Source organism: Pelophylax lessonae (assembly GCF_965119305.1).
Source record: "Pelophylax lessonae genome assembly, chromosome: 4".
Taxonomy (NCBI): Eukaryota; Metazoa; Chordata; class Amphibia; order Anura; family Ranidae; genus Pelophylax; species Pelophylax lessonae.
Window position 1 is genome coordinate 12,066,174 of NC_138771.1, and position 142,558 is coordinate 12,208,731.

The 142,558-nt window shown below is 46.1% G+C and overlaps 1 protein-coding gene across 2 annotated transcripts; it reads left to right on the top strand.

The window, feature by feature from the left end:
* Positions 1-21,705: 21,705 nt before the first annotated feature.
* On the top strand, positions 21,706-98,291 carry GOLM2 (golgi membrane protein 2). Of its 2 annotated transcripts, XM_082252743.1 has the most exons (10): positions 21,711-22,104; positions 44,026-44,080; positions 48,275-48,377; positions 48,468-48,552; positions 68,460-68,586; positions 71,968-72,066; positions 73,559-73,654; positions 79,045-79,179; positions 90,176-90,343; positions 97,171-98,291. In XM_082252743.1, the coding sequence occupies exons 1-10, from the start codon at positions 21,778-21,780 to the stop codon at positions 97,236-97,238; spliced, it is 1,263 nt and encodes a 420-aa protein (XP_082108869.1). In that variant the 5' UTR covers positions 21,711-21,777; the 3' UTR covers positions 97,239-98,291. The 2 variants fall into 2 exon arrangements, with proteins under 2 accessions (XP_082108870.1, XP_082108869.1); XM_082252744.1 differs by lacking the exon at positions 90,176-90,343 and having other exon boundaries at positions 21,706-22,104.
* Positions 98,292-142,558: the final 44,267 nt, after the last annotated feature.

Consider the following 142,558-nt stretch of genomic DNA (forward strand, 5'->3'; position numbering starts at 1 on the left):
CACTATCAGAAGTCAAGAGCCCCCACCCTCCCTTACATCACAGTGCATCCCCTTTACCATGTGCTGCTTCTGAGAAGAAGATGGAGGCAGCTGCTGGAGTCTGCTGAATGCTGAGACCAGTGGAGGTAGAGAGGAGGGGGTGCTGTGGCTGCACAGAGAGGTGCAGGATCTGTAGAAGGAGGTGTGTCCTCCTCTCTGCTGCCGACTGCTGAGTTGGGGGGGGGGGGTCTTGTTCCTCTCTGCAGCTGTAGGGGGAAGCACAGGATCTGGCAGAGGAGTTCTGTCCTCTCTGCTGGTGTCTGCAGAGACAAGGTGGGGGCAGAGATGAGGGAGATGCAGCAGCTGCAGGAGAGATGCAAGGGCCACATGAAATGGCCTTAAGGGCCGGATTCGACCCACGGGCCTTGTGTTTGACACCTGTGCTGTAGAGGTAGAGGCTGGCCAGGCCAGCCTGTCGCAGTATATATGCGGCGGGCGGTCAACAAGTGGTTACATGGTTAACTCGTAGTGAATTGACCCCATAGGGCTGTACTGGGAGCCACAAGCTCAGGTTTACAGGAAAATACAGATTCTTCTACATGACTGTCTGACCCCCATTGTATAAAGTCGTTGTTCTTCTCTCCCTTTTCCTTTCACTTCTTTTTGCTGCTGCTCCATCTATCCTCGGTGTCATCGCATTCCTTCAAGGACGAGGTGACATCAAACATTCCGTCACATCAATGAATATGAACATGTGAGGGGGGAAGGACGGCTCGCTCCGCACACATCCAAAGCAAATGATGAAATTTCAGCAGACAGCGTGACATAAAAGCAATCTCCTGCTTATAACGCGGCCGGAGGGAATACACTGTGCGCTGTCCGGGCCAAACACGCCGAGCGCACTCACAGCTTCAAAGCTTTAAAGGGCGCCTACAATGCAAGTCTGGGGAATCAATGCCAAAGGTTTACATGACTGCAACAAACCTCAGTGTGATGTCACCGGTGCGTGCGGATTAAGGCTGCATCACACCTGAGCGTAGCATTTTTCCTGTGTTTTTTGCAAGTTTTTATGCGCGATTTGCTCATTTTTATAAACCTTTTTTAAGCTTTGCTGGGTTTTTTTTTTTATTAACCAATAGAGAAAACAATCATCTGTTGCTAGTTTTTTTTTTTAGCTTCTCCGTTAGCTTTTATTTCTTTTTTTTAATTATTATTATTATTATTAACCACTTGCCGACCGCCCGCCGTATATATACTGCGGCAGGCTGGCTCGGCTCGACGTAGGGGTACGTCGGGGTCACAGGAGTGGTGCTGGGGCGGGCGAGTGTGCATCCACTAGGCCGCAGGGATGCCGATCCACCCGCGATCGCTCCTCGCTGAGAGAGAAGGACGGTCTGTTGTAAACACAGCTGATCGTTCTTCTCCTTGGAATGATCACAGAGCCCCTGTGATCCTTCTATTTAGGAACACAAGTCTATGTGGTCATTTCACAAGCCCCTCCCCCCACAGTTAGAAAACACCCCCCTAGGCTCACTCTTAACCCTTTGCCCACATGGAAGAAAAATATATTTAAAATATATTTTAAAAAAACTTTACATTTTTTCCCAAATATATTGGAAATATATTTGAAATGCTACAATTTTGCCCATATTCAATATATTTCTAAAATTTATTTTAGTAAATATATTGGAAATATATTTTTCTTCCATATGGGTGATCACCCCTAGATTAACCCATTCCCTGCCAGTGTCAGTATTACAGTAACAGTGCATACTTTTAGCACTGATTACTGTAGTGATGTCACTGCCCCCCCCAAAAGTATCAAAAATGTCAGTTAGGGGTCCGATCTGTCCGCCGCAATGTCGCAGTCCCGTTAAAAATTGCTGATCGCCGCCATTACTAGTAAAAAAATAAATAAATAAATAAAAATGACATAAATCTTTCCCCTAGTTTGTAGACGCAAAAACTTTTGTGCAAACCAATAGAAATACGCTTATTGGGATTTTCTTTACCAAAAATATGTAGCAGAAAAAAAATTGGCCTAAAAGGATGAAAAATTTAGACTTTTAAATAATTTTTATTGGGAATGTTATATAGCAGAAAGTAAAAAATATATATATTTTTTTCCGAATTGTCGCTATTTTTTTGTTTACAGCGCAAAAAATAAAAATCGCACAGGTGATCAAATACCAGCAAAAGAAAGGTCTATTTGTGGGGGGAAAAAAATAAGTTTTTATTTGGGTACAGCGTTGTATGACTGCGCAATTGTCTGTTAAAGTAACGCAGTGCGAAATCGCAAAAAAATGGCCTGGCCATTAAGAGGGCAAATCCTTTCCGGTCCAGAACTGGTTAATTATTTATTTTTGTTAGAGTAATACCTGGTTTGGCCTTTTTTTTTGTTTATTTAGCAAAAAATAAAAAAACCCAGTGGTGATTAAATACCACCAAAAAAAAAAAAAATCTAATTGTGTAAACAAAATTATAGAAATTTCATATGGGTACAGTGCTGCATGACCGTACAATTGTCATTCAAAGTGCAACAGTGCTGAAATCTGAAAACTGGCCCTGGCAGGAAGAGGGTAAAAGTGCCCGGGGGATAAAAATGTGTCTAAACTGCCGATTTTTACTGGCCCCAAGTGCCACTGTAAACTAGGCCTTAAAGTGGATTTAAACCCTCACCCAGTGAAGTGAACAGCCTCAGATAATACAAAGAGATGTAAATCTGCTGTCTTCAGCTTTCTACACTGTTTAGAAAGTGAACATTGTGTTAGAATTGTCTCTTCTTGTTCCGGCACTGGATGTGAAGTCTTGGCATACACTGTGTGACAGCTGATTGGAGGAAAAGCACACCTCACCACCCCCCCCCCCTCATAGGGAGAGGTAGGAAGAAACATGAAGAGCTGTGCTGTGAGTAGACAAGCTCTCTGTCATAGGCGTGCACAGGGGGTGTGCTGGGTGTGCCTGGGCACACCCTAATCACCCTGTTTGGCGCAGATTCCCCCTGCTGATATTTCACCAAAGCCCCCCCAACGGGGCTCCTAAAAAAATTGTACAAAAATAAAAAAACTACTAACACTGTCCGCTGCCCTACTGACACCAACCTCTGCCCTACTGACAAGTTCACTGCCCTACTGATGCCAACCTGTGCCCTACTGACAAGTCCACTGCCCTACTGATGCCAACCTCTGCCCTACTGACACAAACCTCTGCCCTACTGACACCAACCTCTGCCCTACTGACAAGTCCACTGCCCTACTGATGCCAACCTCTGCCCTACTGACAAGTCCACTGCCCTGCTGACACCAACCTCTGCCCTACTGACACCAACCCCTGCCCTACTGAAAGTCTACTGCCCTACTGATGGCAACCTCTGCCCTACCGACACCGTCCACTGCTCTACTGACACCATCCACTGCCCTACTGAAAGTCCACTGCCCTACTGATGGCAACCTCTGCCCTACTGACACCGTCCACTGCTCTACTGACACCATCCACTGCTCTACTGACACCGTCCACTGCTCTACTGACACCGTCCACTGCCCTACTGATGCCAACCTCTGCCCTACTGACAAGTCCACTGCCCTGCTGACACCAACCTCTGCCCTACTGACACCAACCCCTGCCCTACTGAAAGAAGACTGCCCTACTGATGGCAACCTCTGCCCTACTGACACCATCCACTGCTCTACTGACACCATCCACTGCTCTACTGATACCGTCCACTGCTCTACTGACACCGTCCACTGCTCTACTGACACCATCCACTGCTCTACTGACACCATCCTCTGCTCTACTGACACCATCCACTGCCCTACTGACACCATCCACTGCTCTACTGACACTGTCCACTGCCCTACTAACACCATCCATGTTTTAATACATTTGGGGTGCACACCCTAATGCAATAGGCTGCGCACACCTATGCTCTCTGCTAATCTATCTCTGTGCAACCTCTTCGACACAAATTTCCAGCTGATTTTATCTCCTGTGTAGGAGAACTTGTCAGAAGTTATCATGCTGATAACATGGAAACGGAGCAGCAGAAAGACATGGGACTTAGAGCTTTGGAGAGAGATAAGTTAACACTACAGATTAATGTGCCCAGGTCAGATTTCATGAATGGGGTTTACTTCCAATTTAATTTGCTATTGATAAGATCCAAGAAGATCAATACAATGTTTAATACAATGTACAACTCTGGAATAGGATTCAGTTTTTGGATAATTGCCTGTAAAGCTTTTAGCATCTCACAATGTTTTTTTTTTTTATAAAGCACAGCAGGATCCCCTCATTCAGCATTGACAAATACGACGCCGGAGACCTGAGTCCATCCACTGGGCCAGCACATGACACAACACTTTTAATTTCGGAGAGTGATGTGCTCATTAGTGAAGCGGGTTGTAATATCCCGTACATGGCAGAGTCGGAGGCGATAAGCCGGGTTCAGACACAGCAGGAATAATTCAGAGTGAGATTATTTAATTCCTTATTGGACTGGGAGAGATTCTCATTTCAATTATAGTCTTACTCAGCCAGTTTATAGAGAAACATCAATTAACAGAACATTATGCAGAGAGCTGTAAAATATATTCACACAATGTGAATCACTTTCATAGGTGAATATTAGCAGATTCAATACATTTTTTTTTTTCGCGTTATATATTCTTAAAGAGAGACTGCAGCCTGCTCACATAATTTGTAATAAAAACATCTTTGCCATTCTGGAGCTTCCCTCCAACCACTTTGAATATTATTTTATATATATACAGTATCTCACAAAAGTGAGTACACCCCACACATTTTTGTAAATATTTTATTCTATCTTTTCATGTGACAACACTGAAGAAATGACACTTTGCTACAATGTAAAGTAGTGAGTGTACAGCTTGTATAACAGTGTAAATTTGTATAAAGAGAAGTATAATATATACTTCTCTATATCTGACATATATATAATATATACTTCTCTATATCTGACATATAAATAATATATACTTCTCTATATCTGACATATATATAATATATACTTCTCTATATCTGATATATATATATATATATATATATATATATATATATATATAATATATACTTTTCTCTATATCTGACATATATATAATATATACTTCTCTATATCTGACATATATAATATATACTTCTCTATATCTGATATATATATAATATATACTTCTCTATATCTTAACTATGTTGCCAGGGTTTGCTTCGCATGTCTGTGCGCGTGTATATATATATATATATATATATATATATATATATACATATTACAGTATATTGGGATCCTGTATACAGTGCACATGTGTGCAATCAGATGTCCTCTGTATGTCTGTGCCCCTCTCCCCCTGTACTGATATCCCAGGCTTACCCTGTGTGTGTGTGTGTATATGTATATATATATATATATATATATATATATATATATATATATACAGTATCTCACAAAAGTAAGTACACCCCTCACATTTTAGTAAATATTTTATTCTATCTTTTCATGTGACAACACTGAAGAAATGACACTTTGCTACAATGTAAAGTAGTGAGTGTACAGCTTGTATAACAGTGTAAATTTACTGTCCCCTCAAAATAACTCAACACACAGCCATTAATGTCTAAACCGCTGGCAACAAAAGTGAGTACACCCCTAAGTGAAAATATCCAAATTGGGCGCAATGTGTCAATATTTTGTGTGGTCACCATTATTTTCCAGCACTGCCTTAACCCTCTTGGGCATGGAGTTCACCAGAGCTTCACAGGTTGCCACTGCAGTCCTCTTCCACTCCTCCATGATGACATCACAGAGCTGGTGGATGTTAGAGACCTTGCGCTCCTCCACCTTCCGTTTGAGGATGGCCCACAGATGCTCAATAGGGTTTAGGTCTGGAGACATGCTTGGCCAGTCCATCACCTTTACCCTCAGCTTCTTTAGCAAAGCAGTGGTCGTCTTGGAGGTTTTCAACAGCTTTCATTTTTATTAGAAATGGTGGTGATCAGCGACTTATAGCGGGACTGCGACATTGTGACGGACAAGTCAGGCACTAAGTGACACTTTTTGGGGACTAGTGACACTAATACAGCTAATAAAATACGCACTGTCACTGTACTAATGACACTGGCTGGGAAGGGGTTAACATCAGGGGTGGTCAAAGGGTTTAATGTGTGCCTAAGGAGTGCTTTCTAACTGTGGGGGAGGTGCTTTTGCTAAGGGACGTCAGAGATCCAGTGGCGGCTGGTGGCTCCAGGGGTCTGGGGGGGTGGGGGGTTTCGTCAGACAGACCTGACCACAGACCACACCAGCTACAGCCCGCACCGCACACCATACCCTCCCCCCCCCTTGGACTGACATGTCGAGGCGGCGGCTTCCCCCTTTAGTCTCCTCTGTGTCCCACTTTGTTGGTCGGGCTTCCCCTGCGTCTCCTCCCTCCTCCTCTCCAATAGGATGGCTTCTCCTTTCAGGGAAAAGGGAAGCGGGTCTTCCTGATTGGCCAGTAGGAAATCCGTGTGACAATAGCGAATATTCATTTGCTATTGTCACACAACTGGGTGGGCTCAGGGCGCAGTGCTCTGAGCCCCGAGCCCACCCTTTTTTGAAGCCTACTAGAGCCTCTCTGGCTCTAATCACGTGCTTCAAAAAAAAAAAAAATCCCCCATTGGAATCCATGCGTCCGGCGCCCTGCATGTAGATTAGGGGGCCAGACGCATGGATGAGGAGCCCCTAATGGACGGGCCGCCACTTCAGTAATCCATGTTCCTGCTTAGCAGAAACACAGGATCTCTGTCTCCCCTATTAGTTGAACTGTGATCTGCCTTGTTTACATAGGCAGACCTCCGTTCTGCCTCTCTCTCGGGAATGATCGGCGGGTCCCGGTGGGCATCGGGTTCCGGAACCCAGAAGTGCCGAAGACGTACATGTACGTGATTTTCGCCTGTAGGAGCCACCTCTGGGCAGTACATGTATACGTGGGGCGGTCGGCAAGCAGTCAGGGCCCAGATCACATATGTGCAGCCACGAGTTCATGCCCAGTCTAAGTGCAATTCAAGTCCAAATGTTTGCCTGAATTTGCACCTGAACCGGACCCAAACACGTACTGGACCCTTCAGCAATCCAGACCACGGCCGCCCCTGACATGTGTGAACTAGCTCCATTGAAAGACAGTCACACTCGCTTGTCATGCGAATTGGATGCGGAGAAACCTAGCCTGAATGAGAAAAAGATTTGACTTTAGTTACACTTTAACCGCTTCAATACCAGACACTTGTACCCCCTTCCTGCCAAGACCAGTTTTCAGTTTTCAGTGCTGTCACACTTTGAATGACAATTGCTCAGTCATGTAACACTGTACACATATGAAATTGTTATCATTTTCTTCACACAAATAAAGCTTTCTTTTAGTGGTATTTAATCACCGCTGGGGTTTTTTATTTTTTGCTAAATAAATGAAAAAATATTGAAAGTTTTTGTAAAAAAAGTTTTCCTTAGTTTTGTTATAACATTTTTTAAATAAATAATATTTCTCCTTCACTGATGGGCACTGAGGCTGCATAGATGAGGAGGCACTGATAGGCAGCACTGATGGGTGCTGATAGGTGGCACTAATAGGCACTGATCGGTGGCACTGATAGGCAGCACTGATGGGCACTGATTGGCGGCACTGGTGGGCATCGACAGGCATCATTTATGGGCACTGATTAGCAGCACTGGTGGGACTGATGTGTGCCAATGAGGTAGCACTGATGGGTACTGATAGGTGGCACTGATAGGCAGCACTGATGGGCACTGATTGGCGCACCTATAGGCTGCACTGGTGGGCACTGACAGGCATCATCAATGGACACTGATTGGCAGCACTGATGGGCAATGATTGGTGGGACTGATGTGCGCTGATGAGGCGGCACTGATGGGCACTGAGAGGTGACACTGATAGGCAGCACTGATGGGCACTGATAGGTGGCACTGATAGGCAGCACGGATGGGCACTGATTGGCGGAACTGATAGGCTGCATTGGTGGGCACCGACAGTCATCATTGATGGACACTGATTGGCAGAACTGATGGGCACTGATTGGTGGGACTGATGTGCGCTGATGAGGTGGCACTGATGGGCACTGATAGGTGGCACTGATGGAAACTGACAGGTGGCACGGATAGCCAGCACTAATGGACACTGATAGGCGGCACTGAAAGACAGTACTGATGGGAACTGATAGGACGCACTGATGGGTTCTGATAGGCAGCACTGATGGGCACTGATTGGCAGCACTGATGGGCATTGATGGGGCTGCACTGATAATTAGGACACTGATGATCAGTGTAGATGTCCCCTGTGTGGATTTGCCAGTTATTAGTTCTCAGGTGCTGTCAGTGTGAGGCAAGGAATGCCAAACACTGGCTAATCCTGTTTACACTGTGATTGGACACAGCTGGTCACATGGTAAAGAGTTGCTCTTTACCTCGATCTGTGGTCAGCTGTGGTGCAAAGGACATGGCAATCACAGATCTGTGCTGATGCATGCCGCAGCGGGGCACGGGGGAAGCGCGGTCACGAGAGAACGCCAAGACACCCTTCCAGCAATGTGAGCCCGTGCTGTAGCCGTCTTTCGGCTTTAGCACAGGCAGGAGGTGGCTAAAAGAAAATAGAAATAAATGCTCCTGCGCTTGAGAGTTGCTAGTGGCTTGGTCTATAGAAGAGTGACTCCACTCATTTAGCTGTTATTGCGGCTGTGCTGCCACTCCAAACAGGTCAGGGAAACCCAGATAGACTCTAGAACAAAAAATAGAGAGGGCGCACCAGCCTAGCGCATTACTTTTGCAACAATTTATTTTAAAAAAAGGAATTACTGTACATCACAAACGAGATGACTTGTTCAAGCGTGATAAAAAAAAAATATATATATATACAAAAGTCCACCAAGTGTCCATACAGCATAGTCTACTGATTTGAAACCGTTGTGGGTTGTAAATTTCAAAATCAGCTGACACGTTTCGAGGATGACCCTTCTTCTTCAGAGCTGAAGAGGTATCACCCTCGAAAAGCGTCAGCTTCATTTGGATATTTACATCCCACAACTGTTTCAAATCAGTAGACTATGCTGTATGGGCATTTGGTGGACTTATGCATAAATAAATATATATATATATATATATATATATATATATATATACAGTATATATATATATATATATATATACAAGTGTATATAGATATTTTTATCGTGCTTGAACAAGTCATCTCATTTGTGAGTATGATGTACAGAAAATTCTTTATGATGTGCGAAGTGTGATGTACAGAAATCTTTTTTAACCACTTGCCGACCGAGTACGGTAATAGTACTGCGGCAAAGTGGTTCATCGTCTGACGACGTAGTATTAACGTCGTCAGACACTCCCCCTTCTGGGCGGCGCTTGCGCGCCGCCGGAGGCTCGCTCCCGCTGTTTTCATTCACAGCGGGAGTCGGGCCAGGGGAGGAGCAGCCGCGATCGCCGCTGCTCTGCCCCGATTGCCGGGGATCTAGTGTGGAGATCCGCCCGCCTGTGTAAACACAAGCGGACGGATCTCCATAGTGACAGGGAGTGACAGATCGGACTGTTCAGCATAGCTGGACATCCGATCTGTCCATGACTCACTCAGTCACCTCCCCCCCTACACGTCAGTAAGCACCAGGCATACATTAACCCCTCCCTCTCCAATAAAATTAACCCCTTCCCTGCCAGTGTCATTTTTACAGTAACAGTGCATATATATAGCACTGATTACTGTAGTAATGTCACTGGTAACCCCAAAAGTGTCAAAAATGTCAGTCAAGGGTCCGATCTGTCCGCCGCAATGTCGCAGTCCCACAAAAAAAATCGCAGATCGCCGCCATTACGCGTTAAAAAAAAAACCACCAAAAATGACAGAAATCTTTCCCTTTGTTAGTAAACGCAATAACTTTTGCGCAAACCAATCAAAATACGCTTATTGTGATTTTTTTTACCAAACATAGGTAGCAGAAAACAAATTGGCCAAATTTTTTTTAAAAAATTGGTTTTTACATCTTTTTTGGGGGGAATTTCATATAAAAAAATGTTAAAAATATTGTTATTTTTTCAAAATAAACGCTCTTTTTTTGTTTATAGCGCAAAAAGTAAAAATCGCACAGGTGATCAAATACCACCAAAAGAAAGCTCTGTTTGTGGGAAAAAAAGGACGTAAATTTCGTTTGGGTACGGCGTCGCACGACCGCGCAATTGTCAGTTAAAGTCGCACAGCGCCGAATCGCAAAAAGTGGCCTGGACGGAAGACAGCAAAATCCTCCGGTGGTAAAGTGGTTAAAAAAATGTTGCAAAGGTAATGCGCTAGGCTGGTGCGCCCTCTGTTGGAGGTAGTTAAAGTTTGCACTTGGGGATTTTCAGTAATCTTCAGGCCTAAAATAATTTTTAAATGTGCAAAAAAAAAAAACTAGGTCTGACAGCAAACCGGGTCACTAGGTGTCATCAGTAAAAGGTGGGGGGGGGGGGGGGGCAGCACCTTGAAGGATGTCACCATCTTCTAGGGGGATCAGATACTGGCAGGGGCTGCTGAAGGTAGTGTGGGGCGGCTCCCTCTAATTTTGGTTCAAATTCAGACACAGCCTGGTGAAGATCAGGAAGATTTTAATGTGCAGAAATTACTTCCGCTATTACTTCCGCCTGCCCAGACAGGAGTTCTGTCAAAATAGGCAACTCGTTGTAATCTCCAAACACGTCACTTCCGGTGCACCTGAGTCACGATCATCTAACGTGATGTCACCACTGCGCATGCGCAGATCGCCGGAGGTCGAGGAAACTGATAGAACACCGCCATGTTGGTGCACCTAAAACATTTCTGATTACCCGTCCCATTGGTAAACACAGGTAAACAGAGGCTGCTCAGTGGAATTTGATTATAACATGGTGGTCTATTGGCAAAGACCCTTTTATAGAACTATGGAGGAAGATTAGCTGGTTCCGAGTTTACCAATAGGAGGGGAAAACAGAAATGTTTTGGGTGTACTAACATGGTGGTACACCTAAAACATTTCTGATTCCTTGTCCTATTGGTAAACTCGGGTAAACAGCGGCTGCTCAGTGAAATTTTATTACAACATGGCGACCTGTCAGCAAAGACCCTTTCATAGAACTATGGGGGAAGATTAGCTGGTTCTGAGTTTACCAATAGGAAAGGAAAACAGATATGTTTTGGGTGTACAAACATGGCGGTACACCTAAAACATTTCTGATTCCCTGTCCTATTGATAAACCCGGGTAAACAGCGGCTGCTTAGTGAAATTTTATTATAACATGGTGGCCTGTCGGCAAAGACCCTTTCATAGAACTATGGGGGAAGATTAGCTGGTTCCGAGTTTACCAATAAGAGGAGAAAACAGAAATGTTTTGGGTGTACTAACATGGCGGTACACCTAAAAAAAAATTCTGATTCCCCGTCCTATTGGTAAACCTGGGTAAACAGCGGCTGCTCAGTGGAATTTGATTATAACATGGTGGTCTATTGGCAAAGACCCTTTCATAGAAATATGGAGGAAGATGAGCTGGTTCCGAGTTTACCAATAGGAGGAGAAAACAGAAATGGTTTGGGTGTACTAACATGGCGGTACACCTAAAACATTTCTGATTCCCCGTCCTATTGGTAAACTTGGGAAAACAGCGGCTGCTCAGTGGAATTTTATTATAACATGGCGACCTGTCAGCAAAGACCCTTTCATAGAACTATGGGGGAAGGTAAGCTGGTGCCGAGTTTACCAATAGGAAAGGAAAACAGAAATGTTTTAGGTGTACTAACATGGCGGTGCACCTAAAATGTTTCTGATTCCCTGTCCTATTGGTAAACTAGGGAAAACAGCGGCTGCTTAGTGAAATTTTATTACAACATGGCGACCTGTCGGCAAAGACCCTTTCATAGAACTATGGGGGAAGATTAGCTGGTTCTGAGTTTACCAATAAGAGGAGAAAACAGAAATGTTTTGGGTGTACTAACATGGCGGGACACCTAAAACATTTCTGATTGCCTGTCCCATTGTTAACCACTTACCGCAAAGTGACGTAGGGCTACGTCGGCAAACTTTGCTGTGTTTTTTCGGGGTGATGCCTCTAGCTAGAGACATCACCCCGATACCGTTGTTTAGAGCCGGCGGTCGGCTTTCCGGCGGTAATGACCGATGCGGCCCGGGAGCCACTCGGTCGTTACCCCTGCGAGCAAAAGGGGACGCCCCCTCCCGCCGCCTTCCGCGGCTTTGCCTGGGTCTCCCGTCCCCCTGGGAGACCCGAGCACCCAGCCGGCACGTCCGCCGGCTGGATGGAGTCCCGATCAAAGCCGGAAACGACTTTGATCGGGTCTCCGATGACGTAACCCGGAGGCGGCATTCAATACGTCACGTCCGGGTTACTCTGCTGCTAAAGGCGGCAAATTTTAAAAAACGAATGTATTCAAAAATGCCGTTTGCGGCGTTTTGAATACATGGAAGTGTAGTGGAGTGGTTTGGGGTCTTTTAGACCCTCCATCCCTCCATAAAGAGTACCTGTCACTGCATATTACTGTCACAAGGGATGTTTACATTGCTTGTGACAGCAATAAAAGTGATCTGATTTTTTTTTTTTTAAAAACCTGTGATAAAGTTAAAAAAAAAAAAAAAATTTAGCCGCCCCGTCGCCGTTAGCTCGCGCACGAAAGAAAACGCATATGGAAGTCGAGCCGCGAATGAAATCGCTGTTCAAACCACACATGTTAGGTATCTCTGCGATCGCAGAGCGTGAGCAATAATTTTAAAAAAAGAGCTACACTCTAACTCTAAAATGGTAACCGTTAAAAATGTTTTAAAGCGTCGTCTATTGAGATTTCTATTGACCGTAGTTTGTCGCCATCCCACGGGTGTGGGCAATTTTAAACCGTAACATGTTGGGTATCTATTTACTCGGCGTGACATCATCTTTCACAATATACAAAAAAAAATGGGCTAACTTTACTGTTTAGTATTTTTTAAATGCAGTGAAATGTGATTTTTCGTAATTTTTCCAAAAAAATGGCGTTTTAAAGACCGCTGCGCAAATACCGCGTGATTGTAATGACCGCCATTTTATTCTCCAGAGTCTTTGCTAAAAAAATATATATAATGTTTGGGGGTTCTAAGTAGTTTTCTAGGAAAAAACACTGATTTTAACTTGTAAACAAAAAGTGTCCGAAATAGGGCTGGGGCTTAAAGTGGAGTTCCACCCTAAATTTATACTTACCTCCATCTTCTCGCTCCGGGTCACCTGAAAAACAAATGGATAATCGCAATTTTTTTTCTTTTTTTTCTTTTTTTACTTACCTTGTAGAGAAAATATACTTACCTTACTTCCTTCTTCCTCCCCTCGGCGGCCACGGCGATTCGTCACTTCCTGGCTTTCGCAATGATTCCTGGGAGCTGAACGTCATCGCTCCCAGGAATCAATGCGCCTGCACCGGCCCCGACGTCAGTTCCGGGGCACGCGCGTCATTCCCTTCTAAACAGCTGAGGAGGGATGACGCGCGCGCACCGGAAGTGACGGCGGGGCCGGTGCAGTGCATCGTGGGACAGAAGAAGAAGGAAGAGGACGCAGAAGAGGATCACGCTGGCTTCAAGCTGCCCACACCTGAGATGGCAGCGCTGGACAATACTTTTTCAAGGTAAGTATTTCTCCTAAAAGGTAAGTGCAACCCGGGACAGATCAGAGGCTATCCATTGTGGAATGTACTAGCCCTGACTGTCCCGGGGGGATTTTTATTAAAAAAAGTATAACCAGGGTGGAACTCCACTTTAAGTGGTTAAACATGGGTAAACAGCAGCTACTCCTTGGAATGTTATTATTTTTTTGTTTAATACATTTTTATTAAAGTTTTGTACAATACAGAACAAGGAAATGACATCCACAGTATGTTCAACAGATACATAACGGTTCGATAGGCTAATAAGTACCTCAACAGTAGGGTATCAATAGCATAATATCATGCACATAGGCTGTTTTTTTGTAAGGAATATATTATTCAACAACCCAACAAATTGGAGACAGCAGAAAGAGGATAGTAAGAGAAAAAGTGAAAAGTGAAAACTATATAAAGACAAGGAGAGCAAGAAGAGGGCAAAGAAAGGTAAAGGAAAAAAAGAAAAGAAAGGGAAACCTGCATCTGGGCTTCAGAACGAATACACATTAGTGTAAGTAGCCGATTGTATAAAGGACAACCAACAGGCCCAAGTGCTATATGACCTAGGGCAGGAGTTCCCAAACTGTGGGTCGGGACCCATCGGTGGGTCGCGAGCTGCATTTGAGTGGGTCGCGATGAGCCAGAAATCACTGAGAGCGGGCCTGCTTAACCACTTGCCAACTGCTCACTAGAGCAGTACTGCGGCAAAGTGGCTCGATAACGTCAGGCGACGTAGTACTACGTCACCAGACATTCCCCTATCTCGGCGGCGCGCGCGCGCCACCGGAGGCTCGCTCCCGCTGTATTCAGTCACAGCGGGAGTCGGGCCAGGGGAGGAGCGGCGGCGATCGCCGCTGCTCTTCCCCGATCGTCGGGGAATCGAGTGTGGAGATCCGCCCGCTTGTGTAAACACAAGCGGGCAGATCTCCTAAGTGACAGGCAGGGTCAGATTGCAGGGTTCAGCTCTCGATCTGTCCTTGTGTCACTCAGTCACCTCCCCCCACACACGTCAGTAAGCACCAGGCATACATTAACCCCCCCCCCCTCTCCAATAAAATTAACCCCTTCCCTGCCAGTGTCATTTTTACAGTAACAGTGCATATATATAGCACTAATTACTGCAGTAATGCAGTAATGTCACTGGTACCCCCAAAAGTGTCAAAAATGTCAGTCAAGGGTCCGATCTGTCCGTCGCAATGTCGCAGTCCCGCAAAAAAAATCGCAGATCGCCGCCATTACTTGTTAAAAAAAAAAAACACCAAAAATGACAGAAATCTTTCCCTTAGTTAGTAAACGCAATAACTTTTGCGCAAACCAATCAAAATACGTTTAATGTGATTTTTTTTTACCAAACATAGGTAGCATAAAACAAATTGGCCAAAAATTTTTTAAAAATTAGATTTTTACATTTTTGGGGGGGGGGGGGGGATTTCATATAAAAAATGCGAAAAATATTGTTATTTTTTCAAAATTGTCGCTCTTTTTTTGTTTATAGCGCAAAAAGTAAATATTGCACAGATAATCAAATACCACCAAAAGAAAGCTCTGTTTGTGGGAAAAAAAGGACGTAAATTTTGTTTGGGTACGGCGTCACACGACCGCGCAATTGTCAGTTAAAGTCGCACAGTGCCGAATCGCAAAAAGTGGCCCAGACGTAAGACAGCAAAATCCTCCGTTGGTAAACTGGTTAAACTATGCTGTGCGAGTCCGTGCAAATTACAGAGAGCCAGAACAGTCAAATCACGATGGATTCAGGACCCCGCCCATGCAGTTTATGGAGGCTGGTCTGCATTTCCCACGAGGAGGATACTTGCAGCAGTGAGTACGTATGTTGGCTGTTATGTAGGATATGTTCATGGGGTGCAGAGCCAGCCCCTCGGTCATGTTGGCAGCAGCGGTGGTGGCTAGACTGGCTAGACTGGCGGCGGGATTCTCTCAGCTATAGCGGACAGATATGAAAAGGGTTAAATACCAGCGCTATGGAGTTTCAGTACTTTATTGGACTAAAATAGTGGTGTAAGCTACCCCCAAAGTAACCACTGAGGTAGTAGATTAGAAAAAAGTGCAAGTGATGTTGGGACCGGCGCTACCACTTTAAATATTATGTCTGTGCAATTCCATAAACTGTATAATTCATACGTTTATTCCAAAAGAGCATATAGTGCTTATAGTGCAAAGATAAAAACCAAAGTGCTGAGTGCTAGTAAACCTTCAATAAATTAGCATGGGCTGTGCTCAGTGTACCATATCATAAATCACATATGCATATACAAAGTGCTGAGTGCTACTGATACCAATAACCACGTGTGTGATTGCGTGCTGTAACAATGTATGGCGCCAGTGGATACCCCACCGATTGCACCGCTGCTTACCGCACTCTTAGAAAGGTGGCTCGGCACTCCTTGGTCACTAGAACAAAAGATAGATCCAGATGACGTCGTATGACGAAACGCGTAGGGCGTGGTTTGTGTACGTCAGTACGTCACTTCCGGGAACGGTGGTTTGAGCCGGTGGAACGCGGAAGCGACCCGGCGAACACCTCAAGCTGATAGTGAACTCCCTAAATGTGAGTGGATGCTGGGTTGCTTTATCCTTAACAACATATATTACTACACAATGGAGGCTTATCTTTTGTTCTAGTGACCAAGGAGTGCCGAGCCACCTTTCTAAGAGTGCGGTAAGCAGCGGTGCAATCGGTGGGGTATCCACTGGCGCCATACATTGTTACAGCACGCAATCACACACGTGGTTATTGGTATCAGTAGCACTCAGCACTTTGTATATGCATATGTGATTTATAATATGGCACACTGAGCACAGCCCATGCTAATTTATTGAAGGTTTACTAGCACGCAGCACTTTGGTTTTTATCTTTGCACTATAAGCACTATATGCACTTTTGGAATAAACGTATGAATTATACAGTTTATGGAATTGCACAGACATAATATTTAAAGTGGTAGCGCCGGTCCCAACATCACTTGCACTTTTTTCTATAGCGGACAGAGACAGCAGCCTTGGTGTCATAGGAGGACCAGGTGGCCTGGCGGTGTCAGGAGTTCATGGCAGCTTCTGTGACCCCAGTAGAGAATCTGAAGGAGAAGAGCCAGGACACCAAGACCAGCACAGAGCTCCTCATCATGGAGACTCTGGGTGAGGTGTGCTGGGCCCTGAACAGGGGCTTCACCTTCACTATGGACCGCTGGGAGAGGAAGGAGGGTGAGTGCCATATAGCCTTGTATTTATTTAAATATTAAATGTATTCAAAAATAAATTGCAAAGTAGTAAATTGATATTTTGAATTTAACATCCTCCTCCCTTTAAAATATGCATTATTATTATTAAAATTTGCATTTATATAGCGCCAACAAATTCAGTTGCGCTTTACAATATTCAATTACAAGCAAGTGGGTCCCGAAAAATAACTGTATTCAGAAGTGGGTCTCGACCCAAAAAAGTTTGGGAAGCCCTGACCTAGGGGACAGGCCTCTATAATCCATAGTCATGTCCTCTATACGGTAGGTTTTATCTACCTCTGTAAGCCACTGTTTAATTGTGGGTATGGTAGATTCCTTCCAGTAACAGGGGATTAGAGACTTGGTTGCGTTAAGAAGATGAGGAGTAATAGATCTCCGATATTGGGAAACAGGCCTTACGGTACGGAAACAGACCGTACGGTGAGACAAGGAAGCGCTGTATGCAGCCAAGTAGCTGTGGAGGTCCTTTAATTTGGGGAATTCTCCCTAATGAGAGAACCCCCCCCCCCTATACATCTCTCTACGTTTACAGTTGGGTAGTGAATCCTCTCTATATATAGCCCTGTTGATGAAACAATGTCCCTGTGATGCGAGAGAATATTCTCCTTTTGACACCTATTAGATTGCCTACACGGTGATTTTGGATTCCTGTGTGCATATACTTTGTCGAAAGGGCATATTCCCTGGTTTCCATCTTATTGCTCACACGACAATCTGCTTAAGTCCTTGCCAATATACTTCCTTAAAAGGGTTTTCCATTTTTGCTCTGACTTTCCCTCCTCTATGATCTGCCTCACCAAGGGTGGGAGACCTCTTTGCCTCATCTGGGAAGTTTTTCTACAGTCTTTTATTCGTTGAAGGCACAGTCCAACACCTTTTGAGAATTTCACTTGTAAAGATGCCTATAAGTCTCCTGAAGAAGCCATTTTTCCATGGCGAAACATGTTGAGCTGACACCACCAAGTGTTTCTCTTTCCTTCTTTTCTTTTAGCCCCGGTTCACACTACTGCGTGTGCGGGGTTCGCATGTCATGTCGGAGCGCACTGCTCCGACATGACATGCGATCAGCTGTGCGGTGCGAGTATAGCCATACAGTTTGTATGGCTAAATTCGCATCGCACCCGCAGCAAACACGCACAGGAGGCATTTTTGCTGCCGCATCAGGATCGGATCGCACAGCGGTTCACACTTGTGCGATCCGATCCTGTGCGAACTGCACGATCGCACTGCGATATGCGATCAAACTGGGGGTGTCGTTAAGATTACATTGACACCCCCAGCGGATCGCATATGGCAGTGTGAACTGCCGGGGGTGCGTGTGCGATGCGGGAACAGGCTGCGAATTCGCAGCCTTCCCGCATCGCATCAGTGTGAACCGAGCCTTATGGTTTTAACTATATATGTTTGTATTCGAAAATAATAAAATGAAATATTTTTCATGAAAAGAATAATGATTTTTCTCCATCATTATATTTAAATATATTCTATATTGTGCACCTTTAAAGTCCCACAAACTCCCCTTGTTGTCTATATTTATTACTTAAAGGATGTGGTGCATTTGAAGTACTCTCCGGCAAGAGACAAAATTAAAATTTATTGTACAAACTCACACCGAATATATACCCCACCAGGTCAGGTGCCTGATTACGTTACCATATGCAGATGGAATTGTGTACAGAAATATAACTAACATATCTAAGGAACAACCAACCCAAACAGTATTCTACCTTCCCACTAGCAACTAATAGATGACAGTGATTTAATTAACTTGAGCTAATTAACTAGCAACCTTGCCGTCATTGGGCTCTTGAAGTACAATACACATTATTATAAGTGTAAACACATCCCCACAGTAGACAATAGGTGAGTTAATCAGCACAATCAACAATGTGTGGAAGACAGGTGGTTGAGCTGATGACATTACCATCTGCCATAAGTCTGACTGTGCAGAGCAGTCCCCTATTGGCAATAGGCAGCTAGGCCTTTAACATGGATCTTAGGCCTAGAGTCCCAGAGTCTGTTTGTCTTGGGGGGATGTGGACTTGAATCCAAAGTAACATTACTCCAAGGGTCCCCCCCCCCCAGCATACACCCCACAAAGAGCAGTGTTCCCTCACAAACCAGGGCCCATAGTCAGTAGGCAAGAGGCTAGCTTGCAGTCCCCTCTAAAAGTCTCTCTCCTGAGTGAGTTTGTCACAAGGAGGAAAGAGGGACAGAGGGACTTTGTTCCAAATCAGGGACAGCCCCTTGAAATCAGGGACAGTTGGGAGCTATGGGTAACGGATTTGACGTTCTGTCAGCTGCGCATGCGCTACCACTACCAGGTTTGCTAATCAAACAGAACACCTGCAGTCAGAAGGCGGCAGCGGAAATTCAAGACGTAGCTGGGTGTAGTAAGATGTCCTCTAGATTAGAACACCGTCTTCTGACTGCAGGTGTTCTGTCAGATTAGCAAACCTGGTAGTGGTGGAACGCATTCGCAGCTGACAGAACGTCACTTCTGTTAGCTAATCTGATGGGTTCGCTATTCTGACAGAACCATGTTCTACCAAAAGCTCCAACTCGCCAAAATCTCCAACCACGTCACTTGCGGTGACTCTCCAGCAGCAATAATTGGAGAATTCGATGAGTTGGTGTTTTCACAGAACACCGATGCTCTGCCGAAAACTCCAACTACGTTACTTCCGGTGAGTGTACACCGGGAATAATTTGAGATTTGGACAACTTGGTGTTTTCAAAGAATACCGGCAGCCTTTACACCCCTGTACACACTATAATGAGTGGACATTGTTAGTCCGCCCCCTAGTTGTCACCAGTGTTGCCAACCTGCCAGATTAAAAACCACCTAAAATTTACTGGCACAGCCAAGTTTTTACTGGCATTTCCAAAAGATACAAAATTACAGTTTTTAGTGAAAATTTCAGTATTTAGGCTACAAACAAGTCCAATATGCAATTAGCAACGTTATTTAACCACTTCAGCCCCCGAAGGTTTTACCCCTTAATGACCAGGCTATTTTAACAATTCGGCACTGCATTACTTTAAATAACAATTGCGCAGTCGTGCAACGCTGTACCCAAATACAGTTCCCACAAACAGAGATTTCTTTTGGTGGTATTTGATCACCTCTGCGATTTTTAGATTTTGCGCTATAAACAAAACAATAGCAACAATTTTGAAAAAAAAAAAAAAAACAATATTTTTTACTTTCTGCTATAAAATATTCCCAATAAATATTTTTTAAAAAAATCTAATTTTTGTATCAGTTTAGACCGATTTGTATTCTGCTACATATTTTTGTTAAAAAAAATCCAAAAAAGCGTATATTAATTGGTTTGCGCAAAAGTTATCGCGTTTACAAACTATGGGATAGATTTTTGGACTTTTTATTTTTGTTGTTGTTTTTATTAGTAATGGCGACGATCAGCGATTTTTAGCGGGACTGCGATATTGCGGCAGACGAATCTGATACTTAAGTGACACGTTTTGGGGACCAGTGACAATAATACAGTAATCAGTGCTAAATAATATTCACTGTTACTGTATAAATGTCACTGGTAGGGAAGGGGTTAATACTGGGGTTGATCAAGGGGTTAAGTGTGCTCCTAAATTGTGCTTACTAACTGTGGGGGGGGGGGGAGGGCTCTGTGACAGGCACACAGAGATCGGTGAGCTTAGCTGAGACACACAATCTCTCTGTGCCTGTCTGACAGGAGAGCTGCCTACCTTGTTTACATAGACAGGCGGCTCTCCTGTCTGTTTCCCCCAAAGATCGCAGGAGGCCGGCGATGATCGCTCCCGCTCCTCCCACAGTCTGCCTCCCGCTGTGTTTTGGCAAGCATTGCATTGTGGCACAGTAAGTTTTCTCGTCAGAACGTCACTTCCGGGTTGCAGAATCTGATAGGTAGCGGTGTTCTATCAGAATAGCGCTACCTATCAGATTCTGCAACCGGAAGTGGCAGTCGGACGAGAAAGAGTTACTGCGCATGCGCCACGCATTCCAACATGGCCGCTATGCGTTCCAATAGGTTTCCTAATGTGACAGAACATGAAGCAGCGGCGGACATCTTTTTACACCCACGCAAGTCTTGAATTTTACATTTATTTTACTAGTAAACTCACCTTATATACTGAATAACAGAATTACATTTCTATTATTATTGTACTATAGGAAATATAATAAGAAACCTGCAGGCAGAAGGTGGCAACGGCCATCTTGGTACACCCCGCACTGCTCAGCGCCAAACTGATTATATAGTGACATAGATTATATCACTCAGGCACGGTGAAATAGTCTATTTCAGTATATAAGGTGAGTTTACTGCTAAAATCAGTCTGAAATTCAAAAGTTACATGGGTGTAACAACATGTCTGCTGCTTCCTGTTCTATTGGAACGCATAGCGGCCATGTTGGAACGCATGGCGCATGCGCAGAATCTGATGGGTAGCGGTTCTCTGCTAGAACACAGGTGTTCTATCAGATTAGTGAACATGCGCATGTGCAGTAAGTATTCAGCTTACAGAACGTCACTTCCGTTACCTAATCTGACGGGTTCGCTATTCTAACAGGACCCACTGACCTCTTCCTGGAAACCTGCGCAGCAAGCCACGCCCCCGGGAGACTGACATCGCGGCCATGGCAACGAATGCGGAACCGCACTGCGCATGCGCAGAGCTGATACTTAGCTTCTTTTTCCCCACCCGCGCCTCAACTCAACTTCTGGGCGGAGTCCACTCGAATCCGTGAACCAATCGGTGCTTTGTGAACCCGGTCGCCTCGCCCCTGCTCTGGAAGCGCCGCCTCGTCCCCGGGTCAGCAGGTTAGTCGGAGTTCGGTAGGCCGGAGGGCGGACATGGTCGGCTTCGGAGCACCGAGGCGGACGGGCCGCCTCCCCCCCTTCATCCTGGTGGCGCTGCTGGCGGTGATCGGCCTGCTGGCCTTCAATTACTGGAGCGTCTCCTCCCGGCAGGCCGCTCTCCTGGAGGATCTCTCCGCTATGCAGGAACAAGTCCAGCGGACTGAGGTGGCCCGGAGCCGGCTGGAGAAGAGGCACTCCGACCTGATGACACAAGCCGAGACCGGGAGGAGGCAGCTGGAGCTTCGCCTGGGAGAGTTCCAGGGGGTGGAGGAGAGGCTGCAGGCCCGAGACCTGGAGGCCCAGAGGTGTGAGGGGGAGAGGGTGAGTACCTACCCCCATACCCCCTACCTACCTACATACCCCCCCTACCTACCTACATACCCCCCCTACCTACCCCCCTACCTACCTACCTACCCCCACCTACCTACATACCCCCTCCTACCTACCTACATACCCCCCCTACCTACCTACATACCCCCCCTACCTACCCCCCTACCTACCTACATACCCCCACCTACCTACATACCCCCACCTACCTACATACCCCCTCCTACCTACCGAGACCTGGAGGCCCAGAGGTGTGAGGGGGAGAGGGTGAGTACTTACCTATACCTACCTACCCCCCTACATACATACCTACCCCCTACCTACCTACATTCCTACCCTACCCACCTACCGAGACCTGGAGGCCCAGAGGTGTGAGGGGGAGAGGGTGAGTACTTACCTACCCACTACCTACCTACATACCCCCCTACCTACCCCCCCACCTACATACCCCCTCCTACCTACCGAGACCTGGAGGCCCAGAGGTGTGAGGGGGAGAGGGTGAGTACCTACCTATACACATCTACCCTCCTACATACCCTCCTACCCCCCCCCCTACCTACCAACCCCCCACCTACCCTCCTACATACCTACCTACCCCCATACCTACCTACATACCCTCCTACATACCCACCTACCTACCCCCCTACATACCGAGACCTGGAGGCCCAGAGGTGCGAGGGGGAGAGGGTGAGTACCTACCTATACCTACCCTCCTACATACCCCCCCCCTACCTACCAACCCCCCACCCACCTACCTACATACCCACCTACCTACCCTCCTACATACCTACCTACCTACATACCTACCTACATACCCTCCTACATACCGAGACCTGGAGGCCCAGAGGTGTGAGGGGGAGAGGGAGAGTACCTACCTACCCCCATAACTACCTACCTACCCCCTACATACTGAGACCTGGAGGCCCAGAGGTGCGAGGGGGAGAGGGTGAGTACTTACCTACCCCCTACCTACCCACCCACCCCTACCTACATTCCCCCCTACCTACCCTCCTACATACCCCCCACCTACATACCCCCCTACATACCGAGACCTGGAGGCCCAGAGGTGAGAGGGGGAGTACTTACCTACCCCCACCTACCTACATACCCCCCTACCTACCTACATACCCCCCTACATACCGAGACCTGGAGGCCCAGAGGTGTGAGGGGGAGAGGGTGAGTACCTACCTACCCCCATAACTACCTACCTAACCCCTACATACCCCCCTACATACTGAGACCTGGAGGCCCAGAGGTGCGAGGGGGAGAGGGTGAGTACTTACCTACCCCCTACCTACCCACCCACCCCCACCTACATACCCCCCACCTACATACCCCCCTCCTACATACCCCCCTACCTACATTCCCCCCTACCTACCCTCCTACATACCCCCCACCTACATACCCCCCTACATACCGAGACCTGGAGGCCCAGAGGTGTGAGGGGGAGAGGGTGAGTACCTACATACCCCCATACCTACCTACATTCCTACCCTACCCACCTACCGAGACCTGGAGGCCCAGAGGTGTGAGGGGGAGTGGGTGAGTACCCCCATACCTACCCCCCATACCTACCTACATACCGAGACCTGGAGGCCCAGAGGTGTGAGGGGGAGAGGGTGAGTACCTACCGGGCTATCTACCCTCATACCCCCTCCCTACATACCCCCACCCCCCCACCTACCTACCTACATACCGAGACCTGGAGGTGTGAGGGGGAGAGGGTGAGTACCTACCGGGCTACCTACCTACATACCCCCTACCCCCCTACATACCTACCCCCCTACATACCTACCCCCGGAGGCCCAGAGGTGTGAGGGGGAGAGGGTGAGTACCTACCGGACTACCTACCTACATACCCCCCTACCTACTGAGACCTGGAGGCCCAGAGATCAGAGGGGGAGTACCTACCTACATACCCCCCTACCTACCCCCATACCTACCATCCCACCCACTACCTACCTCCCTACATTCCTACCCACCTACATACCGAGACATGGAGGCCCAGAGGTGTGAGGGGGAGAGGGTGAGTACCTACCTATACATACCCCCCTACCTACCCCCATACCTACCCTCATACCCCCCCACCTACATACCCCCCTACATACCGAGACCTGGAGGCCCAGAGGTGTGAGGGGGAGAGGGTGAGTACCTACCTACCCCCATAACTACCTACCTACCCCCTACATACCCCCCTACATACTGAGACCTGGAGGCCCAGAGGTGCGAGGGGGAGAGGGTGAGTACTTACCTACCCCCTACCTACCCACCCCTACCTACATACCCCCCACCTACATACCCCCCTACCTACCCTCCTACATACCCCCCACCTACATACCCCCCTACATACCGAGACCTGGAGGCCCAGAGGTGTGAGGGGGAGAGGGTGAGTACTTACCTACCCCCACCTACCTACATACCCCCCTACCTACCTACATACCCCCCTACATACCGAGACCTGGAGGCCCAGAGGTGTGAGGGGGAGAGGGTGAGTACCTACATACCCCCATACCTACCTACATTCCTACCCTACCCACCTACCGAGACCTGGAGGCCCAGAGGTGTGAGGGGGAGTGGGTGAGTACCTACATCCCCCCATACCTACCTACATACCGAGACCTGGAGGCCCAGAGGTGTGAGGGGGAGAGGGGGAGTACCTACCGGGCTATCTACCCTCATACCCCCTCCCTACATACCCCCACCCCCCCACCTACCTACCTACATACCGAGACCTGGAGGTGTGAGGGGGAGAGGGTGAGTACCTACCGGGCTACCTACCTACATACCCCCTACCCCCCTACATACCTACCCCCCTACATACCTACCCCCGGAGGCCCAGAGGTGTGAGGGGGAGAGGGTGAGTACCTACCGGACTACCTACCTACATACCCCCCTACCTACTGAGACCTGGAGGCCCAGAGATCAGATGGGGAGTACCTACCTACATACCCCCCTACCTACCCCCATACCTACCATCCCACCCACTACCTACCTTCCTACCCCCTACATTCCTACCCACCTACATACCGAGACATGGAGGCCCAGAGGTGTGAGGGGGAGAGGGGAGTACCCACCCCCTTACCTACCCCCCTACATACCCACCTCCCTACCTACCCACCGAGACCAAGAGGGGAGAGGGTGAGTACCTACCCCCTACCTACCTACCCCCCTACACACATACCTACCCCCTACCTACATACCTACCCACCGGGACATGGAGGCCCAGAGGTGTGACGGGGAGAGGGTGAGTACTTTCCTACCTACATACCCCCCTACCTACCTACATACCTACCAATCTACTCCCCTACATACTGAGACCTGGAGGCCCAGAGGTGTGAGGGGGAGTACTTACCCCCATACCTACCCCCCCTACCTACCTACATACCCCCTACCTACATTCCTACGTACATACTGAGACCTGGAGGCCCAGAGGTGTGAAGGGGAGAGGGTGAGTACATAGCTCTGTACCCACCTGGAGGCTCAGAGGTGAGAGGGTGAGTAGTGTACCTACCTATCCACCCATCTACCCACATACTGAGACCTGGAGGCCCAGAGATGTGAGGGTGAGTACTTACCTACCTACCTACATACCTACGCACAGAGACATGGAGGCCCAGAAGTGTGAGGGGGGAGAGGGTGAGTTCTTACTTGCCTATATACCTACCTACCCGAGAAAGAGAGGCCCATAGGTGAGAGGGTGAGTACACCTACTGACCTACCTACCAAGATATGGAGGCCCAATGGTGTGAGAGGGAGAAGGTGAGTTCTGGGAGTACACCTACCTATGGGGCCTAGTACTGATGCCCCCCCCCCCCCCAGCGTTGGTGTGGGCGGACGCCCCCGATGGCCCCCCCCCAACGTTGGTGTGGGGCGGACGTCCCCCATTGCCCCCCCCCCCCCCCCCCCGCAGCATTGGTGTGGGTGAGAGTTCAGCCCGGTCTGGTATCTACATTGCTGCCTATATATAGCTCTGTATAGGACCTCCATTCTGTATCCCTCAGGCTGTGTATTGGAGGTCAGAAAGCAGAGGGAAGTAGCAGATAACCGGAGCAAATCAGCGTCAGTGCTGAACACATGACTGCTGTACACTGAGCTAACAAGCCGTGTATTGTGATAAGCCGCTACATACCAGAAGCCTTTTTTTTTTTTTTTCTGTTCACACCCAGTAGTGCTTTCCAATCCTCCCACTGCCATCCAATATCAATCAGTGTCACTAAACCCGCATCATAAAAATCCATCAATAAATAGTGTCTAACATAAAGTTTATACTCCGTCACTGAGATTCCTTTTCTGTATTCTGTAAAACACCCGGTTTATCCTGCTGCTCTCTATCGCCCCCTTCTGTCGCTGTCCCCACTGCAGTTAGGGATTTTGCATCTGTGGTGGCAGCTCTGCACATGCTCAGTTTTCTGTGTCTGTCGCTCTCTGTGTGTCTGTCGCTCTCTGTGTGTCTGTCGCTCTCTGTGTGTCTGTCGCTCTCTGTGTGTCTGTCGCTCTCTGTGTGTCTGTCGCTCTCTGTGTGTCTGTCGCTCTCTGTGTGTCTGTCGCTCTCTGTGTGTCTGTCGCTCTCTGTGTGTCTGTCGCTCTCTGTGTGTCTGTCGCTCTCTGTGTGTCTGTCGCCCTCTGTGTGTCTGTCGCTCTCTGTTTCTCTCATCATGGCAGCTGGCCTCAGCGATGGAACCCGGGGAAGGCGGAGGGGGGGCTGCCCACAAAAGTGATTGAGGGGCTAATTAACCACTCAAATCACTTCTGATAGGGAATTTCCGGCTACAAAATTCCAATACTGGGATGATGCATGTAGGTGCCGGCATCATCCTGGTATAACTGCTAAAACCTGAGGACGTCCTACAGTTGGCAAGTAGTTTAAAAAAAAAAAAAAAAAAAAGTTTAGTTCCTGCCCAGACTGGAAGTGACGTCATTAAGCGGAGTTCCACCCAAAAGTGGAACTTCTGCTTTAGGTAGTTCTAACCCCCTGACATGGCACATTTGGCATGTCATTTTTTTTGGGGGGGGGGGGGGAGCGGGTACCTAGTTTTGACAGGCGCCCTGAACGGAAGTTCTCCTCTCCCCCGCTCCCTCCCTGCAATCTTCTGGGACATGTCAGAGGTCCCAGAAGATTGCCGGCCAATCGCAACGCGTAGCGCAACTCGCGCATGCGCAGTGGGTACCCGGCTGTGAAGCCAAAAACTGTCACAGCCGGTTGCCCACACCAGTGATGCCGCAGAGCAGAGAGGGAGAAGAGCGAGGCTTCGTGTGGCCGCATCGTTGGACAGGTGAGTGTGTGTTTAGGCTGGAACTCCGCTTTAAGTCGCTCCGGTCCTCCAAAGCCATAGAGGTGATCAAGGAGGATATCGTCTTTTATCACCTTTGTGACCAGCCAGCCACAGTGTCGGAGCGTTTCTCCAGTGCACCAGTAAAAAATGGATAGCCTGAGAAACACCAGTGGGACGGAGGGACATCCCCTCCCGCCGCTGCTGAAAGCGTTCCAGAGGCTCATGAGCCGCTTGTAGCGCTTTCATGAAAAAGCCAGCTGAAGGAAAAAAAAATACCGGGGTTATGGCTGATATCTTCATCCATAATCCCTGCAAACCACAACGTGTGTGTGTGTGTATATATGTATGTGTGTGTGTGTATATATATATATATATATATATTATACAATGTGTGTGTGTGTGTGTGTGTATATGTGTGTGTGTATATATATATATATATATATATATATATATATATATATATATATATATATATATATATATATATATATATATATATATATATATATATACACACACACATTGTATATTATATATGTATGTGTGTGTATATATATATATATATATATATATATATATATATATATATATATATATATATATATATATATATATATATAATGTGTGTGTGTATATGTATAATCTTCTAGACCAGGGATATGCAAACTGTGGCCCTCCAGCTGTTGCAGAACTACAAGTTCCATGAGGCATAGCAAGACTGACAGCCACAAGCATAACACCCAGAGGCATGATGGGACTTGTAGTTTTGCAACAGCTGGAGGGCTGCAGTTTGCATATTCCTGTTCTAGACTGTAAGCTCTACCGAGCAGTGCCCCCCCAATTCCTCCTGTATTGAATTGTATTGTCTTCCCTCGTATTGTAAAGCACTGCACAAACTGTTGGTGCTACATAAATCCTCTATAATAATAATAATATTGCGGTCAGCAAAGTTGTTAAAATAATTACAGTGCCATTATTCATATACAGAAATGGAAGGGACAATGTAAATGTTAGTATGTGTGATTAGTATCTCTTTAATCAGATGTAAGGCGGACTTGATGACCGCATATGTAAACGGTGTTCAAACCACACGCGAGGTATCACCGCCATCGTTATAGCGAGAGCAATAATTCTAGGGCTAGATCTTCTCTGTAACTAAACGGGGAAACCCAAACCTGTAAAAAAAAAAAAAATTTAAACCGTCACCTGTGGAGATTTTTAACCACTTACCGCAAGGTGACGTACCCGTACGTTGGCTGACTTTGCGGTGTTATACCGGGGTGATGCCTTTAGCTAGTGCGCCACCCCCGATCGTCAGCAGGGGAAGCCGCCGTGTGTGTCAGGCGGCTCCAATTGCCACCTGACACCTGCATTTCTTCCCCTTTGAGAGAGGACGGTCGGATGTTGTAAACACAGCCGACCGTCCTTCTCCCTGGGATGTTAGCAGAGCTCCTGTGATCCTTCTATATAGGATCAAATGTCTCTATGGTCATCTCGGAAGCCACGCCCCCCCCATAGTTAGAATCACTCCCCTAGGCTCAAATTTAACCCCTTGATCACCTATACTGTTAACCCCTACCCTGCAGCTAGGGGGCGAGCACGTGCGCCGCGGCGCTCCCGCCCCATTTGGCAGCAAGGACTCCGATGCACGGGGTAGGCAACTCGGATTGCCGCCTGATACCCTTGATTGTTCCCCGCTGAGAGAGAAGGACGGTCGGATGTTGTAAACTCAGCTGACCGTTCTTCTCCCTGAAATGATCACAGAGCTCCTGTGATCCTTCTATATAGGATCACAGGTCTCTATGGTCATTTCACAAGCCCAACCCCCATACAGTTAGAAGCACGCCCCTAGGCTCACATTTTACCCCTTGATCACCTACAGTGTTAACCCCTTCCCTGCCAGTGTCATTATTACAGTGACAGTGCATATTTTTAGCACTGATTACTGTAGTAATGTCACTGGTAACCCCAAAAGTGTCAAAAATGTCAGTCAGGGGTCCAATCTGTCCGCCGCAATGTCGCAGTCCCGCTAAAAATCGCAGATCGCCGCCATTGCTTGTAAAAAATGAGATCTTTACCGTAGTTAATAGACGCGATAACTTTTGCGCAAACCAATCAAAATACGCTTATTTTCATTTTTTTTTTTTTTTTTTTTTACCGAAGGTATGTAACAGAAAACAAATTGGCCTAAAATGTTAAATTTTGATTTTTAAATTTTTTTTTTTGGGAATGTTGTATAGCAGAAAGTGAAAAATATTGTTTTTTTTTTTTTTTTCTTTCAAAATTGTCGCTTTTTTTTTTTTTTTTTTTTTTTTTAACGAAAAAAATAAAAATTGCAGAGGTGATCAAATACCACCAAAAGAAATCTCTATTTGTGGGGGAAAAAAAGGACGTAGATTTAGTTTCGCAGGACCGTGCAATTGTCCATTAAAGTAATGCAGTGCCGAATCACAAAATAGGGCCTGGTCATTAAGGGGGAATATCTTCCGGTCCAGAAGTGGTTAAAGCTACTTTACTTGACCTCCGGAAGATTTACCCCCCCCCTTCATGACCAAACATTTTTTTGTGATACGGCACTGTAATATTTTAACTGACAATTGTGTGGTCGTGTGATGCTGTATCAAAATAAATGTTATCTTTTTTTCAACAAATAAAGCTTTGTTATTTTGGATCACCTCTGTGGCTTTTATTTTTTATTTATTTATTTTTTTTTGCACTATAAACCAAGGCCGACAATTTTGAAAAAAAAAAAATATATATTTTTTACTTTAACCTCCCCGGCGGTACCCCGAGTGTGGCTCGGGGTGGGATTTCACTGCCATAAGCGGTAACCCTGAGCCACACTCGGGGTACCGCCAGGGAGCATCACTGGATCCTTGTAGAGGGTTACTGACCTTGTCACCGGGATCCCGCGATGTGTCCCTGCTGCATACGGTGGCCGGATCTTCCGCCCGATGCTTGTGAGCCCCGGCTTCCGTCTCCTGCGACGTGACGCTCGCAGGGGGGGTGGAACCGGCGGCAAATTTGAAAAGTAAAAAACACACCAAACACACTGATACATTACAAAATAAAATAAATTGATCTTAGTTTGCCCCTCAGTGCCCTTTCCTGCAGTTTTACTGTACTAATATATAGTGCATTGCGAAAGTATTCGGCCCCCTTGAACTTTGCGACCTTTTGCCACATTTCAGGCTTGAAACATAAAGATATAAAATTTTAATTTTAGAAGTGGGACACAATCCATGAAGTGGAACGAAATTTATTGGATATTTCAAACTTTGTTAACCACTTAAGCCCCGGAAGATTTTACCCCCTACCTGACCAGGCCCTATTTTGCGATTCGGCACTGCGAGACTTTAACGGACAATTGCGCGGTCGTGCGACGCTGTACCTAAACGAATTTGACGTCCTTTTTTTTTTCCCCACAAACAGCTTTCTTTTGGTGGTATTTGATCACCTGTGTTATTTTTTTTTTTTTTTTTTACTTTTATGCGCTATAAACAAAAAAAGAGCGTAAATTTTGAATAAATTAAAAAAATTTTGAAAAATATTGTTGTAATGAAATTCCCAAAGAAAAAATGTAAAAATCAAAATTTTTTAACATTTTAGGCCAATTTGTTTTCTGCTACATATGTTTGGTAAAAAAAATCACAATAAGCGTATTTTGATTGGTTTGCGCAAAAGTTATTGCGTTGACTAACGAAGGGAAAGATTTCTGTCATTTTTTTTTTTTTATTACGAGTAATGGCGGCGATCTGCGATTTTTTTTTTTTTTTTTTTTTTTTTTTTTTTTTTTTCAGGACTGCGACATTGCGGCGGAAAGATCGGACCCTTGACTGACATTTATCACTTTTTTGGGGGTACCAGTGACATTACTACAGTAATCAGTGCTATACATATGCACTGTTACTGTAAAAATGACACTTGCAGGGAAGGGGTTAATTTTATTGGTGATGCAGGGGTTAAGTGTGAACCTAGGGGCGTAGCTAGTGATGTAACCACAGAGACATACGATCCTACATAGCAGGATCGTATGATCTCTGCAGTTAGATCAGGGAGAATGACGGGTGGCTTTGTTTACATCAGCCGCCTGCCTTTCTCCCTCTCCACGGGGAGATCGCGAGTGACCGGCGGACATCGGGTCCGCTGGTCACATGCGCGGACTTGTTAGGGAACGAGCGGGGGCAGGAGCGCACCTCCGGCGGCACAAGCTCACCCCCTAGAGGCTTATAGGCTAGCGACATAGTCCTACGTCACTTTGCCTGTACTGGGCTGACTGCCGCAGTAAATAGCTGTGCGGCGGTCAGCAAGCGGTTAACAAATAAATAAAAAACTGAAAAATTGGGCGTGCAAAATGATTCAGCCCCTTTACTTTCAGTGCAGCAAACTCTCCAGAAGTTCAGTGAGGATCTCTGAATGATCCAATGTTGACCTAAATGACTAATGATGATAAATAGAATCCACCTGTGTGTAATCAAGTCTCTGTATAAATGCACCTGCACTGTGATAGTCTCCGAGGTCCGTTTTAAAGCACAGAGAGCATCATGAAGAACAAGGAACACACCAGGCAGGTCCGAGATACTGTTGTGGAGAAGTTTTAAAGCCGGATTTGGATACAAAAAGATTTCCCAAGCTTTAAACATCCCAAGGAGCACTGTGCAAGCGATAATATTGAAATGGAAGGAGTATCAGACCACTGCAAATCTACGAAGACCTGGCCGTCCCTCTAAACTTTCAGCTCATACAAGGAGAAGACTGATCAGAGATGCAGCCAAGAGGCCCATGATCACTCTGGATGAACTGCAGAGATCTACAGCTGAGGTGGGAGACTCTGTCCATAGGACAACAATCAGTCGTATACTGCACAAATCTGGCCTTTATGGAAGAGTGGCAAGAAGAAAGCCATTTCTTAAAGATATCCATAAAAAGTGTTGTTTAAAGTTTGCCACAAGCCACCTGGGAGACACCAAACATGTGGAAGAAGGGTCTCTGGTCAGATGAAACCAAAATCAAACTTTTTGGCAACAATGCAAAACGTTATGTTTGGCGTAAAAGCAACACAGCTCATCACCCTGAACACACCATCCCCACTGTCACACATGGTGGTGGCAGCATCATGGTTTGGGCCTGCTTTTCTTCAGCAGGGACAGGGAAGATGGTTAAAATTGATGGGAAGATGGATGGAGCCAAATACAGGACCATTCTGGAAGAAAACCTGATGGAGTCTGCAAAAGACCTGAGACTGGGACGGAGATTTGTCTTCCAACAAGACAATGATCCAAAACATAAAGCAAAATCTACAATGGAATGGTTCACAAATAAACATATCCAGGTGTTAGAATGGCCAAGTCAAAGTCCAGACCTGAATCCAATTGAGAATCTGTGGAAAGAACTGAAAACTGCTGTTCACAAACGCTCTCCATCCAACCTCACTGAGCTCGAGCTGTTTTGCAAGGAGGAATGGGCAAAATTTTCAGTCTCTCGATGTGCAAAACTGATAGAGACATACCCCAAGCGACTTACAGCTGTAATCGCAGCAAAAGGTGGCGCTACAAAGTATTAACTTAAAGGGGCTGAATAATTTTGCACGCCCAATTTTTCAGTTTTTTATTCCTGGGAAGGGAGTGGATTAATGAGAATCTCTATTTGGCGTATTTGAAGCGGTGAACTCTGGGCCGGCTTATTATCGGTTCCAGCACATTGCCAGGCGCCCTACTTTGCATAGGATAATAGCTTCAGTGCTTGTCAGGATGGTGATAAATGGGTCAGATACCTTCATACATACGGATCCGGCTTGGCAGAGGCAGACTCTGGGTTCAGTTTAATTGTTCCCATGGAGTGGAGTTAATTTTTCAGTAAGCCGTGCAACTCTGACAGTCTGTTTTTTTTTTTTTTTTTTTTTTTTCCCTCTTTGACCCAGATGAGTGTGTGAACCCATCACAACTAAAACTGAGCGTATTTATCATCTTATGCCATATTCATCATTCTGGTTCTGCAGTTTCTGATCATGAATGTTTGCGGTCTGTTTTGTTCATGACTGACTATACAGTGCCCAAACAGTATTCACACCCCTTGAACTTTTCCACATTTTGTCATGGTACTACCCAAAAAGTAAAAAAAAAAAAATTATTTTATTGGGATTTTATTTGATAGACCAGGGGGGGGTCTCCAAACTATTTAAACAATGGCCCAGTTAGGAGGAGGAATAGTGCCCCATCATTGGTGTCAGCGGGAGGAATAGTGCCCCATCGTTGGTGTCAGCGGGAGGAATAGTGCCCCATCGTTGGTGTCAGCGGGAGGAATAGTGCCCCATCGTTGGTGTCAGCGGGAGGAATAGTGCCCCATCGTTGGTGTCAGCGGGAGGAATAGTGCCCCATCGTTGGTGTCAGCGGGAGGAATAGTGCCCCATCGTTGGTGTCAGCGGGAGGAATAGTGCCCCATCGTTGGTGTCAGCGGGAGGAATAGTGCCCCATCGTTGGTGTCAGCGGGAGGAATAGTGCCCCATCATTGGTGTCAGTGGGAGGAATAATAGTGCCTCGTATCTTGGAGTAATAGTGTCCCAAGGGCCAGATAAAGGCTAGTAAAGGGCCACATCTGGCCCTTGGGCCACAGTTTGGAGACCCCTGTGATAAACCAACACAAAGTGGCACATAATTGTGAAGTGGAAGGAAAATAAATGGTTTTCAATATTTTTTTTTATAAATATGTGAAAAATGTGGCGTTCATTTCTACTCACCCCCCTTTACTCTGATACCGTTAACTAAAATCTAGTGGAACCAATTACCTTCCGAAGTCACCTAATTAGTAAATAGAGTCCACCCGTGTGTAATTTAATGTCCGTATAAATACAATTATGTTAAGCCCTCAGAGGTTTGTTAGAGAACCTTAAGCTGGATACACACTATACAATTTTCTTTTAGATTTTTTTTTTCCTTCAGACTTACCAAAACCATATAATATGAGGTCAGATCGAAACACTTAAAATTAGTTTGCAATCAGGCAGGCCCTTGCACTACATAGTTGAAGGTAAATCTAATGGAAATCTACCAACAAAAGTTGTATAGTGTGTATCCAGCTTTAGTGAACAAACAGCATCATGAAGGCTAAGGAACACACCAGACAGGTCAGGGATAAAGTTGTGGAGAAGTGTAAAGCAGGGTTAGGTTATAAAAAAAAAAAAAAAATATCCCAAGCTTTGAACATCACTGAGCGCTGTTCAATCCATCTTCGGAAAATGGAAAGAGTATGGCACAACTGCAACCCTACCAAGACATGGCCGTCCATCTAAACTGACCGGCCGGGCCCCTACCAAGACATGGCCGTCCACCTAAACTGACCGGCCGGGCAAGGAGAGCATTCATCAGAGAAGCAGCCAAGATTCTCATGGGAACTCTGGAGGAGCTGCAGAGATCCACAGCTCAGGTGGGAGAATCTGTCCACAGGACAACTATTAGTCGTGCGCTCCACAAATCTGCCCTTTATGGAAGAGTGAGAAGAAGAAAGCCATTGGTGAAAGAAAACCATAAGAAGTCCTGTTGGCAGTTTGGGAGAAGCCATGTGGGGGACACAGCAAACATGTGGAAGAAGGTGCTCTGCTCAGATGAGACCAAAATTGAACTTTTTGGCCTAAAAGCAAAACGCTATGTGTGGGGGAAAACTAACACTGCACATCACCCTGATCACACCATCCCCACTGTGAAACATGGTGGTGGCATCATGTTGTGGGGATGCTTTTCTTCAGCAGGGACAGGGAAGTTGGTCAGAGTTGATGGGAAGATGGATGGAGCCAAATACAGGGCAATCTTAGAAGATAACCTGTTAGAGTCTGCAAAAGACTTGAGACTGGGGCGGAGGTTCACCTTCCAGCAGGACAACGACCCGAAACATCCAGCCAGAGCTACAATGGAATGGTTTACATCAAAGCATATTCATGTGTTAGAATGACCCAGTCACAGTCCAGACCTAAATCCAATTGAGAATCGGTGGCAAGACTTGAAAATTGCTGATCACAGACGCTCTCCATCCAATCTGACAGAGCTTGAGATATTCTGCAAAGAAGAATGGGCAAAAATGTCCTCTCTAGATGAGCAAAGCTGGTAGAGACATCCCCAAAAAGACTTGCAGCTGTAATTGCAGGGAAAGGCGGTTCTACAAAGTATTGACTCCGGGGGGGGGGGGGGGGGTGAATACAAATGCAGCCACACTTTTTAGATTTATTTGTATCATTTTCCTTCCACTTTTAAGTGGCAAGTTATGTACCACTTTGTTGGTCTATTACAAAATCCCAATAAAATACATTCACATTTTTGGTTGAAAATTTTCCACACTTTGTCAGGTTACAAGGGGTGTGATGAATACTTTTTCAAGGCACTGTATGTGTAAATATATTACGATCTAGGACTATAGGAGGAAAGAACAGGAGTGTTGTCACATTCTCATTGTTCATGCATTAACCACTTGCCGACCGCCGCAAGTACATATACTGCGGCGGTCAGCCCCTCACAGGCAAAGTGACGTAGGTCTACGTCACTAGCCTGTGAGGCTCTGGGGAGCTCCCGCGCGGTCACGGACCCCCCCCCCCCCCACCGCGTGTGACCAGCGAACCCGATGTCCGCCGGTCACTCGCCGATCGTCGGAGCAGAGGGAGAAAGGCAGGCAGCTGATGTAAACAAAGCCGCCTGTCATTCTCCCCTGTGTAGAAACAGTGATCATACGGTTCTACTATGTAGGACCGTTGATCACTGTTCCTACACCTCAAGCCACAGCCAATCACAGTTAGAATCACGCCCCTAGGGACACACATAACCCCTCCCTCTCAAAAAAAGTTAACCCTTTCACTGCCAGTGTAATTTTGCAGTAACAGTGCATATTTATAGCTCTGATTACTGTAGAAATGTCACTGGTAACCCCAAAAGTGTCAAAATTCAGTCAAGGGTCCAATCTGTCCGCCGCAATGTCACAGTACCGCAAAAAAAAAATCTCAGATCGCCGCCATTACGTGTTAAAAAAAACAACAAAAATGACAAAAATCTTTCCCTTTATTAGTAAACGCGATAACTTTTGCGCAAACCAATCAAAATACGTTTTTTTGCGATTTTCCCCCCCCCCCCCCCCCCCCAAAAAACCTATGTAGCATAAAACAAATTGGCCGAAAAAAAAAAATTTTTTTTGGGGAATTTCATATAAAAAAAATGTGAAAAATATTGCTATTTTTGCAAAATTGTCGCTTTTTTTTTTTTTTTGTTTATAGCGCATGATCAAAAAATCGCACAGGTGATCAAATACCACCAAAAGAAAGCTCTGTTTGTGGGGAAAAAAAGGACGTCAAATTCGTTTAGGTACAGCGTCGCACGACCGTGCAATTGTCCGTTAAAGTCACGCAGTGCCGAATCGCAAAATAGGCCCTGGTCAGGAAGGGGGTAAAATCTTCCGGGGCTTAAGTGGTTAAAGGTGGTACTCTGTCCATCATGTCAAGGAGTATCAAGGGAAGATGGTAAAGTCCTTAGGATGTAACGTGTTGGGAGGAGCCTGTACATGCCAAGACACTAGTTCACCAACTCTGCCGTGATCTACTCCACACGTAGCTGCTGACACAGGAATGTGCGAGAGATGTGAGGCCGGGGGTTTAAGACCTGAAGTTTAAATAAAACTTTTCTGTCTTCATTATATAACTTATTTTAGGCACTTGCTGCCTGCCTGCAATGTACTATGTATGAGCCACCCACACAGGCAAATCAATGTACCCGTAGGTCGCTGCCTGTTTCCAGATTTAGGGCACCGGCATCCGTACCCCCTCCCTTGCCCTGACCTGCTGATAAGCTGTGTCCAATCACAACCCAGAGCTCTGTGTTGATAAAACCAATACAGAGCCTCTGTACACAGGGAACGAACTCTGCAAAGCAGAGTTGAGAAATGTAGAGATCTATTAGTAAAAGCAGCACACTGTTGACATTGGTAGGCACACGTTTAACCCTTTGATTGCCCACAGATGTTAACCCCTTCCCAGCCAGGGTTATTAGTACAGTGACAGTGTATAGCAGGGGTGTCGAACTCAATTTAATCATGGGCCGCATCAGCATTATGATTGCCCTCAAAAGGGCCAGTTGTATCTGTAAGACTAGATGTCCAGAGCATCCCCCTACCCTTAAATAAGATGTTAAAGCGGAGTTCCGGCCTCGGGGGTCAATTTGCACTAAAAATACCCCCGGGACAGTCAGGGCTAGTACATTCCATAATGGATAGCCTCTGAATTGTCCCGGGTCGCACTTACCTGAAATACTTCCCTTGAAAAGTTCTTCTGCAGCGCTGCCATCTCAGGTGTGGGCAGCTGAAGCCGCAGCGTCCCTCTTCGGTGTCCTCTTCGTGACGACGGAGTCCCACAATGCGCCTGCACCGGCCCCGCTCGTCCCTTCCGGTGCAGGCGCAGCATCCCTGCACAGCTTCTGGGCATAAAAGTTAAGACCCCAGAAGCTCTATTTGTGTGAACAAAAATGATATAAGTTTTTGTATGGGTCCCAATGCTTTAGTAATATAGTGTACCTGGTGTTTTTTTTTTTTTTTTTTCTTTTCCCCCCTTTAGACTGTGTTTGTTTTTTTTTTTAAGTATGCACAGCACTTGTAAAAATACAAGGAGGGAAGGACTTTTTTTTTTTTTTTCCAAATGCTTTTTATTGAAAGTTTTGCAAAGATAAACAAAAACAAAAGAACATACAAACAGTAGAGCTTTTGACAGTTGCTCGCTCAAAATGCACAGTGGAGAAAGATGTAATCAGTGGGATATGCAGAAGCTTCACTTCAGGAAGGGCTCATTTTTAAAATGTATGTTAATAATAGGGTGTGTGTATGTAGTTTATATAGCAGTAAGGTGTTAGGTGACACAGCGATGTGTGACAAATCCAGTTCAAAGAGCCAGTAACAAATTATCTACCTGTAATTGACCTGAAAATAATACCAGAGATGAGTTGCATTCTAAATCGTCGCTAGACTGGACTTTCAGGATTTAAATCCGGTTACCCCTAAAATCATTATAGCATGTTTGTGTCTATTAAAGCTGTACCTAAACCAAACACATTCTTTACCTGTATCTAAGCACCACATACTGGAAACACTATCCAATTCATTTTTAATATTTAACACAAACGCCCCCCCCATCCATCCATGTCTCCATCCATCCTTCCACATCTCTGTCCATCGTTCCACTCCCCCCGTCCATCCTTCCACTCCCTCGTCCATCCATGTCTCTGTCCATCCTTCCACTCCCCTGTCCATCCATGTCGCCGTCCACGCCTCCGTCCATCCCTGTCTCTGTCCATCCGTCCACTCCCCTTCCATCCATGTCTCCGTCTATCCTTCCACTCTCCCTTCAATCCATGTCTCCGTCCATCCTTCTACTCCCCCGTCCATCCATGTCTCTGTCCATCCTTCCACTCCCCCGTCCATCCATGTCTCTGCACATCCTTCCACTCCCCCGTCCATCCATGTCTCCATCCATCCTTCCACTCCCCCCGTCCATCCATGTCTCCGTCCATCCTTCCACTCCCCCGTCCATCCATGTCTCCGTCCATCCTTCCACTCCCCCGTCCATCCATGTCTCCGTCCATCCTTCCACTCCCCCGTCCATCCATGTCTCCGTCCATCCTTCCACTCCCCGTCCATCCATGTCTCTGCCCATCCTTCCACTCCCCCGTCCATCCATGTCTCCGTCCATCCTTCCACTCCCCCGTCCATCCATGTCTCCGCCCATCCTTCCACTCCCCCGTCCATCCATGTCTCCGCCCATCCTTCCACTCCCCCGTCCATCCATGTCTCCGCCCATCCTTCCACTCCCCCCGTCCATCCATGTCTCCGTCCATCCTTCCACTCTCCCGTCCATCCATGTCTCCGTCCATCCTTCCACTCTCCCGTCCATCCATGTCTCCGTCCATCCTTCCACTCTCCCGTCCATCCATGTCTCCGTCCATCCTTCCACTCTCCCGTCCATCCATGTCTCCGTCCATCCTTCCACTCTCCCGTCCATCCATGTCTCCGTCCATCCTTCCACTCTCCCGTCCATCCATGTCTCCGTCCATCCTTCCACTCTCCCGTCCATCCATGTCTCCGTCCATCCTTCCACTCTCCCGTCCATCCATGTCTCCGTCCATCCTTCCACTCTCCCGTCCATCCATGTCTCCGTCCATCCTTCCACTCTCCCGTCCATCCATGTCTCCGTCCATCCTTCCACTCTCCCGTCCATCCATGTCTCCGTCCATCCTTCCACTCTCCCGTCCATCCATGTCTCCGTCCATCCTTCCACTCTCCCGTCCATCCATGTCTCCGTCCATCCTTCCACTCTCCCGTCCATCCATGTCTCCGTCCATCCTTCCACTCTCCCGTCCATCCATGTCTCTGTCCATCCTTCCACTTCCCCGTCCATCCATGTCTCCGCCCATCCTTCCACTCCATGTCTCCGCCCATCCTTCCACTCCCAGTCCATCCATGTCTCCGCCCATCCTTCCACTCTCCCGTCCATCCATGTCTCCGTCCATCCTTCCACTCTCCCGTCCATCCATGTCTCCGTCCATCCTTCCACTCTCCCGTCCATCCATGTCTCCGTCCATCCTTCCACTCCCCCGTCCATCCATGTCTCTGTCCATCCTTCCACTTCCCCGTCCATCCATGTCTCTGTCCATCCTTCCACTTCCCCGTCCATCCATGTCTCCGCCCATCCTTCCACTCCATGTCTCCGCCCATCCTTCCACTCCCAGTCCATCCATGTCTCCGTCCATCCTTCCACTCTCCCGTCCATCCATGTCTCTGTCCATCCTTCCACTTCCCCGTCCATCCATGTCTCCGCCCATCCTTCCACTCCATGTCTCCGCCCATCCTTCCACTCCCAGTCCATCCATGTCTCCGCCCATCCTTCCACTCCCCATCCCATATTTATTTTGTGTTTAGTTATTTTTTTTTGTAAGGGTTAGGGGTTAATTTATTTATGATTAAGTAAACATTCGTTTTGGTGGTGGTGGTAGTAGTAGTAGTAGTAGTAGTAGTAGTACCCTAAGAAAAAAAAAAATTCTAACTTTAAAGCGGTTGTAAAGGCAGAAGGTGCATTCTTTGCCTTAAGATCAAAAGCTTTCTTTGTAGCAGCCCCCCTAATACTTATCTGAGGTCCATCTAGATCCAGCGATGTTGGAGTTTTTCTCGGCTGCCCTGGACTCTGCTCCTCATTGGCTGAGACATTGGCTCTCGCTGCTGTTAATCAAAGTCAGTCAGCCAATCAGGAGAGAAACGGGGGAGGGGCGGGGCCTGGGCTGTGGCTCCGTGTCTGGACACATGGAGTTGTGGCTCGGCTCAGCTTCCCCATAGAAAGCTGCTTGCTTGAGGGAGAGGCCAGGAGAGCTGAAGAGGGACCCAAGAAGAGGAGCATGCGGGCTGCTCTGTGCAAAATTTACAATTCGAGCGAAAGCAATAATTTTAGCGCAAGACCTCTAACTCTAAACAGGTATTTATTCAAATTTTTTAATTTTAATAAATAAGCGTCGCCTAATGGAGAATTTTAAATACCGTAGTTTGCCACCCTTCCATGAGTGTGCGCAATTTTAAAGCGTGACATGTTGGGTATCTATTTACTTGGTGTAACACAATCATTCACATTTTACAAAACAATTTGGCTAACTTCACTGTATTTTTTTTTTTTTTTTTTTTAATTCATGAAAGTGTATTTTTTTCCAAAAACATTGCATTTGAAAAAAACGCTGCGCAAATACCATATGACATAAAATATTGCAACGACCGCCATTCTCTAGGGTCTATATACTGTATGTTTTGGGGTTCTAAGTAATTTTCTAGCAAAAAATGTTGATTTTTTAACTAGTAAGCAACAAATGTCAGAAAAAGGCTTAGTCCTAAGTAACCTCCCGTGTATGATATTTACATATAGGTAATCCTATTGGTACAGTAAATATCTCCTGCACGTGCACCGTATAGGAGATATTTACTTTACATGCAGCTGGGGACGTCACCAGGGCATGCGCTCTGAAGGAACGGCATAGCTGGGCTGTTCTTTTTAGAGCTGTGCTGTAGACAGCGACTCCCGCATGTATGCTCGGGAGTAATGTCATCGCTGGCTCAGCCATTCATACCACCGAAGCCCCCAAACCCGGAATGAAGACCAGTGAAGATGCATAAATGCACATTATGACCTTTAACTGCCCGGGGCCTGATTTATTTAGTTTTTTAAATGCTGTTTACTACCGCTTTAACAAAAGAATATAAAATAAATTATTGGATGTTGAAATAGTTGTTACCTTGGAAGTCCTATTGTGACAAACTAGGAGCACAGAGAGGGATCACAAGAAGGCAAATCGCACAGACTAAGAGGTGCGGGGTATTTATTGGAGGACTTTGATATACAGGAGGGATGCAGTAAGAGGTGGGTCTACAAATGGCAATCCAAGGGAACAGGGAGACACACTGCAAGATCATGATATAACCATATAATCCAATCGGGGATGTGTTTAGGACAACCACATTGGACCGCAGGGGTAAATCCCAGGGTCCACGGCAATATAGTATAGGAAGGAGGGAAGTCCACTGGGGCAGAAATATGGTGCTACAAGATGGCATGGCACAGCAAAGGGAAGAAATTTGGCACAGCAAAAATAGTCCACAGGACATGGAATAGTCCATGGGCCAGAAAGATGGCAGAGGACATGGAATAATCCACGGGGCAGCAAGATGGCAAAGCAAAGGGAATAGTCCACAGGGCAGATTATGGCACAGCAACGGGAATAGTCCACAGTAGGGATCGACCTATTATTGGCACCACAGATATATCTGGGGCCGATATGCACTTTCCCCGATATATCGGAATCGGCCCCTGAGGCTATCGAGATTGCCGATATTTCGGGAAGGTGCTGTACCGGAGTGATGCCTGCCGCTATAGAGGCATCACCCCGGTACCGGCGTCCATAGCCGACGGTGGGCTGTCTTGTAATGACAACCAATGCGGCTGAGAAGCCACTTGGCTGTCATTACAAGGAGCGGGAGGGGACGCCCCCCTCCTGCTGCCTTCTGCGGCTCGCCCGGGTCTCCTGTCCCACCGGATCCTACCTGCACGGCTGCCGAAGAGAAGACCCGATCAAAGCCGCATTCAGCTCTGATTGGGTCTCATGTAAAAAACCCGAAAAGTGATGTCATAACATCACTTCTGGGTACTCTGTGCAAAATTTAAAAAACTGACCGCATTCCAAACAGCCAAACTTGGCGTTTTTTAATGCTTTTCAGTGCCCCCCCCCCCCCCCCAGATCCCTCCACAAGGAGTACCTGTAAAAAAGAAAATAGAGGAAAACATTTTTTTACATGTCCGAAAATTATCGGCCGATATCCGATGACCAAAATATCGCTATCGGCATTAAAAAAACATCAGTCGATCACTAGTCCACAGGACCACATTATGGCACAGCAAAGGGAATGGTCCACGGGGCAGCAGAGAGGCACAGCAAAGGGAATGTTCCACGGGGCTGCATAGAGGCGCAGCAAAGGGAATGTTCCACGGGGCTGCATAGAGGCGCAGCAAAGGGAATGTTCCACGGGGCTGCATAGAGGCGTAGCAAAGGGAATGTTCCACGGGGCTGCATAGAGGCGCAGCAAAGGGAATGTTCCACGGAGCTGCATAGAGACGCAGCAAAGGGAATGGTCCACGGGGCTGCATAGAGGCGCAGCAAAGGGAATGGTCCACGGGGCTGCATAAAGGCGCAGCAAAGGGAATGTTCCACGGGGCTGCATAGAGGCGCAGCAAAGGGACTGGTCCCCGGGGCTGCAGAGAGGCGCAGCAAAGGGACTGGTCCCCGGGGCTGCAGAGAGGCGCAGCAAAGGGACTGGTCCCCGGGGCTGCAGAGAGGCGCAGCAAAGGGACTGGTCCCCGGGGCTGCAGAGAGGCGCAGCAAAGGGACTGGTCCCCGGGGCTGCAGAGAGGCGCAGCAAAGGGACTGGTCCCCGGGGCTGCAGAGAGGCGCAGCAAAGGGACTGGTCCCCGGGGCTGCAGAGAGGCGCAGCAAAGGGACTGGTCCCCGGGGCTGCAGAGAGGCGCAGCAAAGGGACTGGTCCCCGGGGCTGCAGAGAGGCGCAGCAAAGGGACTGGTCCACGGGGCTGCAGAGAGGCGCAGCAAAGGGACTGGTCCACTGGGCTGCAGAATGGCACAGCAAAGGTAATGGGGGGGGGGGGGGCTGTGCCTGTGACCCTTGACCACACCACTTGATTAAAATGTCTGTGGTACTCTCCTTTGTTCAAAGTAGCAGAACCCTTTGGCAGGTAACATTTTCTACCAATATTTTAACTATGTATTTAGCTTTTTTTTCCCCTGGAGTTCACCTTTTTATAATATTGATCTTAGGATTTTATAGGAAATTAACTTTTATGTGCGTTATGATGTGAAGCAGGTTATGGGGCTCCTTTTTGAACCTTCGCTCATTACAGACTGTAGGCAGCTGAATGCATGCAGTTTGGTGTAATAAGCTGCAATATGATCATTTGTATCTCTTGGTTTAACAAGTGAATTGTTAATCTGGAAGAGCCTGTAGTATTGATAAACAGCAGCATGCATCGTCTGAACAGAGGGCCAGCCGGATCCTAATTGTTTTCATATTTCTGCCTTGTTTTCAGGAGAAGCTGCTGGCCAACACGTCGCAACAGATGGCAGACATCAGTCGCTTAAAGGGTAAGACAAACACACACACCATCCAGCACAGGCGTACAGATGGATCAGCCCGCACAGACGCGCCCTCTGTCTATACATTTTTCAGCTGTACCAGTCTTCCAATACGGCTGTGTTGACACAAGTTCAGATCGCTGTGCTAGTCACATTGCACAAACACATTTTCCAAAATGATCAGAGAGAAGAAAAGGCACCGCTTACCAACCCAGTGCATTAGTATAAAGATAAATGTGGCCTTTAGTCAGCACCACTCCAGCCATGCCCCCCTGACTTGTTTCGCCCCACTCACCAGGGCTTGGTCACAGAGGTGGGGATTTTCCAACATGTTTGAAATTCCTGTTTATTGAGCATTTCTACCTTTTTTTTTTTTTTTTTTTTTTTTTTTATTTAATTGAAAAGGGACATGGCGATTCACCACATGTGCAACACAGTTGTTTGGGATTGATATAGCGCCAACAGTTTGTGCAGCACTTTACAAAATCGGGGCCATGGTGCAGTTACAGTACAAATGAATGAAAGGATTAGGTGGGATCTGCTTGTCTCAGAGCTTACAATTTTTGATACAAATGGTACCTGTCACGTTTCTGGGAGAGACTTGAGCACATGAGAGGGAACCTGTTGCACACCTGAAAATATACCAGCCTCCCCTCATAGCCGGTCTGACTCACACCTGTGGGGGGGGAAAAAAAAAAAAGAATCCCCTACCTCCATCTTCCCCTCATAGCCAATCTGACGCACGCTAGCGGGGAAAAAAAAGAACTGCAGTCTCTAACCTCCCCTCATGGCCGGTCCAACGCAAAGCTGGAAAAAAACAGCCTCCTACCTACCCACCCTCATAGCCGGTCCGATGCACACCTGTGGGGTAAAAACTGGCTTCCAACCCACATCTAAAGAAAATACTGGCCTCCAACCTCATCATAGTTGGTCCAATGCACACCTGAAAAAAATGCGTGCATCCAACCTCCCCTCATAGCTGGTCCAACGCAGGCCTGAAAAAAAAATACCAGCCTCCAATGCTTCCTCATAGCCCGTCCGACGCACACCTGTGGGGGGGGAAAAAGGGACTATTGGCCTTCAACCCCCCCCCCCCCCCAAGCCAGTCCAACCCAAACCTGTGGGGGAAAAACGAACTACCTCCCTCTAACCTCCCTTCATAGCCAGTCAGACACACCTTTTGGGGGAAAAAAGGACTACCGGCCACCAACCTCCTTTCATAGCCGGTCCAACTCAGAGCTGTGGGGAAAAAACTACCTCCAACTTCCCCTCATATCTGGTCCAATGCACATCTGAAAATTATACCAGCCTCCATCCTCCCCTTATAGCTGGTCCAGCGCACACCTGTGGGGGGGGGGGGACGACTACTGGCCTCTAGGGGGTGCGCATCTTCACTGGTCTCACGATTCGATTTGATTACAATTATGTCAACGATTCGATTCAGCGATGCATCACGATTACTATAAAAGACAAGAGAAGGGCGCACCGACCTAGTTCAATACCATAAAACATTTATTGGAAAATTGTTAAAACCACGTCATACATTATACTCGCAAAAGTATGCTATATAAAAGCATAACGCCAAACGATTCCTTCGACTATCCAGAGACCGCAGCACCATATTCCTTAGGACAAGCGTGTCCATATAGATAGGGCCAACGTGTTTCGAGGGAGAACCCTCTTCCTCAGAGCCATCAGATGGCTCTGAGGAAGAGGGTTCTCCCTCAACACGCGTTAGCCCTATCTATATGGACACCTTCAAGTTCGCTTGTCCTAATTAAGGAATATGATGCTGCGGTCTCTGGATAGTCGAAGGAACCCGCTTGTCCTAATTAAGGAATATGGTGCTGCGGTCTCTGGATAGTCGAAAGAATCCTTTTGGTTTTATGCTTTTATATAGCATACTCTTGTGAGTATAATGTATGACGTGGTTTTAACAAATTTCCAATAAATGTTTTATGGTATTGAACTAGGTCGGTGCGCCCTTCTCTTGTCTTTTACACACAACAGACAACAACAGTATTTTTTTTGAACAGTAAATATGAAATTGCACAGTCCCCTTCAGTACATTAAACAGTCCCATTTCCATAACACAGCCCCCCCCATTTCAACACGGGCCCCCCCCCTCCCATTTACATAACACAGCCCCCCCTCCCATTTCCATAACACAGCCCCCCATTTCCATAACACAGCCCCCCCCATTTCAACACGGGCCCCCCCCTTCCATTTACATAACACAGCCCCCCCTCCCATTTACATAACACAGCCCCCCCTCCCATTTACATAACACAGCCCCCCCTCCCATTTACATAACACAGCCCCCCCTCCCATTTACATAACACAGCCGCCCCCTCCCATTTACATAACACAGCCGCCCCCTCCCATTTACATAACACAGCCGCCCCCTCTCATTTACATAACACAGCCGCCCCCACTCATTTACATAACACAGCAGCCCCCTCTCATTTACATAACACAGCAGCCCCCCCATTTACATAAAACAGCAGCCCCCCCCCCCTATTTACATAACACAGCCCCCCCCTTACATTATACAGCTCCCTATTTACAATAATATAGCCCCCCTGCACTCCCAGGACAGCCCTGCCAGTGCACTTTAAAGTTAAAACAAATCGGTGTAAGTGAATTTGTTTCAGGGACTCCTCTCTACAGTGTGTAAGGGTTAATGTAAACTGATGCCTCTCTCATCTTATTATCTCCGATCTTTCATCATCGCCAGTCGCGTGCACTCCTACCGGCCCGGAGGAGAACGGCTGGCCAGAGGGCATGTGACTGACGGCGAGGAAAGATCAGAGATAATGTAAGAGAGAGGCATCAGTTTAGATTAACCCTTACACACTGTAGGAAGGGGTCCCTCAAATGGATTCACTAACGCAGATATTTTTTTAACTTTAGAGTGCACTGGCAGGGCTGTCCTGGGAGAGGTGGGTGGAGCCGGGATGACGTCATCCATGCATTGATGCGGCCGTTCCTCAGGATCAAATTCGAATCGTTCAAGGCTGCATCGCGATTTATCAATGCTACTATTAATTTCAACACCCCTGCTGGCTTCCCAATTTCCCGCTCATTGCTGGTCCTATGCGCACCTGAAAAAAATTCCTGCTTCTAACCTCCCCTCATAGCTGGTCCAACGCAGTCTGTAAAAAAAAATACCGGCCTCCAATCTCCTCTCATAGCCAGTCTTACACACGCCTGAAGGAAATAGTGGCCTCCAACCTCCCCTCTTTGCCGGTCCAGCGCAGCCTGGGGAAAAAAAATTCCGGCCTCCAACCTCCCCTCATTGCTGGTCCAATGCTCACCTGAAAAAAACGACCTACCTCCAACCTTCCCTCATAGCTGGTCTGACGCACACCTGTGGGGGTGGGGGGAAGGACCACTGGCCTCCCAACCTCCCCTCATTGCCGGTCCAACGCACACTTTAAAAATATACCGGCCTCCAACCTCCCCTCATAGCCGGTCCAATGCAGGCCTCAAAAATATACTGCCCTCCAACCTACCCTCATAGCTGGTACAACACGTGACAAAAATTCCGTCTTCCAGCCTCCCCTCATAGCCAGTCCATCGCACACCTGAAAAAAAATACCAACCTCCCCGCATAGCTGATACAACTCACACCTGTGGAGAAATAAAAGGACTACCTACCCCCAACTTCCCTACATAGCTGGTCCAACGCACACCTGAAGCAAATACCGGCCTCCAACCTCCTCATAGCCAGATTAATGCACGCCTAAAAGAAATACCGTCTTCCAGTCTCCCCTCCTAGTAGGTCCAACACGCCTGAAAAAATGTACAGACCTCCAGCCTCCCCTCATAGCCGGCCCTACACAAGCCTGCGGGAAAAATAGAACTGCCCACTTTCAATCTTCCCTCACAGCTGGTCGATTGACACACAGCGGCTGTATGGATCCTAAGGAACATGCCAGTGATGACACCCTTACAGGGACACACACCCGCCTCTGGACTGCGTTTCTCAGCATGTCATTGATTTTGACAGGCCGGGTGCATAAACAAAAATCTGCACAGGGGTACAGGTCTGTGTGGCCGAGAAAATGAAGGTCCTAAAACACAAAGGGTGTCATGGATTCACAGTCCTCTACAATATTACAATATACAGCGCTTGCTATGTTTGCCTCCGCCACTAAAAAAGTTGAAAAGTCATCTATTTTTTTTTTTTTTTTTTGGCAGAACAATTAAATGAACTACGTCAGGAATTCCTGCGACAGGAGGATCAGCTGCACGAGTACAAGAACAATTGCACCTTGCTACAGAAAGCACTGAAGGAAGAGAGGTCGGGATTTAATCTTTATGAGCTGTTTGCTTTCGGCACGGGTACTTTTGTGCTGCATGGAATCCACTAATCTTCTGATGTTCACATTAGTCAACAGTGTACCAAACAGCTGGCAGATCAGAAGCGTGAATACGAAGAGAGCATTAAGAAGCTGCAGCTGGCAAGCAAAGATAAGGTGAGCCAGATTCTGAAATGTCAAAGTATGTCCATAGATTACAGTGCTGGTGTGTCTCCGGCAGTAATAAATATCATTGTATACAGCGGGGAAATTAATGATTTGATCCCCTGCAGATTGTGAAGGTTTGCCCACTTACAAAGAAATGAAGAATCTATAATGTTTTATCATGGGTGTATTTTAACCACTTATGGCCCGGAAGATTTTCCCCCTTAGTGACCAGGCCATTTTTCTCTTACGTCCTCTGACAGATGCAGCCACTTGATAGTTTCCTCACAAATGGGTAATGCGCCCTCTGCAGGAGTAGGCTAGGCAGTGAAACTTCATAGGAAAACTTTTCACTAGACACCTTTAGGGGCTATCCCTTCAGACATTACCCCAGACACATCGTGCTTACTAATCAGTTTTTTGCTGCCTAGCTTAGGAGTAGGACCTAGGTTCCCCTTCTGGGACTCCTGTCTCAGTTTTTATTTTCTTTGAGAAATGTTTATTTTATTTTTTCTTTACTCACTATCGCTAGCTAGTGTCAGGGGGATCCTCCTGGTGAACTACAAGCAACAGCCGGGCTGGGGTTTGGCACTGGATAATCTAGATCCTTATAGTCTCCCAGCCTGGCCAACGAGCGTGAGAAGGTTGTGGTCCGCCCAGGCCTCGCCACAACGGTGCCCCGACGGATGGGGATGAGCCTGCGTAGAGCTCTTTCGTCCGGACGCATCAACCTGGAACGCCCTGAATTGCAGCCTACCCCTCTTGGCTGACAGCACAGGCGAGCTGTATCGGAGCGGAGCACCATCGTATGGTATGTGATGCTATGCCCCCTGTGTCCCTTGAACAGTCACCTGGGGGGGGTGATGTGGGCCCACTCCTGAGGATGTCAGAGCTGCGGTCTCTGTGAGGTCCTCTGGCCTGTCATGAAAGGTCCTGCCCTCCCTGCTCCCGCCGGAGGCTCTATAGCGGCGTCTAATGCATTGGGGGGGCGGGGGTTGTAATGACTAGTACCTTGTCCTGGGGGGTACCCTGTGATGGATTCCCGCAGTGGCCCTGTTCCCTGGGCTCCTGAGAGCTGGCACTGTTTTCGGCTGCCATTTTAGGTGTGGGCAGCCATGCTGCATCAGTGTAAGGGCGCAGCCATTTTCTAGCCTCCCTGCTCCCGCCGGAGGCTCTATAGCGGCGTCTAATGCATTGGGGGGGCGGGGGTTGTAATGACTAGTACCTTGTCCTGGGGGGTACCCTGTGATGGATTCCCGCAGTGGCACTGTTCCCTGGGCTCCTGAGAGCTGGCACTGTTTTCGGCTGCCATTTTAGGTGTGGGCAGCCATGCTGCATCAGTGTAAGGGCGCAGCCATTTTCTGGCCTTGCTGGGTGTTTGGCGCTGTTTTCGGGCGCCATCTTGGATGTGGGCAGACCGTGTTGTATGGGCGGCAGCCATTTTCCCTGTGCTTTCCCTATACTTTATTATGGCACCATGTTTTTGTTGCTCAGAGGGACTTCGTCCTCTAGTGATGTTTTAGTCACTTCCTCCCATTCAGTTTCACTTTCTGCAAACAGCGTGGAGAGCGGTGGCTGACTTTTCTCTGTTACAGTAAGGGGGTCTTTAGTCCTTTTTGGGCACTGTCCAGACACATTTGGCTTCTATCAGTTTATCTGCTAGCTAAATGGGGACTGCAGCGGCAGCGCGGTTTGGCGGTGCGGACCGCAATCGTGGATTTAAAGGGCCAGTGTACCCTTTTTTTTTGTAACATTGCCAATATGGAGTCCCAGAGTGAAAATTTCCCCACTGATCTTGTTTGTGCATCCGGGTCATCCGGATCGCCTTCCCTAGCCTCTGTCTGCAGCCATAGAAACGTTGGAATCCAAAGTAGATCTTGTCATATCACAAGTTGCTGTTCAAAAAAGGCCGTTGCCTTCTCAGTCTTCTGATTCAGAGCCTGATGTGGTTGCCACGGACACTGCCCTCCCTGAGGGATCCCTGTTCTCACACTCAGACAGTGAGGAGGAGTCGCCCTCCCTCGCTGCAGCGCGGGAACGCGCTCTGGTTGAAGCACTGGTTCGTTCAGTCAGGGAGACTGCGAATTGATGATGAGCCCACACAGTCAGGAAAGCGGGTTGTCTTCGGCTCCCGCAAAGCCCAGAAGTCGGGCCAGGTTTTCCCCTGCCCCGGGGAGTTTCACAAAATCGTGAACGAGCAATGGCGGCGCATTAAGCACGTGCTGGCAGTTTCCCGCACCGTTATCCCTTTGCAGACTCAGTTTCCAATCGCTGGACGGTGTCACCTAAGGTGGACCACACTGTTTCGCGGTTGAATAAATCCACGGTGGTGCCCGTGGAGGACTCCCCGGTGTTTAAGGACCCGGTGAACAGGCGCATGGAATTACTTTCCCGCCACCTACACTTGGTGGCGGGCTCGCTTCTCAAGCCTGTGTTCAGCTCCGTGCTGGTTTCTGACAGTCACGGAGTGGATTAAGGTGCTTAAGAGCAACCTGCTGTCGGTTCCCCTGACTCTCATTGAGCTCACGGATCAAATGGCCCAGGCCATGGTGTATCTGTGTGACACGGCTCTGGATGAGGCTCCCTTGGTCGCAAGATTGTCTGCGGAGGGGATTTCTTTTCGCCGCATAGTGTGGCTGAAGAGCGGATCAAGCGTCTAAGACCGTGTCTGATCGCCCTTTTAGGGGAATTCTTTTTTGGTTACTCTTTGGATGAGATGATCAAGGATCTCACTGGGGGTAAGAATACTTTTTCTTTCCCCAGTCCTCGAAGGATAAGGCACCCCGCGGTAAGTGTGGCCCCTCCAAGGCTCATTGGGGGCTTTTTCGTGCCTCAGGGGCACAGAAGAAAGGGAAACCGTTCAAAGCCTCCGGCGGCAACAAGAAGGCTTGGTCAGGTACGCCCAAGGCTGGTCAGTCTGCCACCCTCACCTGGTTCAGAAACCCTGGACGTCTTTGATTCAAGACAAATGGGTTCACGGACGGACTCTTACAGGGTACAAGATCGAATTTCGGTCTCGCCCAGTGGACAGGTTCTTTCCATCAAATCTCTGTCTGTCTCTGGATTGTTTAACGGATCTCGAGGGGGCAATGCAAGATCTTCTTGCACAGGGCGTTATTGTCCCGGTTCCTCAGCGGGACAGGTTTTGAGGTTTCTATTCCAACCTGTTCACGGTGCCCAGAAAGGAGGGCAAGGTGCGTCCAATCCTGGACCTCAAAGTGGTTCAGAGAAACCACTTTGTACTAATGCAGAAGTTTCAGATGGAATCCATCCGGTCGGTGGTGGCGTCTTTAAACCAAGGAGATTTCTCTTACGTCCTCTGACAGTTGCCGCCTGATGGTATTAGCCTTCACTAATGGGTAATGGAGCCCTCTGCAGGAGCAAGGCTAGGCAGATAATTATTAGGTTAATACAAAAAAACTTGTATACCTCGGCACGCAACTAGGGGGCCATCTTTCAACCATTATCCTGAACCCAATCTGATATTACCTCAGTTTTACGCTGCCTAGCTTAGGAGCTGGTTAGGTCTTTCTGACTGAGACCCTTTGTCTGTTTTCTTTGTTTTTTTTCCTGTATTCATGTGTTTTTCTTTGCACAATAGATTTTTATTTCTCTCACTTTCACTAGTTAGTCAGGGATTCCTTTCCTGGGGGACTACAAGTGACTGCAGAGCTGGGCCTCGGACTGGGTAATATAGATCCTTATGGAGTCCCAGCCTGCCAACGAGCGTCGCAGGTTACTGGTATGCCCATGCCTCGCAACGACAGTGCCCCTCGGTATGGGGACGAGCCCGCGGAGCTGCGTCTTCGCTGAAGGGTGTCTCAACCCGGATCGCCCGCGTGTTGCCAGCATCCTTCTTGACTGACTCACTTAGGGTGGGAGGTCTCCCGTATCAGAGCGGTGCCCGCTTCCTGGACTGGTGAGTACTGATACCCCCTAGTCCCTGGGGACTTTTGGGGGGTTGTGGGCCCACTCTTTGGGGATAGCAGGGCTGGTGGTCTCTGTGGGATCCCACTTTTGGCCGGCTTTGGGTTTTCTCCCCTCCCTGTTACAGCGATCTCAGCTGGATGGGGTACTAGTAGAACTTGGGGGGGGGGGGGTGCTCCATAGCTCTGAGGGTCTCCTGTGGTAGCCAGAACGTGTGCATGTACTTTTTTTGGGGCCATTGGGAGCGGACGCCATGTTTATTGTGGGCAGATCCTGGACTCTGTGTAAGGGCAGCAGCCATTTTAGGATACTGCACAAGCTCCCGATCGGGTGCCATCTTGGATGTGGGCACATGCCTATTAAGGGCAAGCGGCCATTTCTCTTACGTCCTCCGACAGTCGCCGCCTCTTCATATTCGTCACATATGGGGTATTAGACTTTGCTCCGAAGGAGTAGCTAGGCAACAGAATATGTTAACAATAAAGCTTTAACATATCCCACCCTCAAGGGGTGGTCCCCTCAGTCAATACCCTCCTACTTCCTGTAACCATATCTCAGTTTTAATGTCTAGCTTGTCAGGAGTGGCTGGCTCTCTCTGTGCTGGGACTTTTTGTCCCAGACTCTTTCTTCTTTTTGATATTTTGTTTGAGTTTTCTCTCTACCTTTACTTAGCTGTTATTTTTGTCAGCATTAGTTAGTTCTTCGGACGAAGAGGATCATGCGGACTGGGTCTCGGGCTGATCCCCCTGGTCGCAGGTCGTGGGTCAGTGGCTTCCCAGTCTGCCATCGAGCGTTCAGCCAGGTAACGCTCCTGGCACGGTGAACGACCCATCCCTGTTCGGTGCAGGGATGATTGGTGAGGTGGCTACCTCACCGGACGCTGTGCGGTTTCTGAACCGCCATTGTGTGCGTCTTGAGTAGCGACTCTCCCTGCCTCATGTGCAGCGGCTTGTTCGCCTGTGCGGGTTCCCCACGCCATGTGAGGTAAGTGTATCTATGTGGGGACCTGTCTGTCTGGGGGGGTCTCAGTCTGGGACTGTGTAACCTGCCTTTAATCACACTGCTTGTCTCCCTATCTCTCGGCTGCATGCTGTGGGCTGCAAGGGGGGGGGGGGGAGCTGTATGACACTGAGTATGTCAGGCTGGGCAGTGTGAGGAGCTGTGTGCTGTGGGGCATGTTTTTAATGGCATGTTGGGGCATATACAGCGATCGCTGCGGCGATCTAACATGTATCCATACTATGGGATGATATTGTGTGTGATTTTATGCACTGTGGAGCGGCGATTTCGGCGCCAAACGGCGCCATTTTACCGGCGCCCGCTCCGGCCGCATGGTTTACATGCACGGCGGCCATTTTCTTGTAGCCTCCATAGGCTTACATAGAGCGCCCTGGCAGCATCACTTCCTCTCTCCTGGAAGCACCGATCGAGGCAGCAGCAGCAGCGGTGTCTCCTCAGGTTTTATCCTTCTATTCCTGTGTTCCATTGCCTGTGTTCAGTCTGTATATTCCCTGTGGGGGTCTCATTGTGCCTGAGTGTGGTGCGGTGGGCTGCGCTTGCCGCGCTTGCTGTAAGGGGGCAGTTAACCCTTGGTTGTCTGGCATACAGGGGCAATGGATTCTCAGGAGGGCAAATTTCCCACAGTCTTGGTGGAAAGCCAGGGGACCGCTGTTTCCCCCCCAGGGGGGGATTTGGCCACTATTGTGGCTGGCCTTGCTGCACAGGTGCAAATGCTGGTGGCTGCTCAATCTACTAAACGGCCCAGAGTTGCTCTGTCCTCTGATTCTGAGGGTGAAGGTGATGGGGCTGTTCTGGCGGGGACCCCCCTATCGGGGTCCCGCTCCTCTCTAGATCTAGTGGGGTCTGAGGTAGAGGCTGAAGTTGAGGGGGTTGATAATTCTCCCCCTGGCTCGCCTGAAGAGCTTGCAATCATGGATGAGTTGATTGCTTCCATTAAGCAGACGCTGCGTTTGCAGGACGAGGTGTGTCCCCCAGCTGCCTTGGCGGCTTATGGGACGCAGAGAAAACGCAGGACGCCGCAGGTCTTTCCCTGCAATGCTGATTTTCAGCGCGCTGTTAAGGACCAATGGCGCGATTTGCGCAAGCCTTTTGCGGTACCAAGTAAATTTAAGCTGCGTTATCCTTTCTCGCCTGCCACTGATGAACGGTGGTGTGTGCCTCCGCCAGTAGATCATGCTATTGCGGTTTTGAACAAAGCCACTGCGATCCCTGCAGAGGGATCCCCTATTTTCCGTGATGCCACGGATAGGAGACTGGAGTCTCTTGCCCGTCATACTTATTCTGTTACGGGTTCTATGCTTAAGGCTCTGTTTGCTTCTCTCATGGCGGCCCAGGCGATCGCAAGTTGGACGCAGATGCTTAGGCGCGTCCTAGTGGCCGATTCGGCCTCAGCGGCGACCCTGGATATGGTGGATCAGATCCACCAGGGTGTCATGTATCTGTGTGATGCGGACCTGGACCTGATTCCGTTGGCCGCGCGTGTGCACAGCGTGGCGGTGTTGTCTCGCCGCCTGGTTTGGTTGAAATGTTGGTCGGTGGACCAATCTTCACGTAAAACCTTAGCCAATCTGCCTTATGATGGGTCTCGCCTTTTTGGGGAGTCCCTGGATGTGTTGATTAAGGGGATTACTGGGGGTAAGAGCACTCTCTTGCCCCATTTCCCCAAGGCTAAGGGGGCTTCTGGGAAGAAGCATGCTAATTTTCGGCCCCCTCAGGGGTCCTTTCGTGCCTTTCGGCCGCACTTCAAGGGCAAACCGTTCAAGGGCCAGGGCTCTCAGAAGAAGCCCTGGTCTGGAAAACAGAAGTCCGGCCAATCCGGACCTGCGGCCCATAACAGTTCGGCCTGAAGGGGCGCCCTCACCCAGTTTTGGGGTGGGGGGACGCTTGCTCGGTTTTCTTCAGCCCTGGTTGGCCCGTGTGCGGGACAGATGGGTTCTGGAAATCGTTCGATCTGGTTACAAGATCGAGTTTCTCTCTCGGCCAGAGAGCAGATTTTTTCCCTCAAATCTACAACTGTCTCCAGAGCGCCTGCGGGATCTGCACCTGGCGGTGCGGGACCTGAGGGCTCAGGGAGTGGTGGTTCCGGTGCCTCATCGGGACAGATTTCGGGGGTTTTATTCCAATCTGTTCACTGTGCCCAGAAAGGAGGGCAAGGTTCGTCCAATTCTGGACTTGAAAGCTCTGAACCGCTCTGTGCGGGTTCGCAAGTTCCGCATGGAATCCCTGCGCTCGGTGGTGGCTGCCCTGGTTCCGGGGGAATTCATGGCCTCCATCGATTTGAAGGATGCGTATCTTCACATCCCCATATTCGAGGGTCATCAGAGATACCTTCGATTTGCCATTGCGGAGGATCACTACCAGTTCGTGGCGTTGCCCTTTGGGCTCGCCTCGGCTCCGCGGGTCTTCACCAAGGTGCTTGCACCGGTTCTGGCATTATTGAGAGCCCAGGGCATTTCTGTCCTGGGGTATCTGGACGACATTCTGATTCGGTCTGCGACCAGTCAGGGTCTGGAGAAGGACCTGTCTGTCACGATGCAAACTCTGCAGGAGTTCGGTTGGACGATAAATGTTCCAAAGTCGACTCTGAGTCCGTCGGTTCGTCTTCCCTATCTGGGAATGATACTGGACTCGGTGCAGGCGAAGGTCTTCCTGCCGGAAGACAAACTCAGGACTCTTCAGGAGGAAGTCAGGTCCCTCAGGGACGTTCCGAACTCGTCTCTGCGGACGTGTATGAGATGTCTGGGATTGATGGTCTCGGCTTTCGAGGCGATTCCTTTCGCGCAGTTTCACACGCGGGGTCTCCAGGCGGAGATCTTGTCCAAGTGGGACGGGCGACCTCAATCTCTGGATCTTCAGATCTCGTTGAGTCATCGCACCAGGGAAAACCTCCTGTGGTGGCTCCAGTCCCCGTTGGTGTCCGGGGGCAAGTCGTTTCGTCCGATCTCGTGGACGATAATCACCACGGATGCCAGCCTGTCGGGCTGGGGTGGTGTTCTGGGCGTTCTGTCCGCCCAGGGGACCTGGTCGGAGGGGGAGTCTTCCCTCCCGATCAACATTCTGGAATTGCGTGCGATAAGGCTCTGTCTTCATCGCTGGACGGACCGGCTGCAGGGCTGCCCGGTTCGGGTGCAGACGGACAATGCCACGGCGGTGGCCTACATAAACCACCAAGGGGGCACCAGGAGTGCCCGAGCGGCTCGAGAAGTGGCCGACATTCTGTCTTGGGCCGAGACTCATGTCCCGGCGATAACGGCGGTTCACATTCCGGGAGTGGAGAACTGGCAGGCGGACTATCTGAGTCGCCAGACCCTGGATCAGGGGGAATGGTCTCTCCACCCGGCTGTCTTCCAGATGTTGTGCGCGAAGTGGGGTCTTCCAGATGTGGACCTGTTCGCGTCTCGCCTCAACTACAAGGTGAAGAGGTTCGTGGCAAGGACGCGCGACCCTCGGGCGGACGCGTCGGACGCGTTAGTGGCCCCGTGGCATCAGTACAGGCTGATGTACGCGTTTCCACCGATTCAGTTGCTGTCCCGGTTCCTTCGCAGGTTACACTCGGAACGCAGCACGGTGATTCTTGTGGCACCGGACTGGCCTCGCCGGTCCTGGTACGCAGACCTCGTGAATCTGGCGGTCGACGCCCCCTGGCGTCTGCCTCTTCGGGACGATCTACTGTCTCAAGGACCGATTTACCATCCTGCTTTACAGTCGCTGGCTTTGACGGCCTGGCTGTTGAGACCGAGGTCCTGAAGGAGAAGGGTCTCCTTCCAGAGGTTGTTCATACCTTGATCAACGCGAGGAAGTCTTCCTCGGGAAAGGTTTATTACCGTACTTGGAAGGCCTATTTTGCCTGGTGTGAGTCCAGGGGGTTTTCACCCCGCACGTACTCGGTTTCCCGTGTGCTGTCTTTCCTTCAGACGGGTGTCGATCAGCGTTTGGCGCTGGCTACGATAAAGGGTCAGGTGTCTGCGCTGGCCGTTCTGTTTCAACGTCCCGTAGCTTCCAACTCCTTGGTTGGCACTTTTATTCAGGGTGTGCGGCATCTGGTTCCTCCTAGGAGGGATCCCTTGCCCCCTTGGGACTTGAATCTAGTCCTGTCTGTGTTACAACGTGCTCCTTTTGAACAGATCAGGGAGATCTCGTTGTCTATGTTGTCCAAAAAGGTCGCCTTTTTGGTGGCGATCACTTCGGCTCGCAGAGTGTCGGAACTGGCGGCTTTGTCCTGCAAGTCTCCGTACCTGGTTGTTCATTTGGATAAGGTGGTCTTGCGACCTAATCCTTCTTTTCTGCCGAAACGAGTTTCGGAATTCCATCTTAATGAGGATATTGTTTTGCCTTCGTTGTGCACGAAGCCTAAACATCCTAAGGAGGTGAGATTGCATTCTCTGGATGTTGTTCGAGCGATTAGGGTTTACCTTAAATCGACTGAGTCTTTTCGAAAGACGGACTCCTTGTTTGTTCTTCCAGAGGGTCCTCGGAAGGGCATGGCGGCTTCCGCCTCTACCATTGCCAAATGGATCAGGCAGACCATTGAACAGGCTTATGCCTTGCAGGGGAAGGTTCCCCCTGTGCCTGTGAAGGCGCACTCTACTAGATCTCTGAGTACGTCTTGGGCCTGTCGTCATGGGGCTTCTGTAGCCCAGGTGTGTAAGGCGGCGACTTGGTCGACCGTGCACACTTTCACAAAATTCTACAAAGTAGATGTTCAAGCATCGGCGGATGCTTCCTTTGGCCGCAAGGTTCTTAGTGCGGCTGTTCCCTAGGGTCCCTTGTTGGGGACTCCTGGCTGTTGGGATAAGTTTTGTATCCCCTGGTTTTTTGTCTTTTCCTGGGTTGTTGCTCCTGTTGAGCACTTATTTTAGCTGTTGCCCAGCTGGTTTCCTTCCTTTGGTAAGGTTCCTTTCTTTGATGTGGAGACTGCGTTGCCTTTCGGCGCGGATGCGTTTCCCACCCCTCATGTTTGCACTGCTTTGGGACGTCCCCATATGTGACGAATATGAAGAGGCGGCGACTGTCGGAGGACGTAAGAGAAAACGGAATTTTTGTAAAATCTTACCTGTAAAATTCCTTTCTCTGAGTCCTCCGACAGTCGCCGCCCCCGCCCCTCTTTTGGGGTTTGAATGTATACTCTACTGCTATTCCACTAAAACTGAGATATGGTTACAGGAAGTAGGAGGGTATTGACTGAGGGGACCACCCCTTGAGGGTGGGATATGTTAAAGCTTTATTGTTAACATATTCTGTTGCCTAGCTACTCCTTCGGAGCAAAGTCTAATACCCCATATGTGACGAATATGAAGAGGCGGCGACTGTCGGAGGACTCAGAGAAAGGAATTTTACAGGTAAGATTTTACAAAAATTCCGTTTTTTCCTGTGCCTTTTTACATAGTTTCAATAGGCATCTTTTGTCTGGGCTCGAGGGCTGGGCCTCTAGAGGCGTGAGGCCACTTCCTCCTTCACACATCTCCTGTGTAAAACTGTACTGACAGGCTGGGGGATTTTTGTTAATCCTTCTGCCTTTTTTCAACCAAAACGATTTTTACTTATGGCTGGTGTGTTTTCTGAGGGGGCACTTTCAGTTAGCGCAGATTGCGGGGGGGGGGGGGGTAGGTCTGCGGGAACCGCTGATTTAAAGGGCCAGCGTCCCTTTTAATTGTTATGGGAAAAATTGACTCCCGGGACAACAAATCCCCTGCAGGCCTGGTGGGGGCTTCGGGTCCACCCTGAAGCCTCTGAAATGACCTCTATATCTGCTGCTCTTGCGACTTTGGCATCCCAGGTGGATCTGCTGATGTTGGAATGCTCCCCCAAAAAACGGTCTGTGCTCTCCTAGTCCTCTGACTCTGAGCCCGTGTTGGTTGCCACGGACAATGGTCCCCCTGATGGGGGCCCGGTCCTCTGCTTCTGAGGGGGAGGAGGAGGAGACATCTTCCTCCTCGTTAGCCCTCCTCGTTAGCGCGGGTACTCGCGCTACGATGGATGCTCCCCTTAAGGACCTTAAAAGAAACTCTCTATCTTGATGATAAGCCATCTCAGTCAAGTAAGCGGTCCGCTTTTGGGTTCCGAAGGGCCCAAAAGTCAGGTCAAGCTTTTCCCTGCCCTGAGGAATTTCAGGGGGTTGTGAATGACCAGTGGCGGCGCATCAAGCACATGGTGGTGCCTAAGCGTTTTTTTCCCTCCGCTATCCAATTTTGGAGGCGGGGGACAACCGTTGGACGGTGTCCCCAAAAGGTGGATCACACTGTGTCTAGGCTGTATAAGTCCACCTTGACGCCTGTAGAGGTTTCCCCTGTATTCAGGGAGCTGGCAGATAGGCGTGTGGAAGCGTGCGCTCGCGCGGTGTGATCCAAGGTGCTTCGCAGCACTCTGGTGGCGGAGTCGGCCTCTCCGCCTGCCCTTGCCATGGTGGATCAGATCACCCATACTAGGATGTTCTTGTGCAACGCAGCCTTGGACGAGGGCCCGTTGGTCGCCCAGTTGTCTGCGGTAGGGGTCGCGATCCGCCGCATTACCAGGTTGGAGAGCTGATCAGCTTACCGCGCGTCCAAAAGACGGTATCTGAGGTCCCCCTATGTGGGGGCTTGTCTTTTTGGGGATACTCTGGATGAGTTGTGTAAGGGGCTCACTGGAGGTAAGAGTACTCTGTTGCCCCAGGTCACTGAGGGTACGCCCCCCGCACACGGCTGGGGCCCTCCTTTCAAGACTCAGCGTAGTTCCTTTCGTGCCTTTGGGACGCAGAAGAAGGGTAGACCCTTCCGGTGGCCACAAGAAACCGTGGTCGGGTAAGTCACAAGCCAGTCAGTCCACCTGAAGGGAAGCCCTCACCCGTTGTCGGATGGGGGGACCTCTTATTTGTTTCAGGAACCCTGGTTGTCCGGCATTCAGGATAGGTGGGTTCACGAGCTGATTCGTCCAGGGTACCAGATCTAGTTTTGACCTCACCCCGCGGACAGGTTCTTCCCGTCCAATCTCCAGCTGTCCCCCGATCGTCTCAGAGATCTCATGGGGGTAGTGCGCGATCTGCTTGCCCAAGGAGTCATTGTACCCGTTCCTTCACGGGAAAGGTTTTTGAGGGTTTTTACTCCAACCTGTTCATGGTGCCCAGACAGGGAGGCATGGTGCGTCCGATTCTGGATTTAAAGTCTCTGAACCGCTTTGTGCGGGTGCAGAAGTTCAGGACGGAGTCCCTCCGGGCTGTGGAGGCATCGTTGAGGCCCGGGGACTTCTTGCCCCCATCGACTTGCAGGATGCGTATCTGCACATCCCTATTTTCGAGGGTCCTCAGAGATGTGTCCACTTTACGGTGGCTGGGGAGCACTATCAGTTAGTCGCGTTACCTTGCGGTCTCGTTTCGGCTCCCAGGATTTTCACCAAGGTATTGGTTCCGGTTCCAGCTTTGCTGCGTTTACGGGGCATCGCGGTACTCGGTTACCTGGACGGCCTTTTATTAAGGTCGAGCTCATGTGTGACCTTAGCGAGCAATCTGGCCGTGACGGTTCAGACACTCCAGGAGTTCGGGTGGACCATCAGGAGTCGGCACTGCCTCTTCATATTGTCTTCAGTACCTGCGGATGGTCCTGGACTATGCTCAGGCTTAAATTTTTTTTTTTTTCTTCCGGAGGAAGAACTCGGGACTCTGCGGAAGAGATCAGGGGACGACGATCTCTCCTCCTTGCGGACCTGCATGCGGGCTCTGGGCCTGCTGGTTTTGGCTTTCGAAGCAGTTGCTCAATTTTCACAACAGGACTCTGCAAGGCTGAATGTACCCAAGTTGATCGGTTTTTAATTTTTCAACTTGGTTACAACCAGCCTGTTGGATTTTACATGCAGTTATTGCTACTGACTGTTTTTATAGCCGCTAGCAATAGTCAATGTGTTCTTTCGGTAGGGGCGGCTTGCAGGAATGAAAATCGCTCTGTCCATGGCTGGCCTAAGAAAACTAGAACTGATGCAGTCTAGCCAATGCAATTCTCTTAATCAGCGCCCCAGATAACCCCAGAACTGGTCTAAAAAGCAATGCACCAAGAAACAAATTGTTACTCGCATAAGATAAAAGCCGAAACAAGTCAGAAATACAGCGCACCCGGAAAGTATTCACAGCACTTCACTTTTTTCACATTTTTGTTACGTTACAGCCTTATTCCAAAATGGATTAAATTCATTATTTTCCTCAAAATTCTACAAACAATCCCCCATAATGACAACGTGAAAGAAGTTTGTTTTAAAATGTTTGCAAATTTGTTGAAAATAAAAAAGGAGGAAATCCCATGTATGTGTATCACAGCCTTTGCCATAACACCCAGAATTGCGCTCAGGTGCATCCTGATTCCACTGATCATCCTTGAGATGTTTCTACAACTTGATTGGAGTCCACCTATGGTAAATTCGGTTGATTGGACATGATTTGGAAAGGCACACACCTGTCTATATAAGGTCCCACAGTTACCAGTGCATGTCAGAGCACAAACCAAGCCATGAAGCCCAAGGAATTGTCTGCAGACCTCGGAGACAGGATTGTATGAAGGCACAGATCTGGGGAAGGGTACAGAAACATTTCTGCAGCATTGACGATCCCAATGAGCACAGTGGCCTCCATCATCTGTAAATGGAAGAAGTTTGGAACCACCAGGACTCTTCCTAGAGCGGGCCGCCCAGCTAAACTGAGCGATTGGTTGAGAAGGGCCTTAGTCAGGGAGGTGACCAAGAATCCGATGGTCACTCTGACAGAGCTCCAGCATTTCTCTGTGGAGAGAGGAGAACCTTCCAGAATAACAATCATCTCTGCAGCACTCCACCAATCAGGCCTGTATGGGAGTGGCCAGATAGAAGCCACTCCTCACTAAAAGGCACATTCCTCACTAAAAGGCACATAACAGCCAAACTGAAGGACTCTCAAACCATGAGAAAGAAAATTCTCAGCTATGATGAAACAAAGATTGAACTGTTTGGCCTGAATGGCAAGCATCATGTCTGGAGAAGACCAGGCACAACTCATCGGCCAATACCATCCCTACAGTGAAGCATGGTAGTGGCAGCATCTTGCTGTGGGGATGTTTTTCAGCGGTAGGAACTGGGAGACTAGTCAGGACCGAGGGAAAGATGAATGCAGCAATGTACAGAGACATCCTTGATGAAAACCTGCTCCAGAGCGCTCTGGACCTGAGACTGGGGCGAAGGTTCATCTTCTAACAGGACAACGACCCTGAGCACACAGCCAAGATAACAAAGTGGCTACGGGACATATCTGTAAATATCCTTGAGTAGCCAGAGCCCAGACTTGAACCCGATTGAACATCTCTGGAGAGATCTGAAAATGGCTGTGCACCGACGCTCCCCATCCAACCTGATGGAGCTTGAGTGGTCCTGCAAAGAAGAATGGGAGAAACTGCCCAAAAATAGGAGTGCCAAGCTTGTAGCATCATACTCAGAAAGACTGGAGGCTGTAATTGGTGCCAAAGGAGCTTCACCAAAGTATTGAGCAAAGACTGTAATAATTTATGTACATGGGATTTTTTTCTTTTTTTTTCGTCTTTCATGTTGTCATTATGGGGGATTGTTTATAGATTTTGAGGAAAATTAATGAATTTAATCCATTTTGGAATAGGGCTGTAACATAACAAAATGTGGAAAAAGTGATCATTGTGAATACTTTCCGGATGCACTGTAATTCAGTATATTGCATGGCTTTTGTGTTCCCTATCGACAGAAATTTCTTCATTCATTTCACTCAGAAGTGGGGATGAGCTTGATAGGAAGCGGTCAGTGCTGGCTGTCAATCAGCTGTGGCTGGGGCATTCCCTGCAGCTGCATGTACACAAGAGCGGCGATGCTCTTGACATCATTAACCTAATGTGGCGGTATTGGCTCAGTGATGCCACAAACCCCCCCCCAGACTGGTAGTTTTTAATAGCCCGCAAGCACAATGATCAGTGCAGTTATAGTCCATTCACACTGCACTGCAGTTCTGTAACTGAAAGCCTGTACAGAAGTATGGGCAACAGCGCTGCAGGCAGAGCGTGCAGGGGCCTAACATTGCACCTCATAATCCACTAGATTGTGGGCGCTATGTTCTACAGTCCTGATGCCCAACACAGTGGCCACATACGGCCTCACACTCATATGCATGCTAAAAGCCCTAAGAGGGGCAGCAAGACTCTAGGCGTTGAAAATAAGGATTAGACCCACTTTCTTTTCGAGCAGAACACCTGAGCACAGGAGAGTTACATTCTTGGACTAGTATGCGTACGCCCACATGCTATTGGGCACCATAAAGAAAGCAGAGTGGCAGTGGGGAATGCGCACCCTGTGTTCCAGCACCCAGCACTGAATGAGAGAGACTGTACTGTGGGTGGAGCCATCTCCACCCTCAGTACATGGAAAATCCCAGCCTGGGGAGAAAGAGCAGCGCAGGAGAGTGTGATGAGGGTTAATTTTCACTGATGGTGCACAATACAGGGGAATGAGGGGGTTAAATTGCACTGACCACCAAAGGGTGGGTGGGGCTAATTGTACTGACACTAGGGGCATTATTGCGCTCACTGACACCAATACTGGGGATTATTACACTCACTGACACTAATGCTGGGGATTATTGCGCTCACTGACTCCGGTGCTGGGGGTTTGTGATTGCGCTCACTGACGCCGGTGCTGGGGGTTTGTGATTGCGCTCACTGACGCCGGTGCTGGGGGTTTGTGATTGCGCTCACTGACGCCGGTGCTTGGGGGTTTGTGATTGCGCTCACTGACTCCGGTGCTGGGGGTTTGTGATTGCGCTCACTGACGCCGGTGCTGGGGGTTTGTGATTGCGCTCACTGACGTCGGTGCTGGGGGTTTGTGATTGTGCTCACTGACGCCAGTGCTGGGGGGTTTGTGATTGTGCTCACTGACGCCGGTGCTGGGGGGTTTGTGATTGTGCTCACTGACGCCGGTGCTGGGGGGTTTGTGATTGCGCTAACACTGACGCCGGTGCTGGGGGGGTTTGTGATTGCGCTCACTGACGCCGGTGCTGGGGGTTTGTGATTGCGCTAACACTGACGCCGGTGCTGGGGGTTTGTGATTGCGCTAACACTGACGCCGGTGCTGGGGGTTTGTGATTGCGCTAACACTGACGCCGGTGCTGGGGGTTTGTGATTGCGCTAACACTGACGCCGGTGCTGGGGGTTTGTGATTGCGCTCACTGACGCCGGTGCTGGGGGTTTGTGATTGCGCTCACTGACGCCGGTGCTGGGGGTTTGTGATTGCGCTCACTGACGCCGGTGCTGGGGGTTTGTGATTGAGCTCACTGACGCCGGTGCTGGGGGTTTGTGATTGCGCTCACTGACGCCGGTGCTGGGGGTTTGTGATTGCGCTCACTGACGCCGGTGCTGGGGGTTTGTGATTGCGCTCACTGACGCCGGTGCTGGGGGTTTGTGATTGCGCTCACTGACGCCGGTGCTGGGGGGTTTGTGATTGCGCTCACTGACGCCGGTGCTGGGGGTTTGGGATTGCGCTCACTGACGCCGGTGCTGGGGGGTTTGGGATTGCGCTAACACTGACGCCGGTGCTGGGGGGGTTTATGATTGCGCTCACTGACGCCGGTGCTGGGGGGTTTGTGATTGCGCTAACACTGACACCGGTGCTGGGGGTTTGTGATTGCGCTAACACTGACGCCGGTGCTGGGGACTGTTATTGCACTTCAACTTTTAGTGTGAATTGTGAAACACTTGAGAAAAAATGCAGCAGGAGCAACGTTTTGGGGGCACTGAGGTATGAAAATGCGCTGCTATTGTGCGGTTTCTGGAGGTGTTGGGGGGCATCACTTGAGGCCCTCTAATTTTCCAATTGAGCACCACTGTTCTACCAGCTCCTGTGAAAAAATGGTAAATGCACTTTTTTTTTTTTCCCCCCTGCAAAATACAGTATATGCATTTTAGATTTTTCACAAAGTGAACTTGGCCCTTAAAGCCAAACTTCAGCTAACACCTAGGCAGTTGCAGCAGCAGTTTTTTACATAAGCTGACCATTGTAAGCACTCCTGTCAGTGATAAATGGTTTGTCTCAACCCTCTGATACTTTTGCTGGACAGCGTGGTCGGATCATAAAGATCTACAGCTGGTCTTTGAATTACCCATCATGCATTGTGCTTTTTCTCTTTTTTATTTATTTTTGTATTTGCCTGTAATATTTCTCCTTGCTTTTAACTGATAAGTTACACGCAGTATAGTCTGTAATTTTACAGCGATCATTTTCCTGTAGTTCTGTTTTTTGCTAACTAGTTGAAAATATGTGTAGTCTGAAATTGCACAGCGGCCATTTTCTTGTAGTCCTGTGCAGTTTCAGTCTTGATGTGCTTTGGAGGAGCACAGCAGACATTTTCCTACATTGTAGTAATTGGCGCTGACCTGCCTCTACCTTGATAAACTGACAATTTTCATGGGTGGGCAGGCTTGACAAAGGGACCAAGCTCCCCGATGCGTAACCACACCCATTTATGTCACATGACATTGTCACAGCCAACTTGTGGGCTTACAGCATGTCCTTGCTGTCCACAGTGGTTCTCATCCATTATATATATATATATATATATATATATATTACACACACCCACACTCCGCTGCTTCCGTTGGCTCTTCCTGGTGTTCCCCTGGTTAACTTCCTGGTTTCAAGCACCTTGCATCACATCCACCTTGGGGGGATTTGTTCACCATTGACCACATGGAAGGTCGCCACCTGCTGGAGACTTATCAATATGCTTTTTAATATCTCTTAAATGTGAGTGCTTATTATTTTTGATTTCATAAATGTGTTTTGATAAATGCTATACGCTTCTCTCTCCTTGTTTTTACATGATTTGAATTGGGGAACCTAGTGCTACAAGGCAGGAGTGCTGACCATTAAGCCACTTAACTGTAGAGCAGCCTTTCTCAACCTTTTCAGCACAGAGGAACCCTTGAAATAAATTTCTGGTCTCGGGGAACCCCTGCTAAAAATTTAAAATCTACAGCTCATGACAGTGTGACAGTCAGTGGGAAGAATGCTCCCTACTCTTGTCATTGGGAAGAATTACCCCCCTTATCTAATAGGAACAATGGTGTCATTGGAAACTTCTCTGAGAGGCAGAAATTGCCCATTGCTCAAGGAACCCCTAGCAACCTCAGGAGGAACCCTGGTTGAGAAACCCTGTTCTAGAGTTAGTGCTTTGCGAAAGTATTCGGCCCCCTTGAACTTTTCGACCTTTTGCCACATTTCAGGCTTCAAACATAAAGATATAAAACTGTAATTTTTTGTGAAGAATCATCAACAAGTGCGACACAATCATGAAGTGGAACGAAATTTATTGGATATTTCAAACTTTGTTAACAAACTGAAAAATTGGGCGTGCAAAATTATTCAGCCCCTTTACTTTCAGTAAATGGAAAAAGAGTAGCGCACGAGATCACTTTTATATGACTCAAGATGATGCAAGCAAGCTATCAAAGATACTGCTAGACAAACATTTCAGAAAAAATATTTCAGAAAAAATAGTATTCAGGAAAGAAATAATGTCCCTTCAGTCCATGAAATCCAAGGGTAAGTGAGATGAATTACTGGATCACCGTCCACCACCAGGTGTCACACCAAGAAACAGTAGGCTTGGTAACTCACCAGAACTCAATGCTCAGGTGTTCTCACACAAGAGCAAACTGCGCAGAAATGTTAGACGGATATGGAACCAGAGCCTGTTCAACACTGCTTCAAAACAAATCCTTGCACACACTCCCAAATTCCAACACCAACAGTGTCTTGCTAGAAATTAGCTGTGCTGCTCATCCAGCCATCATCCACTAATGCTGCAGGAGAAGAAGGGATTCCATCTTGCTTGGAGTGTTCACAGCCTATAACTTGCAGTGGTCAAGGCTTCCAACTAGTTATGGAAAGATCACATTTTCAATGGCAATGGGTCCAAGTGTTTGTATGGGAACCGACCATTTGTCACTGCAGGGCCACAGAAGAGATTCCACGCTGCTTTGAGCCGGGTTACAAGCCATGTGCTGGTGAAAGGGCTTTACTTTCAGTGCAGTAAACTCTCTCCAGAAGTTCAGTGAGGATCTCTGAATGATCCAATGTTGACCTTAATTACTAATGATGATAAATAGAATCCAATGCTTGAAGAGTGCTGCGCCAGAAAAATACTTAAATCAATATATTAGATGCAGGTGATAATAATGGTGCAATTAAATAATATAAAATATGCCGTGAAATCCATAAGTGTCCAATAATAAGGTGAAAAAAGGAGCTTCAGCAAGGTGGTGAAGAGTTCCTACAAAAAATTCCACAACACTGCTGTGCATATATCCCACCACCGGATAGATTGGTCTCTCACCTCAGCCACAGACCCATAAAGGGTCAAAGATCACATAAATCAGCTGTAGCAACCAGGAGAACCCTTTCTCTCGTCAGCCCAACATAGATCAATCAAGGTGGGGATAGATGAACTCCAATGCAATTCAAAATGGGTGCATATAAAAGGGGACAAATATAGTGCTCTCCGTCTGATAGCAATGTTTTATTAAGGTAATATGAATGGTACTCGCATTCAGCGGTGACCCCCCTACTGAAGAAGTCGAAGGCTATTGGCTAGCTCTGACGTAACGCGTATAGGGGGGCGGAGCCTGCGTACCTGACGTGCTTTCCCTTGGTCCCTGTGTAGTGTGTATCTGTCTGCAATACGAGCGTTCCCCTGCCGAGTGCCGCTGAATGTGAGTTCAAAATGTGAACTTTTTTTTTCCCCAAAAATTCTGTCTTTTTTTTTTTTTTGGTTTATCAAAAAAAAACAAAAAACCCAGAGGTGATCAAATACCACCAAAGGAAAGCTCTATTCTTATGGATACAGTGTTGCATGACCGCACAATTGTAATTCAAAGTGTGACATTGCTGAAAGCCGAAAATTGGTCTGGGCAGGAAGAGGGTATAAGAGCCAGTAAGCAAGTGGTTAATATTTTTCTTGTTTTGTATAGGAGGTACCACCCAAAGCTGAACTTGCAGGAGTGGAAGGTGGGGATGACAATAAGGTGAACCCTGCAGACACTGAAGTGAAAGACTTACATGTAGAAGACCCCAGTAACCGTGTGCATTATGATAAAGGTAAGCTGCTTGGACTCTGGGTGATATAGGTCATTATTATCCTAAGCTATGACTAAAGCAAATATACTCAATATACAGTCAGGTCCATAAATATTGGGACATCGACACAATTCTAATCTTTATGGCTTATACACCACCACAATGGATTTAAAATGAAAAAACAAGATGTGAGGTGTAGGAATTACAACAGTTTGTATATGTGCCTAGCGAGGCTGCAATAGACGACACTGCGCTGGCGAGGCTGCAATAGACGACACTGCGCTGGCGAGGCTGCAATAGACGACACTGCTCTGGCGAGGCTGCAATAGACGACACTGCGCTGGCGAGGCTGCAATAGACGACACTGCGCTGGCGAGGCTGCAATAGACGACACTGCTCTGGCGAGGCTGCAATAGACGACACTGCGCTGGCGAGGCTGCAATAGACGACACTGCGCTGGCGAGTCTGCAATAGACGACACTGCGCTGGCGAGTCTGCAATAGACGACACTGCGCTGGCGAGTCTGCAATAGACGACACTGCGCTGGCGAGTCTGCAATAGACGACACTGCTCTGGCGAGTCTGCAATAGACGACACTGCTCTGGCGAGTCTGCAATAGACGACACTGCTCTGGCGAGTCTGCAATAGACGACACTGCTCTGGCGAGTCTGCAATAGACGACACTGCTCTGGCGAGTCTGCAATAGACGACACTGCTCTGGCGAGTCTGCAATAGACGACACTGCTCTGGCGAGTCTGCAATAGACGACACTGCTCTGGCGAGTCTGCAATAGACGTTCAAAGCTGTTTCTTTCCTATTTAAAACTTTTTTTTCCTGAAATTTCCCTCCTAAAATTGAGGTGCGTGTTATATGCCAATAAATGCAGTATATACAGGTGATTGGGACTCTGTAGTGGGGTCATTGCTTGGAGGTGAGCAGATATTCCAGCCAGAGGTGGTGGTCACTGAAGTCACTGGATTTTAGGATTTCTTTGAACATTACACAATATTGCACGGCAATGAAATATTTTTTAGGATTTCGCTACACTTTGGTGTCCTTTTATGAAACGGAGATGACCAGAGATCCTGCTGATCACAGCTCATTTCCGATCATTCTCAGTTTATGAAACAGAAATGATCGGGGGAGAACATGTTCTCCGCTGATCATCTCTTCACACGGGAATCTGTCATTGACTGACACAGAAACAGCCAGACTATGAAGCTGCGATCCCCGCACTTCACTGGCGATCTGGGTCAGAATTCACACTCCCGGGTTCACCAGCCTGGAGCTTGTGAAGCGGGGAGTGAAGACATAATTGGGGGAGAACTGAGGGGGAAAAAGGAAGATTATGGACTTCCTTCTTCCTCGTTCAGACCCCCCCAACACAGTAATCATGTCCCCCTGCCATATTTATGTATATATATATATATATATATATATATATATATATATATATATATATACATGTGTATATATATATATACACACATACACGTAGATATCTATTTAATGTGTATATATATATATATATATATATATATATATACAATGTATGTGTGTGTGTATTCAGTGTGTGTGTATATATGTGTATATATATATATATATATATATATATATATATATATATATATATATATATATATATATATATATATATATATATATATATATATATATATTTTATATATATATATATATATATATATATATATATTTTATATATGTAAGGGGACTATTATTTATTAACCTCGTGTACTCAGCAGTGATAATTTATCTCTGCTTGTTAACCACTTAAGCCCCGGAAGATTTTACCCCCATTCCGACCAGGGGGTATTTTGCGATTCGGCACTGCGTGACTTTAACGGACAATTGCGCGGTCGTGCGACACTACCTAAACGAATTTGGCGTCCTTTTTTTCCCACAAACAGAGCTTTCTTTTGGTGGTATTTGATCACCTGTGCGATTTTTTGATCACGTGCTATAAACAAAAAAACAGCGTCAATTTTGCAAAAATAACTATTTTTCACATTTTTTTATATGAAATTCCCCCCCAAAAAAATGTAAAAATCAAAATTTTTTAAAATTTTCGGCCAATTTGTTTTATGCTACCTATGTTTGGTAAAAAAAAGCGCAAAAAGCGTATTTTGATTGGTTTGCGCAAAAGTTATCGCGTTTACTAACAAAGGGAAAGATTTTTGTCATTTTTGTTTTTTTTTTTTAACGCGTAATGGCGGCGATCTGCGATTTTTTTTTTTTTTTTTTTTTTTTTTTTTTTTTTTTTTTTTTTTTTTTTTTTTTTTTGCGGTACTGCGACATTGCGGCGGACAGATCGGACCCTTGACTGACATTTTTGACACTTTTGGGGTTACCAGTGACATTTCTACAGTAATCAGTGCTATATATATGCACTGTTACTGTAAAAATACACTGGTAGTGAAGGGGTTAACTTTATTTGGGAGGGAGGGGCTGTGTGTGTCCCTAGGGGCGTGCTTTCTACTGTGATTGGCTGTGGCTTCAGCTGTAAAGACACTGATCAACGGATCTACATAGTAGTAGATCCATGTGATCAGTGTCTTTGCAGCGAGGAGAATGACAGGCAGCTTGTTTACACAAGCTGCCTGACATTCTCCCTCTCCCCCGCCGATCGCCGGGTGGCCGGCGGACATCGGGTCCGCTGGTCACACGCGCGGGGGGGGTCCGTGACCACGCGGGAGCGCGCCTCCGGGGGCGCGCGCTCGCTCCCTAGACCCTCACAAGCAAGCAACGTAGCCCTACGTTAGTTTGCCTGTGAGGGGCTGACCGCCGACGTAGATAGTCGTGCGGCGGTCGGCAAGTGGTTAAAGCGCGCCAGGGATTTTCATACTACGGTAATCTCGCTTTGTCTCACGAGATTACAGACGCCCCATTGACTTCTACACAGATCTCCGAGAAAACCGTTCTCCTCTGATCACCCTGGGCGAACTGAAGTTCTCCCATTCATAAAATGGGTGCCAGATGTGATCATTTTCCCTGGAGAACTGTAGAGAAGCCAACGGAGAAAAAAATTCACCCGTTCATAAAAGGACACCTATATTTGTTATTATTGTTGATTTAAAGTCACAGGTGAACACACCTTGATGAGTGTTGGCAGCAATCACTAACATTTTTTTGTGACTAATGAGTTGATTTTTGTTTGTGTATAAGTATTTATGGTGTATGTCACATTCACATGTTAGTAATTCGTATTAGTTTGTACACAGATTTTTTTCACTTATGATTTATATTGTGCTGATTATACAAACTAATACAAATTACTAGCAAGTGAATGTTTTTTGTTGTCCTGCATAGGTGTAATATCTGTAATGCTTAGTGGATGGACAGTGATTTTTCATAAATCTATTAACATACTAACTTATTCTGTAGAGCCTGCAAAGGTCGGTTTTGGTGTTGGTGGCGGTGGTGATGCAGGAATGCCAGAAATCGAGGACAGTGAGCCGGCCAAACCAAATCTTGTCCCCACTGGTGAGTCTACAGGAAATGTGTGACCTCCTAGTTCTCTCTCTTTCTCCCTCTCTCTTTCTCTTTCTCTTTTTTTCTCTTTCCCTTTCTCTTTTTTTCTCTTTTTTTTTCTCTTTCCCTTTCTCTTTTCTTTTTCTCTTTTTCTCTTTCTCTTTCTTTTTCTCTTTTTCTCTTTTTTTCTTTCTTTTTCTCTTTTTCTCTTTTTTTCTTTCTTTTTCTCTTTTTCTCTTTTTTTCTTTCTTTTTCTCTTTTTCTCTTTTTTTCTTTCTTTTTCTCTTTTTCTCTTTTTTTCTTTCTTTTTCTCTTTTTTTCTTTCTTTTTCTCTTTTTTTCTTTCTTTTTCTCTTTTTCTCTTTTTTTCTTTCTTTTTCTCTTTTTTTCTTTCTTTTTCTCTTTTTTTCTTTCTTTTTCTTTCTTTTTCTCTTTTTTTCTTTCTTTTTCTCTTTTTTTCTTTCTTTTTCTTTCTTTTTCTCTTTTTTTCTTTCTTTTTCTTTCTTTTTCTCTTTTTTTCTTTCTTTTTCTTTCTTTTTCTCTTTTTTTCTTTCTTTTTCTTTCTTTTTCTCTTTTTTTCTTTCTTTTTCTCTTTTTTTCTTTCTTTTTCTTTCTTTTTCTCTTTTTTTCTTTCTTTTTCTTTCTTTTTCTTTCTTTTTGTTTCTTTTTCTTTTTGTTTCTTTTTCTCTTTTTTTCTTTCTTTTTCTCTTTTTTTCTTTCTTTTTCTTTCTTTTTCTTTCTTTTTCTTTCTTTTTCTCTTTTTTTCTTTCTTTTTGTTTCTTTTTCTCTTTTTTTCTTTCTTTTTCTCTTTTTTTCTTTTTCTTTCTTTTTCTCTTTTTTTCTTTTTCTTTCTTTTTCTCTTTTTTTCTTTCTTTTTCTCTTTTTTTCTTTCTTTTTCTCTTTTTTTCTTTCTTTTTCTCTTTTTTTCTTTTTCTTTCTTTTTCTCTTTTTTTCTTTTTCTCTTTTTCTCTTTTTTTCTTTCTTTTTCTCTTTTTTTCTTTCTTTTTCTCTTTTTTTCTTTCTTTTTCTCTTTTTCTCTTTTTTTCTTTTTTTCTTTCTTTTTCTCTTTTTCTCTTTTTTTCTTTCTTTTTCTCTTTTTCTCTTTTTTTCTTTTTTTCTTTCTTTTTCTCTTTTTCTCTTTTTTTCTTTCTTTTTCTCTTTTTCTCTTTTTTTCTTTTTCTCTTTTTCTCTTTTTTTCTTTCTTTTTCTCTTTTTCTCTTTTTTTTCTTTCTTTTTCTCTTTTTTTCTTTTTCTTTCTTTTTCTCTTTTTTTCTTTTTCTTTCTTTTTCTCTTTTTTTCTTTTTCTTTCTTTTTCTCTTTTTTGCTTTCTTTTTCTTTTTCTCTTTTTTGCTTTTTCTTTCTTTTTCTCTTTTTTTCTTTCTTTTTCTTTTTCTCTTTTTTTCTTTCTTTTTCTTTCTTTTTCTCTTTTTCTCTTTTTCTCTTTCTTTCTCTATCGCGCTCTCTCTTTTGCTCTCTCTGTAATAAACGCCTCCTGTCTCTCTTAGCCATGAAACAGGTGGAGGTTGGTGCTCTTCCACATGATGCCGGGGAGCCTGAGAAACGACCTACCTTGCAGCCTGATTCCATAACTAATGCACAAGGTACGTTATATCTTTTCCATGCTCAACTGGTGAGTAGGAATGTGCTTAGGTGTGTTCGGAGTCTGAACCTGCCTGGGATATCCGGCCAGGGAGATGTCACTGCGGGCAACCGATCACAAGCTGCGGAGGCATCCCCCATCCCACAGTTGCACGTCTACAAGGGTGTACGTACAGGGCTTTTTTTTCTCAGAATAGGTGCAGGTCCTCCCCTACTAGTCACCCCTTGTCTCCGCCCCCTACCCACCTTTTGAATGCATCCCTTAGTACCACCCCCTAGTCACCTGCCTGTAACGCCCCCTTTTAGAGAATACAGAACAAAGTGTAATTTTTTTTTTTTTTTGGTGCTAAGTAATTTGTATAGAATTATAACAAAAAAAGCAGTAAAATAGATACCTCCAGCAGTTACAGGTACCCCACCACCAACAATAGTTCCTCCAGCAACAGTAGCTGCCCCCACCAAATCAATAGATCCACTTCAGCAACAATAGACCCCCCCCCCCGGGCAAAAATATATCTACTAGCTCTCTGCTCGGGGAGCGGTCAGAGCCGAGCGATCGGCCTTGTTCAATCGCTCGGTTCTCAGCGCAGAGGCGCAAGGGGACAGATAAATTGCAGCTTTACCCAATATCAGAATATCGTTTTTGGTTGCGCACCAGTGAATAAAATTGTTGATCTTTTTATCTCTTTAAACTCCTCTGTAGAAATGTTATGTTTAACCCCGTCTCCGTTGCCGCCTTAATGCTGGGATCGTCATTCTGATCATGTGACCGCTGTGATTGGCAGTCACAGTGATCACATGATCGGAACGCTCCTGATTGCAAGTAATTATGCAATGGAAGCTTTCCAGTACTCATTCGTTAATGCGCTGGGAACATTCTCTCAGGACAGTAAAGTGTTTACCTAGAGCCGCGTGACCGCTCAGCGATGAAGCTCACTCGCCCGAGGCGCTGCATATAAGTGCCAGGTCTTCAGGAAGTGGTTAACTTGCCATAGGATACTGTAATACCACTATTGACTTGAGATGACCATTAACCACTTCCTGCCCAGCCTATTGTCAAATGACGGCTGGGCGGGATATTCATTGTTCCGGGTGGACCTCCCAAAATGAGCCTCGCACACGGCTGTGTGATCTGTGACAGATCGTGCCATGTGATCGCTGTGACCAATCCCAGCAGATCATATGACCATTGTAAACAATGGATGGCTTCCTTTTAATACCATCTATTGTATACAATTGTGTAGCTAGCTTTGATTGGTCACAGTGATCACATAAAAATAAAAAAATAGTGTAGCGCTAAAACATAAACTTACATGTGAATGTAATAAATATAAGTGAATATCATATAAATGACAAATGAATATAAATGATGAGTGATGAAAGTCCAAGAAAAAGACCAAAACAATGCGTGCACAAAGTCCCAATAAATAAAGGTGAGATTTTCATCCAAGGAGGAAAAACTTATTTGCAAAGCTCCTCTTGTGACAACCACGGGGAAATGTGGGCAGGGGACACCACTGTGCAATACTAATGGGAGGCAGCTTACCAGAACGGTATGGCCAATCAAATTAATGAAATGGCCTCACAAGCGTATGGGTAAAATGGGTAGGCTCCAATATCACCAGGGACCGTACCCAGGAGGTCCGGTCTCCACAATAGGTCCAAATGGCCAGATAGATGCAAATATGTGTGGAAGATATATAAAAAAGACCATAGCGTAATCCCATAAAACTAATCCAAGCAGGTTTATTAAAAGGCTACTTACAAATTTGCAGAAGCACATCAACCTATAAGGGCTGAAGATCCGATCGCGGCGTCCCGCGTCTTCACAACAAAGAGAAGCACAAGCCGGCACGCAAGGGGGCGTGTGGACGTTGAGTCTGGTGCCGCCGACGCGTTTCGTCATTAATAGACGTCGTCTGGGCGTGGCACAGTGATCACATGGCACAGACAGGGCCCATCACAGCCCATCTATACCAAGTGATTTGCTTTGGTTAATCACAGCAAAAGACACTGAATGAATTGGTTTCATTCAGTAAAAGAAAATCCTGGTCACTTCCCCAGAATAGAAGTGTTACTATAGTAAAACTGGATTGCTCTAGTTGGTGTGTTAAAAAAACCAAAATGTAATAAAAATTACATTTCCTCCCCACTGACCCCAGAGACCACTAGCCTCCTGTTGTTTGGTTAGGACTTTGCATTGTATGGGATAATCTTCTCTAAAAGTAAACCTACCCTTTAAAGTTTGATTTCCAAAAACCCCTTGCCCATGCAGGACACAAAGTTGACTGTCTCTTGAAAGGGGTTTCCTGTACCCTATGCACTTATCCTCCCTGTGCACCCACTCAGCCTCCTCGCTCCTCCATAGCCAGCAGTACAACTGTGTCAGTAAAACACGGGGATAGGTGAAGCAGCCTGTGCGTTGCCCGTGATTTGCAATAGCACCCCAAACGCTGTGCGATGTTGCCACGATTTCCGCCTGCCGAATCGCAGTAACATCGTGCAAAAAAAAAAATGCGGGACGCATGACGCCCCAAAGAAGCTCTTGTACCTTTTTTGGACGTCATGCATCCCGCAATTTTTTATTTTTTTTTGCGCAATGTTACTGCGATTCGGCAGGCGGAAATCGCGGCAACATCGCACAGCGTTTGGGGTGCTATTGCAAGTCACGGGCAACGCACAGGCGTCCCGCGATTTGCAATGATTTCCGGATCGCGGGCAGAATTGCGGTGATTCTGCCCGCGATCGCTACGCTGACATGTGAACGTAGCCTTAAGGTTTAAACACACACTACAGACACAGATTTAACTATTGTGATATAGAGCGTCTTTATAAATAAAACCAAGTTTCATAAACAAACAAAAATATAGATTTTTGACTAAGGGCTCTTTCACATGGACGTTCCGTATGTCCGTAAATCACCCCATCCGTTTGCGTGTGATAAATGCGGACATAATGTATGTCTATGGGCATTGCGGATATTTTCATCCGCTGACATCCGATTTTCATCCTTTCAGTTCTGTTCCGTTTTTTGGAACGGAACAGAACCCTATTTTTGTTCCGTTTAAACAACGGAACAGATGCAAAATCGGATGTCAGCGGTGTCATCCGCTGACATCCGCAATGCCCATAGACTTACATTATGTCCGTATATCATCCGCAAACGGATGGGATGATATGCGGACATACAGAGCGGATGACACAAGTGTCATTCGTGTCCGTGAAAAAAAAAAAGTGCCGGAGCGGATCGCAATACGGTCCGCTCCGTGTGAAAGAGCCCAAACAGAAGTGCTACCTTAAAATACAAAAAAACAGTTAACTATGTTGGCTGTAATGTCGTTGCACACATTGCCTGAATATATTACCAACATTAAATATTAAGAAAAAATAGAAGCAAAGCCTTTTTCTTGTTTTTCTTTCAGCAGCTTAGTAGATGCCCCTCAGTTATGCGGTGGTGCAATACATGTTTAACTTTAATGTGCGATTATTACCGGCTCTGGATGGAATTGTGTTGCCGATCTCAGAAATGGCCAGCAGTGTAGTGTTTAATTTTGATGTCCATTTTTGATTTTGTTAAGTCTTTTGACTAAAATGTCATTTTAGTTTTAGTCGTATTCTAATCATCTGAATTGTTCTAGTCGTATTTTAGTCGCCTAAAATAGTGTTAATTTTAGTTTACATAATTAACACTGATGATGTTCATGTCTAAAATTATTTTTGAACATTAAAAACTCAAACTGCTCACCTTTGGGAACATGTCGCATGTTCCTCCCGTAAGCTTTAACCACTTGCCGACCGATCACTGAGCTGCTACTGCGGCAAAGTGGCTCGTTATCGTCTGGTGACGTAGACCTACGTCACCAGACTCTCCCCTCTCTCGGCGGCACGCGCACGCCGCCGGAGGCTCGCTCCTGCTGTATTCAGACACAGCGGGAGTCGGGCCAGGGGAGGAGAGGCGGTGATCACCACTGCTCTTCCCCGATCGTCGGGGATAGAGTGAGGAAATCCGCCTGCTTGTGTAAACAGAGCGGGCGGATCTCCTAAGTGACAGACAGGGACAGATTACAGGATTCAGCATAGCTCAACCTGCGATCTGTGTCGCACAATCCCCTCCCTCCACACACGTCAGTAAGCACCAGGCATACATTTAACCCCTTGATCGCCAATAAAGTTAACCCCTTCCCTGCCAGTGTCATTATTACAGTAACAGTGCATATTTATAGCACTGATTACTGTAGTAATGTCACTGGTACCCCCAAAAGTGTCAAAAATGTCAGGGGGTCCGATCTGTCTGTCGCAGTCCCGCAAAAAAAATCGCAGATCACCGCCATTACTCGTAAAACAAAATAAACAATAAAAATGACAAATCTTTCCCGTAGTTAGTAAACGTGATAACTTTTGCGCAAACCAATCAAAATACGCTTATTGTTTTTTTTTTTTTTTTTACCAAAAATATGTAGCAGAAAACAAATTTGCCTAAAATGTTAAATTTTGATTTTTAATTTTTTTTTTTTGGGCATGTTGTATATCAGAATGTGAAGAAAAAAAAAAATATATATATATATATAATTTTTTTTTTTTTTTTCAAAATTGTCGCTCCTTTTTTTCAAAAATTAAAAATCGCACAGGTGATCAAATCCCACCAAAAGAAAGATCTATTTGTGGGGAAAAAAAGGACATGAATTTAATTTGGGTACAGCGTTGCACAACCGCACAATTTTCCGTTAAAGTAACGCAGTGACGAATCGCAAGGGATGGAGTAAAATCTTCCGGTCTTAAAGCGGTTAAAAATACGCTCATTGAGGATTTTTTTGTAAAAGACATGTAGCTAAATACATTTTGGCCTAAAATATATGACAAAAATTGAATATATTGGATATTTTTTAACTGTCAAGTAGAAAATGTCAATTTTTTCGCAAAATCTTCGCTATTTGTTTATTACTATTGCAAAAAATGAAAAGCGCAGAGGTGATCAAATGCCACGAAAAGGAAACTCTGTGGGGGGAAAAAAAAGACGTAAATTTAGTTTGGTTACGGCGTTGCATGACCGCGCAATTGTCAGTTAAATTTGCGCAGTGCCAAATTGCAAAAAGTGGCCTGGATGTAAAGCAGGAAAATCCTCCGGTCCTAAAGTGGTTAAAGGGGAAAAAAAACCTTTTTTTTTTTTTTTTTTTTTTTTTTATATAGCTGGCTCCTAGATTCAAAGCAAACTTGTCAAGCCCTGAGCTATGATGATATTTATTATATGGGATTTGTCTAGTGCCAACGGTTTGCACAGTGCTTTGTAAAGTAAAAGCAGATAGTACAGTAATAATACAATTCAATACACAGGGATTAGGAAGATCCTTCCCGTGAGAACTTACTACTATGTGTCATTTCTCCTCTTCTCTAGTGAAGTACATTCCTCCTGGTGCCAATAAGGAGCAGGATCCTCCATTAGAAGACAACGCCCTGCATTTGGGGCCGCTACCCGGGAAACCAATCCCCAAAGAGCCGAAGTCTATGATCTTTCCTAACTTAAAGCAAAGTAAGGCTACCTTGTCTCATGAATGACTGGCATACATTTTATAACTAATCGTTCAGAACTGAGTTATGGAATCGGCCATATCTGACCGCTGTCATTGGTGTCAGTGAAAATACGGCAGTTTCAAAATTCATGGAGTTTATGTACAATTGCATATGCACATTATAGTTGACACATATTCCCATATATTGGAGGGAACTGGATTGCCATACATCAGAGGGTTTTGGGTGTATTTATCAGTGTGTGAATGTTGTGTTTGACTTGTGCAGCCTTTGAGGTTAAACTTGTGAAGATTTTTACCTTGCACTGATCCATCTACTCTGCACCCAGAGCTACCACCACATATTAATACATATCCAGTCTGACATGTGTCCTTTTATGCATGTCTGCACCGATCTTAAGTCATTCTATAGAGCTGGAGTCTCCAAACTTTCTACACAAAGGGCCAGTTAAAGTGTTACTAAACCCAGAGCCTGCAGTCGCTATATTTGTTCTCCCACCTTACACAGAACATGGAAATACATTAATTTTAGTAAATATAAACTGCTAAATACCTTTTATTATGACAGTGACAGTCCAGTGTCCTTCCTCCCGTAATGACAATAATAAGGGTCCTTTCACATGGGCTTTCCGCCCATTGGACTGTTTTGCTCAGCTGATCCCCTCTGAGCAGGTGGATGACTCGCTCATTGTGCAGAGACAGAGCTGTCAGAGCCCCGCTCTCTATAGAAGATCAGGTGAAAACGGACCGCCTGTTTCCATCTGATTCTCCAGACGGAAAAATGGGTTACCATCCATTTGGATTTCACACACAGGATCGGATTGGATAGCAGCGGGTGTCAGAGGAGATGTCACTGCTGACATCCGCTGCCCCATAGGGGTGCATGGAGCGTCCGATCAGGTCAGCCTGAAAAACTGACAGGGACCGGATCGGAAAGCCGTGTGAAAGGACCCTAATAGATTTGTGCAGTATGATGCCCTGAATCCCTGGTGGTTGCCCCAGGTCCCTGGTACTGCATTCACCGACACCACAGCAGCATCTCTCCCCACCGGTCTCAACAGTTCCACTGTAAATTTCAGGGCTGAGGAAAGCTGCTCCCCATAGTTGCAAAGTGTCCCAGATCTGCCGGGACTGTTCTACTTTCTAGACGACTGTCCTGCAGAGGCTTTGTCCTGACCTGTGTGCTGGAATCCAAGCCATGGGGATGGCTGCAGTACTGTACATGCCTGGCCAATTTACAGAATTGAATTTAAAGAATTCCAGGGATGGCTATATTATACATAGTAGTATACACTATATTGGGATGGCTGCCTTTACGCACACATGAGCTTTAATGGCAAGGTCCTTAAAGATATGGTTGAGCGAGTTTGAGGTGGAAGAACTTGACTTGTTCTGATCTCAACCCAATAGAACACCATTTGGGATCAATTGGAGTGGAGACTGTGAGCCAGGCCTTCTCGTCCACATCAGTGCCTGATCTCACAAACGTGCTTCTGGAAGAATGGTGAAACTTTCCCATAGATACACTCCTAAACCTTGTGGACAGCTTTCCCAGAAGAGTTGAAGCTATTATAGCTGCAAAGAGCGGAGCCAACTCAATATTGAACCCTACGGACTAAGACTGGGATGCCATTAAAATTCATGTGTGTGTAAAGGCCGGTGTCCCAAAACTTTTGACAATATAGTTTAGTTACATTGTTTCAGTTTGGACCAATGTAACCATGTATAATACCATACCCTACTGATATCCCTGAGGAAGCCCTACTGACGCCGTCCGCTGACCCTCCACCCCCCAGACTGATGCTGTCCGCTGTCCTCCTGATTGACAGTCAAAGACCAGGTGAAGATAAAAGCCCTGTCAGTGGTGACAGCGCGCCCCTGGAGGGCTTTTCGTTCTAAGGAAAGTATGTCATAATGTGCTAGTATGTGACATATACCGGCACAGAATATTATCCTGCAGGTGCCCAATTTTTTATTTATTTTTACTACTGCTTGAAAAGGCTTATTCCACATTTCTGACAATATTTCTCATATTTAGGGTGACACATGGTTCCATTCTACAGCCCCCTATCCTCAGACCTCCCCTTCTCCCCCACATCTGAATTGCGGGGCGCTTCTTCTCAAAGACTTCTTTTGATTTTTAAATTCCACCTTTTTGTAAAAATAAGTAAATAAAAAAAGATGAAATTTGCCATTATTCTTGTGTTCAGTAGAAGTCGAGACCTCCTGTACAAAATGGGCCCAGGATCCGTGTTCAGGGATTATAGGGTTTGCTTTGAAGACGAACGCAGGTTACATGTTGGCACCACGAGGTGTCTGAACTTTACCATTGCTGTTACCTTTGGAAGCATTTTAGGCCAGTTTAGCTTCAGATGAATAATAATGTAAGTGTTCCGGTGTATACTGTATATACGATGGAAAGGGAATGCAGCCTCGCCTGGGTGAATGAATTTGGAAAACCGAACGGCAGACAAAGAACTCTTCTGATGACTCTACATCACCACCTGCTGGCCTGATTTGGTAGAATTACAAGTAAATTAAATTTAAATAAAAAGGGCTTTTTTTTTTACTCCACTGAGGTTTTTAGGATTACATTCAGCGTTTCATTTTTCTTGCAGATTCTATCAAACCCCAAAAAATGTATAGATGTGGTGGCTGCATTTTGTGTGGGTTTTTTTGTTTTTAATTGTTGTACCGTACAGGACACAGGCCCAAGGTCTCTGAAAATGTGTCTTATACTGGTCTCCAAAATATGAAATTTTATGTAAGGTCCAAATTCCTCTCCTGGTGATCCTGCCAGTAGGTCTGTTATTTTCCAGCTTTAACAGGCCAAGCTGTCCAGCAAAAGTGTCAGAGGTCAGAGGGTTGAGAAAAACCATTTACCACTGATGGGGGTGCTTACAGTGGTCCGCTTTTGTTTATTTATGTTAAACATTATCCCAAAAAGAGAAAAAAAGAAAAGCTGTTGCTGTAACGGATTATAAAGTGTTATCTGGAGTTTAGCTTTCATTTGTCCATCTAACTCTCCCCTCCTCTCAGACTGACAATGCTGCTCTCCAAGGGTGTTTCCGTTGCTCTTCCATCCAGAGTGGAGGCACCCACTGGAAGTGAATCACTGGCAGGTCACCAGATGAAAATAAAGGAAAAAAAGCTGAATGAAAAAACGAATGCAGCCACCACATTTAAGGATTGATAAAATGCAATGTAGTTTTGTTTTTGCATTTTGATACCCCTTTAACCACTTCCCCACCACACTATAACAGAAGACTGCTACATAGGGGCCTCCCAGAACCATGCTGTTCCCCTGGGGCACGCTCCTGGGGTGCTCTCTGATCGCAGTAAAGGGCTAATCACAGCGAACCTTTACCTTGTCCAATCACAGCTGATCACATGTAAACAAACTTTGCCGGTTATTGGCACGCTGTCATAGCATGAGGAGAGGAGAGCCAGTAACCAGCGATTCTGACGGCACAGATTTACACTGATAATCAGGGCACTGATCATCAGTGCCGCCTCATTATTGCCCATCCAGTGCCGCCTGGGTAGTGCCCATCACTGCTGCCTCACAAGTTCAACCTCACTAGTGCCCATCAGTTCCACCTAGTCCCAAAAAGTGGGAGGCACATATACAAATTGTTGTAATTCCTACACTCTTCACCTATTCATTTCAAATCCATTGGAAGAGGGGGGAAGGGCGGGACTTTATATGAGGCGCACGGTGGGATCTGCCGTGCGTCTCATCCCTAAATTCGATTGCAAAAAAGAGAGAGGTTGGGACTTTATATGAGAGACATGACACTGACAAGGCTTGCATGGCAGAAATATCACATCTAATAGTATACAAAGAATACAAACATAGTATACAAGATATGACATAATGTATAGTATATATAAACCTGGGATGGTAAAGAATAATAAATAAATAAAATAGTTCCCAAAACGGCTTCAAAACAACCAGCATAACAATTGACAATCATATTGGGTAGTAGGGTAAATCCTAGTCCACGAAACGCGTCAGTTTACGGATGATAAGTATGCCACTTCTTCAAGAGTAGATGTATGATCCAAATCTATAACAGAAGATGCGTATGAGAACATTGCATGGAATGATGGTAGTCGGAAGCTGAAAGGGGGGGAGAACATGCAATGTTCTCATACGCATCTTCTGTTATAGATTTGGATCATACATCTACTCTTGAAGAAGTGGCATACTTAGTCCACGAAACGCGTCAGTTTACGGATGATATGATTTACCCTACTACCCAATATGATTGTCAATTGTTATGCTGGTTGTTTTGAAGCTGTTTTGGGAACTATTTTATTTATTTATTATTCTTTACCATCCCAGGTTTATATATACTATACATTATGTCATATCTTGTATACTATGTTTGTATTCTTTGTATACTATTAAATGTGATATTTCTGCCATGCAAGCCTTGTCAGTGTCATGTCTCTCATATAAAGTCCCAACCTCTCTCTTTTTTGCATTTCAAATCCATTGTGGTGTATAGAGCCAAAAAGATTAGAGCTGTTGATGTTTCAATATTTATGGACATGAACCGCTGGCAACAAAAGTGAGTACACCCCTAAGTGACAATGTTGAATTTGGGCCCAAAGTGTCAATATTTTGTGTGGCCACCATTATTTTCCAGCACTGCCTTAACCCTCTTGGGCATGGAGTTCACCAGAGCTTCACAGGTTGTCACTGGAGTCCTCTTCCACTCCTCCATGATGACATCACAGAGCTGGTGGATGTTAGAGACTTTGCACTCCTCCACCTACCATTTGAGGATGCCCCACAGATGCTCAATAGGGTTTAGGACTGGAGAGAGGCTTGGCCAGTCCATCACCTTACCCTCAGCTTCTTTAGCGAGGCAGTGGTCGTCTTGGAGGTGTGTTTGGGGTCGTTATCATGTTGGAATACTGCCCTGTGGCCCAGTCTCTGAAGGGAGGGGATCATGCTCTGCTTCAGTATGTCACAGTACATGTTGGCATTCATGGTTCCCTCAATGAACTGTAGCTCCCCAGTGCCAGCAGCACTTATGCAGCCCCTGTCCATTTTTCTGAAAAGGTTCAGGGACCTTTTCCCTTTGTTTTCAGTGGAAACAGCAGGCCATTCAAATGAATTGGCTGCTCTGTCTGAGCAAACGCGACCACTGGTAAACCGCATAGATGTGAACCAAGCCGAGGGGGTAATCTAGTTTTATGCAAGTGTTCCTTCTAGAAGAGGGAACCATACCTTATTGATGGGTAGCCCTCAGTGTAAGTGGGGAAAAAAGGGGGACTTAAAATCTGCCAGACAAATGAGAGAAGGATACAAACAACTCACTCATATAAAATCAAAAATGTATTCTTGCATATTAAAACTGCCATCTATTTTAAAACCACAATAAAAAAACGAGGTAGTGTGGTCAGAACAGACACTAATGTATGATCCAAGCATATCAATCAATGCATTCCGCTATATTTGCTGCTTCAGGATTTATGCTTGAAGATGGCAACTAGGAAGAAAAAATAAAAACCATGGTAGAATAGAAAATACAGATAAATAAAAAATAACCCATCAATAGCAATCACAAATATTAACCGGGGGGTGGGGGGGGGTACTCTAAAATCACCGAAACAAAGACAGGAACTCCCGCATAGGACTTTGAAAGCAGGAAATGGAGTATAAAAGTCAAAAAGAGTATTTTGGGTACAAAACCATAAAATAGTGATACACATCACAATGTAGCTAAAAACAATGAGTACATCATACAATAAATAGTGCTGAATAACATCTACATCAGGGCTCAAAATTTCAAGTCATGAGCTACTAGCCAGGCCTTAGAGTTACTCACCACTTGTTGCCCCACCCAAAACCTACCCTACCCTGCCCCTAAACATGCCCTCATAAAATCTCAAAAAATTACACTGTTAATAATTTTTTGTAACTTAATTCTGAATAAAACATTTAACAACAACTTTAGAGTGCCCACAGCGTGCCCCCTTTCAATGCAGAGTGCCCACAGCGTGCCCCCTTTCAATGCAGAGTGCCTACTGTGTGCAGAGAGACCAGCGTGCACTTACCTGATGCAGCGGCGGCTTCTCCTCAATCCTCTGCATCTCCCGAGTCGTCCTCCTCCTTGGCCAATAGCAATTGGTTGCCTTCTCGGACCCGCTTCCTGATTGGCCAGGAGGAGGATCCGTGTGACAATAGCGAATATTCATTTGCTATTGTCACACAATGGGTGGGCTCAGGGCGCACTGCTCTGCGCCCCGGGTCCACCCTTTTCTTAAAGCACAGTCCTTACTAGCCATCCTCCTCATTCCACTCGCAAAATGCGAGCAGGCGAGTGCATTTTTTGAGGGCTGATCTACATCATACAATAAATAGTGCTGAATAACCTCTATAGTCGGAACCTGACTGGATCTCAAATAGGAGAGACCTGCAGAGTAATGGGGTTCACACGAACTCCCAACAGGTTTCGGAATAAAACATTCCTTCTTCACTGGGGAGTAAAACGAAGACACTATTTTAATATTGTATGTTATTGCTCAAAGAATGGCAAACACCTGAGTAGCGCCTGCCCCTTCGCATCAAAAACTTCCCAAGGCCAACCAAACATTGGGGCAGAGGAAAAATATGGGAAGTGAGTGGGGACTGGGTGTCCAGCTGAGAGCCATATATGATGAGAGCTCACAAGGATCCCAAAGGAACAGGGACCTTTCAGCAGATCCGTAATTACACCAGAGGGACGGTATCATCGTTCACAAGTGGATAGATCTACTCCAAAAACCCCAATCGTTACACATACACCCAAAAGGTCATCCATAGGGTCACATATAACCCTGTTTGAGCTGTAGCTTCTTTCTATTTACTAATCTAGTTTTATATAAATGTCTTCCTCAATAAAATGCTGACGTGTAAACAAATTTGTACAAATTAGGTTAAGGCTCGGTTCACACTGCTGCGACATGGGATTCGACTTGAGACTATAAGTCACATGACATATCAAATTCAGTACTTCTCTGAGAGCCATCCTAAATGATACTACATAAGTCGCTCTGACTTTAGAAAAGGTTCCCGCACTACTTTGGTCCAACTTGTGTGCGATTTCAGCCTTTTTACAGGCTCCTAAATAGCATCCAAGTCGGATCAAGGCGGAAGGAAGTCGCAGGGCAAAGTCATACGACTTTGCTATCACAGCAGTGTGAACTGAGCCTAAAGCTGGATACACACTATACAACTTTTTGTTGGTAGATTTCCTTTAGATTTACCTTCAACTATGTAGTGCAAGGGCCGGCCGGATTGCATACAAATTGAAAGTGTTTAGGTCTGACCTCATATTATATGGTTTTGGTAAATCTAAAGGAAAAAAATCTAAAGATAATTGTATAGTGTGTATGGCCCATTACACTTGCTCATGTTCTTGCATACATGTAGTGTATGTTGCAGAAGGTGTTCAGGTTTTCGAGAAACTGGCCCCTGTAGAGTAACTGCTGGAAGCTCATTCGGAGGGATGAGTCACTGGTTGACCACTGCTGTACATTTGTTATGTGAAATGTGTGAATGGATTTCCTATCTGTGCTCCTTCATTTAGGATGCTCATTACATTGTTTAAAGCTGAACTCCAGGATATCAGCCACTTTGATAAATGGGCAGGCGCACTATCAGTTAAGGTGCATGTCATCTCATGGACTTTTCTCTGTAATTTACATTTGACGGTTTTATGGAGCTAATGGAGCTATAGGAGAATGGCTATCGCTATACGTTGGCGCTCTGACGCTGGACCTACTGATCTTGCCTCCTTCAGCTGCAGAGTCGCGTGCAACGGCTGTGCCCGCCCCTCCCCTCCTCCTGCCCTATCACAGAAGGCTTTATATTATGTAAATGGATTCACAAAATACAAAGGCTTCTGTGAATGGGCAGCAGATTGAGAAGGTGGGCAGAGCTGTTGTGTGTGTGTGTGTGTGTGTGTGTGTATGTAGACAATTGGGTTGATTTTTTTTTTTGTCAAAGCTTAATTGAACAAGCTGGAGTTGTAAGTTGATTGACTCAGATGCACAGCCATACCAGATTTTGCACTCTAGTTTTAGTAAATCAACCCCAATGTTTCTACTTTGAGCCCCAGACTGTAGCAAAAGCTTCCCTCCCAGAGTGCCATAAAACTGTCAAGTGAAAAAAAGAGAAGTCCAGGAGGTGGCATGCACCTTGTTTGACTTTAACTCCTAGTGTGCCTGCGCATTTTACAAAGTGTTTGAGTTCCTGGAGTTGAGCTTTAATGCACAATCTCAAAAGACCACATGCAGCAGCAGCTTCGAGAAACTTATCTTAGGGTCCTTTCACACGAGTAGTGCGCCAGACGAACTGCATTTTGCTCAGCGGGGATCGATCCGCCCATCCCCACTGAGCAGGCGGATGACAGCTCCATCTCTGCTTACTTTGCAGAGACAGAGCTGCCAGATCCCTGCTCTCCTCTATGGGAGATCGGATGATAACGGACCGCCTGTCTGTTTTTAACCAATCCTATCCATTCTGATCCTCCAGACGGATTGAAAATAGGGTTTCCATCCGTCCGGATTTCACGGACAGGATCGGATCGGATAGCAGTGGGTGTCAGCGGTGATGTTTCCATTGACATCTGCTGCTCCATAGGACTGCATGGAGCATCCGATCAGGTCCGCCTGAAAAACTGATAGGGATCGGATCGGAAAGCCTGTGTGAAAGGGGCCTTATGGGAATTCTGACAGGAGGTTTGTCATATGTATACAAATCTAGTGGGAGATTTACTGAAACTGGAGAGTGCAAAATCTGGTGCAGCTTTGCATAGAAACCAATCAGCTTCCAGGATTTGTCAAAGCTGAAGTTGGAAGCCGATTGGCTGCTATGTACAGCTGCACCAGGTTCTGAATGCTCTAGTGTTAGTAAATCTCTCCCCCCCCCCCCCCCAAAGAACATCTTTAGTTCTCACCTAAATTGTAGTATGAACAATTTGTTCCCCCTTCTGATATAAAATGTAATAAATTGGGTATCCTGCCCTTTTCTATTTGTCCGTGGCATTTCCCTCATACAGTTCCCCATTCCCACCATCTTACTTTTTCTTTCACTTCACTTTCTCTTGGAACGTTCATCAATGACTTGTCTTCATGACCTAGAGCCATGCTGCTTCTGCCCTGCGTGTCACCATCTGCATTCATTCTAAATTCTGCTTGAGCATTCTTCTGTATCTTCCACCTTTTTTATTTTTTATTTTTTCCCATGTTTTTGCATGTACCCATTTTTATAACAGAATTTGTCCTATCATTTTCCAGTTTTTACCTACAGCATACCCTGCATCAGTTTATTTTTTTAAAAGCATCTTTTTTTGGCAGCTTGTCCCCTAACGCATGAGCCCCCCCTTATTCAGCATGCCATTACATGCATGTTCAGACATTTTTGTTTTGTCCATGCCCCACTCTTGCCAACAATCTATTGCAGCCTTTCTCAACCTTTTTTACTCCAGAGGAACCCCAAAAATGTAATGTTCCTGGGAACCCTTCATAAACCCAATTCACTGAGTTTAAATAAGAAAATGCTCCTTACTTTGGTGGTCAGAAGGAAGAATGGCCCCAAGCTTGCAGTGGTGGGCCAGAACGCAACCCCTAAAGAAAACGAAGGCCTGTTTCCACAGGCTTCAGCTTGTATAAGGGCCATGTGACCAGCAAGCTTTGCAGAGCTTTTAGCAAGCTCTGTAGAACTGTTCGGCTCCAGCTTGTAAATAGGGATGCACCGATCCGATATTCGGATCGGAAATCTTCCCCGATACTGGCAAAATAGCTGGATCGGGGATCGGTAAAATTTAGCAGACCCGCGGGCCGATCCGGGGTGTTGCTACTCTCCAGGCTTCTGACCCTACCTCAATCAATAGGAGAAAAAAAAGCTTTTACTCATCTAATTCTACAGTTGCAGGCATTCTTCTTCTGTTTATGGGGGGGAGGGGGGGGCGTCGTCTTCTTTCGGTATCCACATGTCTGGCTGTGTAATGTGGACATTTCCTAGGTATCTGCCGATCCCGATACCGATCTGGAAGTATTATTTTGTTATAAGTTCACAAAACAGTACTTCCGGATCAGGATCGGCGATTTCACAAAGCAAAAGATCACGATTGGGACCAAAAAAGTCGGATCGGTGCATCCCTACTTGTAAATGTTAATCACTGATCCTAGTGGGAGTGCTGATTTGCCATTTTAAGCAAGCTTACTAGCAGGCTTTCAATAAGCTTCAAGAAGTGTTGAAGCCTGCTAGCACTCCCATTAGGATATGTGTTCAACATTTACAAACTGGAGCTGAATGGTGATTTTAAAGCTTCAGCACAGCTTGCTGAAAGCTCTGCAATTTCTTTGTCAAAGCTTGCTGTTCACACCACTCCTTATACAAGCCGAAGTCCGTGTGAAATGGGCCTAAACAGATGATTGGTGTCATGCTGCTGGCTCTGCCAAGTGGGGATGGCATTGGAACTATCAATAGGTGGTCAATAAGCTACAGCTCAAGGAGCCCTTGGCAACTTTTGAAGGAACCATGGAGTTCCATGGAACCTTGGTTGAGAATGGCTGATCCATTGTATACCACATCAGTATGTTGTGTTCATTATTTTTTTTTTGTGTATATTTGCACAAACTCCATAAATATCCATGGTTTTGATGCCCAACCATGTGCATGTTTTTTAAATTGTTGATTACACTTTGTTTAGGATCCTCTCTGTAGACCCAGACTTGTATGGCACCATACCGACCCATGCAAAGACATCTACATACATTGGGTACCATGTTCTTGGTCTTTGAGTTTTTTTTTTTTTGTTTTGCTTTTAAATGGATTCTGATTTTAAAAGTTCAGCAGCCTTCAGATGGATCCTTCTTTTTGGCTTGAAGTCCTGTCCTGTCTGTTCTGATTGTTCCTTAATTTTCTAAAATTTTTCCTTCCTTCTTTCCCGCTCTTTCTATCCTCTTCTGCTCCTTTCACTCCCGACTTCCCAGGTCGGTTTTTTGATGAGAATGAGTCCCCTGTAGATCCTCAACATGGTTCTAAAGTGGCAGATTATAACGGGGATGATGGGAACGTGGGTGAGTACGAGGCAGACAAGCAGGCAGAACTGGCTTACAATGAGGAAGAGGATGGTGATGGGGGAGAAGAAGATGTACAAGGTGAGCGCGGCCGCTATCTGAATTCTATTCTTTCAGCTACCCCCAGTCTAACCATGGTCTGACCACAGCTTTTAGAATATTCCACCATCTTACACCAAAGTTCCTGTTATTGATCGCATGTGGACAGCGAAATAAAGTAATTCATAACAACCACTCAAACATCAGCTTTAGCTTTGCCGCACTAAACCATTAATAAGAATTTCTGATTGGTTGCTGTCAGTTACTATAAAACCATTGCTGTTTGCATGACATTGTTAAAGCCTGTCATTGGAGAAATTCAGAAGGTGCCTTTTACTAGGCATCTTTTAAAAATGTTAGTTTCTTGCTTGTCTTTTGCTTTCAAGCCTAACTCTACATTTAATGTCCCTTTTTAAAAAGTTCGGGCTACATTCACCCAAGCAAACTATACACTGCAATAACAGGTGTGCTTGCTGGGTGCACTGTATGTAGCCTCTGCTACATACAGTATACAGCGCTGTGTTCCAGCGGTTGGACAAGAGCTTCCCGCTCCCGGGAACAAAGTCGAGTCAATCTGAGCACTGCTTAGCCATTCACAGTAAGCTTTGTTTTCAGTGAAGGAACACAAAGCTTCCTCTGGCTGGCTGAGAGAGGTGAGTAGATGATGTCACAATCTCCACTTTAGGCAATCAGTGGAAGCTTTGTATTCGTTCATAGAATACAGAGCTTGCTCGCATTGGCTGAGGCAAGCAGATGTCACAATCTGCACTTTGAGCAATCAGAGGAAGCTTTGTGTTCATAGAATACAAAGCTTCCTGTGAATGGCCAAGCAGCACTCGGTCTGACCCTGTTTTATTTTACGGGAGTGGGTAAGGTGTTCCAGTTGTGAGACAAGAATATCATCGCTAAATGCTATATAGCTAAGGCCTCATGCCGTTATTATAGCACGCCCAACAAGTGCACCTGTTAGTGCAGCAAATAGTGTGTTTGAGCTTGGCCCAAACAAGCTATTGAAAGCAGAACTAAACCCTTCTATTGTTTTCAGCCAAAGAAGTGGCCATCTTGGCCTCGGTTTGATCTTCAACTGCCATTGTGCTGCACATGTGATCAGTTATGACTCCAGCAATTTGATGGTTTGACAGTTTGGTTGAGGACACAAGCATAAACTGTTACATTCCCGGCATGCCGTGAATGCTTACTGTCACATTTGCTTGTGTCCTCAACCAAGCTGTCAAACCAGCAAATGGCTGGAGTCATAACTGATCACATGTGCAGCACAATGGCAGTTCCAGATCACAAAAGCTAAGCTGGCCGCTTCCTTGGCTGAAGGAATAGCAGGGTTTAGTTCCGCTTTAAAGGGTCAATAAACATGGGGTTAGGCTTTAAGGACTCAAACTGTTTAAGCTAATTATTATCATGGCAGCCAGGAAACTAGCATTTCTAGAAGCTCAGCAGTGGTACTGCTGCATTTCTCTCGTTATAGGTTTATAAGGTCATACTGTATATGTATTGTATCTATAAGTTTGCATGCTCCACCTTCTTAAGGTGGAATGGATGGGAATGGTTCCACTCTGCTTAGTATCTAATTTTTAATCCTGTGCATGTTCTAATAATTTTTAGCAAACGCACTTCAGGCTTCTTGCTGGCGATGCACAATGTTTCTGTATGTTTTTTGCTTGCTACTTTTACTGAGCAATGTGGGTTAAAGGTGCCTGTTGAGTATCTTTTTATAATGTTTTTTTTATATATATATATATATATATATATATATATATATATATATATATATATATATATATATATATATATATATATATATATATATATATATATATATATATATATTATATAATTTATTTTTTTAATTGTAATCCAAGCCATAGGCCTCATGCACATGGATAGTTCTGCATCAAATCCTGGATTTCTTGGGTGCCTGGGTGGCTTGGGTGCATCATCCAGCCCTACTTCCAGCAGTCTGCCAAGCTTACGATAAGCCCAGATATGCAGGGGTAAAAGCTGCAGCAAGTTGAACTTTTGTTTAGGGCTTGTATGCGTCCAGGGACTTATGCACCAAACGCAGGAATTCCGCATTCGGGGCATATGGCCTTCAATCAGAGAATTGTTCCGTAGAGCATCTAATCGTCACACACAGACTGCTGGGAGACGGGCTGGTCGCTGCTTCTGTGCCTCCTGGGTACTTGAAAGCACCGGGATTTGATGCGGACAGGCAGCACCACCCGTGTACATGTAGCTATATGGAACAACCTGAGTCGGTACATCAACAGAAGCATTACAGAAGGACGTCACAATATTAATTTAATAAACAGTGTGAATTATTGAAGTGTATGAACAGCAAAAAACGTTTCTTTCTTGTCCATTGATTCATGTCGCAGGAGGTTCTAAACCTTTGGGTTATGTTATCTCCTGCAGGAGGTGGGCACTGGCAAGCAAATAGGCCAGCCCAGAATAACCCCTCCAAACTACCAGCATGCTCCAGATTTTTTATTTTTTTTTTTGTTTGTGGGGGGGGGGGGGGGGCAGGGGGTTGTTTTTTTATTCTTTATGTATTTATTTTTTTTTCCCCCCTAGACTCCTCTCTACATCACTGTGGGAGCTTTGCAGCTTTCCAGTTCCAGATGTGCGGTGATAGCTTGGAAGTGACCCGCAGGCACTGGGCTATGCATAAGATGCTTTCCAGAGTTTGTTCTGCTAAAAGTTAGCTGCGGAAGTCCAGAGCCATCAGTATTGCCTCGGCCCTTGACTGAGCTTGCCACAGTCTAAAGCCATTTCATCCAAATACAGGATGCCACTAAATCTCATAGTTAAGTGGTCTCTAAACTGCAGCCCGGGGGCCGATTGTGGCCCTTTGCTTGCATATATTCAGCCCTTGGGGCACTATTGCTCCCACTGAAACCTACGATGGAGCAATAATTCCTGCATGGACACCAACAGTGGGGCCCTTCTCCTCCCACTGATACCAATGGTGGGGCCCTTCTCCTCCCACTGATACCAATGGTGGGGCCCTTCTCCTCCCACTGATACCAATGGTGGGGCCCTTCTCCTCCCACTGATACCAATGGTGGGGCACTTCTCCTCCCACTGAAACCAATGGTGGGACACTTCTCCTCCCACTGATACCAATGGTGGGACACTTCTCCTCCCACTGATACCAATGGTGGGACACTTCTCCTCCCACTGATACCAATGGTGGGACACTTCTCCTCCCACTGATACCAATGGTGGGACACTTCTCCTCCCACTGATACCAATGGTGGGACACTTCTCCTCCCACTGATGCCAATGGTGGGACACTTCTCCTCCCACTGATGCCAATGGTGGGACACTTCTCCTCCCACTGATGCCAATGGTGGGACACTTCTCCTCCCACTGATGCCAATGGTGGGACACTTCTCCTCCCACTGATGCCAATGGTGGGACACTTCTCCTCCCACTGATGCCAATGGTGGGACACTTCTCCCACTGATGCCAATGGTGGGACACTTCTCCTCCCACTGATGCCAATGGTGGGACACTTCTCCTCCCACTGATGCCAATGGTGGGACACTTCTCCTCCCACTGATGCCAATGGTGGGACACTTCCCCTTGTAGGGCACTTTACCTAAAGTGCTGGACTGTGCAACCCTTGTGAAAAAAGCATTTGATTTGCATGGCCCTCAAATGGCAGCATCTCTATTGACCGGTGCTTAACAGCATCATCAATAATGCTACTGGTGGTGAGATCTGAGAGCATCTTTTTTCAGCAGAACAAACCTAAGGAACAGAATAGGGATGCACCAATATATCGGCTGCCAAAAATAGGGCAATCGTAATTTGCTGATAGATATACAAAAAACAGGTGCCGATAATGGCATGCTGCATCCTATTGACTTCAGTGCAAAATTGCATGCCATCAACTTCAGTGCAAAATTGCCCCCAGATTATTTAAATTTTAACTTTTTTTTTTTTTTTTTTTTTTAACTGTCTGTTTTCGGCCATGTGCGTCCGGAATTTTCGGTTTTGGTCCAGAATTTATTTTGGTGCCCCACTAGAACAGACTTTCCTCTATTCCCCCCCCCCCCCCCCCAAGTCTTGCTCTGCGTCGACCTGCAAGGTCTGACACTTCACATCTTCACTCCCTCCACTGCATGGTCCCCCCCTACTCTTTGCAGAATGGAAGGATGCAGAGAATGGTATGATTAACTATTTTTTTCCCAAGCTACAGAAAATGAATGCTGTAGTGGAAAAGTGAGTCGGAATATAATATAGTGTATATCGACCGTTTATAATAATTTGGGTTTAATGACACTTTTTACCCTTTGCGAAAGTTCAGACCGGTTGCAACTCATATGCTTGGGTACAGGAAGTGCGTTCCTAGGTCTACAAAGCAGAGTTTTGCGCCTTCCCCCTCCTCGGCTTTTCACCTGCAACCTTCTTGTGTCTCCTCACTGATTAGCAGATCTCCATCCTGTCCTCTTGGGTGTTTCTGGATGAAGGCATTATTGCCCCGTTCCTGTGTCAGAATGGTTTTCGGGGTTTTATTCCAACCTGTTCACCATATTCAAGCCCAAAAGAGGGCATTTACCCCATTCTTAAAGTTCAAAAATTCCTTATCGAATCCACCAATCGAATCCACCAAATCGGTTATCTCCCTTCACCAAGGAGACTTTCTGACTTCTGTGAACATCATAGATGGTTACTTGCATTTCCCATCTTTCCATCCTATTAGCGATTTGTCAAGGGGCTCCTACACTAACAGTTTGTGGCCCTGTCCTTTTTCTCCTCTGTTCCTCAGGTATTTTACCAAGGTACCGGCCTCTGTACTATCCCTGCTGAGTTTTTGTTACTCCTCCATTGTGGGGTATTTAGAAAACCTTCTATTGAGATTCAGTTGGTGTGGGTTCTATCAGACCGTATGATATTAGGATTCAGATGGATCCTTAACCTTCAGAAATCTGTTGGAATCCAACTCTTCTTTTTGAGTGTCTGGGTTTTGTCCTCGACACAGATCAGGCCCCAGAGTATTTCTTACATAGGAGAACCTAACACTCCAATCTCAGATCTGTACTGTGCAGTTATGTAGCCATCTGCTTTTTTTTTTTTATTGCTTTTGCAATGAGGAGGTTGATCAGGATACTAAGTACCAGGTTGCCTCTGGCCTGGTGGCTTAGGAATCCAGGTCTGAGTTTGGAAAAGTCCTCCCTTACCACCCTTTGAAGGATTCACGAAGGACACCAGCCTATTAGGCTTGCAAGAAGTTCTGGGCACCTGGTCAGTGCATGGGTCTTGGTTGTTAGGGGGGAGTCCACGTCCGCATCCTGGAACATTGGGCGATTTTGGCTTTCTCTGCAACGTAAGACCATCCTAAAGGAGGGTCATCTTTATTCAGGCACAGGAAATGCCACATAAGGAGTTTTCTGTTTGGGGGGGGGGGGGAGAATGTCTCCTTTTACCTGGATTTTTACTAGTTTTTTGCTCTCAACACTATCAATTGCAAAAGGAAAAAGAATGGGCGCTCTTGTTGGGGGAATGGGTCCTTTGTTCCAGACAGTCTTGATAGGTGAGGTGTTAACCAGACTGATGGTGAATGTTCCAAAAGCACAGTGTTAGTGCTATCATCAAGGGCAGCTCTTACAGGGCCGAAGACGAAATCCCACATGTAAGCAGAGTAAAGAGAAGGCGCCACTCAGTGAATTGTAATAACCAATGTATTAAGCTCATATCAAGACTTGCATAAAAGCAAAAAGTGGAGCGTCATGACCCGGCGTCCTTCCTAATTCACTGTGAACCCGTTGTGGAAGCTGCCACCAGCCTAAACCAATCGGGGCCCTGAATCAGAGTGTGGCTGCGGCGAACCACATACCTCACAGAAGGACCGTGCGGCCGTAGACGAGGAATGGGCGGTTACCGGTTTCGGAGCATGCTCACAACAGCTCCTTCTTCACACCAAATTGGTTGACCACTTTTTGCTTTTATTAAGTCTTGATATGAGCTTAATACATTTGTTATTACTGCTTCACCGAGTGGTGCGCCTTCTCTTTACTCTGCTCAACACTATCAATGGTCAGGTTTCTGACCTTTTGTACTGGGGTATTCGATGTTATTACTCTCTACTTCACCACCACCCCCTTCCTGCTTGAGGTGCTGAAGAAGCAACTGTTTCTGGCACCAGAGGGGAAGTTGCTTGTACCCCTCCAGGAAGAAGACCATGCTTACTGCATGATAGAAAATGGTCCAGCATGGCCCAAACAAACTATTTAAAGGCAGGTTAATCGTAGAGTTAAGGCCCGTACACACGCACCGATTGTTGGCCGTAAATTTTCGGCCAACGTCCGATCGGCCGATTGTCGGCTTGTTAGTATGATGCTTCCGACAACCGACTGCGACTTTTTGGCCGAACAAAATCTGGTGTGCAGGCTATAAAATTTTTGTTGGCCGTCAACAAAACGGCCGATTGTTCGTCAGTCAGTACAGATTTCGGCAGACAAAATTCAGATGAGGAAGACTGGGCATGCTCAGAGAAGAAAAAACACACGGAAAGTTAACCATCACTTCTGAAGTTGGTTTCTGTTGGCCAACAAAAGTCCAGTGCAAGTCTAGAGCACATTTCAACCAACAAACAACACTGGACAAAAGACGGCCGATCGGTCGGCCGACAATTGGTGCGTGTGTACGAGGCATTGGGCTTTAAACTGCAAATAGTCATTCAAAAATGCAACCCGTCTAAAACACGTGTACATGTCAGTGCATGCTTTCTGGTGCATGTGAACTTTTTTTTTGCTGTACATTGTCGCTTAGTGCACTTTGCCACATACTATTTACTAAATGTAATGTTCTAACATGTAACCTTTTATATATTTTTTTTTTTGAAGATGATGAAAATGATGGACAAGGAGATGCAGCGGAATATAGAAAAGACCACTTTGGCGAGACCCTGTAACTTGTGACTTGGACAGAAAATGAAATGGATCAAACGTGCCAAGTGCCAGAGCTTTCTTGTACTGTAAGCAAAGGGCCTAAAGACCAGTCACGGGTCTTATATACACTGGTGCAGGGGAGCTTCAGAACTATCAATCAGCTGCTTGCCCCCCTTCTTATGTTTGATGGAGAGGCCCAATAACATTGCTTCAAAAGGATACCGACTGAAGTCAACAGGATCCAGGCCACCTGTGGCTGTAGAAGTTGATCTTCCTGACTGATGGACTCCTAAATCCTTTTTCCCTGGGTCTGTGAATATGAACCTTTTGCTGGAAATTTGGTTCAGTTTCTTCTTGATCTTATCTTTGTAATGTCCATAATCATGATGCCCAAAACTATCTGGACTTTCTAAACTGAAATGTGAATACGTTCTTGTTTTCTTTTTTTTAAACCATGCCAGGCAGGCTCTCGTCTGCAAGCATGATTCTAGATTGGGGATCTGAGGACTCAGTATATGGCAGACGTTGCCAACTATATCCAGATCACCTGTAGACCCAACCTACCAAGAGGTTAGGGACCTGTTCATTGTGAAGGGTCCTGGAATGTTTTTTCTCAAGCAGGGTCTGTTCTTCCTTGTGTAAGCAGTACGGCCAAGTACCAATTCCTCCGTGGATATTTATATTTGATTTTGTATTTAATTTGTGTAAATAGAAACTGTAACCTACATTTGTTTAAGCAGCGATTGCGTCCGTTCGAAGCCGGAGGTGGCCCATGAAGAATACACATATACCGGAACGTTACCGTGAATCCTGCGCTTATGGCTGCAGGTGGATCCAAGGCTCGTGGCCCATCCGTTTAAAGCGCTCTCGTGGCATTTGCTTTGAACTCCTTGTGAGATGCGTGTACAATACTTGTATGTATATTTCATGATAGATTGGGCATTAGGTGTTTTTAACCACAAGAGTCTGGTAATGCTTCTCTTGGAGGATGTGATGGTTACAGCCATAATTAGAAGCTCCAGTGCATGAATAGCAATTGACTTAGACAACTAATTGTTAAATTTGAAAGCGAAAATTGTCATCGAAAAGTGAAAATTGTCATTGATTTTGTGATTTCTAATCTACTTTTTCAGTAGTTTCTTATTCTAGCACAAAGGAGCTATGCTCCACTTACAAATATGCATCCTTTTGTGCATTGCCTTCTAGCAATGGAAGCCTTTATTTCCCCATCCGTCATTGAAGGACACAGCTTAACTTCTCACAGATGAGCTTGATGACGTCACTTTCAGGAGCAGAATGCTTGTGCAACTCAGGCCCCTTTCACATGGACGGACTGCAGCTGCAATCTCCTTGCTCAGTAGGGAATCTATCCGCTGATCCCCTTAAAAGAAGAATGGAGGTTCCGATCAGGTCCACCTGAAAAGCGGACAGGCAGACCCGATTGGAATGTCCGTGTGAAAGGGGCCTTAAGCTGAAAGAATGCCTAAGGGGTTGGCCTTCTGGTGATGGCGAAACTCTACATCTGCAACACAGGACTCGCCGAGCATCTTACAAGTTTGCACATGGAGCCACCCCTTAGGCATGCTTTTGAGTTGCACTTGTGTTCTGATCCGGAAGGTGGCAGCATCAAACCCATCTGTGAGGAGTTAAAGTGATACTAAATTCTTTTTTTTTTTTTTTTTCTTCTTTTTTTTTAGATAAAAATAACAATTATGTTATACTTACCTCTTCTGTGCAGTTGGTTTTGCATGTAACCCAGATCCTCCTCTTCTCGGGTCCCTCTTCGGTGATCCTGGCCCCTCCCTCATGTTGAGTGCCCCCACAGCAAGCAGCTTGCTATGGGGACACCCGAGCTGCAGCTCCCCGTGTCCTTTCAGACACAGAGCTATGGCTCGGCCCTGCCCCCTTCTCTCCTGATTGGCTGGCTGGCTGGCTGACTGACTTGGCAGGAGCCAATGGTGCCGCACTGCTGTCTCAGCCAATGAGGAAGGGAGCACCGGGCAGCCGAGACACTCTTGCAACATCACTGGAGCTAGATGGGGCTCATGTATTAGAGGTGCTGAAGGTGGCTGCTGCACACAAGGCTTTTTGTCTTCATGCATAGAATGCACCTTCTGCCTTTACAACCACTTTAAACTTAAGCTGTGTCCTTCAATAAACTCAGAGAAAAGGATATTACAGTGCGTACAAAAGGTTTTATTTTTTTATTTTTTTTTTGTGGAATGGGGGGTAAACCAACACAAAAGTCTAACGTCACGTGTGATGTCCCTTTTTAAATACTTTGTGCCAACTGACCCAATAAAAACTATTTACTGCACGTACAGGTGAACTTGGGCGCATTGTATTACCTGTATGTAGCCTCCGGTATACCGGGGGAATGCCCAAGATGGTGACTGGAGCAGACATGTGAGAGGAGAGCTGGTGCTGTCTAAGGTTATTTATCTACTTCCCTATTGAGCTGGTGATGTCAAAGTCAGTGCCCTCTGACCCTCTTCCTGGCTGTCTGCGATGACCAGGGGCAGCCTGACCTCTGGAACCTTTAAGATACAGCGTTGCATTCCGGCAGCAGGATGAAAACCGTCTATCCAACTCCCGGAAAACAAAGCAGTCAGGCTAAGAGCTGCTCTGCCATTCACAGGAAGCTTTGTATCTGATGAATAAATACAAAGCGTCCTCTGGCTGAAGCAGGCGGATGATGTCACAATCTCCACATCATAGAATATAAAGCTCCCTGTGAATGGCTGAGCAGCACCCTGTTTATGTTCTGGGAATTGGATGGTAAGTTCTCGTCCCGCTGCCAGAACACAGCTGTATATAGCTGAGAGTACATAATACAGCCTACCTGTGCAGTAAATAGCCAAACTATTTAAATGAGCATTAAACATGGAGTTGGGTTTTAATGTACGTTCCTTGCAAGTTACATTGCTGTCTTGGAACCAGTATGCAGCCCAGTTGTTGGAAAGATTGGCAGCTTCCATCCGGCTTTTCACACAGGTGTTTTACCTATTCAGTTTAGCTGTGCTGTAGTGTATGGATTTTCTTTTTAAGCAACATTCTTGAAAAAAGTTACTGAAGAAAAATTAAGATTGATCCAAATACCTTTGCAAGGAAGGTTAGCATTCCTGAATATCACTTGCATCACAATCCGTTATCCATTAAGGAAAACATTTATAAGATAATCGCAACTAATTGGCTCTTGGAAGTCGCATTTTATTGCTTCAAATTATTTAAACCTGAGAGCAGTTTTAATTGTATATTTGTTTTTTTGTTAACTTTGGGAATCTGACTCAGATTCCCTATTTTAATCTTTCTGTGAGTGTGTGCGCCCATGGGGCTGAGATAACATCGGTACTGCACACCTGTACCCCACAAATCTGAGTGTTGAGGGAGGAGGGGGAATACATTGGCGATCCTTAATAAATATAGCTAAAAAAATTGCAAATTCTATGTGTGGTTTATTATATATTGCAATCTTTTTTAACTTTTATTTTAAATAAACTGGCTCCCCTAGCAAGGAAAAGACCACAGAATAATAGGCAAGTAGGCACTTGGAATTTGAGTACAGTTGAGGCTCATAACAGCCATATGAGGGTAAAATATACACACACACACACCCTGGCAGAACTTATGATTTCTTGGCCATTTTTCAAAGCATATGAATAGCACAATAACTTTTCTTTCACTCATGGTTAGTGTTTGGCTGAAACCAATTATTATCAATCAACTGTGTTTTCTCTTTTTAAATCATAATGACAACAGAAACTACCCAAATGACCCTGATCAAAAGTTTACACACCCCAGTTCTTAATACAGTGTATTGCCCTCTTTAACATCAGTGACAGCTTGACGTCTTTTGTGGTATTTGTGGATGAGGCTCTTTATCTTCTCGGATGGTAAAGCTGCCCATTCTTCCTGGCAGAAAGCCTCCAGTTCCTGTAAATTCTTGGGCTGTCTTCCATGGACGGCACGTTTGAGATCTCCCCAGAGTGGCTCAATGATATTGAGGTCAGGAGACTGAGATGGCCACTTCAGAACCTTCACTTTATTCTGTTGTAGCCAATGACAGGTGGACTTGACCTTGTGTTTAGGATCATTGTCATGGTGGAATGTCCAAGTAGGCCATGTGCAGCTTCCGAGCTGATGAATGCAAATTTTCCTCCAGTATTTTTTGATAACATACTGCATTCATCTTGCCATCAATTCTGACCAAATTTCCTGTGCCTTTTGTAGCTCACACATCCCCAAAACATCAGCGATCCACCTCTGTGTTTCACAGTAGGGATGGTGTACCTTTCATAATAGGCCTTGTTGACTTCTCTCCAAATGTAGCGTTTATAGTTGTGGCCAAAAAGCTCAATTGTGGTCTCATCACTCCAAATGACCGTGTCAGAAGGTTTGATGCGTGTCTCTGTGCTGTTTGGCGTATTGTAAGTGGGATACTTTGTGGCATTTGCGTAGTAATGGCTTTCTTCTTGCGACTCGACCATGCAGCCCATCTTTCTTCAAGTGCCTCCTTATTGTGCATCTTGAAACAGTCACACCACATGTTTTCAGAGTCCTGTATTTCACCTGAAGTTATTTCTGGGTTTTTCTTTGCATCCTGAACAATTTTCCTGGCACTTGTGGTTGAAATTTTAGTTGGTCTTCCTGACCGTGGTTTGGTTTCACCAGAACCCCTCATTTTCCACTTCTTGATCAGAGTTTGAACATTGCTGATTGGCATTCTCAATTCCTTGGATATCTTTTTATATCACTTTCCTGTTTTATACAGTTCAACTACCTTTTCCCGCAGATCCTTTGACAATTCTTTTGCTTTCCCCATGACTCAGAATCCAGAAACGTCAGTGCAGCACTGGATGAAAGATGCAAGGGTCTGTCAGGAGTCCAGAAACTCATTGACCTTTTATACACACACACTGCTTACAACAAACAGATCCCAGGTGAACATGGTTACCTTTTAAAAGCCATTCAAACCCCTTTGTCAACCTGTGTGCATATTATCAGGCCATAATCAGCAGGGTATGTAAACTTTTGATCAGGGTCATTTGGGTAGTTTCTGTTGTCATTATGATTTAGAAAGAGTAAACACAGTTGATTGATAATAAATGGTTTCAGCCAAACACTAACCATGAGTGAAAGAAAAGTTTTTGTGTTATCATTCATTTTCTCAGAAAGGGTTAAGTCTCCTTGCTTTTTCTCCAGCAACAGACTTGAACTACATTATCTTCAGGACACTCTCTAGCATCCCCTTTACTGGCACCCATCAACTGACTCTTCTAGTGGCAGGGATGGCCCCCCTCAGGTAAGACCCCTTGACACAGATCTGTACTCGCTGTACAGATCTCCCAGTGTCTCCATTCCAGTCAGCTCTGCAGGACCTTCGGGTACAGTTCCTCTCTAGCTCTTTAGACCCTCAGGTCAACTACCTGATGCCACATGGCACCTCCTACAGAGGAGGAGGCAGCTGCCCCTCCCTCCGGGACCCCGCTCTCCAGCTGAAAGACCCAGAGCACATGTGCTCTTGGCATTTTATACAGTATCCCAGCATGCATCAAGGTACTTTCCTCTGCCAACCTCAAGGCTGTACTAAATACCTGTGCACTCATTTGTCAGGTTTACTCCCACTGTCCAATATGCCTACCTATTGGATCAATGTGAAATACTTCAGACAAACTGAGTTGCACCTGAGCAAAATGAGCAGATCTCACTAGCAGATCCTGCTCTCTGGTAGGCAGTGAACAATATAAATTTACTTGGCAATCCTGATAGGCAAAAAGGATCCAAATTTATACTCTCTCTAGCACCTACCTAGGAAGGTGCTACACCCATATATATTATATAGATTTGTTACACACAGAGTGATACATTTCAAGAATTTCTTTTTTATTTTGATGATTATGGCTTACAGCTAGTGACACCCCAAAATTCAGTAGCTCAGAAAATTTGAATTTCTCTTTCGTTCATCGACGGACACAGTGCTCCATATATTAGAACTACTGGGTTATTTTTCCCTCGTCCAGGAGAACAACTAGGCAGAACAAAAAACACCTGGCTGCCCCCATGGGCAGTCCTCAGCTGGTATATAACCCCCATCTGCTCTAGGTAATCTGTTTTAATCTGTCTAGTCAGGAGTAAGGACCTAGGGTCCTGGCAGCGATCTCTGATCCTAGCAATTTTTTTCTTCGTTACATCTTTTTTGTTTTTCTTTTCACCCGGACATATGAATAGGGATAGCGTCCATGATGACGCTGGGTTCGAATTCTCTGCACTCCTCTGGTCGTTAGGGTGAGTCTTTTGGGGGTCCCTGTTATCTCTCTCGGATGATAGGTATACTGGGCCTTGAGGGGATCCTTTAGTGGTGCCAAAAGATCAGCTTTGTACTGCAAGGTCTTCCTTTCCCTTATGGAGCCTCAAGGTCACATCTCCCTCACTGACCCCCTCATGGAGGTGGTAGGTACGTCAGCTTCCCATGGTTGCACAGACAGTGGTCCTGCAGTTCTTAGTGTCCCGGGTTGAAGTGGGGTGTGGGCAAAGTCCCAGGAGGAAGCGTCCCCCGCCTTCCCTTGCTCAGGCTGTCTTATTTGATTCTGAGCCTGAATCAAATGCCCTGATCCATCCGATAGTGAGGATTATTCCTCCATGGTCGCAGCAGCGAATGAAAAACCGCTTGTAGACGCACTTATCACTGCACTGCGTGAGACTTTAAAAATGGAGGATGCAGCTGATGTAGCCACAGACGTGGCGGTGTCGTTTGGTACGCACAAGTCGCATCGTACTCCAAAGATGTTTCCTTATGTGCCTTATTTTGACAGGTTTTCCTGTAAGGAATGGGAACAACCAAAATTACCCTTTGTGGTCCCCAAATGTTTTGCTGTACGTTGCCCTTTTGAAGAGTCTTTTAAAAAAAAAAAAAAAGTGGGCTAGCCCACCAGTGGTTAACCCTCCTGTTTCTAGATTGAATAAAGCAATGATCCCAGTAGAGGAATACCTGTCCTTTAACCACTTAAGCCCCGGAAGATTTTACCCCCATTCCGACCAGGGGGTATTTTACGACTCGGCACTGCGTGACTTTAACTGACAATTGTGCGGTCATGCAATGTGGTACCCAAACGAAATTTATGTCCTTTTTTTCCCACAAACAGAGCTTTCTTTTGGTGGTAATTGATCACCTCTGCGCTTTTTATTTTTTGCGATATTAATAAAAAAAGAGCGAAAATTTTGCAAAAAAATGACATTTTCAACTTTGTCTTTTAAAAAATATCCAATATACTCAATTTATGTATTTTTTTTTTTGGCCAAAATATATTTAGCTACATGTCTTTGACAAAAAAAAATTCAATGAGCGTATTTTTATTGGTTTGCGCAAAAGTTATAGCGTCTACAAACTATGGTGTAAATACAGAAATTTACGCAGCTTTAATTTTTGACTGCCTATCTCATTTCATGAAGTGCTAAAATGGCAGGGCAGTACAAAACCCCCCAAACTACCACTTTTTGGAAAGTAGACATCCTAAGGAATGTTCTGAGAGGCATGTTGAGCTCATTGAATATTTCATTTTTTTGTCACAGGTGTTTGAAAAATGACTAAAAATTTTTTTTTTTTTTTTTTTACACAAAGTTGTCATTGAAATGATATATTGCTCACACATGCCATGGGTATATGTGTAATTACACCCCAAAATATATTCTGCTGCTTCTCCTGAGTACAGGGATACCACATATGTGGGACTTTTTGGGAGCCTAGCTGTGTACGGGACCACAAAAACAAATCCCCACCATCAGAATTTCAAAGGGCGTACATTTTTCATTGCATTTTCTCACTACCTCTAACGGTTTAGGAGGCCCTGAAATGTCAAGATACCACAAAACCCCCCCAAATGACCCCATTTTGGAAAGTAGACACCCCAAGCTGTTTGCTAAGAGGCATGGTGAGTCCATGGAATATTTTATATTTTACCACAAGTTTTGGGAATATTACTATTTTTTTTTTTTATTTTTTTTTTTTTACACAACGTTGTCACTAAAAGATAAAATTCTCACACATGACATGGGTATATGTGGAATTACACCCCAAAATACATTCTGCCACTTCTCCTGAGTATGGGGATGCCCCATGTGTGAGACTTTTTGGGAGCCTAGCTGTGTACAGGACCGCGAAAACCAATCAACACTCCCAGGTTTTCTAATGGCGTAAATTGTGCATGTCACCTCTGCACTACCTGTCACAGTTTCGGAGGCCCTAAAATTCCAAGATAGCACAAACCCCCCCCAAATGACCCCATTTTGGAAAGTAGACACCCCAAGCTATTTGCTGAGAGGCATGGTGAGTCCATGGAATATTTTATATTCTGCCACAAGTTCCGGGAAATACATATATATATATATATATATATATATATATTTTTTTTTTTTACACAAAGTTGTCAGTAAATGAAATATTGCTCACACATGCCATGGGTATATGTGAAATGACACCCCAAAATACATTCTGCTGCTTCTCCTGAGTACAGGGATACCCCATGTGTGAGACTTTTTTGCAGTCTAGCCGAGTACAGGTCCCCGAAAACCAGTCCCCACTTTCAGGCTTTCCAAGGGCGTAAATTGTTGATTTCACTCCTGACTACCTATCACAGTTTCGGAGGCCCTAAAATTCCAAGATAGCACAAAACCCCCCCAAATGACCCCATTTTGGAAAGTAGACACCCCAAGCTATTTGCTGAGAGGCATGGTGAGTCCATGGAATATTTTATATTTTGCCACAAGTTCCGGGAAATATATATATATATATTTTTTTTTTTTTTTTTACACAAAGTTGTCAGTAAATGATATATTGCTCACACATGCCATGGGTATATGTGAACTGACACCCCAAAATACATTCTGCTGCTTCTCCTGAGTATAGGGATACCCCATGTGTGAGACTTTTTTGCAGTCTAGCCGAGTACAGGACCCCGAAAACCAATCATCGCCTTCAGGCTTTCCAAGGGCGTAAATTGTTGATTTCACTCCTGACTACCTATCACAGTTTTGGAGGCCATGAAATGCCAAGACAGCACAACCCCCCCCCAAATGACCCCTTTTCGGAAAGTAGACACCCTGAGCTATTTGCAGAGAGGCATGTTGAGTGTTTTGCAGATCTCACTTTTTGTCACAAAGTTTTGGAAATTGAAAAAAGAGGAAAAAAAATGCATTTTCCTGTTTTTTCTTCATTTTCCAAAAAAAATTAGAGCTGCAAAATACTCACCATGCCTCTCAGCAAATAGATTGGAGTGTCTACTTTGCAAAATGGGGTCATTTGGGGGGGGTTTGTGCAATCTTGGCTTTTTATGGACTTCAAAACTGTGATAGGTAGTAAGGAGTGAGATCAACAATTTACGCCCTTAGAAAGCCTAAAGGTGCGCATTGGTTTTTCCGGGTCCTGTACGCGGCTAGACTGGCAAAAAGTCTCACACATGGGGTATCATTGTACTCAGGAGAAGCAGCAGAATGTATTTTGGGGTGTCATTTCACATATACCCATGGCCTGTGTGAGCAATATATTATTTACTGACAACTTTGTGTAAAAAAATAAAAAAAAATAAAAAAAAATTTTTTCCTCGAAACTTGTGGCAAAATATAAACTATTCCATGGACTCACCATACTTCTCAGCCAGTAGCTTGGAGTGTCTACTTTGCAAAATGGGGTCATTTGGGGGGGTTTTGTGCCATCTTGAAATTTCAGGGCCTCTGAAACTGTGACAGGTAGTCAGGGGTAAAATCAGCAATTTACGCCATTAGAAAACCTGAAGATGTGGATTGGTTTTCGGGGGCGCGTACACAGCTAGGCTCCCAAAAAGTCTCACACATGTGGTATCCCTGTACTCAGGAGAAGCAAAAGAATGTATTTTGGGGTGTCATTTCACATATTCCCATGGCATGCATGAGCAATATATCATTTAGTGACAACTTTCTGTAAAAAAACAACAAAAAAAAAAAAAAATAATAATTTTCCCGAAACTTGTGGCAAAATATAAAATACTCCATGGACTCACCATGCCTCTCAGAAAAAAGCTTTGGGTGTCTACTTTTCAATAAGGGGTCATTAGGGGGGTGTTTGAACAGTTCCGGCATTTTATACTCAATCTTATCCACACATCACCCACTCTTCTAACCACTTGAAAACCAAGCCTTTTCTGTGCCTTTTTGTTTACATGAAAAAATATTTTTTTTTTACTAGAAAATTACTTTGAACCCCCAAACATTATATATTTTTTTAAAGCAGAGGCCCTATAGAATAAAATGGTGGATGTTGCAAATTTTTTTGTCACACGGTATTTGCGCACAGATTTTCCAAACGCAATTTTTGCGAAAAAAATACATTTTTTTTTAATTTATTGCACAAATACACTATATAATTCCAATTTTTTTGGTAAAATTTAAAATATGATCTTATGCCGAGTTCATAGACACCTAACATGACATGCTTTAAAAATTGCGCATGCCTGCGCAGCGACAAAAACGTATGTACATTTTTGAAAACCTTTAAAAGTCTCTACAGGTTACCACTTTAGACTTACAGAGGAGGTCTACTGCAAGAATTACTGCACTCGATCTGGCGATCGCGGCGATACCTCACATGCATGCTGCAATTGTGGTTTACATATAACACTAGACCACCGCTTGCGTGCGCCATTGCGCGCAAGCACCGGGGGTAAGAGGGGGGCTCAATTTTTTTTTTTTTTTTCTTTTGCTTTTTTATGTTATTTTGACACCTTTCCTTTAATTTTTTTTTTTTTTTAAATCATTTTTATTGTTATCATAGTGAATTTAAATATCCCCTATGATAGCAATCTGTGGTGACAGGTACTCTTTTTTTAAAAAATTGGGGTCTTTTAGACTCTAGATCTCTCCTCTGACCTTAACGCATCTGACCACACCAAAATTGGTGTGATAAAATACTCTCCCAATTTCCCAATGGCCCTGTTTATTTCTGGCGAAACAGAAGTCATAAAATGCTCGTAGCCTCCGGCATCTTAGGCCATAGAGATGATTGGAGCCATTCTCATCTCCAATTAGCTCTATGGTTAGATAACTGAACCACCGGCTGCACTCTCGGGTTAACCGTTGGGACAGGAGAGCCAGAGAAAAACCATGGAAGGCTGCGGAAGGCGGCGGTGGGGGGGGGGGGAGGCCCCTCCCACTGCATGTAAAAGCAGTCTAGCGGCCAATTACCTGCTAGAATTGCTTTTACATGTAAGCCGACCGCTGGCTGTAAAAAACGATACCAAGATGATGCCTAAATCTGCAGGCATCATCCTGGTATAACCACTCAAAGTCCAGCAACGTACCAGTACATTGCTAGTCCTTGTTTGGCATATAGGTTTTTTTTTTTTTTCATGCAGCCTGTGGGCTGAACGGAAAAAAAGAGAACCTATCAGAAATCAGCACAGGAATAATGCGTAGTATTACTCATCATTAACCGCCCAAACAACCACCCACTGAATTTAATGATGGGTATACACGACACTATCCACGTATACCAAAATAGGATTTTAACTGCAGTGCTGAAATCAGAAAATCACCACAGCTGCTATCAGCAAAGGTATCCATATATGCTGAGCGCAAACGCTGTTTGTGTCAGAATATATAAAATCAATGCGTGGTAGCCGACGAGGGACCTGCAAGAGAAACAGGTCACAAAAGAATGAAAAAACAAACAAAGGACATTGAAAAAAAGTATAGTAGGAAGGAGTAGAAGGACATATAAAATGACTGACAACAACAGTTTTTGGATCTTCATCATTAACCGCCCAAACAACCACCCACTGAATTTAATGATGGGTATACACGGCGCTATCCACGTATACCAAAATAGGATTTTAACTGCAGTGCTGAAATCAGAAAATCACCACAGCTGCTATCAGCAAAGGTATCCATATATGCTGAGTGCAAACGCTGTTTGTGTCAGAATATATAAAATCAATGCGTGGTAGCCGACAAGTACCTGCAAGAGAAACAGGTCACAAAAGAATGAAAAAACAAACAAAGGACATTGAAAAAAGTATAGTAGGAAGGAGTAGAAGGACATATAAAATTACTGACACCACAACAGTTTTTGGATCCTTTTATTTTTCTTTCTAACTGTTCCTTTACTTCTTGATTTGGGAGGGACTGCGATCATCTGCGATCTTCTCTTCCAGCTTGGGTCTCTCAAAATGTCGATGGACATCCAACATCCTTCAAGACCCTGTGTTTATGTGCCCTACACTGTGTCGTGCTGTACCCTACGCTAATAATCCACTAGTGTATGGTAGCGCTCGAAACATTCCCCGATGCAGAGACCAGGTTGGTCAGGACATTTGGGACAATAATAACGGGTGTCACGCCTAAATCCGCGCTTGCTACAGACACGACATCTTCTTTGGGGCCATCTTTGGGTAGGGGTACTCGGGAGGACATGTGAAAAATGCCTCTCATGCAGCCGGCTCACTGCATCTGGAAGGGGAAGTTGGGCAGGCATGCCTCCTGGGTACAGGTAGGCAAGGATGATCTCTTCCTGGAATTCCCGGAAAGATCCAGTTCGTCCTGACGCCCTGTATAGGACAAAGGCGTTCAGCATAGCCAATTGGTATAGGTAAACAGACACTTTTTTGTACCAGCGTCTGGCTTTACGGGCAACTAAATACGGCGCCAAAAGCTGGTCGTTAAGGTCCACCCCTCCCATGTTAAGGTTATATTCGTGGACACAGAGGGGTTTCTCCATAACGCCAGTTGCCGTAGGAATTTGGATCGTCGTGTCTGGGTGAAGGGAGGACAGAACATAAACATCCCGTGTATCCTTCCACTTCACCGCAAGTAATTTGTCCGTTTTCAAGCAGGCTCTCGCCCCCCGACTAAGACGGGAATCTACAAGCCGTTGGGGGAAGCCCCGGCGATTAGGTCGCACGGTGCCACATGCGCCAATTTGTAAATCGAGAAGGTGACTAAATAGTGGCACGCTTGTATAAAAGTTGTCCACGTACAAATGGTACCCCTTTCCGGATAAGGGTGACACCAAGTCCCAAACGATCTTACCGCTGCTCCCTATGTAGTCTGGGCAGTTGGGGGGCTCCACACAGCTATCTTTTCCCTCATAGACCCGGAAACTAACTGTATAGCCTGTGGCCCTGTCACACAATTTATACAGTTTGACCCCGTACTTGGCACGCTTGCTGGGGAGGTACTGTTTCATAGCAAGGCGGCCAGTAAATTTAATCAGGGACTCGTCAACGCAGACAACTTGTTCGGGGGTAAACAAGGCTGCAAACCGCTGATTGAAGTGGTCTATGAGGGGCCGAATTTTGTGGAGCCGATCGTATGCAGGGTCTCCCCGAGGACGACAGAGTTCATTGTCGCTGAAATGCATAAATCGCAGAATTTGCTCGTATCTCGTCCTGGACATAGAGGCAGAGTACATGCGCATATGGTGAACTGGGCTAGTGGACCAATATAGCCGCAATTCACTCTGTTTAGTTATGCCCATGTGGAGGGAAAGGCCCAGAAAGATCTTAAATTCGGAAACCGTTATAGGTTTCCAGCCGAATTGTCTGGCAAGGTGTGAATTTGGGTTGGCGGCGATGAACTGTTGTGCATATAAATTTGATTGATCCACAATAGATCTGTAAAGATCTTCCGTGAAGAACAGCTCAAAAAAGTTCAGGGGCGTAAAACCAGCTGTCTCCACGTGGATTCCAGGTTGGGCGGTGAATGGGGGAAGTACTGGCGCTGTAGTATCAGTGGGTTGCCAATTAGGAAATGCCAGCGCATCAGGGAGGGCACTATGGGCTCTATGGGCCTGTCTTCGAATACGCGGTGGCTGCGGGCCACTACTTGTGCTAGCCACCGCACCAGCTTCAACTGCACTTAGGGGACTCGCCACGTCACCAGGTCTTACTGCAGTGCTGGTTGTACTAGGTCCAGGTTGTACTAGGCCGCTGGCGCTTGCCAGGTCGCCAGAAGGATGAGCGGCACTAGTACCCACACTCTGCTCCATACGAGCACCCTGTGATTCCTGCATCACAACAACTTCAGAATGGGGTCGGGTACGCCTGGGTCTAACAGGGACCCATCTGTCGTCGGAGCTATCTGTCAGGGAGCCGCTGCCGTCATCAGGTTCATATACTGACACTAATTTGGTCATTGTAGCTTCCCCTTCGCTATCAGATGACTCGGTCAGCATATAACTGATAAGCTCTTCATCCCTGTACGAACGTTTGGTCATTTTGGTAACTAAATTTACCCGTACAGTGATGCGACTCACAGGTAATAAAAGCACCTGGTTGTCGAAGATTATTTCAAGCGCTACAAAAAAAACTGCTAATGCTAGCAGGGATCAGGCCTGACTCTGCTAACACAGCGGTTTTGTGTCTTGTGTTTTTTTGCAAGTGACAGTAATCTATTGATTACTACACTTGCCTGGGTGAAAGGGTTAAACGCAGGTGCTGGCCGGAATCAGTACTGATCGTGCAAACACCGCGTTTTGGGAACCCTAAACTATGGGGGCGCTAGTATAGTTCTGATCAGATCAGATATTGATCTGTTCAAACACTATACTAGAAATGGAAGTGTAGGTGCGTGCGTGCGTGCGTGCGTGTGTGGCAATCAAGGGGTTACTTCTAAACTATGCGCTGGGGATCTGGGGGGGGTGGCGGGGACCCTAAACCTCCTTTGGGAAAGAAACTAGCTAGCTAGCGCAACCTCAAGTCACAATGACACCAATACAAAATACAGTAAAAACAGTATATTATGTGTGTATTAGTGCTAATGTGACAGAGGGTGTAGGGGTTAACGGGATGTGATCAGGGGGGGATCAGGGGTTTAAATCTTTATTGGAAGGGACTGGCGGGTATCCTAAGGATAAAAGGAACGGTGGCAAGCGCTAAACCTGGTCACAAGTCACACTTATACGGGTATATAGAAAATGCTATATACTGTATACAGTGTGCGTTGTGGCAGGGGGTGTAGGGGTGATCAGGAGGGGATCAGGGGATTAAATCTTTATTGGGCGGGTGGCGGGGACCCTAAACCTCCTTGGGACACAAACGTAGTCGCCTGCGCTAATTCTGATCACAATGACACTAATACAAAAATACAAAAACACAGTATATTACGTTTGTATTAGTGCTGATGTGACAGAGGGTGTAGGGGTTAACTAGCGGTGATCAGGGGGGGATCAGGTGGGATCAGGGGCTTAAATCTTTATTAGGGGGGGGTGGCGGGTAATTCAAGTGGAAAAAGGGGGGTCGCAAGCGCTAGACCTGACCACAAATCACACTTATACGGGTATATAGCAAAATGCTATATACTGTATACGGTGTGTGTTATGGCAGGGGGTGTAGGGGTGATCAGGGGGGGGTCAGGGGCTTAAATCTTTATTGGGCGGGTGGCGGGGACCCTAAACCTTCTTGGGACAGAAACTTAGTCGCCTGCGCTAATTCTGATCACAATGACACTAATACAAAAATACAATAACACCGTATATTGCGTTTGTATTAGTGCTGATGTGACAGAGGGTGTAGGGGTTAACGGCGGTGATCAGGGGGGGGTCAGGGGAGATCAGTGGGTTAAATCTTTATTAGGGGGGGTGGGGGGTAATTTGAGTGGAAAAGGGGGGGTCACAAGGGCTACACCTGTTCACAAATCACACTTATACAGGTATATAGGTATATGCTATATGCTGTATATAGTGTGTGTTGTGTCAGGTGCTGTAGGGGTTAATTGGGGGGGCGATCGGGGGTGAAATGTGCCTATCTAACTGTGTGTGGGTGTGCTTGGTGCAATACTCACAGTAAGATGTGCTCTCCTCTCACGCTGGATCCAAAAAGACCGTTGTGGGGGGAGGGCACATCTCCTCTAAGCCTGTGTTTACATTTCACAGGCTTAGAGGATGATCTGATTGGGCAGGACCGATCAACAGGTCCAGACCAAAAATGATTGGCCTGGACCTGATGACTGATCGGTTCTGAACCCAATCGAGTCATCATCGGCGGCGGGGACGCGCGGGAGCGCGCACAGGGCCGGCAAATTGTGCTGACGTAGGCCTACGTCAGTTTGCCTGGCCGGGGCTGAGTGCCGACGTAGATCATCGTGCGCCGGTCGTAAAGTGGTTAAGGACACGGCTGACAGGAAAGTGGAGGCTGTGGCACGCAGCATGTTTACTATGGCTGGTTCGACATTGCAGCCAGTCTTTGCCTCAGCCCTGGTGTCTCAGACACTAACTGAATGGTCTAAGCTTTTGCGCCAGGGCCTGGTGGGTGAGCAGGTCCCTCCTGCTTATGTTGATTTAGCGGACCAGTTGGTCCATGGGCTGCAGTTTTTTTGTGATGCAGTTTTGGATACGGCTCCTGTGCTGTCCAAACTTTGTTTCAGCGGTGTTAAATAGGCGTGTGCTGTGGCTTAAGAATTTGTCCGCAGACCAAGCCTCTAAGAAAGCTCTCATTGACCTGCTCTTTCAAGGTGATCACCTGTTTGGGGCTACCCTGGATGATATTAGGGTATCACGGGGGGAGTACCTTCCTGTCACAGTCGAGGAAAAGAAAGGAGCCTGGCCACAGACAGAGGCCCCCCCTCCTCAGCCTATAGAAAATGATTTTGTGCTTCTAGGATGGAGAATAAGGGAAATAGATCTTTTAAATCTTCCACGGGAGGTTCCAAGCAATCTTGGTCTGGTAAGCCTAGAGCTAGCTTCCCCCGGACCAGCAGACAAGACTCTGTCAGCATGATGGTCTGCCCTCACCCATTTTTGGGGTGGGGGGGGACATTTTCGCTGGTTTCTGGCCCCATGGACTTCTTTGAGCGTCAAGGAGATCTGAACAATGTTTCTTTTGGGAGCACCCAGAAAGAGGGACAAAGCTTGTCCTTTTTAGGTTTTTTTGAGTCTCCTTGTGCAGATTTAATTCCTGCAAAGGTTCAGGTGATGTCTGAACTGCCTAAGGTCCTTCCTACTGTATCTCTGTCCAGGGAATTGATTTACCTAGGTCTGATTCTATTTCTGACCCGGGTGGTCCTTCCTCTGCACATACTTCAGGAACCACAACCCGTGATTCATCGGCTGCTATCACACAAACTTCGCTCACCCATTTTGCATACAGGTTCTGAGTCTGATGGTAGCCACCTTCAAGACAGTTCTGCTTGCACAGTCTTACATGCAGCTCCTTTAGCAGGTTCGGCTCCAGAGAAGGATACCGAAGTTCATGATGAGGTCACGGGGGCCTCTGACAGATGCTGCAGGCGTCCAAGGGTCACGGTAAGACCAGTATCCTCCTTGGCTCAGGCTTTTTCCGCAGTTCCTGTGAGGAATCAAGAGCGGGGAGCTTCCAATCATCCTGGTGGCTGTAAACGTCCCTTGGGGGCTTCCTCTCGGAGAAGACCAGTTTTCTCAAGTGCTGATCTTCTAACCTGCTTTAGTCGCTGGTTTTAATGGCTTCGCTATTGAAAGCCAGGTACTTAGGGATAGAGATCTCTCTGGATCAGTGATCCCTACTACTGGTGAAGGTGAGGAAATCGTCTTCCAGCATGATATACCATTGTATGTGGAAAGCATACATTTCTTTTTTACAATTAAATTTTTATTTTATTGTTAAACATACAAACAATACCAATATTTACAACTACAATACATTACTCTGAGCAAGGAAAAATATTATCCATACATACAAACACACAAAAAAAGAAAAAAAAAAAACAAAAAAAAAAACAAAATTGGGAGAGGAAGGGAAGGGGACTATCAATAAACCGCTTTAGGATCAAAAAAAAAAAAAAAATATATATATCATCAATTAATTAATAAGTTCCTGCTTCTATCATTATGAAACAGGTGACATTGGCACACCTACAGCATCAATCCAGGCTGACCACACTTTATCGAATTTTTTTGGGCAATTCCTACTACCGTATGTAAAACGGTAGAATGGAAGTGTCTTAGCAACAGCAGCTATCCAGGTTGATCGGGTGGGAGGTTCGGGTAACTTCCATCGCAAAAGGATTTCTCTCCTGGCATAAAACAGGGTATACATAATGCACATTTTAGTATATCTATCCCCAGCCACTTCTGTAAGGTTACTCAGTAAAGTTACCTTTGGGTCCAAAGGAATCATAATGTCAAAAATTTCCCCAATAGTACCCGTCACTGCCTTCCAAAAGGTTGCCAGCTCGGGACACGACCAAACAACATGTAAAAAAGTACCAATTTCATGCCCACATCTAGTGCACGAAGGATCCTTCATGGGATATATCCTAGCAAGACGTTGTGGCGTGTAGTATGCTCTATGTAAGAATTTGAGTTGTATGAATCTGTCCTTAGCCGCTATCATTGATGGGATATAATTATTAACCGAATTCTCCCAATCTTCAACAGTCAGATCTGGGATGTCATCCTTCCATTTATTATAGGTTTTCTCAAGGGACTGACTATGATCTGTTGAGAGTATAAAATATATAGCAGAGAGAGTTTTCCCTATTACCTTAAAAGTTAGCATTTTCTCCAAAGGGTCCGATTCCAAGACAACAGGGCCTTGGAACTGAGCCCGCATAGCATGACTAAGCTGGCGATAACGAAACCCCATAGTGGGAGGCAATGAGTGGGTAGACTGGAGAGCTTCAAAGCCTTGAAGTTTTCCATCTCTAATAACATGTTTCATCGTAACTATCCCTCTGGCAGCCCATACCTGGGGATCAGGAAGTTGATACAGATGTATTAGATTAGGATTGCCCCACAGCGGAGTGTGGGGAGATATATGTAAAGGTGCGTTATATATCACCCGCGCCCGAGTCCATATCCACAGCACCGTCTTCATCAGACTGGTTATTTGAGGATGTGCCCTTCCCCCCCGGAAAACCAGATTACTAAGGGCCGCATAGGAACCCAGCAGTGCTGCTTCTAGTGTAACTGCGGAGTTAGTTTTGGGCTGGGAGAACCACCACCGGACCGTCACTAGTACAGCCGCCCAAAAATACAACTTAAAGTTAGGAAACGCTAAACCTCCTCTTGCAAGAGGAAGATATAACTTACGCAAGCATACATTTCTTGGTGTGAGTCGATTGGCGCTCATCCTCGATCCTTTTCTGTGGCACGGATCTTAAACCTTTCTTCAACAGGGCATTGATCAGAAGTTGGCCTTGATTGCCATCAAGGGCCAGTTGTCTGCCTTGGCAATCTTCTTTCAGTGACCCCCCCCCCCCAGCCCACGCATTCTTTCGTTCGTACCTTCATTCAGGGGCTTTGACATGTGGCTCCACCTGTACGGTCTCTTTTGCTGCCATGGGATTTCAATTTAGTGCTTTCGGTTCTCCAGAAACCTCCATTTGAGAATATTCGGGAGATTCTCTTGCCTACGTTATCCCAGAAGGTGACATCCCTATTACCTCGGCCCGCAGGGTATCAGAGTTGCCTGCATTAACCTGTCACACTCCCTATTTAGTGGTCCATAGGGATAAAGTGGTTCTTCGTCCCTGTCCATCATTCCTGCCCAAAGTTGTCTCTGACTTCCATTTGAGTGAGGACAATGTGTTGCCTTCCTTGTGTCCTAAGCTGGCTCATCCCAAGGCATTTGCTTTGCATACCTTGGATGTGGTTTGTGCGATTCGGGTATGTGTGGCAGCTACTGAGTCTTTTCAGAGGTCAGACCCACTTTTTTGTGGTTACAGACAGATCATGAAAAGGGCTGGCCATTTCTTCGGCTACCATCTCCAGATGGATCAGACAGATGGTGACTCAGGCCTATTCCATTAAAGGTCAGCTTCCACCTTTCCCTGGCAAGGCGCATTCTACTCAGGCGCTGAGTGCTTCTTGGGCCTTCCGTCATCAGGCTTCAATATAGCAAGTTTGCAAGATGGCCACTTGGTTGTCTGTGCATACCTTTTCAAAATTCTTTAAGGTAGATACTTTGGCATCTGCGGATGCTTCTTTCAGCAGCAAAGGTTTGCAGGCTGCTGTTTAAGAGGGGCTGTTCCCTCTTGAGGCGTGTTTTTTTCTTTAAACCTTTATTTTCAGACTGGGCTCCTGTGACCTGGTTAAGGTTCCTGTGTCCTGGGTAAGGGCTCTTGGGTTATTTTCTCTACCCCTCATTTTCCTTTTGGACGTCCCACTAGTTATGATATATGGAGCGCTGTATCTGTTGATTGAACGAAAGAGAATGGGATTTTTTTTTTTCTTACTGTAAAATCCATTTCTCTGAGTTCGACGGACACAGCACCGCCCCCTCTATGGAGTTCTGATACTTGCAACTAAACTGATTACCTAGAGCAGAGAGGGAAGTTTATTCCAGCTGAAGATGGCCCATGGGCGTAGCCAGATGTTTTTTTATTCTGCCTAGTCCTACTCCAGGAGGAAGCAATATAACCCACTAGTTATGATTAATGGAGCGCTGTGTCTATCAAATAACTCAGAGAAATGGGTTTTACGGTAAGTACAAAAATCTCATTATTACATAAAACCAATTAAAAAAAAAAAAAAAAAAAAAGTTTCTTAATACAACACTGACTGTGAAAACTTTGCATTTCACTTGGAAATCAAGGTCCCAGTCAGTGATGATTTAGGGAACCATGTCATCTGCTGGTGTTGGTCCACTGTGTTTTTATCAAGTCCAAGGTCAGCGCAGTCCTCTAGCAGGAAATTCTAAAGCACTTCATGCTTCTCTCTGCTGACCAGCTTTATGAAGATTGTAAGATATACTAAAACAGCGCTACCAGGCGTGTGTAAAGTAATAAAATATAAGTAATTCACAAATTACAAAATATAAATAATAAAGTGCACTAGTGACAAAATCTGAAATATCCAAAAGCATTCAATAATAATGACAATAAATAAGGATAATAAATCAATAAATATGCAAAGGTGCAATTAAATTCATAAATGGTGCAGAAGTGCCAAAGCGCTAAATCATGTGCAGTCCAAAAATATAGTCCACTTAAAATTAAATAAGGTGCTGAATAAGGTGCTTGAAGTGCTCCACACAGGTGCCAAGGTGCTTTCAAGGAGACCCTTTTGGGGATCCACTCACCAGACTTAAGATATATCTGAGCCTCAAGTATGCAGTGGTTTACCAACCAATGGCCAGTAGGGATGGATGGGTCAGCAAAGCCTTTTTCCAACAGACCTCCAGCCTCTATGTAAAGTCCCCCCTCGATCAGGTAATCAAAAGGAAGGGAAGGAGCCAAACATAGTGAAGCCCGTAGAGCATTTATTAAAAAAATTATATATAAAAACTACTCACAAAGGTATAGCATGAAATCGCATTTCAATAACAGCAATAACACAACAAATCCGTCCACTTCCGGGTACGCTGCCGGCGTGCGTTCCACAGGGTATAGGAAGTGACGTTGTGTGGTTCTCGTCTGCCAGGAAGTACGTCGATTAGTTTCGCCCGCCTACAATGGGCGTCATCAAAGATGTCAAAAGGTTCTTCTGGCATTCTGGTGGATTCTCAATGATAATGTCGCATTCTGGTGCATTCTCAGCGTGAGAGTCACATTCTGTTGGGTTTTCAGTGTGAAGTACACATTCTGATGGACCGTCGACCTGAATTTCTGCCATCTTTTTTGGTAATCTTCTCTCCCAATAGAGTGGTATCCTGCCCATTTAAGTGCAGTCCTTCCCTACTATAGAGCCAGTAATTGATAGAAAAGTCAGCCCAGTTCTCCATGAACCCTAACCCCTCCTCCTTGCTCCAGTTCATCACATGTCACATTCTTCCAGGGTCCCAATGGGATTGTCACATTCTTCTGGGGTCCCAACAGGAATGGCACTTCCTTCCGGGGTCCAATCAGGAACATTACATTCTTCTGGGGTCCACTTGGGAATGTTACATTCTTCCTGGGGTCCCAATGGGAATGTCGCATTCTTCCAGAGTCCCAACAGGAACTTCACATTCTTCCGGGGTCCCAAGGGGAACTTCACATTCTTCCGGGGTCCCAACGGGAACTTCACATTCTTCCGAGGTCCCAATGGGAACCTTACAGTCTTCTGTTGTCCCAATGGGAACGTTACATTATTCTGGGGTCCCATCAGGATCGTCACATTCTTCTGGGGTCCCAACAGGAAAGGCACTTCCTTCCAGGATCCAGTCAGGAACGTTACATTCTTCTGGGGTCCACTCGGGTATGTTACATTCTTCCGGGGTCCCAATGGGAACGTTACATTCTTCCGGTGGGGTCTCAATGGGAATATCGCATTCTTCCGGGGTCCCAATGGGAATGTCACATTCTTCCAGCGTCCCAATGGGAACTTCACATTCCTCCGGGGTCCCAACGGGAACTTCACATTCTTCCGAGGTCCCAATGGGAATGTCACATTCTTCCTGGGTCTCAACAGGAATGTCCCGTTCTTCTGGGGTCTCAACGGGAATATCACATTCTGCTGCAGTCTCTGTCTGAATGTCACATTGTGGTGAAGTCTCATAGAGAACGTCACATTCTGGGGTTTCCGGGGTCTGAACGGAAACGTCACATTCTTCTGGGGTCTCAACAGGAACGTCAGATTCTTCTGGGATCTCAACGAGAACGTGACGTTCTTTTGGGGTCTCAACGGGAAGGTAACATTCTGCCGGGGTCTCAGCCTGAAAGTCACATTGTGGTGGGGTCTTAACGAGAACGTCACATTCTTCCAGGGTCTCCACGGGAACGTCGCATTCTTCCGGGGTCCCAACAGGAAAGTCACTTTCTTCCGGGGTCCTAACGGAGTGTTCTCATTCTGCAGGGATCCTAGTCTGAATGTTACATTGTGATGAAGTCTCAACGGGAACATAACATTCTTGCGGTGTCTCAATGGGAATGTCACATTCCTTCGGGGTCCCAACGAGAACGTTGCATCACACTCTTCCGGTGTCTCAACAGGAACGTCACATTCTTCCGGGGTCTCGACGGGAATTTTACATTCTTCTGGGGTCTCAGCCTGAACGTCACATTGTGGTGGAGTCTCAGCCTGAATGTCACATTCTGCCGGTGTCTCAACAGGAATGTCACATTGTGGAGTACCTCAACGCGAATGACAAATTGTGGAGTATCTCATTGTGAACAACACATTGTACTGGTGTCTCAACGCGAACGACACATTGTGTGGTGTCTCATTGTGAACGACACATTGTGCTGGTGTCTCAATGTGAACGACACATTTTGGTGGTATCTCAACATGAACAACATATTGTGGTGGAGTCTCAACGTGAACTACACATTCTTCCGGGGTCTCGATGGGAATGTCACATTCTGCCAGGGTCTCAGCCTGAACGTCACATGGTCATGGAGTATTCGCCTACTGTCTGTATCCCCATTGGGGAGATTCACCCTCTCTATATTTCATGTTTCCCATTAGCACCAAAAGTGAAAGAAAGGCCCCAGAACAGGAATTGAGAGGAAATCTTCCAATGAGGACACTAGTTCTGCTGGCCAGAGATGCGAACAAAGCCGGAATCAGCTTTGATTGGGTCTTCAATGTAGTAACCCGGATGCAACGTCACAACGTCACTTCTGGTTTACTCGGCAGCCAGCGGCGCCAGATTTAAAACGCCAAAGTATTCAGAAACGCAGATTTTGGCGTTTTGAATTCTTTGAAGTGCAGAGGAGGGGTTTGGGGTCATTTAGACCCCCGATCCCTCCATAAAGAAGACCTGTCACTGCCTACTACTGTCACAAGGGATGTTTACATTCCTTGTGACAGCAATAAAAGTGATCAGGAATTTTTCTTTAAAGGGACAGTGTAAAAAAAAAAAGGAAAAAAGATTTTAAAGCGCCCCCATCCCTCCGTGCTCGTGCACCAAAGAAAATGCATACATAAGCCGCGCAGACAAATTTAAACAGTGTTCAAATCACACATGTGGGGTATCGTCACAAACGGTAGAGCGAGAGCAATAATTCTAGCATAAGACCTCCTCTGTAACTCTAAACTGGTAACCATTAAAACATTTTAAAGTGTTACCTATGGGGATTTTTAAGTACCGTAGTTTGTCGCCATTCCACGAGTGTGCGCAATTTTTAAATGTGACATATTAGCTATCTAATTACTCGGTGTAACATCATCTTTCACATTATACAAACAAATTGGGCTAGCGTTACTGTTTAGTTTTTTTAAATTTAAGTGTATTTTTCCCAACAAAATTGCGTTTGAAAAACTTCTGCGCAAATACAGAGTGACATAAAATATTGCAATGAACACTATATATATATATATATATATATATACTGTATATACTGTATATATAATGTTTGTGGGATCTAAGTAAATTTCTAGCAAAATACTGATTTTAACTTGTAAACAACAAGTGTCAGAAATAGGCCCTGTCTTGAAGTGGTTAATCCAATAAAGGGGGTGTAGCATACTTTAAATGGGGCTCAGAGGGGTTGTAGTGTCTGCAAACACAAGCAACTGCTACTGCCAGAGAGGACTCAAAATTGTAAGAAATAATAGCATTCCAAGTATGTGATGCTTATGTAATTTGTAATTATAGAAAAAAAAATTAATAAATAAATTCACCTGTATTAACCACTTTACCACCGGATGATTTTGCTGTCTTACGTCCAGGTCACTTTTTGCGATTCGGCACTGTGCGACTTTAACTGACAATTGCGCGGTCATGCAACGCCGTACCCAAACAAAATTTACATCCTTTTTTTCCCCACAAACAGAGCTTTCTTTTGGTGGTATTTGATCACCTGTGCGATTTTTACTTTTTGCGCTATAAACAAAAAAATAGTAACAATTTTGAAAAAATAACAATATTTTTCACATTTTTTTTTTATATGAAATTCCCCCCAAAAAAATGTAAAAATCAAAATTTTTTTTACATTTTTGGCCAATTTGTTTTCTGCTACCTATGTTTGGTAAAAAAAATTACAATAAGCGTATTTAATTGGTTTGCGCAAAAGTTATTGCGTTTACTAACTAAGGGAAAGATTTTTGTCATTTTTGGTGTTTTTTTTTTTTTTTAACGAGTAATGGCGGCGATCTGCATTTTTTTTTTTTTTTGCGGGACTGCGACATTGCGGCGGACAGATCGGACCCTTGACTGACATTTTTGACACTTTTGGGGGTATCAGTGACATTACTACAGTAAATCAGTGCTATACATATGCACTGTTACTGTAAAAATGACACTGGCATAGAAGGGGTTAATTTTATTGGAGAGGGAGGGGTTAATGTATGCCTGGTGCTTACTAACGTGTGTGGGGGGAGGTGACTGAGTGACACAGGCACAGATCGCAGGTTGAGCTATGCTGAACCCTGCAATCTGTCACTGTCTGTCACTTAGGAGATCCGCCCGCTCTGTTTACACAAGCGGGCGGATCTCCAGACTCGATTCCCAGACGATCGGGGAAGAACGGCGGTGATCACCGCCGCTCCTCCCCTGGCCCAACTCCCGCTGTGACTGAATACAGCGGGAGCGAGCCTCCAGCAGCGTGCGTGCGCCGCCCACAAGGGGAGGAGTCCAGCGACGTAGGTCTACGTCGCTGGACGGGAACGAGCCACTTTGCCGCAGTAGAGCTCGAGTGAGCGGTCGGCAAGTGGTTAATTAACAGGTGCTGACAATATAGTAATCAGACCGGCAACCAGTTAAAATGATGAAAAATTGACTCAACCTTTCTGTTGTGTGTCTCTGCGTGTCACACTGAGCATGGAGAAGAGAAAGAGCAGCAAAGAATTGTCTGAGGATTTGAGAAGAAGAATTGTGGAAAAGCTTGGAGAATCTCAAGGTTACAATTCCGTCTCCAGAGATCTTAATGTTCCTGTGTCCACTGTACGCAACATAGTCAAGAAGTTTTACAGCCCACGGCACTGTAGCTAATCTCCCAAAAGAGAAAAACTGATCAAAGAGTTTGCCAAAACGTACCTAAGGAGTCCAAAATCCTTTTGGGAGAATGTGCTGACAAAACAAAATTCCAGCTTTTTGGTAAAGCCAATCATTCTATTGTTTTCAGAAAAAGAAATGAGGATTTTAACCACTTCAGCTCTGGATGATTGGCTCACCTATTTTGGGGCATTTTCTCCCATTCTTCTTAAGCTCCATCAGGTTGGATGGGGAGCGTCGGTGCACAGCCATTTTCAGATCTCTCCAGAGATGTTCAATCAGGTTTAAGTGCCCCTCAAGGACATTCACAGAGTTGTCCCATAGCCACTCCTTTGGCTGTGTACTTAGGGTTGTTGTCCTGTTAAGTCTAAGGTCCAGAGCGCTCTGGAGCAGATTTTCATCAAGGATGTCTCTGTACATAGCTGCATTCATCTTTCCCTCAATCCTGACTAGTCTCCCAGTTCCTGCCACTGAAAAACATCCCCACAACATGATGCTGCCACCACCATGCTTCATTGTAGGGATGGTATTGGCCAGGTGATGAGCGGTGCCTGGTTTCCTCAAGACATGACGCTTGTCATTCAGGCCATCCATGGAGGAAATCCATAAAAGTTTTTAGAATGCAGACCTTGTGTTACATACTCCATTGGGCTGTTTGCCAGGTCACTGCACGTAATGATTACAGACTTTATATTTTGATACCTCTATACTCTGGATTTGTATGTCTGGTATATGCTGGATTAGGGGCCCCTGTCTCAGTTTCCCCCCTCCCAGCTTTTCTATCCTATATTATCTCTTTGGCGTGGCCATTAACAACTTGCTGACCGCCGCATGACTATTTACTGCGGCAGTCAGACGCTTACAGGCAAAGTGATGTAGGGGTACGTCGCTCGCCCACGAGCCTAAAGGGGGCGAGTGCGCGCAGCCGCCAGGGCGCTCCCGTCCCCACTCGTTGCCTGGGGAGCCAATGCGTGTGACCGGCGGCTCCGATGGCTGCCGGTCACTCGCGATCTCCCGCAGGAGAGGGAGGAAGACAGACGGCGGATGTAAACACAGCCATCTGTCATTCTCACTAAAGTGATCACAGAGGCTATGTGATCCTTCTATATAGGATCGCATGTCTCTGTGATTACATCACAAGCCACGCCCCCCCCCCACAGTTAGAATCACGCCCCTAGGGACATACTTAACCCCTTGATCACCAGTAAAGTTAACCCCTTCCCTGCCAGTGTCATTTTTACAGTAACAGTGCATATTTATAGCACTGATTACTGCAGTAATGTCACTGGTACCCCCAAAAGTGTAAAAAATGTCAGTCAGGGGTCCGATCTGTCTGCTGAAAAGTCGCAGTCCCGCAAAAAAAATCGCAGATCGCCGCCATTACTAGTTAACCACTTAAGCCCCGGAGGATTTGGCTGCTAAAAGACCAGGGGGTATTTTGCGATTCGGCACTGCGTGACTTTAACGGACAATTGCGCGGTCGCGCGATGCTGTACCTAAACGAATTTGACGTCCTTTTTTTCCCACAAACAGAGCTTTCTTTTGGTGGTATTTGATCACCTGTGCGATTTTTTGATCACGCGCTATAAACAAAAAAAGAGCGTCAATTTTGCAAAAATAACAATATTTTTCACATTTTTTTATATGAAATTCCCCCCCAAAAAAAAGTAAAAATCAAAATTTTTTAAAATTTTCGGCCAATTTGTTTTATGCTACATATGTTTGGTAAAAAGAATTGCAAAAAGCCTATTTTGATTGGTTTGCGCAAAAGTTATCGCGTTTACTAACAAAGGGAAAGATTTTTGTCATTTTTGTTGTTTTTTTTTTTAACGCGTAATGGCGGCGATCTGCGATTTTTTTTGCGGTACTGCGACATTGGGGCGGACAGATCGGACCCTTGACTGACATTTGTGACACTTTCGGGGTTACCAGTGACATTTCTACAGTAATCAGTGCTATACATATGCACTGTTACTGTAAAAATACACTGGTTGTGAAGGGGTTAACTTTATTTGGGAGGGAGGGGCTGTGTGTGTCCCTAGGGGCGTGCTTTCTACTGTGATTGGCTGTGGCTTCAGCTGTAAGGACACTGATCAACGGATCTACATACTAGATCCGTTTGATCAGTGTCTTTACAGCGAGGAGAATGACAGGCAGCTTGTTTACACAAGCTGCCTGACATTCTCCCTCTCCCCGGCCGATCGCCGAGTGACCGGCGGACATCGGGTCCGCTGGTCACACGCGCGGGGGGGTCCGTGACCACGCGGGAGCGGGAGCGCGCCTCCGGGGGGCGCGCGCTCGCTCCCTAGACCCTCACAAGCTAGTGGCGTAGCCCTACGTCACTTTGCCTGTGAGGGGCTGACTGCCGACGTAGATCGGCGTTAGGCAGTCGGCAAGTGGTTAATCTCAGTATAAAGTTCAAGATATCATTACTCATCCATGACACTGGTTGAATGATTTTATGATAAGGACGTTGTTTTATCATAAAGGTCTTTTCTGTATGCATGTAAAATTGGATCCTGAAGAAGCTCAGCGATTGTGAGCGAAACGCGTAGAGCAACAGCTTTATCTACACGTTTCGCTCACAATCGCTTCCCCGGGTCATGTGACGCATTATATGCATGCATTGTTACATCATTTTTGTTGTGACTTTTTTTCATCTTTTTGTACTTTAAATCTGGAATAATTCCTTTCAACCCTTTCTGTCTGATATGCTTGGGCACATTCAAATCCCTACTTCCAGGATTGGTTGACACAACCTTCCCCTCCCCTCCCTCTTCCTGTCCCTTTCCCTTCCCCCTTTCAGCCCCTGTTCCCCTTTCCCACCATACCTGGTTATATCCACATAGTTCTTATTTTTAGGGGACGGTGCCAGAATTACAGAGAGTATTTTACTCTCCATTCAACTTTCAAGTTTTTAGAATGCACTCGATGGCAGCACCCTTAGAGCGAAGCTGTGGACTCTGTGGGTAAAAGCAGGAACAAAGGGGCGCCAGACTAAGTGCAGCATATAAAATCAATGCTTTATTTAAAATGACAATTGGCAACCCACAAGATAGTGAAATAAGTAGTAGAGGTAAGAGCATGTTTGTATAAATACTGTCCCACAGCTTCTTCGGACCGTCCCGAGGCCTTGGCAGGCTCGCGTGCACGCTGTGTTCCCTGTTGTTGCCTGGATGGAAGGGGAGGGGATTCGCCGCGGGATCACCCTTACGGTGCTGCGGAAGAGGTTTCCCCACCCCGCCATGTCCCAGCCGTTTTCCCCGCTTACCGGACCCGCCGGCAGCGGGGAAAACGATCCGGTCTCGGATCCTCAGAGACAGGAAGTCGATTGAGGGCAAGATGGCCCTCACTCGACTCTATGGTCTTGGAGGACTGGAGCGGCGTCAAGCGTCGTTGCCTAGCAACCGGTATAAAGGGCCGATTTTTTTTTTTTTTTAACAATTTTTTTTTTTTTTTTTAGTGTAGTTGTGAGGTCTGAGGTCTTTTTGACCCCCAGATCTCACAATAAAGAGGACCTGTCATGCCTATTTATATTAGAAGGGATGTTTACATTCCTTGAAATAGGAATAAAAATGATCAAAAATTAAAAAAAATAAAACCTGTAAAAATAAAAAATAATAAATAAAATAAATCGGAAAAAATGTCAGTTAGACTCGATTCACACTAGAGCGACTTGTCAGCCTGACAAGTCGCGCTCCCTCGCGGTCCATTGACTACTACAGGACCCGTTCTAATAGAAGCGACACAAGTTGCCCCGACTTAGAAAAAAGGTCCCGTACTACTTCGGGGCGACCTGGAGCGACTTGCATACACTTCCATTATGTGAAGTCCGTGCAAGTCGCGCCGAAGTCGCGGTGCATGGGACTGCACAAGTCGCCCCCGAAGTAGTACAGAGTCGTGCCGCCCCAGTGTGAACCGACTCTTAGGGGGTCAGATTTTGAGGTCTGAGGTCTTTTTGACCCCCAGATCTCACAATAAAGAGGTCCTGTCATGCTTATTTCTATTACAAGGGATGTTTACATTCCTTGTAATAGGAATAAAAATAGTCAACAATTTAAAAAAAAAAACTGTGTAAAATAAAAAATAATAAATAAATTAAATAGGAAAAAAATGTCAGTTAGGGGGTCAGATTTTGAGGTCTGAGGTCTTTTTGACCCCCAGATCTCACAATAAAGAGGTCCTGTCCTGCTTATTTCTATTACAAGGAATGTTTACATTCCTTGTAATAAAAATAAAAATGATTAAAAAAAAAAAAAAAAAAACTGTGTAAAAATAATAAATAAAATAAATTGGAAAAAATGTCAGTTAGACTCGATTCACACTAGAGCGACTTGTCAGCCTGACAAGTCACGGTCCCTCGCAGTCCATTGACTGCTACAGGACCCGTTCTAATAGAAACGACACAAGTCGCTCCGACTTAGAAAAAGGGTCCCGTACTACTTCGGGGCGACCTGGAGCGACTTGCATAGACTTCCATTATGTGAAGTCCGTGCAAGTCGCGCCGAAGTCGCGGTGCACGGGACTGCAAAAGTCGCCCCGGAAGTAGTACAGAGTCGTGCCGCCCCAGTGTGAACCGACTCTTAGGGGGTCAGATTTTGAGGTCTGAGGTCTTTTTGACCCCCAGATCTCACAATAAAGAGGACCTGTCATGCCTATTTCTATTACAAGGGATGTTTACATTCCTTGTAACAGGAATAAAAATGATCAATAATTAAAAAAAAAAAAAAAAACCGGTGTAAAAATAATAAATAAAATAAATAGGAAAAAAATGTCAGTTAGGGGGGTCAGATTTTGAGGTCTGAGGTCTTTTTGACCCCCAGATCTCACAATAAAGAGGACCTGTCATGCCTATTTATATTACAAGGGATGTTTACATTCCTTGTAATAGGAATAAAAATGATCAATAATTGGAAAAGAAAAACTGTAAAAATAATAAATAAAATAAATAGGAAAAAAATGTCAGTTAGGGGGTCAGATTTTGAGGTCTGAGGTCTATTTGACCCCCAGATCTCACAATAAAGAGGACCTGTCATGCTTATTTCTATTACAAGGGATGTTTACATTCCTTGTAATAGGAATAAAAATGATCAAATTTTTTTTTCTTTTAAAAACTGTGTAAAAATAAAAAATAATAAATAAAATAGGAAAAAAAAAATTAAAACACCCTGTCCCTGTTAGCTTGCGTGCAGAAACGAATGCATACGGAAGTCCCGCCCACATATGTAAACGGTGTTCAAACCACACATGTGAGGTATCGCCACGATCGTTAGAGCGAGAGCAATAATACTAGCCCTAGACCTCCTCTGTAACTTTAAAGTGGTAACCTGTAGAAATTTTTAAAATGTGGGGATTTTTAAGTACCAAAGTTTGTCGCCATTCCGCGAGCATGCGCAATTTTGCAGCATGACATGTTGGGTATCTATTTACTCGGCGTAACATTATCTTTCACATTATGGAAAAAATTGGGCTACCTTTACTGTTTTTTTATTTTTTAATTAAAAAAATGAATTTTTTTCCAAAAATATTGCGTTTGGAAAACCGATGCGCAAATACGGTGTGATAAAAAATATTGCAACGATCTCCATTTTATTTTCTAGGGTCTCTGCTAAAAAAAATATATATACATAAAATGTTTGGGGGTTCTAAGTAGTTTTCTAGCAAAAAAAAAAAACAGATTTTAGCTTGTAAACACCAAGTGACAAAAATAGGCCCGGTCTTAAAGTGGTTAAAAGCAACAAGCGTCGTCTTCAGACCTGATTGGCTAATGGACCGGTCAATCTTATATAGAAGAGCAACAGCAAAGGAACAGGTACAATCAGGGCAGTCTTTCATATGGGTTGGACCCTGGGCAAACAATCACAGTACCCCTTATCACATCACAGTACCCCGTTACATTACAGCCATTTTCATATCATAATGGCCTTTACAAATCACAGTGCCCCTTATCACATCATGGTGCCCCTTATCGCATCATGGTGCCCCTTATCGCATCATGGTGCCCTTTATCACATCATGGTGCCCCTTATCGCATCATGGTGCCCTTTATCACATCATGGTGCCCTTTATCACATCATGGTGCCCCTTATGACATCATGGTGCCCCTTATGACATCATGGTGCCCCTTATGACATCACGGTGCCCTTTATCACATCATGGTGCCCTTTATCAAATCATGGTGCCCCTTATCACATCATGGTGCCCCTTATCACATCATGTTGCCCTTTATCAAATCATGGTGCCCTTTATCACATCATGGTGCCCCTTATCACATCATGCTGTCCTTTATCATATCATGGTGCCCCTTATCACATCATGGTGTCCTTTATCACATCATGGTGCCCCTTATCACATCATGGTGCCCTTTAAAACATCATGGTGCCCCTTATCACATCATGGTGCCCCTTATCACATCATGGTGCCCCTAATCACATCATGGTGCCCTTTATCACATCATGGTGCCCCTTATCACATCATGGTGCCCCTTATCACATCATGTTGCCCTTTATCAAATCATGGTGCCCTTTATCACATCATGGTGCCCCTTATCACATCATGGTGCCCTTTATCACATCATGGTGTCCTTTATCACATCATGGTGTCCTTTATCACATCATGGTGCCCCTTATCACATCATGGTGCCCTTTATCACATCATGGTACCCTTTATCACATCATGGTGCCCCTTATCACATCATGGTGCCCTTTATCACAGCATGGTGCCCCTTATCACATCATGGTGTCCTTTATCACATCATGGTGCCCCATATCACATCATGGTGCCCTGTATCACATCATGGTGCCCTTAATCACATCATGGTGCCCTTAGTCACATCATGGTGCCCCTTATCACATCATGGTGCCCTTTATCAAATCATGGTGCCCCTTATCACATCATGGTGCCCTTTATCACATCATGGTTCCCTTTATCACATCATGGTGCCCCTTATCACATATCATGGTGCCCTTTATCACATCATGGTGCCCCTTATCACATCATGGTGCCCTTTATCACATCATGGTTCCCTTTATCACATCATGGTGCCCCTTATCACATCACGGTGCCCTTTATCACATCATGGTGCCCCTTATCACATCATGGTGCCCTTTATCACATCATGGTGCCCCTTATCACATCATGGTGTCCTTTATCACATCATGGTGCCCCTTATCACATCATGGTGTCCTTTATCACATCATGGTGTCCTTTATCACAGCATGGTGTCCTTTATCACATCATGGTGCCCTTTATCACATCATGGTGTTCTTTATCACATCATGGTGCCCCTTATCACATCATGGTGCCCTTTATCACATCATGGTGCCCCTTATCACATCATGGTGCCCTTTATCACATCATGGTGCCCTTTATCACAACATGGTGTCCTTTATCACATCATGGTGCCCCTTATCACATCATGGTGCCCCTTATCACATCATGGTGCCCCTTATCACATCATGGTGTTCTTTATCACATCATGGTGCCCCTTATCACATCATGGTGCCCTTTATCACATCATGGTGCCCCTTATCACATCATGGTGCCCCTTATCACATCATGGTGCCCCTTATCACATCATGGTGTCCTTTATCACATCATGGTGTCCTTTATCACATCATGGTGCCCTTTATCACAGCATGGTGTCCTTTATCACATCATGGTGTCCTTTATCACATCATGGTGCCCTTTATCACAGCATGGTGCCCCTTATCACATCATGGTGCCCCTTATCACATCATGGTGTCCTTTATCACATCATGGTGCCCCTTATCACATCATGGTGCCCTTTATCACATCATGGTACCCTTTATCACATCATGGTGCCCCTTATCACATCATGGTGCCCTTTATCACAGCATGGTGCCCCTTATCACATCATGGTGTCCTTTATCACATCATGGTGCCCCATATCACATCATGGTGCCCTGTATCACATCATGGTGCCCTTAATCACATCATGGTGCCCTTAGTCACATCATGGTGCCCCTTATCACATCATGGTGCCCTTTATCAAATCATGGTGCCCCTTATCACATCATGGTGCCCTTTATCACATCATGGTTCCCTTTATCACATCATGGTGCCCCTTATCACATATCATGGTGCCCTTTATCACATCATGGTGCCCCTTATCACATCATGGTGCCCTTTATCACATCATGGTTCCCTTTATCACATCATGGTGCCCCTTATCACATCACGGTGCCCTTTATCACATCATGGTGCCCCTTATCACATCATGGTGCCCTTTATCACATCATGGTGCCCCTTATCACATCATGGTGTCCTTTATCACATCATGGTGCCCCTTATCACATCATGGTGTCCTTTATCACATCATGGTGTCCTTTATCACAGCATGGTGTCCTTTATCACATCATGGTGCCCTTTATCACATCATGGTGTTCTTTATCACATCATGGTGCCCCTTATCACATCATGGTGCCCTTTATCACATCATGGTGCCCCTTATCACATCATGGTGCCCTTTATCACATCATGGTGCCCTTTATCACAACATGGTGTCCTTTATCACATCATGGTGCCCCTTATCACATCATGGTGCCCCTTATCACATCATGGTGCCCCTTATCACATCATGGTGTTCTTTATCACATCATGGTGCCCCTTATCACATCATGGTGCCCTTTATCACATCATGGTGCCCCTTATCACATCATGGTGCCCCTTATCACATCATGGTGCCCCTTATCACATCATGGTGTCCTTTATCACATCATGGTGTCCTTTATCACATCATGGTGCCCTTTATCACAGCATGGTGTCCTTTATCACATCATGGTGTCCTTTATCACATCATGGTGCCCTTTATCACAGCATGGTGCCCCTTATCACATCATGGTGTCCTTTATCACATCATGGTGCCCTTTATCACATCATGGTGCCCCTTATCACATATCATGGTGCCCCTTATCACATATCATGGTGCCCTTTATCACATCATGGTGCCCCTTATCACATCATGGTGCCCTTTATCATATCATGGTTCCCTTTATCACATCATGGTGCCCCTTATCACATCACGGTGCCCTTTATCACATCATGGTGCCCCTTATCACATCATGGTGCCCTTTATCACATCATGGTGCCCCTTATCACATCATGGTGTCCTTTATCACATCATGGTGTCCTTTATCACATCATGGTGCCCTTTATCACATCATGGTGCCCCTTATCACACATCATGGTGCCCTTTATCACATCATGGTGCCCCTTATCACATCATGGTGCCCTTTATCACATCATGGTTCCCTTTATCACATCATGGTGCCCCTTATCACATCATGGTGTCCTTTATCACATCATGGTGTCCTTTATCACATCATGGTGCCCTTTATCACATCATGGTGCCCCTTATCACACATCATGGTGTCCTTTATCACATCATGGTGCCCCTTATCACATCATGGTGTCCTTTATCACATCATGGTGCCCTTTATCACATCATGGTGCCCCTTATCACACATCATGGTGTCCTTTATCACATCATGGTGCCCCTTATCACATCATGGTGTCCTTTATCACATCATGGTGCCCTTTATCACAGCATGGTGTCCTTTATCACATCATGGTGGTCCTTATCACATCATGGTGCCCTTTATCACATCATGGTGCCCTGTATCACATCATGGTGCCCTTAGTCACATCATGGTGCCCAGTGGTGTATTTTGGTTTTGTGCTGCCCTAGGCAAGACTAAAATTGGGCGCCCCCTCCCCCACCCCCACCTATGTAACTTTTCCCCACTCCTTTTTTAATGGATGTGGCTCCCTCCAAAATTGAAGGGCTACAAGTCCCAGCATGAACCCCTAAGATTTCATGAGAGGGGGGGTGGGTGAGGGAGAGAGATAGTGGGGTGGGTGAGTCGGGATGAGAGAGTGAGGGGGGATAAGAGAGAGAGAAAGGGGGGATGAGAGAGAGACAAAGAGAGGGGGATGAGAGAGAGGGGGGGTGAAGAGAGAAGAGGGGGGGTGAGAGAGAGAGGGGGAATGAGAGTGTGAGAGAGGGGGGAATGAGAGAGAGAGGGGGATGAGAGAGAGAGGAGGGGGGGTGAGAGAGAGGGGGAATGAGAGGGGCGGCTCTAGTAACCAGTGGCCAATAGAGTCTCAGGTGGAGGGGGACGGCTTCTTTGCTGCCCCCCTGCAAAGTGCCGCCCTAGGCCTGGGCCTTGTTGGCCTAGGCCAAAATACAGCACTGATGGTGCCCCTTATCACATCATGGTGCCCTTTATCAAATCATGGCGCCCCTTATCACATCATGGTGCCCTTTATCAAATCATGGTGCTCTTTATCACATCATGGTGCCCCTTATCACATATCATGGTGCCCCTTATCACATATCATGGTGCCCCTTATCACATATCATGGTGCCCTTTATCACATCATGGTGCCCCTTATCACATCATGGTGCCCTTTATCACATCATGGTTCCCTTTATCACATCATGGTGCCCCTTATCACATCATGGTGTTCTTTATCACATCATGGTGCCCCTTATCACATCATGGTGCCCCTTGTCACATCATGGTCTCCTTTATCACATCATGGTGTCCTTTATCACATCATGGTGCCCTTTATCACAGCATGGTGCCCCTTATCACATCATGGTGTCCTTTATCACATCATGGTGCCCTTTATCACATCATGGTGTTCTTTATCACATCATGGTGCCCCTTATCACATATCATGGTGCCCCTTATCACATATCATGGTGCCCTTTATCACATCATGGTGCCCCTTATCACATCATGGTGCCCTTTATCACATCATGGTTCCCTTTATCACATCACGGTGCCCCTTATCACATCACGGTGCCCTTTATCACATCATGGTGCCCCTTATCACATCATGGTGCCCTTTATCACATCATGGTGCCCCTTATCACATCATGGTGTCCTTTATCACATCATGGTGTCCTTTATCACATCATGGTGCCCTTTATCACATCATGGTGCCCCTTATCACACATCATGGTGCCCTTTATCACATCATGGTGCCCCTTATCACATCATGGTGCCCTTTATCACATCATGGTTCCCTTTATCACATCATGGTGTCCTTTATCACATCATGGTGCCCTTTATCACATCATGGTGCCCCTTATCACACATCATGGTGTCCTTTATCATATCATGGTGCCCCTTATCACATCATGGTGTCCTTTATCACATCATGGTGCCCTTTATCACAGCATGGTGTCCTTTATCACATCATGGTGGTCCTTATCACATCATGGTGCCCTTTATCACATCATGGTGCCCCTTATCACATCATGGTGCCCTTTATCACATCATGGTGCCCTGTATCACATCATGGTGCCCTTAATCACATCATGGTGCCCTTAGTCACATCATGGTGCCCCTTATCACATCATGGTGCCCTTTATCAAATCATGGCGCCCCTTATCACATCATGGTGCCCTTTATCAAATCATGGTGCTCTTTATCACATCATGGTGCCCCTTATCACATATCATGGTGCCCCTTATCACATATCATGGTGCCCCTTATCACATATCATGGTGCCCTTTATCACATCATGGTGCCCCTTATCACATCATGGTGCCCTTTATCACATCATGGTTCCCCTTATCACATCATGGTGCCCTTTATCACATCATGGTGCCCTGTATCACATCATGGTGCCCTTAATCACATCATGGTGCCCTTTATCAAATCATGGCGCCCCTTATCACATCATGGTGCCCTTTATCAAATCATGGTGCTCTTTATCACATCATGGTGCCCCTTATCACATATCATGGTGCCCCTTATCACATATCATGGTGCCCCTTATCACATATCATGGTGCCCTTTATCACATCATGGTGCCCCTTATCACATCATGGTGCCCTTTATCACATCATGGTTCCCTTTATCACATCATGGTGCCCCTTATCACATCATGGTGTTCTTTATCACATCATGGTGCCCCTTATCACATCATGGTGCCCCTTGTCACATCATGGTCTCCTTTATCACATCATGGTGTCCTTTATCACATCATGGTGCCCTTTATCACAGCATGGTGCCCCTTATCACATCATGGTGTCCTTTATCACATCATGGTGCCCTTTATCACATCATGGTGTTCTTTATCACATCATGGTGCCCCTTATCACATATCATGGTGCCCCTTATCACATATCATGGTGCCCTTTATCACATCATGGTGCCCCTTATCACATCATGGTGCCCTTTATCACATCATGGTTCCCTTTATCACATCACGGTGCCCCTTATCACATCACGGTGCCCTTTATCACATCATGGTGCCCCTTATCACATCATGGTGCCCTTTATCACATCATGGTGCCCCTTATCACATCATGGTGTCCTTTATCACATCATGGTGTCCTTTATCACATCATGGTGCCCTTTATCACATCATGGTGCCCCTTATCACACATCATGGTGCCCTTTATCACATCATGGTGCCCCTTATCACATCATGGTGCCCTTTATCACATCATGGTTCCCTTTATCACATCATGGTGTCCTTTATCACATCATGGTGCCCTTTATCACATCATGGTGCCCCTTATCACACATCATGGTGTCCTTTATCATATCATGGTGCCCCTTATCACATCATGGTGTCCTTTATCACATCATGGTGCCCTTTATCACAGCATGGTGTCCTTTATCACATCATGGTGGTCCTTATCACATCATGGTGCCCTTTATCACATCATGGTGCCCCTTATCACATCATGGTGCCCTTTATCACATCATGGTGCCCTGTATCACATCATGGTGCCCTTAATCACATCATGGTGCCCTTAGTCACATCATGGTGCCCCTTATCACATCATGGTGCCCTTTATCAAATCATGGCGCCCCTTATCACATCATGGTGCCCTTTATCAAATCATGGTGCTCTTTATCACATCATGGTGCCCCTTATCACATATCATGGTGCCCCTTATCACATATCATGGTGCCCCTTATCACATATCATGGTGCCCTTTATCACATCATGGTGCCCCTTATCACATCATGGTGCCCTTTATCACATCATGGTTCCCTTTATCACATCATGGTGCCCCTTATCACATCACGGTGCCCTTTATCACATCATGGTGCCCCTTATCACATCATGGTGCCCTTTATCACATCATGGTGCCCCTTATCGCATCATGGTGTCCTTTATCACATCATGGTGTCCTTTATCACATCATGGTGCCCTTTATCACATCATGGTGCCCCTTATCACACATCATGGTGCCCTTTATCACATCATGGTGCCCTTTATCACATCATGGTGCCCCTTATCACATCATGGTGTCCTTTATCACATCATGGTGTCCTTTATCACATCATGGTGCCCTTTATCACAGCATGGTGTCCTTTATCACATCATGGTGGTCCTTTATCACATCATGGTGTTCTTTATCACATCATGGTGCCCTTTATCACATCATGGTGCCCCTTATCACATCATGGTGTCCTTTGTCACATCATGGTGCCCCTTATCACATCATGGTGTCCTTTATCACATCATGGTGCCCTTTATCACATCATGGTGCCCTTTATCACATCATGGTGTCCTTTATCACATCATGGTGCCCTTTATCACATCATGGTGCCCCTTATCACACATCATGGTGTCCTTTATCATATCATGGTGCCCCTTATCACATCATGGTGTCCTTTATCACATCATGGTGCCCTTTATCACAGCATGGTGTCCTTTATCACATCATGGTGGTCCTTATCACATCATGGTGCCCTTTATCACATCATGGTGCCCCTTATCACATCATGGTGCCCTTTATCACATCATGGTGCCCTGTATCACATCATGGTGCCCTTAATCACATCATGGTGCCCTTAGTCACATCATGGTGCCCCTTATCACACATCATGGTGTCCTTTATCATATCATGGTGCCCCTTATCACATCATGGTGTCCTTTATCACATCATGGTGCCCTTTATCACAGCATGGTGTCCTTTATCACATCATGGTGGTCCTTATCACATCATGGTGCCCTTTATCACATCATGGTGCCCCTTATCACATCATGGTGCCCTTTATCACATCATGGTGCCCTGTATCACATCATGGTGCCCTTAATCACATCATGGTGCCCTTAGTCACATCATGGTGCCCCTTATCACATCATGGTGCCCTTTATCAAATCATGGCGCCCCTTATCACATCATGGTGCCCTTTATCAAATCATGGTGCTCTTTATCACATCATGGTGCCCCTTATCACATATCATGGTGCCCCTTATCACATATCATGGTGCCCCTTATCACATATCATGGTGCCCTTTATCACATCATGGTGCCCCTTATCACATCATGGTGCCCTTTATCACATCATGGTTCCCTTTATCACATCATGGTGCCCCTTATCACATCACGGTGCCCTTTATCACATCATGGTGCCCCTTATCACATCATGGTGCCCTTTATCACATCATGGTGCCCCTTATCGCATCATGGTGTCCTTTATCACATCATGGTGTCCTTTATCACATCATGGTGCCCTTTATCACATCATGGTGCCCCTTATCACACATCATGGTGCCCTTTATCACATCATGGTGCCCTTTATCACATCATGGTGCCCCTTATCACATCATGGTGTCCTTTATCACATCATGGTGTCCTTTATCACATCATGGTGCCCTTTATCACAGCATGGTGTCCTTTATCACATCATGGTGGTCCTTTATCACATCATGGTGTTCTTTATCACATCATGGTGCCCTTTATCACATCATGGTGCCCCTTATCACATCATGGTGTCCTTTGTCACATCATGGTGCCCCTTATCACATCATGGTGTCCTTTATCACATCATGGTGCCCTTTATCACATCATGGTGCCCTTTATCACATCATGGTGCCCTTTATCACAGCATGGTGTCCTTTATCACATCATGGTGGTCCTTATCACATCATGGTGTTCTTTATCACATCATGGTGCCCCTTATCACATCATGGTGCCCTTTATCACATCATGGTGCCCCTTATCACATCATGGTGTCCTTTATCACATCATGGTGCCCTTAATCACATCATGGTACCCTTTATTACATCATGGTGTCCTTTATCACATCATGGTGTCCTTTATCACATCATGGTGCCCCTTATCACACCGCTGCTTTAAAATCCATTAACATCTAGGCGTCCCGGGTGGAATCGCCACAATTCTGCCCGCGATCCCAAATCTCCATAAATCATGGGAGGCCCTTGTGATCCCCGCCACTTCCAATGGCACCCCGATTGCAGCGCAATTTTTCCACGATTATGGCCCGACAAATCACGGTAAAATCACGCAAACAGAATCGCAGTATGCCTGTCGCCCCAAAAGAACTTTGTTTTGGCAACAGGCGTACACCGATTCTATTTGCGTGATTTTACTGTGATTCGTCGGGCAATAATCGTGGCAAAATCAAGCTGCAATCCGGGTGCTATTAACCACTTCAGCTCTGGAAGTTTTTACCCACTTAATGACCAGGCCATTTTTTTGTGATTCAGCACTGCATTATTTTAACTAACAATTGCGCAGTCGTGCGATGCTGTACCCAAAATACAATTTGACATCCTTTTTTTCCCACAAACAGAGCTTTCTTTTGGTGGTATTTGATTACCTGTGCGATTTTTAGATTTTGCACTATAAACAAAAAAAGAGCGACAATTCTGAAAAAAACACAATTTTTTTTACTTTCTGCTATAAAACATTCCCAATAATTTTTTTTAAAAAGGGGTGAGAGGGGATGGGAAGGGGTGAGAGGGGGTGAGAAGGGATGAGAGGGGATGAGAAGGGGAGAGAAGGGGTGAGAGGGGATGAGAAGGGGAGATAGGGGATGAGAAGGGGAAAGAGGGGGTGAGAAGGGAAGAGAAGTGGTGAGAAGGGGTGAGAAGGGGAGAGAGGGGATGAGAAGGGGAAAAAGGGGGTGAGAAGGGGAGAGAGGGGATGAGAAGGGGAAAAAGGGGGTGAGAAGGGAAGAGAAGTGATGAGAAGGGGTGAGAGGGGGTGAGAAGGGGTGAGAAAGATTAGAAGGGGATGAGAAGTGATGAGAAGGGGTGAGAAGCGGTGAAAAGGGATGAGAAGTGATGAGAGGGGGTGAGAAGTGATGTGAAGGATGAGAAGGGGCGAGAAGGGATGAGAAGTGATGAGAAGTGATGAGAAGGGGGTGAGAAGTGATGAGAAGGGATGAAAGGGGATGAGAAGGGGTAAGAAGGGAATTAGAAGGGGTGAGAAGGGGTGAGATGAGGTGAGATGGGATTAGAAGGGATGAGAAGGGGTGAGAGGGGATGAGAAGGGATAAGAAGGGGTGAGAAGGGGTGAGATGGGATGAGAGGGGATGAGAAGGGGTGAGAATGGATGAGAAGGGGGTGAGAAGTGATGAGAAGGGGTGAGAGGGGGTAAGAAGGGGTGAGAAGTGATGAGAAGGGGGTGAGAAGGGATGAGAGGGGGTGAGAAAGATGAGAAGGGGAGAGAAGGGGTGAGAAAGATGAGAAGGGGTGAGAGGGGAGAGAAGGGGTGAGAAAGATGAGAAGGGGTGAGAGGAGATGAGAAGGGGTGAGGGGGGGTGAGAGGGGATGAGAAGGGGTGAGAAGGGGGTGAGAAGGGATGAGAAGTGATGAGAGGGGGTGAGAAGGAATGAGAAAGGGGTGAGATGGGATGAAAAGGGGTGAGATGGGATGAAAAGGGGTGAGAAGGGATGAGAAGGGGTGAGAAGGAATGAGGAAGGGGTGAGAAGTGATAAGAAGGGGTGAGAGGGGGTTGGAAGGGGTAAGAAGTGGTTAGAAGGGGTGAGAAGGGATGAAAAGTGATGAGAAGGGGTGAGAATGGGTGAGAAGGGGTTAGAAGGGGTGAGAAGTGATGAGAAGGGGTGAGAAGTGATGAGAAGGGGGTGAGAAGGGGTGAGATGGGATTCGAAGTGATGAGAAGGGGTGAGAGGGGGTGAGAAGGGGTAAGAAGTGGTGAGAAGGGGTGAAAGGGGGTGAGAAGGGGCGAGAAGGGATGAGAAGTGATGAGAAGGGGTGAGATGGGGTGAGAAGGCATGAGAAGGGGTGAGAATGGGTGAGAAGTGATGAGAAGGGGGTGAGAAGTGATGAGAAGGGATGAGAAGGGGTGAGAATGGATGAGAAGGGAGTGAGAAGGGGGTGAGATGGGATGAGAAGGGGTGAGAAGGAATGAGGAAGGGGTGAGAAGTGATGAGAAGGGGTGAGAGGGGGTGAGAAGTGGTGAGAAGTGATGAGAAGGGGTGAGAAGGGGCGAGAAGGGATGAGAAGGGGTGAGAGGGGGTGAGAAGGGGTGAAAGGGGGTGAGAAGTGATGAGAGGGGGTGAGAAGGGGTGAAAGGGGGTGAGAAGGGGTGAGAAGTGATGAGAAGTGATGAGATGGGGTGAGAAGGCATGAGAAGGGGTGAGAAGGGGGTGAGAAGGGATGAGATGGGGTGAGAAGTGATGAGATGGGGTGAGAAGGGATGAGATGGGGTGAGAAGTGATGAGAAGGGGTGAGAAGTGATGAGAAGGGGTGAGAGGGGGTGAGAAGGGGTGAGAAGTGATGAGAAGGGGAGAGATGAGGTGAGATGGGATTTGAAGGTATGAGAGGGGATGAGAAGGGATAAGAAGGGGTGAGAAGGGATGAGATGGGGTGAGAAGGGATGAGATGGGGTGAGAGGGGATAAGAAGGGATAAGAAGGGGTGAGAAGGGATAAGAAAGGGTGAGAGGGGATGAGAAGGGATAAGAAGGGGTGAGAAGGTATGAGAGGGGATGAGAAGGGGTGAGAAGGGGCGAGAAGGGATGAGAAGTGATGAGAAGGGTTGAAATGGGGTGAGAAGGCATGAGAAGGGGTGAGAAGGGAGGGGAAGGGGTAAGAAGGGATGGGAAGGGGTAAGAAGGGGTAAGAAGGGGCGAGAAGGGATGAGAAGTGATGAGAAGGGGTGGGAAGTGGTGAGATGGGGTGAGAAGGCATGAGAAGGGGTGAGAATGGGTGAGAAGGGATGAGAAGTGATGAGAAGGGATGAGATGGGGTGAGAAGTGATGAGAGGGGATGAGAAGGTGTGAGAAGTGATGAGAAGGGGTTAGAAGTGATGAGAAGGGGTGAGAAGTGATGAGAAGGGGTGAGAGGGGGTGAGAAGTGATGAGAAGTGATGAGAAGGGGTGAGAAGGGGAGAGAAGGGGTGAGATGAGGTGAGATGGGATTTTAAGGTATGAGAGGGGATGAGAAGGGATAAGAAGGGGTGAGAAGGGATGAGAAGGGGTGAGAGGGGATGAGAAGGGGTGAGAAGTGATGAGAAGGGGTGAGAAGGGATAAGAAAGGATGAGAAGGGATAAGAAGGGGTGAGAGGGGATAAGAAGGAGTGAAAAGGTATGAGAGGGGATGAGAAGGGGTGATAACGGGTGAGAAGGGATGAGAAGTGATGAGAAGGGGTGAGAAGGGATGAGAGGGGGTGAGAAGGGATGAGAAGAGGGTGAAAAGTGGTGAGAAGGGGTGAGAAGGGATGAGAAGGGATGAGATGGGGTGAGAAGGGGTGAGAGGAGAGAGAAGGGGTGAGAAGGGGTGATGGGGGGGTGAGATGGGGTGAGAAGGGATGAGAGGGGATGAGAAGAGGTGAGAAGTGATGAGAAGGTTGAGAGGTGGTGAGAAGGGGTGATGGGGGAGGGGGTAGAAGGGGTGAGAGGGGGTGAGAATGGGTAGAAGGGGGTAAAATGGGGTGAGAGGGGGTGAGAAGGGGTGAAAAGAGGATGAGAAGGGGTGAGAAGTGATTAGAAGGGGTGAGAAGGGGATGAGATGGGGTGAGAAGGGATGAGATGGGGTGAGAAGGGATGAGAAGGGATAAGAAGGCATGAGATGGGGTGAGAAGTCACGAGATGGGGTGAGAAGGGGTGAGAGGGGATGAGAAGGGATAAGAAGGGGTGAGAAGGGGCGAAAAGGGGTGAGAAGGGATGAGAAGAGATGAGAAGGGATGAGAAGGGGCGAGAAGGGGTGAGAAGGGATGAGAAGGGGTGAGAAGTGATGAGAAGGGGTGAGAAGGGATGAGATGGGGTGAGAAGGGGTGAGAGGGGATGAGAAGGGGTGAGAAGGGGTGAGAGGGAGAGAGAAGGGGAGAGAGGGGATGTGAAGGGGTGAGATGGGATGAGAAGGGATGAGAGGGGGTAGAAGGGGTGATGGGGGGTGATGAGGGGGTGAGAAGGGATGAGAAGGGATGAGATGGGTTGAGAAGGGGTAGAAGGGGTGAGAGGGGTAGAAGGGGTGATGGGGTGAGAAGTCATGAGATGGAGTGAGAAGGGATGAGAAGGGGTGAGAAGGGGTGAGAAGGGGTGAGAAGGGATGAGAAGGGGTGAGAAGGGATGAGAAGGGGTGAGAAGGGATGAGAAGGGGTGAGAAGGGATGAGATGGGGGTGAGAGGGGATGAGAGGGGGTGAGATGGGGTGAGAAGGGGGTGAGAAGGGATGAGAAGGGGTGAGAGGGGATGAGAAGGGGTGACAGGGGGTGAGTAGGGAGGAGAAGGGATGAGAGGGGAGAGAAGGGGTGGGAAGTGATGAGAAGGTGAGAGGGG

Bases quoted from the DNA above. Each gene is read 5' to 3' on its own strand.
- GOLM2 (XM_082252743.1), top strand. From the start codon at position 21,778: ATGGTCGGCTTCGGAGCACCGAGGCGGACGGGCCGCCTCCCCCCCTTC. The intron at 72,067-73,558 runs GTGAGTCTACAG...TGTCTCTCTTAG, and splicing joins ACCAAATCTTGTCCCCACTG to CCATGAAACAGGTGGAGGTT. The intron at 90,344-97,170 runs GTGAGCGCGGCC...TTTTTTTTGAAG, and splicing joins GGGAGAAGAAGATGTACAAG to ATGATGAAAATGATGGACAA.